Source organism: Phycodurus eques, chromosome 3 (assembly GCF_024500275.1).
Source record: "Phycodurus eques isolate BA_2022a chromosome 3, UOR_Pequ_1.1, whole genome shotgun sequence".
In the NCBI taxonomy this organism is placed as follows: Eukaryota; Metazoa; Chordata; class Actinopteri; order Syngnathiformes; family Syngnathidae; genus Phycodurus; species Phycodurus eques.
The window spans coordinates 25741679-25885857 of record NC_084527.1 but is presented as its reverse complement, the minus strand read 5'-3'; the positions used below and the strand labels follow the sequence as shown (position 1 = coordinate 25885857).

The 144179-nt window shown below is 41.0% G+C and overlaps 6 protein-coding genes and 1 long non-coding RNA gene across 22 annotated transcripts; 2 read left to right on the top strand and 5 right to left on the bottom strand.

Moving 5' to 3' along the window:
• Nucleotides 1–5087: 5087 nt before the first annotated feature.
• Nucleotides 5088–25850, top strand: bicdl1 (BICD family like cargo adaptor 1). 11 transcript variants are annotated; one of them, XM_061672865.1, is made up of 13 exons: nucleotides 5088–5837; nucleotides 6762–6977; nucleotides 11286–11402; nucleotides 13080–13226; nucleotides 15812–15991; nucleotides 16067–16285; nucleotides 17220–17363; nucleotides 18299–18429; nucleotides 19368–19488; nucleotides 20501–20569; nucleotides 21253–21341; nucleotides 21430–21496; nucleotides 25374–25850. In XM_061672865.1, the coding sequence occupies exons 1-13, from the start codon at nucleotides 5475–5477 to the stop codon at nucleotides 25374–25376; spliced, it is 1866 nt and encodes a 621-aa protein (XP_061528849.1). In that variant the 5' UTR covers nucleotides 5088–5474; the 3' UTR covers nucleotides 25377–25850. The 11 variants fall into 11 exon arrangements, 6 of the variants coding, with proteins under 6 accessions (XP_061528849.1, XP_061528847.1, XP_061528848.1 ...); XM_061672863.1 differs by lacking the exon at nucleotides 25374–25850 and adding an exon at nucleotides 23577–25025; XR_009768332.1 differs by having other exon boundaries at nucleotides 21253–21496.
• Nucleotides 25851–28079: 2229 nt separating this feature from the next.
• On the bottom strand, nucleotides 28080–41321 carry rab35b (RAB35, member RAS oncogene family b). 2 transcript variants are annotated; one of them, XM_061672861.1, is made up of 6 exons: nucleotides 40995–41321; nucleotides 39254–39304; nucleotides 37163–37286; nucleotides 33452–33576; nucleotides 29841–29965; nucleotides 28080–29772 (listed from the first exon to the last, which is right to left on the bottom strand). In XM_061672861.1, exons 1-6 carry the CDS (start codon nucleotides 41044–41046, stop codon nucleotides 29644–29646), a joined length of 606 nt encoding a protein of 201 aa, XP_061528845.1. In that variant the 5' UTR covers nucleotides 41047–41321; the 3' UTR covers nucleotides 28080–29643. The 2 variants fall into 2 exon arrangements, with proteins under 2 accessions (XP_061528845.1, XP_061528846.1); XM_061672862.1 differs by lacking the exon at nucleotides 29841–29965 and having other exon boundaries at nucleotides 29666–29772.
• A 1276-nt stretch (nucleotides 41322–42597) lies between these two features.
• On the bottom strand, nucleotides 42598–76510 carry gcn1 (GCN1 activator of EIF2AK4). Its single transcript, XM_061672856.1, is given in 59 exon segments — nucleotides 42598–43794; nucleotides 43885–44106; nucleotides 44795–44905; nucleotides 45376–45524; nucleotides 48984–49080; nucleotides 49674–49788; nucleotides 51238–51431; nucleotides 51520–51750; nucleotides 52403–52516; nucleotides 52610–52879; nucleotides 52957–53100; nucleotides 53204–53296; nucleotides 53389–53550; nucleotides 53953–54117; nucleotides 54244–54459; nucleotides 54626–54743; nucleotides 54839–54981; nucleotides 55476–55672; nucleotides 57165–57303; nucleotides 57766–57834; nucleotides 57944–58164; nucleotides 58829–59008; nucleotides 59101–59215; nucleotides 59349–59470; nucleotides 59757–60003; nucleotides 60564–60758; nucleotides 60879–61044; nucleotides 61134–61204; nucleotides 61310–61499; nucleotides 62680–62804; nucleotides 65004–65072; nucleotides 65074–65148; nucleotides 65542–65622; nucleotides 65729–65907; nucleotides 66272–66424; nucleotides 66509–66707; nucleotides 66807–66920; nucleotides 67046–67139; nucleotides 67225–67403; nucleotides 67522–67643; nucleotides 67759–67948; nucleotides 68063–68222; nucleotides 68501–68576; nucleotides 68659–68751; nucleotides 68849–69001; nucleotides 69153–69326; nucleotides 72722–72820; nucleotides 72903–72953; nucleotides 73036–73164; nucleotides 73293–73367; nucleotides 73461–73638; nucleotides 73745–73879; nucleotides 73981–74079; nucleotides 75109–75217; nucleotides 75421–75552; nucleotides 75636–75699; nucleotides 75801–75903; nucleotides 76340–76380; nucleotides 76492–76510. Coding segments are annotated over 58 exon segments (8010 nt in total). The 5' UTR covers nucleotides 76358–76380; nucleotides 76492–76510; the 3' UTR covers nucleotides 42598–43668.
• LOC133400342 (uncharacterized) lies at nucleotides 50170–58477 on the top strand. 2 transcript variants are annotated; one of them, XR_009768330.1, is made up of 3 exons: nucleotides 50170–50385; nucleotides 54258–54465; nucleotides 56181–58477. It is a non-coding gene; the product is annotated as an uncharacterized LOC133400342 (long non-coding RNA). The 2 variants fall into 2 exon arrangements; XR_009768329.1 differs by lacking the exon at nucleotides 56181–58477 and adding an exon at nucleotides 54640–56142.
• A 2368-nt stretch (nucleotides 76511–78878) lies between the features above and the next one.
• vamp5 (vesicle-associated membrane protein 5) lies at nucleotides 78879–84201 on the bottom strand. 2 transcript variants are annotated; one of them, XM_061672857.1, is made up of 3 exons: nucleotides 83945–84201; nucleotides 80701–80844; nucleotides 78879–79450 (listed from the first exon to the last, which is right to left on the bottom strand). In XM_061672857.1, exons 1-3 carry the CDS (start codon nucleotides 83945–83947, stop codon nucleotides 79307–79309), a joined length of 291 nt encoding a protein of 96 aa, XP_061528841.1. In that variant the 5' UTR covers nucleotides 83948–84201; the 3' UTR covers nucleotides 78879–79306. The 2 variants fall into 2 exon arrangements, with proteins under 2 accessions (XP_061528841.1, XP_061528842.1); XM_061672858.1 differs by having other exon boundaries at nucleotides 80701–80841; nucleotides 83945–84200.
• Nucleotides 84202–90489: 6288 nt separating this feature from the next.
• On the bottom strand, nucleotides 90490–101901 carry vamp8 (vesicle-associated membrane protein 8 (endobrevin)). Its single transcript, XM_061672855.1, has 3 exons — nucleotides 101617–101901; nucleotides 94636–94803; nucleotides 90490–92140 (listed from the first exon to the last, which is right to left on the bottom strand). Exons 1-3 carry the CDS (start codon nucleotides 101629–101631, stop codon nucleotides 91949–91951), a joined length of 375 nt encoding a protein of 124 aa, XP_061528839.1. The 5' UTR covers nucleotides 101632–101901; the 3' UTR covers nucleotides 90490–91948.
• Nucleotides 101902–107672: 5771 nt separating this feature from the next.
• On the bottom strand, nucleotides 107673–136092 carry ncaph (non-SMC condensin I complex, subunit H). Of its 3 annotated transcripts, none has more exons than XM_061672852.1 (18): nucleotides 135965–136092; nucleotides 134970–135192; nucleotides 132762–132852; nucleotides 132583–132675; nucleotides 132111–132228; nucleotides 131845–131984; nucleotides 130424–130613; nucleotides 129759–129841; nucleotides 125332–125525; nucleotides 124545–124690; nucleotides 123678–123784; nucleotides 118730–118849; nucleotides 118291–118398; nucleotides 117426–117563; nucleotides 112151–112261; nucleotides 110502–110578; nucleotides 110221–110296; nucleotides 107673–108010 (listed from the first exon to the last, which is right to left on the bottom strand). In XM_061672852.1, the coding sequence occupies exons 2-18, from the start codon at nucleotides 135185–135187 to the stop codon at nucleotides 107951–107953; spliced, it is 2070 nt and encodes a 689-aa protein (XP_061528836.1). In that variant the 5' UTR covers nucleotides 135188–135192; nucleotides 135965–136092; the 3' UTR covers nucleotides 107673–107950. The 3 variants fall into 3 exon arrangements, with proteins under 3 accessions (XP_061528836.1, XP_061528837.1, XP_061528838.1); XM_061672853.1 differs by lacking the exon at nucleotides 135965–136092 and adding an exon at nucleotides 135632–135712; XM_061672854.1 differs by lacking the exons at nucleotides 134970–135192; nucleotides 135965–136092 and adding an exon at nucleotides 133127–133146.
• Between the last annotated feature and the right edge of the window lie 8087 nt (nucleotides 136093–144179).

Sequence of the window (144179 nt, the reverse complement as noted above, 5' to 3'; positions counted from 1 at the left end):
ACTAAATGGTTTAGGTCCTGAGTACATTAACATGCTAATGTAATATACGCCCAATAGGGCTCTGAGAGCTGTTGAATTTGACCAGATAACGAAGCACAGAGTGTAAAGCAAACATGGTGAAGCAGCTTTTAGCTGCTGTGTTGCAGGCAAATGGAATAAGTTGCCAAGAGTATTGAAGTCAGCCCCAAGTGTCAATGTCTTTAAGTCCAGGTAAATTTCATGCTTTTTAGAACCTTTCTACTTTTAAATTATATTTCCTGCACTGTATCTTGTTTTTAATTGTATTTGTTCTCTTTGTTTTAAAATGTTTTTAACTGCTTTTTATTTTTCTCTTTATTTTTAAAATGCTGCTGATCATGTCAAGCACATTGAGTTACCGTGTGTATAAAATGCACACATGAACAAATTTGCTTTGCTTTTCTTTGTAACGGAATGATCAGGCTTTCTCTCATCTCAGGGTCAACATTCTCCTACTTTTCACATAACCTGCTTGCTGGAATATACCCTTGGTTGGCCCACCTTCGGCAGCAATAACCGAGAACAGACATTTCCTCAAGTTGCTGATCAGACCTGCACGATCAAGTGGAATTCTGGACCATTCCTGTTTACAAAACAGTTTCAGTATAGCAGTATTCCTGGGACGTGAATCGCTTTCTTGAGGTCATGCTACATCTCAGCCAGGTTCAAGTCAGTTGAAGCCATTCAGTTGTTGATTGATGTATGTTATATGGCCTGTTGGTTTTAAGTTCTCCTGCAGAATGTTTAGATGAACTAGGGAATTTATTTTTCCGATAGCAAACCATCCAGGCCCTGATTTAACAAAGCACTCCCAAAACAACATTTAATGTTTTGTGCTGTATTAGTTTAAGGAACCTGTGTTTGTCTATCGTTGTGACTTAGATGAACAGATCACATTTAATGGCAATTTATGCAGAAATCCATGTAATTCTAAAGGATTCATATACTTTGTCTTGCAACTGTATATGAAACCTCTTTGTGGTAAGAAATGCATGAATTGCCTTATTTACTGTTGATATAGATCTGCTCAGGGTAAAATGCAAGAACGTTTTGTTTATGTTTACATTTCAATGCTTTATTTTGATCTACTTGATACATACAGCATTTAACTAATGAGGATGTGGGCTTTGGATGAGCTCAGAGGGTATCACCCATTATGTGTCTATCACCCCACAGGAGACCAGCAGGCAGTGACCCACTTCTTTTGTTCGATCTTCATCAGCTCAAAAGGCTTTGTTCGTAATCATTCATCAGTGCCCACCCGCCACATTCTGACCTCATCCCTACCCCTTCATCCTTCACCCATACACACGTTGCCATATCTGAGGGACCCACAAGTGGTTTTTATCATTTATCTGTCAATGAATAGATTTTTTTATGTAACCTCTAATTCTGGGATTACTATTAATATACAACTACCGTTATTCTATGTTCATGATCAAAGGATGATGCCACAACGTACATTTCCCTTCAAAAAAAGTGAAAGAGAGTTTCAATTGTGAGGCCAATACCTTTATTTTTGCTAAAGACTGAAAACGTCTGTTTGATATCAAAGATGAACATGAGTTAGGAAATTTCATCTATTCCAGATTTTATATCGGGTTCTTATACGCAAGATGTTTGAAACCACTCATTTTTAAGTTTTTGGACCAATGAAAACAATGACAACAAACAGTTGAGCTGTAAGGACAAATTGATACAACTGTTAATGACATTATCAACATTTTCCAGACGGCAAGAATGAAGTTCATGAAACTGAACGACAGTACAGATGCTACACCGAAATTATTGTTTAAGGTGTTGTGTTCACATCATCTGTCCAGGAGATGATCCTCCAGAAAGTGGTTTGGCATTGTCTTGCTGAAATAAGCAGGGGCGTCCATGAAAAGACGTTGCTTGGATGGCAGCATATGTTTCTCCAAAACCTGTATGTACCTTTCAGCATTAATGGCACCTTCACAGATGTGGAAGTTACCCATGCTATTGGCACTTACACAGCCCCATACCATTACAGATGCTGACTTTTGAACTTTGCGTCCATAACAGTCAGGATGGTTCTTTTGCTCTTTGGATCAAGGATACAATGTCCACAATTTCCAAAAACAATTTGACATGTGTACTTGTCGGACCACAGAACACTTTTCCACTTCGCATCAGTCCATCTTAGATGAGCTCAAGCCCAGAGAAGCCGCCGGCATTTCTGGGTGTTGTTGATAAATGGCTTTTGCTTTGCATAGTAGAGTTTCAAGTCGCACTTACGGATGTAGCGCCGAACTGTATTTACTGACATTGGTTTTCTGAAGTGTTACTCAGCCCATGTGGTGATATCCTTTACACATTGATGTCGGTTTTTGATGCAGTGCCGCCTGAGGTATCGAAGGTCACGGGCATTCAATGTTGGTTTTCAGCCTTGCCGCTTACATGCAGTGATTTCTTTAGATTCTCTGAACCTTTTGATGGTATTATGGACCGTAAATGACGAAATCCCTAAATTCCTTGCAATTGTACGTTGAGGAACAATGTCCTTAAACTGTTGGACAATTTTCTCACGCACTTGTTCACAAAGAGGTGAACCTTGCCCCCATCTCTGCTTGTGACTGACTGAGCAATTCAGGGTAGCTCCTTTTATACCCAATCATGGCACCCACCTGTTCCCAATTAGCCTGTTCACTTGTGGGATGTTCCAAACAGCTGTTTGATGAGCATTCCTCAAATTTCTCAGTCTTTTTTGCCACCTGTCCCAGCTTTTTTGGAATCTGTTGCAGCCATAAAATTAAAAGTGAAAAATTATTTGCTAAAAACAATCAAGTTTATCAGTTTGAACATTAAATATCTTGTCTTTGTATTGTATTCAATTACATATAGGTTGAACATGATTTGCAAATCATTGTATTCTGTTTTTATTTGTTTAACACAACGTCCCAACTTCATTGGAATTGGGGTTGTACACGAAAATAGCAATAACATAACATTTTTTAAAACAATCCAAAGATTTTTATCATTTTTCACTGAAACACAATTGAGACATTGATATTAGAAGGGGCGGCACGGTGGACGACTGGTTAGAGCGTCAGTCTCACAGTTCTGAGGACCCGGGTTCAATCCCCGGCCCCGCCTGTGTGGAGTTTGCATGTTCTCCCCGTGCCTGCGTGGGTTTTCTCCGGGCACTCCGGTTTCCTCCCACATCCCAAAAACATGCATTAATTGGAGACTCTAAAATTGCCCGTAGGTGTGACTGTGAGTGCGAATGGTTGTTTGTTTGTATGTGCCCTGCGATTGGCTGGCAACCAATTCAGGGTGTACCCCGCCTCCTGCCCGATGACAGCTGGGATAGGCTCCAGCACGCCCGCGACCCTAGTGCGGAGAAGCGGCTCAGAAAATGGATGGATGGATGGATATTAGAAGGTGGTCCACCTCACATTCTCCATCCACGGCACAGCTTTGCTTCGCTCCTCTCAATTACTTTGGAATTACATAGATTTTGTTTTTTACACTATAAAGTTCGACACATGCATTGATGAAAATTGCACAACTTTTATTGAGTTCAAATACAATGAAGTTAAATCACAACTGTACGGATAATTAGCTGTCTAATGATGACCCAAGATGGAAAGGAAGTGAAAATGAATTGAATTAAATAAATATAAATTAAGATTTAAAATCCTCAGATTTTAGTCATATCAGTCTACTTTCTGATTTTCTTAGTCCTCTCTAAAGGCAAACAAGTTAACTTTGTGTTTTACGAAAAACAAAACATTCATGAACTTCAGCTTTTGGAAACATACTCAACATTATTACCTTTTGTCTGACATGTTTGGAACGAAACCATAACCCAGTCATTCTCAACGAGTCTGCCCAAGTTGAAATCCTAAGGCCCACCAAAGCCTTAAATCAAAACTCTGATCAACATCAGAATCAGAATCATCTTTATTTGCCAAGTTTGACAAACACACACAAGGAATTGGTCTCCGGGAATCGGAGCTGCTCTTGCACAACAACAGACAGCCATTTGACAAAAAATACGTTTGAGACATAAAATCACAGAGCAAAGAAAGGTTACCAGTAATGTGGTAATACCAATACAAATTTTTTATTTTTTTTGGACTAGAGTGCAAATGATGCAGATGCAGGATCAATAGTTTACCAAACAATGTTCCATAAACATGTGCAAAGCAGCGAGTGGCTTTGTTTATCCATCCATTTTCTGTACCGCTTCTCCTCACTGGGTCATCCCAGCTATCTTCGGGCGAGAGGCGGGGTACACCCTGAACCGGTCGCCAGCCTATCGCATGGCACATAGAAACAAACAACCATTCGCACTCATATTCACAATTTAGAGTCTTCAATTAACTTACCACCCATGTTTTGGGGATTTGGGAGAACACCAGAGTACCCGGAGAAAACCCACGCAGGCACGGGGAGAACATGCAAACTCAACACAGACGGGGCCGGGATTTGAATGCGTGTCCTCAGAACTGTGAGGCAGATGCGCTAACCAGTTGCCCACCGTGCCGCCTGGCTTTGTTTATTATGTTCAAATAGGTAGCAGGAAAGCTAATATAAAGTAGGTCCCAATATCAGGGCTCCGATTTGAATTTATGGCACACAGTGTATCAAAATACTAACGATTGGGATATCAGGGAAACTATTCAATGTTGCCTTGTTTTGTTGTTTTCTCACTGATTCTGCTTAAAGTTGTGTAATTTTGATGTCTGGTCAACAAGCTTTTTGAGGTGCATTTGGTTCTCCACTGGACATGAGAAGAAAAAAAAATAATAATAATTACAGCACCTTGTTTGGACTTATGATCCAAATGTTATTAGGCTGAATTGGTATGAAATGTCAAATATGCCCTGTTCGTCTTTTCAACAGCGTCTCCTTGCTGTGACGATGGCGGCCGCCAGCTGACTCGCTCGCGCTCCTCGCGACCATCACTGGAGGTCACACACGGCTGCGTGAGAAGCGGCAAAATATGGCGCTATCACTCTCGGCCAATGGGACGGCCGCTTCTCACAGGTTGCGGCTTGACGTCATCGGCGGGGCGGGAGCGCGCATCCAGGAAGGGCACGAGACGGGAGTCAGCGGGCGGCGAGATCGCGCACTCTTCTTTTGGCCACACTAATGTCTCCTGAGTAACCGGCTGCCAGGAATGGAGGACCCGGAGCCCCGCGACGGGGCGGGCGCCGCCAGACGGATTACAGCATGATAAAACATTCGCTGCTTTTGTGGTCCTTATTAACAGCCAGCGAGTGAGGCGTCGTTTGCTGTGATTCCGGGCCGGCTGTAAGTTAACGACGAGCAAGGATGGATGCATCTTCGATTACAGGCCAGTCCGGTCAGCCCGAGCCAGTCCGAGCAGGCTGGGTGGATTGGGTGTAAAGTAAAAAAAAAAAATAATAATAATAATAATAAAAAAGCAGCGGGCTCCTATCTGCTGGCTCGCGGGGACTTGAACCATGTCCGCGTTCTGCCTCGACCTGAGCACGTCCGGCGTGGGTTCAGCACCGCTGGAGCTGGACAGCGACTCCGTGGAGCGGTGTCTCACCGAGCCCGTAGGCGGCCCGGCTCACCCGCTGCGCCACGCCGGCTCCGGAGGCCTCGGCGTGGCGTTGGAGGAGGAACTGGCCGTGCTCAGCGAGGAGCAGGATGGCGCGGGAGCGCTCTCGCTGGACCACAACGCCGACTTGCTGGCTCTCTTCCGCCAAAAGGAAAAGGATTTGCTTTTAGCTGCCAAACTGGGCAAAGCTCTGCTGGAAAGAAACCAAGATTTGACCAAGCAATATGAGAAAATGCACAAAGACCTCAACGACAAATTAGAGGTAATGAACAGATAATGTCATCTAAAAACAATGGTGTGGCGGCGTTCAAGCCGACTTTTCTTCTCGGATTGACGTCGTTCGGTTCTCTTTTTGTTCCAAACCACAACAAAAGTTATCTCAAGGGCCAATCCAGGCTTCTCCTTATCCGAGTGGTGTCCGAGGGCCATTCATTTCAATTGATTTACAACAAAAGTTATCTCAAGGCACTTTTTCATTGCGTGATTTGACCGAGGAGGCCATCTTGCTTTGATTTCTCGGTAGGGCCGACGAGCAGGAAATAAATCATCTCGACTTCGGTCGAACTTCTGGTCACGCTGATCCTGCATTGTCGTCAGGGATCTCTCCGCTGACGACACCAGTGAATGAACACCGTGTCGCTTTTGTTCTTGTTTTTGAAATCCTTCACACTAGCCAACATGTGGCCTGAGGGTAAAAAGAAATAACACTCACGGGACTAATCTCCTCACCGTACACGGCTCACTGAATCTACTGTACATCTGTTCAACCCTTTGATCCATATTCATCCTCGTGATGCAGCTCAGAGAAATAAGCTGCTTCCCAATATCAGACCCATTGATGTTTTTTCGGCTTTGAACTTGTTTTGTTGCGGCTCCTCTTTAATTCTTTGCTCACCGTTCCTTTTTATCAGGGCAACACCCCGTGCATGTAAAATGTGATCGTTTAGCGAATTGACCTACAGGTCACAGCTATCAAAAGACAACATGAACAAAACTTCATTTTCTGTAAGCGTTTAAACTGAACTTTTCTTTCCATCCAGTGCAGTAATTATATTTCCACGATGAAGGACCTCCTTCTCTTGAAGCACTACCACCTGTAATACCCCATCTCCAACAAAGTATAGGTTATACAGATGTTTTCATGATTGTCGGCAATACTGATCTTGTACCACTTCTCCTCCGCCAGCACTTGGAGCAGGAGAAGCACGAGTTGCGTTGGCGTCTGGAAAATCGAGAGGGGGAGTGGGAGGGCCGCGTGGCCGAGCTGGAGACGGATGTCCAGCAGCTGCAGGGAGAGCTGGAGCAACACCAGGTCCAGCTGAGAGAGGCGGACAGGGACAAAACTAAGGTCATCGGTGACCTATCCGAACAAAACCACCGCTTGCTGGAACAACTTCGAAGGGTGAGAAATAGTGCGTGTGAGAATGTGTGTGTGTGTGTGTTTCGGATGTAAAAGCTTCGTGCAGCATTGGAGATTTAATTAGTCTGGGCTTTGTGTCACATGGCCTTAAGTGCTCTACCACGCTACTCAGAACCCCTTGCAAAGAAAGCACACACACACAAATTAATATCCTCCTACGATGGTTGTCAGGGTCTCTCAGTGCCATTCAAGTTTGCTTGCGTGACATCAGATGCTTGGGCCAGAAGCAATGGGGGACAATTTGTGTTCAGCCAGTCACTAAAAATGGTCAGTGTGAAAGGTGTGCTTCTGAAGCTTATGATGCTGAATTATTTAGAGTGATTGCCCTGCACGCTGCAATACCCCTCTGCCTTCTGACAGGTATTTCAATGCAGTTATTCACGAATTGCATTGCATTTGTAGGAAATGGTCCCAGATGAGGGGCACATGCTTACAAGACACAGACAGTATTTGGCTTCACCTAATGAATGGCTCGAGATGACATACGGAAAGTGTGTTAAAAATCTGCCTTTACAAAAACATGACAACGTGCGGTTTTTAATTGTGGCCAATAGTGGAATTAGTTTGTGTGTGTTAATGTTTGAGATGTTACGGAAGTGGAAATTGGGATACTAACATTTGCACCTCACCTCATTTAATTTTGAACATTCTAAACTGTCACACAAACGAGGAGAGAAGTTAACCACTGTAAAATGTAAAAATGCTCCAACTGACAACACGTATAGCAAGCCGCTCAACCTGCAGCTAGCCACGGCAGCTAATGTTGACGCTCATCTCTACGTCCTGGATGTTATTTCCTTTTCAGCACCTTATCTCAGCTTTAGTCTTCAGAATCATCCATCCATTCATTTTCTATACCGTCCTCAATAGCGGCACGGGTGAGCGTGAGCCTATTCCTGCTGACTTGGGGCAAGAGGCAGGGAACAGCCTAGAACTCACCATGCTGCCACTTTAGAGACATATTTTCCCCAAATGTTTTGCTTCAATTCCCAATTGTTGGACCTTAGGCACATCTAACTTTTGACATTTCTCTATACTTGAAATCCCTTTCTATCTTATCTACACCAGGCTGCTGTTTAGTCAACGGTTATGTATGTGTTGTACATATAAATGCTCTGCAGAAATCGCCATTTTAGAGCAAAGCTGTGATGTGATTGTTAAGCGCCGAATTTGCCGATGCTTTGACCCAACGTGTTGCTCGCTTGCCCCTGCCTGGCCTCCTTAGCACGAGGCCACTAAAAGGTACAAATGCCACATGGCAGTATGACACACAGCTTTGTACCCAAAAGCTGACGTGCACATCTTAATCCCTCTTTGCAAAACCGTGTACAAAGATTGAACCTTCTCCTGGGAAAAGAGGTTCTGTCGCCTCTCACGTGCTGATAAGAGATGGCGGACCTGCATGTGTTCTTTAATGTTGTAACTTGCATCTTGCTCCAGGGCTTCCGCTCATTTTGATCAGATTATTATTATTCTCATCTGCACCTGCCCCAACGGCATTATCATATTTTATTAAAGGAGTGTGCATGACTAATCAGTTGCTGGAGTTCTAAAACAATGGATTTAGGAGAGTGTGAAGATCTATGAAAACTTTTCCCTCAGTGTGGGGGAAACATACGTTAGTGCTTACTGTTAATGTGCGACATTCCCAAGAGTTAGGAGACTGCGTCGACGAAGATTTCACGATTAATTTCCTTTGCGCAAGAAGATGGCAACCTTGGATAACAGAGCAAACGAGGTCAATCACAGTGCTTGGTTGTTCGGCCACTTTTCAACTTTTCTAATTGGCTTGCTTTGCCCCTCCACCTCCTCTTTGCTCCTCATTTCTAAGCGATGGGCTGTCATGAAGTGATGTCAACTGTTTACAACTCTGATTGGATGTTGACAACATAAACTGGGGAACTGCTTGTCAGGGGAATGCTGTTTCCATTTGTCCCAACAATCCTCTAATTCTAATTGTTGACTCTTTAAATAAAAACATTTGATCGGTATCTAATTAGGCTCTGTCTCTGAAACAATAACATACTGTAAAACATGTTCTTTTTCAGTGGCCAAGTGAACAGGAACTCTTTTCGGGAATTCTTTAGCACCGACAACAAGAAGCTAGTCCTATTCCGGTTACTAATTGAAAGCACAGTAACACTCGAGCACCAGAATTCATTGAAGGTTTGCTCTGTCCTTTGCTCAACCATGGTAACAGTAGCAACATCGTTAAGGGTTAAACAGATTCACTTACTAACCAATGACTCAATTCATTCTATACTGTTAACACATTATTTACATACAATTAATTAATAATCCAATAATCAAAGAAATCTCTTTAATACCTATATTAACATACTTTTTCTTTCATGGTAGATGCCCGTTGAGTCATTTCATTAATTACCTCTTTACCCCGTTGTTTGTTTATTTTGTTATTTTATTTTATTTATGTAATTGTTTTTATTTTTGGATTGTGCAAAGGCTATCCAACAAGTAACAAAGTGGGCATGAACCGAGTAAGAACCCACTTTACTTGTGACATGATCCACATTAGAATTGTTCCGACGTCACGTTTTAGATGTTGGCCTTTTAAAAAGGAGCATTTAGGCAATCGTTGAAATGAGACCTCAGGAATAATGTCTTAACAGAGCTCCCGACTGACTAGAAAAGGATGGCCGTGGAAGCAGGGCACTCGAAAGGAAGTGATGTCAGTCGTGCCGTAAAATGCAACACAAAGGGGATTAGGCTATAATCCAGGGTAATAGCGTTGCCATATGCATTGAGTCAGGAACCAAAACAATTTAGCCCCTCACTCAAGTTAATTACTAACAGCAGGTAACATGTATTGAATGAGGAAGAGATCTCAAATTTCGGACTTTATTTGGTTAATTATATTCCATATTAACTCAGTTCACATTAGGTGCAGAGTACCCTAGTTAGTAGATCCAAATAAGTATGTCTGTGCATGCGCACGGGTGTGTGCGAACTGCAAATATGTGTGCATTTGCACGCGCGCGTGTAACCCACATGAATTAGCAGAATGGATAGCCTCTTCAATGACCTTAATCACGCGTGCTAGAGTACAGTAGCGCTGACACCAATGTGAGTCTGCAGGCTTTATGGCCGCCGCATTTAACTAAGAAATCTGAGGAAATAATGTTTATTTGAGTCAAAAGTACATTTTGCGTTTAACTTTTCATCCGTTTTGAACCCTACTTAAGTTTCTAAATAAGATTACTTGCCCAATACGGGGTTGTACTATAAATAGACATAATGCCTCTGTCTCCATTGGCACTTTAAAATGTTTTGCTCCCATTTTACTGCCTTAGTTGAAGACTTCTGGTGAGTCAGTCAGCATCCTCTTTGGAAAATAAGGTCTCTTTTCCCATCCAGAAAAGTCCAAAAGCGCTGAGGCCGCAATTCATCTATCAGTCCTAATTCTTTCTGGTTGCTATGACAACCAGAGTACCGTGCAAATTAAAAAGTCGTGGCTTGCAAAGTGTGCTACCCTAGTTTCCCTGTTCTCAGACTGCACTAAATGTGCTGTAATGTATATACAAGCGCATGTACTAAACTGTCGGTACACTTCTGATAAAAGAAAAAAAAAACTAAACACGATGGAGCCTGAAACAACCTGAAAATAAAAAAAGGAATATAATCATCATCATCATCATCATTAATAGTAGTAGTAGTGGTAGTGGTACTAGTATGTATAAGTATTATAAGCCTGTAAATTAGGCATATACTACATATACACATGACTTAATATTTTGTTGTGCCATCTTTTGAGACAATCAGTGCAATCAATGATTTCTTTCAATCTTACTGAGAACGCATTTTGTCCCATTTGGCGCAGGGTGTCTCGAATCTGTGCAGGTAACTAGGGCTGTGCAATATGAACAAAATGTATACATGTATAAATGCACGGTCAGGTGTCGTGTGGCCTGATCCCATCAAGTTTGCTGATGCATGCAAAGACGCTGCAGCACTTGATTGCACAACTACTTGAGCAGGAAACTGCTGCATTTAGTACTTCTGGACGAAAGCCTTGACATTTTGGGAAATCCTCGCTTTCGTTCTAACGGTTGTTTTACCATTTACGGGAACAGAATTCGGTGGGAGGATTGACATTGAGTATAAACGGCGGCGCTGAGTTTCCCGTCAGGGGGAGCAATTGTAGTTGTTGTTGATTTTCCTCTTCGTCAGTGTCTGCACTGAGTACACGGTTCCCGTGTGTGTCCGTGTTTTAATCCTTGCTAGTTTTTTTCTTTCTCCCTCCACATGAACTCTGTCTTGCTCCTTGTTCAGGCTGCAGAGGTGGAGAAGCAGCTATCCACTCAGGTCCATTCATTACGGGACGACTTCAGGGAGAAGAGTACGTCTACAAGACAGCACATGACACGATTAGAAACGCTACAAGCTGAAGTAAGACATGATCAGCGCGGCACCTCAATGCAAATTACAGTCATGTACTGTATGTACGTTTACGCTATCGAGCTCGATACTTGACGACAATAATCATTTGTGTCATTTGACAATGTATTCCAATAATCATTCCTGCTATATTAATATGATGACCCTGGAAAGTGACTCAGAACATATGGACTGTTTCAAAGTAGAAATGACACGCTCCTCCCCAAATAACCTACCACCACATTCCACTCCACCACACTCTTATTATTATTTACATGTCTATTTTCCTTTCTCACTTGTAGCGCGGACCAGCTATGGTGAGTCAGTCTTAAAAAGACAACACCGGCTTACCATTTAAGAGCGCAATATAAGCAACCGTGGGAGTCATTTGACACACCGCAAACTAAAGTTCATCATTCTTCTTTGGCAGAAGTGACACCACAATTTGTTTCTGGCGAAAAAAATATCACCAAAGCAAAACAGTTTTTTTTAATGTGTCAGATTACGGTCGCTTATTTATGTTATTGCTTTTCCAAAAAAGTATCAATTCATGTCAGGGTATACTCATCATTTTCCCTCTTTCTGTATTTTCCTCACTTATTTTCCCCTCCCTCCTTGATTGGAGCAGCAAGGACTCGAAGTGAGTGGTTAGCGGGTATTGTCTGGTCTGACTGCATGCTGCATGTAACTTAGTTAGGCTGAATTTGAGTTGAATTGGTGTGCAATGCTGGAACCTACAAATGGAAACAGAAAAAAAGCCAAAATCTCTTCACTACTTGCATGAAAAATCTGTTTCTTATCTTGATGGCAATCCCTGTTTTTCCGAAGGCGTTAAAAAAAAGGGGGAGAAAAAAGAGGCTTAGATGTGTTGTGAAGTCAGTCATGTGCTCATGTTTGATTGCAGCCACTTACAATAAGCCATTGATGATGACAAAGTAAAAGTAGTTACTTTAAGTTTCCCTGTGTCCTCCCTTTATTTCTTTCTTTTATGTGACAGCAGGGAAAACACCCTGACTGCAAAGCCGGCACTATAATTGGGGGAAAGAGCGTGTTCTATTTTTACCTAGACTGCAATGTCTGGGTGCTTCCACTTTTCATATGGTTTGCTTTTACATGATGATGACTCCTGGTGTTTGCCCTGCCTGGGGGAAAAGACTATTGTGGCCCTAAATGTCCAGAACATTGCATGTTGCAAAAGCAACGGATTCACGTGTAAGTCGCTGCAGTTCAAAGTAGGTTATCAGATGTAGGTCACATCCAGAAGGGATAAAATGATCACGTACCGTTGTTCATTTAATGTGTAAATCTGCTCAGGCGAAAACAATCCAAGTCCCACTGTGAAGAATATGTCGGGGGGAAGTTGAAGGTCGTCACTTTCGGAGTAAGCTGATATTAGGCTTTGTGTAGGCGCTACCGTATCACCAAGACATTCCTAAGACGAGGGTGGCTACTACCGCCTACGCCTGTGCTAGGCAACAGGCATTCTTCAGGCCAGTGGGAGTACTTTTTAATCTCGTGTAACTGCCCAGTTTGCCTGAGAGACGGGGCAACGTAATATGTATCCTTTAATCAAGTCTGTGGCTACCCCTTTGTCTGATATCGACCATAAAATCAAGACAATCCTCAGTTTGTACCCATAATCCTTTTTAATGGGCTGTCATTTCTAATCACCGATGCTGAAAACGTCAGATAAAGATGCTGTCGGAGAGGAAGATGGAGCTGGAGCGGCGGGTACATGCCATGCTGGAGGAGAACGAAGTGCTTAAGAATACTGTGGAAGATCTCAGAGATAGGACGCTGGTGCTGGAGAAGCAGTGTCACGAGAAGGACCTACAGGTAAAAAGCTTCTGTGTATGCAATGTCGAACCTCCAAAGGGTGGCACAATTTGGAATCTAACCGAAATGTGGTTCTCAAACTACCCCAAATCTTAGACTTGAAAAGTTATCAAGCATGACGTCATGAGACTTCAGTAAAGACTTTTATCAATCCGTTTAAAAGCATTGCATATGTAGTTGATGAGGACTTTATGATGGCAACGTGCAATGGTTTCACTCTGAGACATATTCTTTATATATATTCTAAAATTGATGATGAAGCATTTTCGGTTCATTGGATGGTTACTTGTCCACCTACACACGCGCAACAAGAAACAAGCGCTATAGAAAGTGGATTAAGTCAACTAGTGGGGCAGGATAGATTGTGTTGCAACTAGGGATGAGTATCGAGAATCGGTGAGAACTGGTTCCAAATTTAACGATACCTTGGAATCCTTCATTGAATTTTGTAGCGTTTGCCCACAACTGGCCACAAGTGGTATGAATACGCTATTTCCCACAAATTAGTCTGAGTAAGGATGCCAGATCGTCGCCAAGAGCAGTGGGAAACACACGACTAAAAACAAAACAAATTTAACTATAAACGACTAGAATTGACACCACTTTAACTATTAAACCTTGTTTGTACAAGTCAAAACATGATACAGTGATTTTAATTATAGCAATGTATTCTGCAAAAGAGTGAATGCAAGTTTTCCGGGTGTTACACTAAAAAGGACGCTAAAATCCATCCATCCACACTAGAGTCCTATCCTAGCTGACTCTAGGCGGGAGACGGGGTACACCCTGAATTGGTCGCCAGACAATCGCAGGGCACACATAGACAAACAACCATTCGCACTCACATTCACAACTATGGCGAATTTAGAGTCAGCAATCAACCTACCATGCATGTTTTTGGGATCTGGGAGGAAACCGGAGTACCTGGAGAAAAAGCCATGGGGAGAACATGCAAACTCCACATGATTTCATGCCTAGAAGATTACCACAGATGCGTTATTTGCCTTGAGGGTGTTGATGGAAACATACAGAGAAGGAGCTACATTTTATCTTTGTAGATCTAGAGAAAGCCAATGACGGAGTACTCAGAGAGGAACAGTGGTACTGCATGCGGAAGTCTGGAGTGGCAGAGAAGTATGTTAGAATGGTACAGGACATGTATGAGGGCAGCAGAGCAACGGTGAGGTGTGAAAGAGGAATTTGAGGTGCAGGTGAGATTGCATCAGGGATCAACCCTGAGCCCCTTCCTGTTTGCAGTGGTGATAGATAGGCTGAGAGATGAGGTTAGACTGCAGTCCCCGTGCACCATGATGTTCGCAGATGACAGTGAAAGCAGGGAGCAGTTGGAGGAACGGTTGGAAAAGTAGAAGGATGCACTGGAAAGTAGAGGAATGAAGATTAGCCGAAGTAAAACAGAATATATGTGCATGAATGAGAGGGGTGGTGGGGGAAGACTGAGGCTACAGGGAGAGGAGATAGCAAGGGTGGAGGACTTGAAATACTTGGGGTCAACAGTCCAGAGCAATGGTGAGTGTGGTCAGGAAGTGAAGAAACGGGTCCAAGCAGGTTGGAACGGGTGGAGGAAGGTGTCTGGTGTGTTATGTGACAGAAGAGTCTCTGCTAGGATGAAGGGCAAAGTTTATAAAACCGTGGTGAGGACAGCCATGATGTACGGATTAGAGACAGTGGCACTGAAGAGACAACAGGAAGCAGAGCTGGAGGCGGCGGAAATGAAGATGTTGAGCTTTGCTCTAGGAGTGACCAGGTTAGATAAAATTAGAAATGAGCTCATCAGAGGGACAGCCAAGGTTGGATGTTTTGGATACAAAGTTAGAGAGAGCAGACTTTGATGGTTTGGACACGTCCAGAGGAGAAATAGTGAGTATATTGGTAGAAGGATGATGAGGATGGAGCTGTCAGGCAAGAGAGCGAGAGGAAGACCAGAGAGAAGGTTGATGGATGTCGTGAGGGAAGACATGAGGACAGTCGGTGTTCGAGGGGAGGATGCAAGAGATAGGCTTACAAAAGGATGACATGTTGTGGCGACCCCTAATGGCGATCTGTGAAACGATGTGTGTCTTGTATTTAAAATATACAATGTGTGTAATTATTTTTGTTGTGGGTTGAGTTTTACAGTAAACTCCAAATGGGGTCTCGCTAAATAGCTTAAAACACACTCAGGCAGGGCAGAAGAACATACGTCAGACGCTTGCTGCAAGATATAAAAGATGCGTTCAGGGTGCATTTACAACGCAGACGCATACACAAGCTCCACCGCGGAACATTGGTTTTTCTTCGATTATAATGTTTATATATTATAACGAGAAGCTTCAATATAATATCCAGTGGGTGTTTTTTTATGCCAGCTTATTCATTTAATTATTTTTTAAGGTCCCCTGGATGATTTTCCTCCCCCAAACTCCAAATGTGAGAGTCGATGAGAATCGATAAAGAATCGAATCGTTAAGCAGTCTCGAAAATGGAATCGGAATCACAAAAATCATATCCATTGCCATCCCTAATTACAACTTTGGAGGATTGTTTTTCTTTCAGATTTTAAGCCTGGTTGTGGATGTTGTGTTTAGTTGCGGCAGAATCAGGTGGAGCTTCAGGAAGTTCAGTTGTCCCACAGGCAGCTAACAGCTCGGCTGGAGGAACTGACGGAGGAGAGCAGCCTGCATAGCCTCACCCCCCACCAGTCCAGCCTGATGTGTGAGATAGAGCAAAGCATGGAGCAAGAGGAGCAGGAGCAGGAGAGAGAGCAGGTACATCAGCATCGACTGTCAGAGCCACACAGACTGTCCAATTCTAATTTGGGTTCTTTGTCTCTCCATCCCTAGCTGCGTCTCCAGCTGTGGGAAGCCTACTGTGAGGTGCGCTCGTTGTGCTCCCATCTCCGAGGTAATGACGTCACAGACTCTGCGCTATCCACAGACTCGTCCATGGACGAGTCCTCGGAGACGTCCTCGGCCAAGGATGTGCCAACCGGGAGCCTTCATGCCAGCCTGCTAGAACTGCGCAGGCTAACACAGAACCTGCTGGATGGAAACGAGTCGACGGTACTCACGGACAGTTTACCAATAGTTTATCAGTTTCATATACCTGTATGCGTACTATATTTTGCCCTGCAAGTCAAGGGCATACTGCAGAGATAAGCTCCATTTCACCCAAGTGCTATAGAAAATGGGTGTTAGGTCAGTAGATAGATTTATACTATATTGTACTTAGCTTTTATGATAAACAATTTGTTTAGTTTCGGGGGAAAAGTACATCATTGTACCTTTACAAATTCATGTGGCTATGTATCCTTTACGGTACTGCATTTGTGCATTTTCAACACTTGCATTTTACATCTTGGGAATATTGATATACAGTATCCTATAAATTATTCATATAGAACACAACAGACTTAATTTACACCAACAAAGAAAGTCCTTTGCCAAGAAAAGGTCTTCCTGCTTGACAATGTATAAAATGCATTGTAGTATTATATTCTGTCAAATGGTGATCCAATAGAAACTGACCTGGCATCCAATTGGGACCCTAAACCTAATGTTCAGGGAATGCTCCACTCGAGTCCAGTAATTACCCTTGTGGGCCACATTATCATATATAGCTGTATGTATATTTGGAGAAGGTCTTATTTGCACAAAATAACTGAGTAGTCATTATCCAAAAATATACAGTAGGTTAAATGGAGTGGACTCCAGCTTTCCCGTGACCCTGACAAGGATAAGCGGAAGAAAATGGATAAAAGCAAACTGCTATTTACGGGTACTTATGAAACAGCTTAGTTTTGGATTCCTAGTTCACGCAATATAAAGATACTCAGATTACACTAACTGACTTTTGTGGTTCCTACTTCAATGTCATGTTCTATTTTTTTTTTTGTGTTATTGATAACATCTACAGTTTAGCACATTTTTCCTTTCTTCTTGACTGCTCGAGGACTGGCATTAAAATTGAATATTTTGGGGCGTTTACTGTCGAAAGGGTTCTCGACGCAGTGACGAGGAAGCTCTGGAGGAGCAAGTGAAGAAGCTGGGAGAAGAGCTGAGAGATGTCCGAGAGCTGTATGAAGCTGAGCAGGACAAGACGCACAACAGTAAAGAAGAGTTGCTGCAGTTGCACAATCAGGTACCTGTGTAAAGTCATTTTTATTGCTTGTACACAGTTATGTACAGTGCTGTGCAAAAATGTTCGTCAATCTCTAGTATTGTTGATAGAATCACTTTTTTCAGAGAGAGACTCTGCTAAGCAGTCTTATGCAAAACAAATAAAAACATCACAGATTTCCACTAAACTTTGTCGGTCTGTGTGTTCAGGACGAAACCATTTAATTTTGGTGAGGATCAGGATAAAAACCAGATATGAGAATGCATTTATTTTGGGTCAGTGTGGCATCGAGGGAACAGTAGTTAATCACAATGCTACCAGTTCTCCTCAAACACAAAGTAGTCTGCAAACTAACACATGAGAATAAACATGACGCTCTACTCAGTCACTTTTTTGTTTTTTTAAATAAATGTCATTATAGAATTGATGAAACGACAGATAATGTTCATGTGCACAGTGAAACCCATTCACTGCCATTGACGGCTGCCGAATTCAAATATCCATGTGAACAAGGAGTACTGTCAGTGAATGAGTTAAAAGGCGTGCACAGTCATGTATATGTGCACAATGAATTATGTACAAGAAATCTCTTTAGAGTTGAATTGATGTATTACAAAAGCAACTGAATGGACAAATCTGTGCAATTATTACAAAATAAAGAGTACATATTTAAGTTTTTTTGCATCATTTAATTCACCTCTATGCGGGCTTGTCTACTCCTCCCTTTGATCAACATTTTCCCTAACTCTATACATATCTTGCACCATGCACAAAAAGTGACGGACGTGACTCTAGATATCAATCCTGCAGCATATCTGATTTTGTTTCAATAAACCCAGTAAAACATTGCGCCCTTTACATTGATTCCACAGCTTAAGTAACAATAGCATATCAAAACCACTGTCCAATAAACTCGTTTCACTGATGTCCATGTCCTTTGCCCATCAAACCTACAGATGGCGCTGCTCTCAGTAGAAATGTGTTCCCTCCAAGAGGAATCCGAGCGGATGAGGACCATGGCAGAGGTCCGAGAGCCCAGCGAGCAGCTCCAGAGTGCCATTAAAGACAGAGATGACGCTATAGCCAAGTAGGATCACACTCAAAAAAAAAACAAAAAACCTCATCAACACTGCTGGGATTTTATTACATGATGCATTGCACTTCATAGAATAATGATGCATACTCCTTGTATTTCTGAAGCATGTTTTGAATGTTCTATTATTGACAATAATAACATTCTATCAACCTAGACGATTATTCAAACTCACACCGAACTACTGATCACAACATTAACGCGAGTTAATGAGATGTTCTAAACCAAATAGTCTTTTTCAGGTTTGATGACTGTCATAGAGGGATTCATTGAACAATTCTGTTCATTTATGCGTGATCTTATTTACCTAAATGGAGGGCAAAAGACAAAAAACACCTCTCAGTATAAAGCTGTGAAATTCTACACCACTCATAACTACAACAACAGTAATCATTGTTTTGCACATCCCTGGAGTTAAATAAGGCCACCCCCCGCCCCAAAAAAACAAATGTACCGGTAGTCACACTTCTTAGTGGGCAGAATGGTGGAACCTAGTGGCTTGCACTTCTGTCTCGCAGTTCGGAGGTTCGAGGCTTGAATCCCTGTCCTGTATGGGGAGTTTGCGTGTTCTCCCTGTTCATGTGCGGATTTTCTCCAGCTAGTCCGGCTTCCTCGCACATCCCTCCAAAAATGCGTTCGGTTAAATGAAGACTAAATTGTTCGTAGGTGTGAATGTGAGCAATTGACTGGCGACAGGTCAAAGTCAGCTGGGATAGGCTCCAGCTCACGCACCACCCAAATGGCTTGACTTGCTTAACCTAAGTTATGATTTGACTTGACTCGCTTGATTGTTTGTTTGCTTTTTTTTTTTTTGTCACGGTGACTTGGGACGAGTTTGAAACTGAAGTCGCTCTAGTATATTTCCTCTCTGTTCCATTGCGTAAGGCCTTCATGCTGGTAGGGCATCACCATCATGTCACTCTGTCTTCCAGGAAGAAGGCAGTGGAGATGGAGCTGGCCAAGTGTAAAATAGACATCATGTCTCTAAATAGTCAGCTTCTGGATGCCATCCAGCAGAAGCTCAATCTGTCACAGCAGCTGGAGGCCTGGCAGGTGGGTCATCTTGATAGAGAGGTTTCAGTTAAAGCCTTGTAGTAAGGCTGTGTAAAATTATTGATTTGGTCACTTCCCTTCAAGTCCACGTCTCTTGTCTCCCTCTTTGTTAACAAAAAATGTGGTAACTGCATACACGGGAAATCACTCAATCAAGCTGGAAACACACACATCGATTTTCCAAAATGTGCGAGAACCCACAACTGACACGGAACAAAATGCTCCTGTGTGTGCCTGCTGTTGTTATTGTGTGTGGTGTAGCCTCCTCGAGATGAGCAACACAGCACATCACACACATAACGATATCATCAACGAGAATCGCGAGTGTCCTTCCCAAAACAGATGTCGGCCAAAGTATCAAGACCGACCCGTGAGAGGCCGCGGTTGCCCGAAAATACGAAGCTTAGCAGTAGTAGTAGTAGAAGAGGAAATAAAAGACGCTACCTTACCTGCAACTGGTAACTACACTCTTCTCCTTGTCATGCATTGTGCTGAATGACTTGAGACACAAATTCTCCAGAGCCTTGTTCAAATGCCAGGGCTTTATTGACAAAGTGGAAGGAAATATGGACAGTTAGTAACAAACAGTACAGTACAGGTTGTAGGTGACATTAATTTATCTTGGTCTCATTTTTTTAAATATATGTATATATATATCACTAAGTCTGGCATTTGAGCAAGGGTGTGTAGATTTTTGGGGGGAAACCGCTCTTAACGCACCACAGGATATTTGCTCAGGATTATGTTTGACTGACATCTGATAAGCGGTCCTATGATGACTTTGCCCGGAAGGAGAAACATTTGCTGAAATTTGGCCCGATGATCAGAACGTGTGCACCCTGCTTAAGCGGCACACTTCTTCCTACGTGTATGTGGCCATGGTCCCGCTCGTTCCTTCCCTCCACCCTCCCTCCTCCTCTGTAACTAGCGGCTCTTCCCTCTCTCTTCTCCCCGCCCACAGTTTGCATCCTCAGGGCTCTTTACAGTTTGGCTCTTGTGGTTTCTGATCTAGTGGCCTTCCTCAGCCTCCGTCCGTGCCACCCTCTCTCCCTTGTGGTACACTACCCCTCCTGCCTTAGAGGTGAGCCCAGCTGCACCATCCCATCATTCCACCCCTCACTAACCCTTCCACGCCACGCTGAGCCATTTCATGCCACGGGAAAAACGCCCATCCCAGCTGAAACCATTGACCCTCAGTTAGGACAACGGGTACTTTCGGAAATTCACTCCAAGCACGCTCTCTACACTCGGGAACCTTTGGAAACTCAGAGCGCCGTTGGAGTGTGCCGTTCAGTTGCTCGGGGCGCTATACTCTGGGAGTGCCGCAGCAGCAGGCAGGATGAGATGTTGCCAGGCAGAACTGCCACATTCAGTATGGCGGACGCACTGACGCATCTCTGCCAATGGCCAACACGCTCGTTCGTAAATTCGTAGAAAATGGAGCGTGCACGTTCAGAGCGCAGTGAGAGCGTCTGATTGAATTTCCGAACGTACCCTATGTTAACCGCCATTCTATGTTCACCTGTCTTGCCTGTCTGTAAACATACATCCTTGAGGCCAGGGGTTTCTAACTGATTGGGAACCCTCTCAAAGCTCTTGACCATGTTTTTGGACGAGTTGAGTTTCCTTTAAAGGAAACTTTAACCTTGGCGATGTAACAACTGCGACCAGTTCAGGGTGTACCCCGCCTCTCGCCCGAAGCTAGCTGGGATAGCTGGGTTGAACTCAGAACGGTGATGAAAGCTCTCGCGTGTGTTCTCGCAGGACGACATGCACAGAGTGATCGACCAGCAGTTAATGGACAAGCACCAGGACGAGTGGCGCTCCACGCCGTCGTCCGTCTCCGCGTCCAGGTCGTCGAGAGCTCCCGGCGCTCAGTCCTCCAGGCGAGCTCTCCGCCTCGCTGACCGGGACCGTAAACTTTTCTCTTTCTTCAAAAAGAGCTGAGTACACGAGACGGAGGCGACGCCAGATCACGTGGAGAGGAGAGAGTGACATGGCAGCGCAGGTGTGAACAACGCAGCCAAAGACAGACAGTGGTAGACTGCAAAGACGTTGGAGCATTTATTCACTATCCTTGATAGCTGTACCAGTATGCTCTTGGTCGTCACTAGTAGGACAATTCTGCCCACTAGTACAACGACTATGGCGCATAAATAGAACTATCTTACAAACGATATTTTTTTTCCCACGACCGCCTTCCATGACTGTATGACATTTCTGCACACTTGTAAGCCAACTGTGGCATACTAGTAGGATAAGTGTTACTAGTGAGGCAAAACTGTGCACGAGTTGACACTACTACTACTACTACTAGTAGTGAAGTTGACTAGCTGTTAAACAGTAGAATGAATAAAGTCACAAGTAGTAATAGTAGCATGCATATTCAATATGTGCACAGTTTTGCCTCAGTAATAACATATAGTTGTCCTACTATCCTACTACGTTTGTAGGATGCCAAAGTTGTCCGACTAGACAAGACAAAGCTAGATTCTTCCGCATACCACCAGAAGGAGACTGTGTACCACTCGTGCTACTTGTACCACACTTTGAGAACCGCTGACTTAGAAGGACAAATTTAGCATACTTGGAGGAAAACTACGTTACTAGTGAGGCGAAACTACTCGTGGGCATTTCGGTACAATTAGTAGGGTCCAGGAGGCTACCGGTGTGTGACACATGCCTACCAGTTGTGTTTCTAGTGCAGCACAAGGTTTAATTGTGTATTCGTAAGCCAAAAGTGGCAATCGTAGTGGGACAAAAACATTACTAGGAAGACACAGTCGTTGTACGTGGGTGCAGAATTGCCTTGCAAGTAAGGACAAACAGCGTACGAGTACATGGATGTCAAGGATACGCTGCAAAAACTCAAATCTTACCCAGTGAATTTATCTTATTTGTTGTGCAAACGTCTTGCTGTGCTTATTTTAAAACAGTCATGACTTTTTTTCCAGCAAGACAAAAAGACTTAAAAGGCATTTTTGCTGAATTCAAACAATTCTGCAAGGAAAGGAAGGGCCAAAATGTCTCCACAGAGACGTGAAAGACTCATTGCCATTTTATCGATAACCTATGATTTCAGTTGTCGCTGCTGAGGGTGGTCCGTCCAACTAGTTATTAGGTGTAAGGGGCCATTACTTTTTCTCACAGGGCCAGGTAATTGGATACTTTAGTATTTTTTTTTCTTAATCAATTTAAAAACAGGGCGGCACGGTGGGCGACTGGTTAGACCGTCTGCCTCACAGTTCTGAGGACCGGGGTTCAATCCCCGGCTCCACCTGTGTGGAGTTTGCATGTCCCCCCACCCGTGCCTCTGTGGGTTTTCTCTTTAACATTAAAGTGGGGAAACTATGCAAAAATATAAGAATTTGAGAAGAGGGCCAATGCTTTTTCATGGCACTGTTGTTCCAGTGGCAGATTTTCTTTGCACTTATTTTAGGGGCAAGATGTTTTAAGTGAAAACAATCTGCCAGTGGAACTAGTCTGAACTGACTTGATACGAATTAAAATAAGATCTTGTATCTTACAAGTCTTTTTGTCTTCCTGAAAATCCCTCCATCCATTTTCTACACCACTTGTCCTCATCAAGGTCACGGGCATGCTGGAGCCTTTGCCAGCGAACTGTGGGCAGGATGCGGGGTCTTCAATGAACCTACCACACATGTTTTGGGGGTGTGGGAGGAAAACCAGAGCACCCATGCAGGCACGGGGAGAATACGCAAACTCCACCCAGGCGAGGCCGGACTTGAACCCGGGTCCTCAGAACTGTGAGGCTGATGTGCTAACCAGTCGCCGTGCCGCCTCTTGCTGAAAATTTAGAGGAGGGAGGGGGGGAAATCAACTGTCTTAAAATAAGTACAGTAAGCTTTAGGAGGCACGAGTTTAGTTTTTGCAGCGTATGCAATAAATGCTAAAATGTATTTCTATACAGGTTCGAGGGGCTTGTGCTTGTTGCACTTTATTTTTTGTTCCTTGTCTAATTCTGATGATTCGGTCACAACGCGACATCGATCCTCTTCTAAAAGACGACTTGTGGGACATGATCAGGGTCCCGACGTTTACTTGTACTGAGGAAGGTTTCCTTGTAGTGCCTACGTGCCATCGCCACTCCCCACTGCCGAGCCCGTTCGAGACTCAACATCCCTTGTGTCAGGCGAATGACGCGGAATTGCAGAGCAGCTGGAGCCGTGATCGGAACGTGTTGATGGTTGGATGGCAACGCCTGACTCTGACTGGAGTACATTTGTTTGAGAGTTTATTCATTTGTTTTGGATGTGTTAAAACACAAGGCCACATCAACGTGTAGTTTGTAATGGAAAAATCTCACGTAACACCACCCAAAAAAAGTACATACAGTAAAGCGCCGCATATTTGCAGTTGGGCACTCACAAATCTGCTTCTTTGTGGATTATTTGCTGGTAATGTGCTCAAGCCAAAGCCATCTTTTATATAAAAATATTGATTGGTGCCATTTTGCAGTATCTTGGTGACAAGGAGCTATGTTGAAGTTCGGGGAGGAGCTTCATTTCGTCAGCCCCATCCCCTTGTCCAATCGAAAAAAGTAATCTTGGGGCATCTATAGGCAATTACAAACCTTTTTGGGTTGGCAATTACTTGCGGATATTTGCCATTATAGTGAGGTCACTGTGGGCCGTAATAATGATAAGCCCGTCTCAAATTATTCTCTCAAATTGACTTGCTCACTGAGCCTGTTTAGTGGAACACAAAACTGTCATTCTGTTGTATGACTGGTTCGTGGAAAAGAATTCCATTGTTCTGCCTGTCCCGCTGGCAGAGATAGATTTAAAAAGATCATCAGCAGAAACAAGTTCTGTCTTGCACTGAACTTTTCCTTTGGATACTTTCCATTCCCAGTGACCTACGGGAGGCCTTTATGTTGATCTCCAACATTTGAATAAACCTGCGGGTTTAACATCCCCGATGCACGCGTCACGTACTCGTGCATGAGAAGACGCTGTCCTCTATTATTTCAAACATTTTTTCTAGGCAACCAAATTATTCCAATGTTTACATGAGCGTGAGAAGGAGGACAACAAATGTTGCATTTCATATCACGAAAAGACATGTTGACTTGAAACAGATGAGTGTACACGGTAATATTTTTAGCTGGGAAAAAAAAAAAAAGTCTACCTCCATCATCACTGCTTCAATACTTCATGAGCACTTTGAGTTGTTACTAAACTGTTAGGCTTCCGTTGAGGCGACGTGACGTGAATGCCTTTTTGTTGTTTTTGTTGTTGTTTTGTGCGCTGCCGTGTTAGCTCCTCTTTGTCTGTACGTGCGCGCGCGTGTGTGTATGTTTGAGCAGCTGTGCAAAACCTATGCAGATGTCATCTTCAGCCGGTTGTTTGAAGGGAGAAACCCAAAGACTGATACATAAAGTATAGAAAACAATTCTGATTAGGTCTGGATGACGTGAATATATTTATAGATAAAATCCATACCTTTTCAGTAAATACTTTTTAAAATATTAATTTGTTTTTCTTTAGTTTGTTTTTAAAAATGTTTTTTTTTTTTTTTTTAAGGGACTGATAACGTGGCAAGAGGAACATAGAGTATAGTCACCTACATGGCCTCATAAAGCTTTCATATTCGAACACCAATCAACATTATTGCCATCATTTTAGTCAGCAATCTCTTACAATTCATTCAGTTTCTATACCACACCCTGGACTGGTCGCCAGCACGTAGACAAACACTCACATTTCCACCTATGGACGATTTAGACTACAGTGTTCGATTAACCTAAGATGCATTTTTTTTTTTTTTAAATCATAATAATTTGTAAACATTCATTTCATGTGAACATTTGTTCTTGTTTTTGGATCCAAACGATCAAACGCCATGTTGTGGGGGTATGGCAGTGATTCCAGAGGTCCAGTGATGCTCGCCGATTATTGATGAGGCTGCTTGTTGACTCCGCCGAGCTGCTCTGGGTACACATGGCTGCAATCAGAACATGGGGAATAGCATCAGTGTCTATACGTGAATGAGGATTTGCTCAGCACACGAGAGAAAAGGACACGAAAATGCTCAACTGTCTGTCATTCCCACTGCAATTATCCCGCGTTGTTATTGTTGCTTTTCTTTTTCGTCGCTTACGTGTACGTACATTGTTGTTGAAATGTGTTTCATGCCGACAGTGTGACGTCACGTTCAGAATGACAATGCTAGCGATCTCGTCACAGAATGACGGTTTCTTTTTTGCTCCGTTTATATCGATAAAGCCATTCATGATGACTCTTTATGAAGAGTGCCTTATACACTGTTTTTTGATGGGCATGTGTGTCACAATCCATTGAACGTGTGATCTCTGGTGAAAAGTTCAAAGAATAAATGCCTGTCACTCTTGTCGTGTGTTTCTTTTCCACAAACCAAGCACTTGTATTTCCATTTCCATTCTGTTGTGTTTGTATCGTTCACGACGCTTGACGATTTCAGAGTCATTTTCCAATTGAAAACATTTTTAGAACTGTCCAACTGAGCATTTTTTGTTTTGGTTTTTGTGATGAATAACCAATGGGACAATGGTGAGTGAGCGTGACACAGGCCCACTATTGACTTTGTTTTCTACTGCGTTTGGGTTTTGGGTGGGCCCGTTGTGCTGCGTGTGAGTGTCCATTCAGTAACGACTAACAGCATTGGTTTCACTTATAGAACATTCCCAACTATGCCAAAGATTTGTTCTGCAGTTTTCTGAGAAATCAAGTTTCTCTAATCAACGCATAACAATCTGCTTATAATAAACACATTGTGCGATTCTTCACGGAGACAGTTTGACAAATCGGATTGCCTGAACAACACGAGGTCGTCCTTCCATCCTTTTTCTACACTGTACAGCTTGTTTTTGTTAGGGCTGTGAAAAACTGAAGCTTTTCCTATACGGGGTTGGGGTCCACCCTGGACTGGTCGCCAGCCCATGGCAGGAGCACAAGATGTGGACAGCCATTAGGTAACGTCTCCGTCACGTTGTAGGCCCTAATATGAAGATGAACATACATTTCAGAAGTTAATTTAGGAGGGGGGGAACACAGATGAACTAGAATTGGATAGGCGGCGCAGCCCCCTAGTGGTTTGCACGACTGCTTCACAGTCAAGAGGTCCTAAGTTCGAATCTCGGCTCGCTCGTTCTTTCCACATTCCAAAAATATTCAACAGCAGATGTTAGGTTAATTGAAGACTCGAAAGCGGGTGGGCAAACTTTTGTGCTCCGAGGCCACATTTGAATTTTAAAATGGACATTCGGAGATGAACATAAATCAATAAAAGAAGCTTAATTGTGAATCTCATCATAATGAGAATAATTATTCTCATTAGTATTGTACTATTTATTATTAATCAAATATGAAATAAAAACAAAGTGAATTGTTTATTGGACTCATATTTTTGGTTATAGGTAAATCACACTTTTTAAAATATTTATCATTAACTAACAAGTTATTTAATCAAATAGATCATTTTGGAATGGTTGATTTCACTTTTTATTTTAGTTATATAGAGAACAACAAAGCAACTACTCAATGAGATGAATGAAAATAAATCAAACATGAATAATACATTATTTTACCCATCCATCCTCTTAACCACTTATCCTCACTAATTCATTTAAGTATTATTACTTAACCAACTATCTATGAAAATAAAAATACGATTGTATTTTGTCAAATGATTATTTTAAAATTCATTTATGTGCATGTTTTCCCTAATTATAATTTATTGACCAACTATTTAATAAACTATACAGTATATTTGAATGGTTTGTTACTTTTTCCAGTTATGTTTTTACAATAATTTTATGAGGGGAAAATAAAGATAAACAAAACGTGAAAATAGCATTATTTTAAATTTATATTATTTCTTAACGAATTGTCGAGTACAATTTAAATGTACTGTTATTGTGCTTTATGTTCAATGTTTTATTTTAATAAAAATATTAAATCTTTATGAGTTATTACAACTAAGCAATTGTTTATTTAAAAAAATGTTCAGTAGTCACAATAAATCAGTTAAATAAGAGAAATGAATACAAATACCTCAACTTGGGCAGGAGGCTGGGGGGGGCTAAAATTAATGACAAAAACATTACTTTGCCCACCCTGCTGTAAAAATGTCCTTCGTTTGAATATATGAACGGTTGTTGGCTGGGTGCACCATGTCTCGCACTCAGAGTCAGCTGCTATAGGCTGAGGCTCTAATCAAGACAAGGGCGAGACAGATTGGAGGATGAAAGTAGGTATCTTTTTGGGGAGGGTGGGCTAGGGGAGACATACATCTATAGCCCACCTATGTGAGTGACCGGCGAGTCCCCTGATGGCCATGGCCCCTGGAGGCAGACATGCTCACCAGTAGCTTCATTGTGCTGGCCAGCACTTAACATCATGGAAACAAAATCCAGCAGTCAATCCTTACACTATTTAATGTGTGTATTACAAGTGCAGAATAATTCAATATGTTGAATTACTAATAATTACACAATATTTTACATGGATGCCGGAATTATACAAAGAGTGAAACACACACACATAGACAACACAAGAAACAAAAAATTATCATTCCATAAGAGACCAGTGTACACTTCCTCCCACACTTTATTCACAAAATCCAAAAATAGACACAGGTTGAAAATAAAGTCAGGCCACAAGTCACTGACAAATGAGCTCAGTCGTTATGTGTCCAATATGTATTTCCTTTCCAAACGGTTATTACGAATTAAATTCATCAAGGGAAAAAACTGAATAGCACATCTCTTTTTCTCCAGTGTACAGCAAACCACAGCTGAAGAGTGTGTTCAATAAGAACACACACGGGCGGGGCTTGTTGCCCGTGACGTGTTGAATATTAACACAGATATTTCTATATACATACACGTAATCAAGTGGTAACCATAGCGTGTGGGAGTTTGACACTATTTCATCAGGCTGCAGGGGTCAAAAAGGCAGATGGATGTGGAACCTAAGCATGCTCACATCAAGTGATGGTTGCGCCTCCGTCCAGCTCTCCAAAAAACAAAAGTGCCTCACGAATGACCAACTGGAGGCGCTGATGAGCGGTCACCTGAAGAAAAAGGGGGGCGGAAGTGTCTGCAGCCCGAGGACCCGAACGAACGCTGTTTGACAACTTATTCCATGTCCTGCTAGTGCACTCAATTGTCCATGTACTTGTATACCTATCGTAACGCGCTAGTCCTTCCGCGAGTGCGTCCTTGTCATTCTACTAATGTGCTGAATTGTCCTACTTGTGACGACAGCGTACTAGTACATGGATAATTCAGCACAGTAGTAAGATTTTGAATAAATGTCCCAACGGCTTGCCATAGGACCCCAGGCGTTACTATGGCAACTATCAGGCGCACTGCCACTGAACTGTATCACGGTTAAAAAAAATTAAAGGGGCAAGTGAAAGTGTATTAAGACTGCAGTAGTTCTACAGCTCTGCCACACTTCAAAATCAAACGTAAAGTTTAGAAGAAAAGAAAATGTCAAATCAGGCAGGTTGTTGGCTCAGCATTGCTGAATGTTAGAAGGAAGCTTGGCAAAAACAAAAAAAGATGAACAGTTAGCAGTGCCGTCCAATGGGTTAGACTAGCGATCAGAATTTTATTTTGCCGCAAGCAAACATTTTTGTATTTCATCAGGATGTGTTGGCGTGAGCCGTGATAAAGTAGGTTACCCTCCCCGCTCGTCATCTCCCAATACCCCCAGCAGCCCAGAAGAATAGAACTAGAAAAAAGTCAAGAAAGAAAGGCCCCTCTCCTCGAGCGCTGAATGTCCTGTGCAGTGAGGAAGATGAAAGTGAAAAGGAAGGACGAGACCGATATATGACGACGACGTGATGAAGCGCATCTATACTGGAGCGTGATGGCAGTCAGTTGTCAATTTGCAGATCCTTTAAGAAAAGGAGGACCTGCCGCTGAATTCCAAATAAGACTTTTTGATCACACCTTGAATAATAAAATCTGTACATATATTTCTTCATGATTACTTTGTCCAAAGGGGACGTGTATTTGTCTTGAATCTTTATCGTATATTTCTTAAATCTTTATCTGCTCTTTAATTTAGACTTTCTCAGTCCCATCCGGTGTGTACGCGACCGTGAAGAACGCCGCTGTCGCCGGCGACCTTTGTGCGGCATTCGCTAGCAGCACTTTTTCTTCCGTTTACTGTTCCGAGTCAGTTTGACCACGTCGTTCTGTTGCTGCTGTTGCTGCTTGGCCAGCACCTCCTTCTTGGCTCGGAGCACCAGCTCGGTGATGCAGTTGAACATCTGCGTGAGAAGCAAAGAGACGCTAAATAGAGCGACGACCACCGGACGAGTTTTTCCTATCACGTTACCTCTTCGACATTGATGTTCTCTTTTGCGCTCGTCTCAAACAGGTTGATACCCATTTGTTCCGCAAACTTCTGCGCGTCGGTGGTCTCCACCACCTTGGAGTTGGGGTCATCGTTTTTGTTTCCCACTGAAAATAGAACAAAATGAAGTGGTGCTTGAGAAGCCTAACTCCGTGTCAAACATTCTGCCTTGACCAGGATGGTAACGCTTCACTTGTGATGGAAGTCGTGAGGGAGACGTCGTTTACACTGCAGTGTTCAAGTGACACAATTCCCACATTTTGCTCTCTAGCGGTACAATTTGGATACGGGTCATGTCAATGTAAATAGCAAAAAACATGGAACCGGATACCTTCAGCTCAAAATCTGTGCTTTCCCGAATGTGGATACAAATCTGATACATATGGGTCAATTGATATTCCTACAATTCAATTGATTTGATCTGTGCTCAGCAAGTTAGCCTTCCGGATTTAAATCAATTGGAAAGGTAACCAATCGATTATATCGATACTATGAAATAACACATTGGACTTACGTACGGCAGACTTTTATGGAGGTGTGTATGTGTTATATTACCAAGAAACTAACAGCAGAATATAAAAAGAAAATAACAGCACAAGTAGATAAAAACCAACTGTTTTGCATAATAATTCATACTGCTTAATGGTTCATAATTATGGCCAAAATAATCGATGATTTTGATCAATATTGTAATCACAATTATTCAGGATTACACGTTAGAGAAAAATATTTATTTTTGTTGCACTGCTTTTCAGCAAACAATATGTAAATGTTCAGTGCAAAATGAATCCGTAAATAAGAATAAATGAAAATTAAAAACAATACTAAAATATGTACCCCCCCCAGAAAATGCTCACATTTACCAAGGGCTAATTGAATAAATATGCTACTACAAAGTGCAATCACAAATTGAAACTTAATGGAAGCAAATACAGTTTATGCATGAAAGACGTTACCCTGCAAGCCCCGCCTTTTCATTTGAAACGCTCATCGATATAGTGATATTGTCAAGGAAGGGTACAGGTACAATGGTTCCGCTTGACCATTTGTGCACGCTTGCAAACTACAAAGAACTCTCTATTCCTCTACTCTCGATTCCTCTATTTCTCATCTCTCTATTTACTCCCGCCGTTTTTCACTGACCCAGGCCGGCTGAAAAATCCAAGTCAAGGCAGCCGCTACAATTGTTAATGCATTACAGCAACACGCCACATCTGAGCCAATGTGGTGCGAGAGCCAAGTTCAAAATAAAAGCCACACATTAATGCATTGGACACATTTTAAATGTAAAAAAATAAAAAATAAAATCAGATGAGCAGGCTCATTTAAACGTGGCAGTCAAAAATCGCAATCACGATTAAAGTTTTATTAATTGTGGGTACGGAAAGTAGTTAGACCCCCTTAAAATTTTCACTCTGTTATATTGCAGCCATTTGCTAAAATCATTAAAAAAAAATTTCCTCATTAATGCACACACAGCACCCCATATTGACAGGAAAAAATGGAATTGTTGAAATTTGATTAAAAAAGAAAAACTGAAATATCACACAGCCATAAGTATTCAGACCCTTTGCTGTCACACTCATATTTAACTTGGGTGCTGTCCATTTCTTCTGATCATCCTTGAGATGGTTCTACACATTCATTGGAATCCAGCTGTGTTTGATTATACTGATTGCACTTGATTAGGAAAGCCACGCACCTGTCTATATAAGACCTTACAGCTCACAGTGCATGTCAGAGCAAACGAGAATCATGAGGTCAAAGGAACTGCCTGAAGAGCTCAGAGACAGAATTGGCCAAGGTTACAAAAAAAATTCTGCTGCACTTAAGGTTCCTAAGAGTACAGTTGCCTCCATAATCCTTAAATGGAAGACGTTTGGGACGACCAGAACCCTTCCTAGAGCTGGCCGTCCGGCCAAACTGAGTAATCGGGGGAGAAGAGCCTTGGTGAGAGAGGTAAAAAAGTACCCAAAGATCACTGTGGCTGAGCTCCACAGATGCAGTCGGGAGATAGGAGAACATTCTAGAAAGTCAACCATCACATGCTGCCCTCCACCAGTCGGGGCTTTATGGCAGAGTGGCCCGACGGAAGCCTCTCCTCAGTGCAAGACATGAAAGCCCGCATGGAGTTTGCTAAAAAAACACCTTAAGGACACCACGATGGTGAGAAATAAGATTCTCTGGTCTGATGAGACCAAGATAGAACTTTCTGGCGTTAATTCTAAGCGGTATGTGTGGCGAAAACCAGGCACTGCTCATCACCTGTCCAATACAGTGCCAACAGTGAAGCATGGTGGTGGCAGCATCAGGCAGTGGGGGTGTTTTTCAGCTGCAGAGACAGGACGGCTGGTTGCAATCGAAGGAAAGATGAATGCGGCCAAGTACACGAATATCCTGGACGAAAACCTTCTCCAGAGGGCTCAGGACCTCAGACTGGGCTGAAGGTTCACCTTCCAACAAGACAATGACCCTAAGCACACAGCTAAAATAATGAAGGAGTGGCTTCAGAACAACTCTGTGACTGGTCTTGAATGACCCAGCCAGAGCCCTGATTTAAACCCAACTGAGCATCTCTGGAGAGACCTGAAAATGTCTGTCCACCAATGTTGACCATCCAACTTGACAGAACTGGAGAGGATCTGCAAGGAGGAATGGCAGAGGATCCCCAAATCCAAGTGTGAAAAACTTGTTGCATCATTCCCAAAAAGTCTCATGGCTCTATTAGCTCAAAGGGGTGCTTTTACTAAATACTGAGCAAAGGATCTGAATACTTCTGGCTGTGTGATAGTTCAGTTTTTCTTTTTTAATAAATCTGCAAAAATGTCAAAAAATCAGTTTTTTTTCCTGTCAATATGGGGTGCTGTGTGTACATTAATGAGGGGAAAAAAATGATTTTAGCAAATGGCTGCAATATAGCAAAGAGTGACAATTTTAAGGGGGTCTGAATACTTTCTGTACCCACTGTACACACCTCGATATTTAGCCTGCCATGCTTAAATCCAATGTTACTTACTAGTATTGATACAATTGATTGGTTACCTTTTAAAACGATTTAAATCAATATATTTACGTCCGGGAGGTGAACTTGCCAAGCACAGATCGATCCAATGGGATCATAGGAATATAAATGGATACATCGATATAATGAATGAATCATGGCACCACTAACTACGACTACTACTACTACTCTTCTGCTTTGTATTTCCCAGCAGTGTGGATGTCCTGTGGCACCATGCTGCCTCTTACAGGTAAATATTACTATTATGAAATCTGGTTTGGGAGAAGAGACAGGATTGTCTGTGGAGATCATTTGTTAAGCGTGTGGTATGATGTGTTGGTCACCTTGAGTACAACAAACTATAAGAGACTATATACACTGGAGGAACACACGTAGATTTTTATCTCCTTCTCATGTGTGGGATCTCTCACGTTTGAAAAATCGCTTCGAATGTAAATAATTAATTTTTTAAAAACTGTATTTTTGTTAAAATCACCAGCTCGATCACTTTATGTTCTGGCCAATGAGTGTAGGCAGTCCCCACATTGAGTCTCTAAGTCTAGACAACATTTCTCTGTATGCAGACACTCACCTAATATTCGACACACATCATCACAGTTCTGGTTGATTTCATGTAACCATCGTTTGACGTTGACAAAGGACTCTGCGCTCGTGACGTCATATACCACGATGACCCCATGCGTTCCTCTGTAATACCTGAACACAGAGAAGGAGAGTTGCACTTAGTACTAACACCAACATAGAGGAAAGGAAACCAAACTTCAAAACCAATATAAACACATAACTAATATTTACAGTGGCTGCAGATTCACTACGAGGGAACTCACCGATGGTACAAGTGACTTGCAATATGTTTTATGACTGATACAATCCTTGCTAGAAAACCACCAGGACTTTTGGAACAGCATCTCGTACATAGATGAATAGAGTGGAGACCAGTCAAAAGTAAACCTGCAGCTGAGGCTTCAAACGGCAAGCTGGCCCCAGTGTTGCTCTGCAGTGCCAAACAAACACAGAGGACCTTTTGTCCGCCTCACCATGTGTATGTTATTATGGTTGTATGCATTTGTGTGGAGTGTTAGAAGCGGAGGGCATACAGAGTTGTCTGAACATGCCAACAATCTACAGTTGGAGTGGTGCAGACGACCGCGGGAAAGGCTAACTGGTTGTTTGTGAGCATGTTCATAACGTGAATAAGGAACCATTAAGTGGCCCACACGTGTGCGCGCATACACACACTTGTCCTTAGGTATGAGGTGTGTTAAGATTGGATTTGTCCAAACTTTAGGCTCTGAAAGGGGTCGGGGCGGACAATCTTAAATAATGAACACATTCAATATTTACGACCGAAGAGCTTCGTGTGTGTGAGGAAAGCCAAAGTCTCCCGAGTCATGACGCTGAAAATTGTGACGTGAAACGGAATGTAGACAATCAAAGAAGCACCCTATACTGACAAACAGGGAAACGACCGTAAATGAAAAAAAAACTGTCTTAGGCTCACGACACACATAGGGGGAATACCACTAACTGCAAAGATTGCCTGCTTAATTTGTCTGTCGTTTTAATTTCATTCATTATTACAAACACGGTCATGTGCAAAGGTTTTAATAACTTTGTTATGAAGCCAGCAAAGCTCACAAATCTATCTATCTATCTATCTATACCCTGTTTATAGCATAGACATATGAAGGTACTGTATGTGCAAAAGTTAAAACGCCCTAAAAGAGTATTGTATAGGAAAACAAACTATCATTAAAATAAAGTCCAATAATTGCAGTGGTAATGATTTATCCATGTTCTGCTTGGGACTATGATTTGAAATCATCATAAACGATAGTTTTATATGGTGGTTGTACACTTATGCAATCATTTTAAAATGTATGTCAATCATATTGTTGTGGTAATGCTCAAAATTAAGTGGTTTTATCAGGGAAAGAGGGTTAGAAGCCCTCACTATAAAAACTGGCCCCTCTGAGTTGAACAAATGATCAAATAAAAGTAAAGCCTTTGTTTTTTTGGTTATTATTATTTTTTATTTATTTATTTAATTGACACGTTTTGACTGCTACTGCTTGTTGCGGACAAACTTCTTGTTCACACTAACATATTTTGCAAATATATCTCGAGTCACTGTCAATCGAAACTATGGTATGCCATGGTCAAGCTGTACCTCCTCAAAAAATGGTGTCATCAAATCATGTGCCGGTGCGACCAACCGAAAAAGCAGAAAAAGTTGGTCGCGCCAGTGCGACCAACCGAAAAAGCAGAAAAAGTTGGTCGGAAAAAGCAGAAAAAGTTGGTCGCGCCAGTGCTACCAACCGAAAAAGCAGAAAAAGTTGGTCGCGCGAGTGCTACCAACCGAAAAAGCAGAAAAAGTTGGTCGCGCCAGTGCTACCAACCGAAAAACCAGACAAAGTTGGTCGCGCCAGTGCTACCAACCGAAAAACCAGAAAAAGTTGGTCGCACCAGTGCTACCAATAAAAAAAAAACAGAAAAAGTTGGTCGCATCAGTGCTACAGGTACAAAAGTTTGTGTCGAGCCCTCCATAAAGACAAACGGGCTGTTTTTGTGCTGATTCTGCCCCTTCCCAGCCAAGCACTTCAAACGCCAGACAATCGTAAATCTTATAAAATTATCCTATAAGATTACCCATAGGTCTGATGTGTGTTAGAAGTGGATTGGTCCCGATTTTAGGGTCTGAAACAGTTCGAGGCCGACAATCTTAAAAAATGAAAGTGTTCGATATTGAATGTCTAACATTGTGTGTTCAACGAAACATTTTCATGTGTGTCTTTAGTGTCCAACCTGGTGTACATGTCGTCATATGCCTCGATTGGCCTTTGCCACCTCGACCTTCGCCCTATGTCGCATCTCCCGATATTCCTTTCTCCTGTCCTCAGTCCTCTCAGTTTCCCACTTCTGAGCTAACCTCTTTCCTTGTGTGATTCCTGTGGTTCCACCATCAAGTCTCCTTCTCCCCTTTCTTACCAGAAGATACACCAAGTCCCCTCCTGCCTGTCTCTCTGATCACCTTGGTTATAGTGGTGCAGTCTTCTGGAACCTCCTCCTGTCCACCAAAAGCCTCTCTCACCACTTCTCGAAAAGCCGCACAACACTGTACCTTTCTCAGCTTCCACCACATGGTTCTCTGCTCTGCCTTTGTCTTCTTAATCTTCCTCACCACCACCAGAGTCATTTTACACACCTCCATCTTATGCTGTCTAGCTATCGTCTCCCCTACCACTACATAACAGTCAGTGACCTCCTTCAGATTACATCGTCTGCACAAGATGTAATCCAACAGCGTGCTTCTACCTCCTGCGCTTTTAGGTCAGCCTATGTTACTGCCTCTTCAGAAGAAAGTGTTCACTATAGCCATTTCCATCCTTTTTGCAAAGTCTACCACCATCTGTCCCCTCCAATTTCCTTTACTGGATGCCAGACTTACCCATCACTTCTTCATCACCCCTCTTTATTTCACTGACAAGTCCATTACAATCTGCACCAATCACGACTCTCTCTCCCTGTCTGGGATGCTTCGTCTAGCTCCTTCCAGAATTTCTCTTTCAGCTCTAGGTCACATCCTACTTGTTGGGCATAGCCGCTAATCACATTAGACATAACACCCTCAACTTCAAGTTTCAGTCTCATCACTCGATCTGATACTCTTTCACCTCCAAGACATTCTTGGCTAACTCTTCCTTTAAAATAACCCCTACCACATTTCTCTTTCCATCTACACCATGGTAAAATAATTTAAACCCTGCCACTAAACTTCGAGCCTTACTGCCCTTCCACCTGGTATCCTGGACACAAAATATCTCAAGTTTTCTCCTAATCATCAAGTCAACCAACTCCCGAGCTTTTCCTGTCATCGTCCCAACATTCAAACTCCTCACATTCAATTCTAGGCTTTGTGCTTTCCTCTTCTCTTTCTGCCCAAAAACCTGCTTTCCACCTCTTCGACCCACAGTAGCTGAATGTCCACCGGCGCCCTGTAGGTTAACAACGGCGGTGGCGTACGTTGTTAACCCCGCCCAGGACCAATCCAGTATGTGATAGCAACATAATGTAATAAATAGGACAGTGGCATTTTAACAGGTAATAAGGTTCTCATTTAAGCGGGCACACAGACTAAATGGTAATTACTGATTCATCTAATTACACAAAATCTCAAGACCACAAAGGCCCTTTTTCTTGGTTTCTTATTCAAAACAACAACCACACCTGAGACCTTCGTGTGTGTATATGTTTGTGTAAGTTTGTGTATACATTAACTCACGTGGATGTGATGGTGCGAAAGCGCTCCTGTCCTGCTGTATCCCAGATCTGTAACTTCACCTTCTCCCCATTGATCTCCACCGTCCGGATCTTGAAGTCCACTCCAATTGTGGTGATATAGCTACCTGCAAACGTGAATGTAACACAGCATCAGATTTGAGTTCCGTGAAATATACATATGCTTTGAAAGTCAGACAATTTGGAATTTCGACCACAATTTTGTGCAAAAATATTACTCATATGTGAAACATAAAACAAGATCTTCACACACGACATGATCAAATCTTGCGAGACTTCAGGTTATTGAGCATCTGAAAGATTAACTAACTGCATTTTTTTTTTTTTTTTTTATATTTTGTGCGACCACCACAGAAGGATATCAATGATGGCAAACAGGAGAAATACAGTTCATGTGTCTCTGTCCTGGCTACTCAGTCCACTACCATTTAGAAAAAGAGCAATGTACAGTGCAAAGTCAGGTGTGTGTAGGGGGCCAACAGGTTAATGTGTAGAACCAAAAGCAAGTATCCTGTGAGCATTTGTGTCAGCGTGTCCACCATGCACCATCATTTTAGGTGAGTATAAGTGATGCACTGAAATGGAAATTCTTGACCAAAAACCAAACCCGGGGAGCCAAAGGCCAAAAACCGAAAGGAATTATCAATCAAACTGAATTTGTAAGCGCTTTTCATACAAAATAAATGCAACACAAAGCGCTTTACATTTATTGAAATATAAAAAATAAAACCCGTCAATTACTAATTTTGAAACTATGCCAATCACTGGAAATTTGCATTTGTGGCTATGACTGCAGAACGGCTAAACTATAGAAATTCACTTTCAGAACAATTTGTTTGAATTTCCAATTTTTTTTAATGATGTCAAGAACATTACCGTGGGACAGTTACTGCAGTATGTTATATAGTGGGATAAAAATAATGCTGCATACTGTTCAGTTTCACAATGTAATCATTATCACATAATGGTGGACGCATTTGCAGCAAAATTGACAGAGGACACGAGGCGCACGTTCGTCTCCACAGTTTAGCATCGTAATTCGCCGCATTCGCCTCCGTGCCTTGCCATTGTATTTAGCCGCCTTCGCTGTAGCTCGTAGTTAGCAGGGGCGGCGCAAATACATAGGACGCAACAAACATTTTACCTTAGTAGCCGAACAGCGGAGAGCAGCAAAGTTGGGCGACAATCGCTGTGCACCAGTTTGGGCTAGCCCCTAGCATAATGACGGTAAAGCCACACCGCTCCCACAATTCATTGTGACATGCAAATTTGAATTAATCATGTAACAAAGAGGTTCATTTTTTTGTTGTTAATGTGTGTTTATGTTACCACTAGTTGAATGCGTGCCTTAGTTAACTGTCACATTTATGGTTGATTTATGGTGCATGACATTATCAAACCGTGACTGTAGGCTTTGTGTAAAATAATAACGTCTCAGTCAATTCAACTACATAGTCAGCAAAGCCCTTGTTAATCGTAAACATTTCTTAATTTTGTAGTGTACAAGCTCGCGTGTCAGCCGCGAAAAAGCTATGACTTAAAAGCAATAAACAACATGTTATTTTGTCCGTTTTGTTTTGGTGACAAAAGTCTTGCGGTCCGAAACCAAAAACAAACTGTTAGGCTATTTTCAGCCGTCGAATATTTGTTGCATCACTAGTGAGTATATAGTCTGCTGTTAATTAACTTTAGGTTGACTTATTTATACACTTATATGACAGTTTAGAATTTCAAAAAAGCATAAGCAAAGAAGCTGAATCACCATCAGCAATTTTCTGCCCTCACTTCTATATTCACTCTGCTTACAACATGTCTTTGTAGAGTGAGTAATTTCATTTGAGATTGATTTAGTCTTCACATACAATTGTTAACTTATTTCTATAAATGCATGACAGTAAATGTTAAATGTTTACATTCTTTAACCATTACTATAGGTTTTGAGAACGAGGATCGGTTGACCCTTAATTATTTAATTATAATCCATTTCAATGCAAATTTGTTTGGAAATTAGAACACGTTAGCAGTTGATTCTTTGGAAGTTTCACTGTATTTAGGGTTAGACAGAAACACCCACCTGAAAATGTGTTGTCTGCGAAACGAAGCAGGAGACTGCTCTTCCCCACTCCTGCGGAGGAAACAGAGGGACAGTGTGAGCTTTAAGATGAGTCAACTACACAGTTAGTACCTAACAAAAACGATCTAATTGTCTGGGAATCCAAGCCCAACGGCATGGCACAAATGCAAACCCAGTATCAACTGCTGTAATCCTTGTGCACTTCATAGTCCTACAAACTAAAGGTAAAAACGGTGGACATTTTCATGGGAAAAATTTATCAATTGAATGGGATTTAAAGGATTTATGGAATTGACAATAAATACGGTATGGTCATGATTTGTTGCAACCATAGAAGAGAAGGTAGACTAGATGATAAGTGAGAGTGAAGGAATATTAGATGTCACCTATGAAATTCCTCTGCTGCATCTGGGGTGTGACCTAAGCTACCTACTGGGCGGTTGTCAGATGGTGTTTTATTGCTCCAAACCTAACAGCTATCAGTTTCCTTTGGCCTCCTTGCTCCATTATTTGGGTCCAACAATAACAGAGGCTTCAAAGTAGATGAGACTGTGCACTGATCATTTAAAGCTCCAATATGTTTGTCCTGGTGTCGATGAGACACACATCCTCCTGAATAGTCACCCATGATCTCTTAAGCTTCAAACAGCAAAACCTAGCTGGATGCAGAAGGCTTAACTAGTATCTTGCAGATACCAGTAAGTTATTGTTGAAAATGGGCAGCAGTCATTGCATTTTGAGCTCGTTATCACAGCATGGAAATAGAGTCAGTCGCAGTTCCATAGTGCAGCTGAAGGAACACTGGAATCAGTGTGCTCTGATGATGTGCTTGTGCCAGGATCAGGATGGACAATGAATGTGGGGATCAGACCCCACAAAGCAATACAGTTCAGTACTGCGGGTTAACTTTGACTCCAATTGAGAGTGAAGTCGAGTCGATTATTCATGTTTTTATTCAATTCAAGGGTGCATAACGTGGTTAAATCAACATAACTATACAAAGAAAGTTGTCGTTGAACTTAAATATCTTAACATATAATTTCACGAAGTTACACTTTCATTAACACGATGATAGTTTCACTTCATTTAAGCGTGAATGTCTTGAGATGCTAATCAGACCGCAGTGCAGCATTCCTTTACCACCATAGTTAACATTTTTAGGCTAGCAATCGACATTACAAGTTGTTATTCCAAACAAATAGTTGCCGCAGTAGTTGTTGTTTAGCGTTGTGCGAACCGTCCTAACCTTGTAATATCATCATAGCTTGTGGCTCCTACTAGCAAACGCAACAGCTTCATGACCCATACAAAAATATGATAGCTTAATTTCATGCTAGCTGCCGCAGCTAAACACAAATAAAAATAGACTCAAACGGTCTGATTGGCTCTTGTAACATTTCGGTAATTTATGCGACTTTGGCTTTAGTTGAGAAAAGTATTACGTTTGCTACACGACCAAAACAGGAAGATATTCGAGGGTAAAATTCGGCTGGTCTAGAGGCGATATCCGGCCTCATCGACAGACATGCCCAGCCCGGACACACAACCTCCACCCTGTCACTAACACTGGAATATAGCGGCCGGGGACATTACACAAAACAAATTCATCCCAAAAGCAATACACTAGTAATAGAAAACGAAACCTGAAGGCACGGTGCGTCCAGGCTGCAATTAGGCATTTACGCGTGTGTAAAAACACGACAGGCCCACTTCCCGTGCCACATCCCCGGCGTCGACTTACCGCTGTCACCGATGATGAGCAGTTTGAATAGGTAATCGTAGTCCCTGGCCATGCCGGCGGATCGTGGCTCACTCCCGCCTTGAGCCGCTTCTTTGGACCGTTTGTGGGTCAAGTCCCTTGTTTTCTTTCTTTTTTTTTCTTTTTTTTTAAACAACACACACACGACCCCGGACCCCCCAATGTTGCTGGAAAAAAACTACCGTTGCGAGAAACCGGTCGCCCCGAGTCGGCGTCGTTTTTCTCGGGGGTTCGGCAATCGGTTCTGTACCGCCAAGCAGCCGGAAACTCCGCTTCCTCCTCTGTTGGTGGAACTGCAACGGACTCTGATCCGGCTGCACTGCACTGCGCAGGCTCCAGCCGTCAAGCCGCCCCGTACCATTGAACAACATTGCCTTACACTTTTCTATAACAATTTAAATAAACTACAATATAAAACCGCTGATGATTACATAAGTGAAGATATATCATCCTGGGGCTGTCGATAATCAGCAAAATGGTTACACTAGCAGTAAGTATAAAAAGTACTCCCCTTCTGTAGTTAAGTAGAAGTACAAATGCTTGTGTAAAGAGATGTTAAAAGTAATATCGTACTCACGTATTTCTGTGGGGGGAAAAAAAAGTAGACATGAAATTGACCATTTTTCTTACTGTCAATTCCATAATCTGTTTTGATTGGCGCAACGAAAAAAAAAACAATTTCTGCACACAAAATAGCCTATTCTAATCCTAATTCTTTTGATTTAAATAATGCTCGTACGGGGGGCAAAAAAAACGTTACATGTCGATTGTAATGTCTAGGCTAGCTAGTCTTGGATCGACTTTTACACAATCAAAACAACTGTTCCCATATTGCTAACGTTGTAAACTGAGCAAAAATAAACGCTAACGAATGAGAACAATACACCACGAATCGCTTTTCTAACAGAAAACATCAACGTCTTGTTTCTCCCAATCTGTTGCCATAGTTGTTAATGACCCCTTGTTTTCGTTCGTCCCTGTTCTTTTTCACCTTTTAAGATCCAAAAAGCTCAAACAATTCATCTCATCTGATTGACTTTACCTCTTTTTTTATACATCATGTCATAATCAGCAGAGGTAGAAAAGTAAAAAAGTAGTGAGCCTATTTTGACAAAGGAGTATAAAGTACAAATATTTAATTTTCAGATATAGGGAGTATATCAGTTCAGAAAATTACTCAAGTGCCGATACTTGAGAAATCAACTTTCCTTCCAAGCACTGCTGTGTAGACAAAAGTATTGGTGCCTATAGTCCCTCATCTGCAGCGATAACAGCCCCCACTCTTCTGGAAAGACTTTCCACAAGATTTTGTAGAGTATCTAAAGGAATTTGTGTCCATTCATCCATAGCAACAGTTGTGGCCTGGCTCACAATGCATGTTCTGCTTCATCCCGTATGGTATTTGATGGGATTGAGATCAGGACCAGAAAGTGCCTCCATCTCACCCAACCATGCATATATACATTATGCTTTGGTCGCATTCACACTCATACTGGAACAGTACGATGTTCAGTTGTACCCACAAAGTTGAATACATGGAATTGTGCAAAATCTCTTGGTTGATCAGACATTTAAGATCCAGGGGTAATTTGACAAACTGATTTATTGATTATACAAATGGAATTTAGATTGATACACTGGTGTGGGCTCCAACTATTAGACCGCCGCTTTAATTTCATGTTAATTTTCATACCAAATCTGAATGCCTGAGGAAAGGTATCAACGACCATGCGAAACCGTAACATAGCCTTGAGTAAAAAGGCTTGAAAATAATTCACTCAAGCTGTTTTTTTATTTTGTATTGCCTTTTTACAACCAAATCAATGGGATAAAAAACATTACTGTTGTAGACACTGCCCAAATGTCTCTTACACAAATCAATCAACAACCAAAAGGTAAGAGATGTGTGCAATATGCCATTACAGTGGCATCACCAATCATTTCAGCAAAAATAATAGATTTTTTTTTTGTTGAAAATTCATAACAGAATTGGAATACAGTCATACAAAACTGTAACATAAGCTGTAAAATGTGATAAATTATTATAATTTTTTTAATGAAAGAAAACATTTTTGATTTAAAGGCTGTTAAAACAATGAAATAAGAGAAATTCAACATTTGTTGATAGGGGGGGTTGAAATTCTAACCAATAATTGTTTTCTCAGGATAGGAACTTGTGGCACATTCAAAGACCGCTTTTGTATCGGTCCCTGAAAGACACCGCCACATTGGACCTTTTGGGGGCTGAATAATACTTTTCAGCAGTCCAGTGCAGCCATGAACAGAGTAATACATTGAAAAACATTTTGAAAGCTGAATAAATCTAAATTTAGAGCCTATCAAACCTGAAAACCCCATAATGAGGAGGAAATAAAGAAAAAGAAAAAAAATTGATGTGGAGGTCAATGTCATTGCAAAATCATATTCTCAAATTGTGACTCTCCTGACAAAAGGGGCGGGGCTAAAAAGTCAAGCGGGTTGAATTACAGATATGGCCTTGCAATTTTGTTTGTCAGCTAGCAAGTATCCTGAGTTCCTGCGCTGGAAAACAGAGCAACATGAGCGGGTGAATGTGTCTGGACCTGTCATACATTGGAGATCAAATCAGTCGATCCATTTTTTGGCTGACATCATTATATAGCGCAGTCTGGTTCGATCACGTTAGTATGGTGTCATCTATTTCTTCATTGGAGTCCTGCTGACTGGCAATCTTCTTCAAAGAGCGGCGGTGACACTCGGATAGGAGGTCGTTACTTGCAGAGTCCAGAATGGCTGTAATCATCTGAAATGTAATAGAAAGCCCAACATGAGTGTCTACTTGTGTCAATAATTTCCGCCTATAACACACCATACTTTCAGTCAGTGGTCTGACCTGCATGCATTCCTCTCCCTGGCGGAGTCGTAACAGGTTGACGATGGTGTGCTCGCTCTGGGCTCTGACGCTGGTGTTCTTGTCTTTGGTGTTGTCCAACAGAGTCTTCAACAAAGGCTTGATGTGATTTGCCTCCATGGCTGGTGCTGCAGGTTCTTTGAAGACCCACCACAGCACCCGCTCCGACACCAGCCTGATGTCACTGGACTGGTTCTGAAGACTCTGTTGGGTCACACAAACAGCAAGTGTCACAAAGGAACACAAATCTGTCACATTTGCACAACCAACATTGTCCCAGATGTTCGCACTACTCGTCACTTTAAACCGCATACACTCCTTGAAGTCTCAGCGCCCTTTGCACAATGGTCATTGCACCGGACTATTGCAATATTAGTCATTCGAACTGCTCGAGGACTCTGCATCTTTTTGCACAATTGTTTTTTGTCAATGTCTTTATGTCTCCAAAGTGTTCTGTAAATTGACTGTTGTACTAGAGCGGCTCCAACTACCGGAGACAAATTCCTTGTGTGTTTTGGACATACTTGGCAAATAAAGATGATTCTGATTCTGATATGGAGGTTACCTTCATTTAAAACAATGGGGGAGACAAGTCAGCCCAGACCAACCTCTCTTTTAATACTTGTGTTAGTTCATTATTATTGTTTACTTCTACGTTGTCGCTGCCAAGTGTCAATACCTGAAGTATAGCCAGTGAAATGTAATAGTTTTATCAGATACGGGTAACTTGAAAAGGACATGTAACTAGTGAAAGCAAAAACAAATAACAAAAAAATGGACACTATAGGCATTAAATTGGGTGCTTGGACCTGCAGTGTAAATCCAGCCTAATAGATTGGGATCATTAACAGATTGATTGTCAGACTGACTGTTTATGTACTGCATAACAAACCTTTATAAACTGTGTGATGAAGCGCTGGGTAACATTACTGCCTCCATCCAAGCTGAGCTGATGTCGCATCAGGAATCCCATCCCTCTGATACCACTGCTAGCAATGGGGATCTGCAAGAGGACCCAGTGCACATGATCTACTCATACTGTGGTTGTACTATGTGTAGTCAATATATAAATCAATATCATTATAGCTACACAAGCTCTGTAGTAATATTTTCTGTTGCCAGGGTTAAAAATGTTTCCTGAAAATAAATTTAGACAAATGGAATTCTATATTGACGTACTTAAAAGCGTTTAAGTGGCGTTCTTTTACCATGTATTTGCCATTATTATTTCTAAATACAACACTAAGAACTATAAGCAGAAGCATCCAGGTGAGAAACGAGGAGGAGGTATATTTATATTTAAAAAAAAAAAAAAAAAAAAAAAGCTAGCCTACAAGAACAATGAAAATTGGTTGAGAGTAGTATTTTTAATGCTGGATTATCTGTTTAAAGAAACAAAAAGAAGAAAGACATTCAGAACAGTAGTTGGCAAAGTGCAGAGGTCCACATGCACACGCCTAACTTTCTGCTTACCCTGTCAGCAGTGGCGTTGGTCAAAATGGTCTCCGTGACGGTGTCACAGTATTCCTTCCCACACAGCTTCTCAGGCGCACATTTTACTGCAATGGCTAGAGCCAAGCTACGACCATGACACACCATCCAGTCCACCCCTGACATATCCGCTGAAACAGGACACAAACACTCAATCCCCATATTGCTGATGAAGCAAGATAATTAATATAGTCGTGCTCACCATTATTGGCACCCCTTCATTTTTTTGCATAACCTGTATAATATCTTTCCCATAGGTTCACTACCTGTGGGAGGGGCCATAGGGGTCGGGTGCAGTGCGACCTGGGCCGTGCTACAGAAGCTGGCTCTCGGGACGTGGAATGTCACTTCTCTGGCAGGGAAGGAGCCCGAGCTGGTTTGTGAGGTCGAGAAGTTCAGACTAAATATAGTCGGACTCGCCTCCACACACAGCTTGGGCTCTGGTACCAGTCCTCTTGAGAGGGGTTGGAGTCTCTTCCAGTCTGGAGTTGCCCATGGCAATCCCCGAACCCATTGGTGGACACCAATGGTGAGGGATGCCGTCAAGCTGAAGAAGGAGTCCCACAGGCCTTTTTGGCCTGTGGGACTCCTGAGGCAGCTGATGGGTACCGGCTGGCCAAGCGGAATGCAGATTTGGTGGTCGCTGAAGCAAAAACTCTGACGTGGGAGGAGTTCTGTAAGGCCATGTAAAACAATTTCTGGACGACTTCGAGGAAATTCTGGTCCACCATCCGGTGTCTCAGGAGGGGGAAGCAGTGCACCATCAACACTGTGTATAGTGGGGATGGGGCGCTGCTGACCTCGACTCGGGACATTGTGAGCCGGTGGGGAGAATACTTCGAGGACCTCCTCAATTCCACCGACTACGCCTTCCCATGAGGAAGCAGAGCCTGGGTTCTCTGAGATGGGCTGTCCTATCTCTGGGGTTGAGGTCAACGAGGTGGTTAAAAAGTTCTGAGGTTCAATCCCCGGCCCCGCTTGTGTGGAGTTTGCATGTTCTCCCCGTGCCTGCGTGGGTTTTCTCCGGGCACTCCGGTTTCCTCCCACATCCCAAAAACATACATGGTAGGTTAATTGATTACTCTAAATTGCCCATAGGTGTGAATGTGAGAGCGAATGGTTGTTTGTATGTGCCCTGCGATTGGGTGGCAACCAGTTCAGGTTGTACCCCGCCTCCTGCCCGATGATAGCTGGGATAGGCTCCAGCATGAGGAGAAGCGGCTCAGAAAATGGATGGATGGATGGATATGGTAATTTCAAAGGGGAAAACAACGTGTGCAGCAATATTGGCAACTCTCCTTAATATTTGGTTTAACACCTTTTGGAAGCGATGACAGGCTCCAAAAATTTCTTGTATCCATCTATAAGCTTTTTGGATTTATCAGGTGGTATTTTCTGCTACGCTTCCTTTGCAGTTTGTTCAAGCTCAAACATTTGCAGGGCTCTTTTTTCCAATGGCAGATTTAAACTCCCCCCAAATATTTTCAATTGGCCTGAGATCGGGATTGTAGGCCATTTTAAAAACAGTGCCTTTTTTTCCTTTTCAACCATTCCTGTGTGCTTTTGGGTGTGTGCTTTGGGTCTTTGTCTTGCTGGAGGACCTCAAACAAAGTTTTCGTACACTAGGTAAGACATTTTGCTCTAAAATCCTTTGATAATTTTCTGATTTCATGATGCCTGTGATACAGTCAAGGCCTCCAGTACCAGAACAAACAAAGCAGCCCCACAGCATTATGGATCCTCCAACATGATTGACTGTTGGCATGGTGTGCTTCATTGCGCCATCTGTAACCATACTGTATGTGTGCATTACTAAAAATCTCTTTTTGTTTCATCTGTGTATGTGTATTATATATATTTATTTATTATTAGTACTCAAGCTTCATGGGTGTCAATAACGGTGAGCACGATTGTACAGTAAACCCCCATATAGGTACTGAGCCCTGACACGAATAGCTCCCTCACATACAAAAAACTGTCTCTTAGTTGAGATGTACTACAACAATACAGTCAAAATGGTGCCAAAGCAGAGGGTAATAGGAAATTGGTGTCAAGGAAGTATTGCTGGACACTGTATATCTCAACAGCCTGAGATCTTTTCATGTTGGGGAGGAGCCAAGTTTAGCCTGGGTTGTTAAACGAAATTATGGATAATGTTCCCTGGACATGCATGAATTTCTGGTGCATTTTTTTAGCGATCAAGTCATCTGCAAGCCATTTATTTGTCAGGGCAATATTGAAGGAGGAGTTTGAAATTATATTAAAATATTTTTGGATCATAGTTTGTGACAGATTTACAGTTGAAACTACAAATAAAGGCAATTGTAAATCTTTTTAGGGGAAACATCAATAACTTGCAGTTTTCGCGATTCGCAGCAGGGTTCGGTCCATATGCCCCACAAGTAGCAGGGTTTTACTAACTATACTTCCTTGAGACCATTCCTGCTTTTCCGTTAGCCAGGCTGGGATGCCTTGAGGGGAAGGGGGTTTACAAAACGAGAACAACAATAAGTGAATAGGTGAGTGTTCAGCAAATGGCTGAGAATAGTTTCCAAAGAAAAAGGTGAATTTGTGAATAGCGAGCCACGAATCGGGGCGGTTCACTGTACTTGATGTGTTAGAAGAGGTCCAAGACGGGTGTCACAAAAGCTGTATTTCAAACCCAAACAACTACTTTTGCCCTTCAATGTAATCTAGTATATAGTATAGTGATCTAGTATAGTAGAATACAATATACTGTATAACTGTGACCTGCAGCCATTGGACATTTTCACATACTTTTATACACATATCCTGTGTCGGTCATCAACCAATGAACAGAGTGAGAGATGATGAGAGTGAGACCAATGACACCAGACTGGCTAGGTAGAGTCATCGCCGACTATGAGTCACGGATCTTTTGAGTACGTGGAGACAAAATGCCTTCAGTGGAAGAGTCCATCGCCGCCAAGGCTGAAGAACGCAAGACATTCGAAGTCCAAAGTCATGTTAACCACATTCTTCGATGTGAGGGGCATCGTCCATTGCAAGTTCTTGCCACAGAGCCAGACAATCAACCAGCATGTGTACAAATAGATCCCACAGCATTTGCTTCGTTCAGTGAAATGCGAGAACTGTGGCAGAACAACTCAGTCACTTCATCATGACAACACGCCTGCTCGCAACGCCCTGAGCATCCGACAGTTCCTGGCCGAGAACAAAATCGCTGGAACAACCTCCCTCCTCACATGACCTGTCTTTGTGTGATGTTTTTTCTTCTTTCCCAAAATCAAGACCTGTTATAAAGACCTGGACGACATCTAGATCGCCGTGATGATGGAGCTGTGAGAATCATGGAAGAATCCTTCCAGGAGTGCATGAAGGCAGAGAAAGTGAATTTAAAGGGGTTATTTTGAAGGAAAAAAACTCAGTTTTTGTCACTCTTTTGTGACAGCAGTCCTGGAACGTTTCTCACACACCTTGTGTATGTAAAGAAAAAAAAAGGCCCTAATATAGAATATAGAAACTTAAAGCAATCAAAAATACACCGAACTATACAAACTAAAAGGAAGTGATGTTACATAAATTTTGCATTTACAGTACATACTAACCCAAGATGTGCTGAAGCAAAACAATCTTCAGCTCCTCATCTGACAGAAAAGGGCAGATCTCACCAATACAGCCAGCTGAAGCCATCCGAGTTGCATCCTATTTGTGTAAACACACACAAAGAGATGAGTGCGTGGGCAGGTAGGCAGAGAGACTGATGTGAAAAGCTAATGAATTATTTTTTAATAAAAAAAAAAAAAAAAAAAAAAAAAAAAATTGGAATATACTTAAAATCCCTCAAAGGAAAATTGGATTTAAACCTGCTGTATACTTTTGTTGGACAGCCTACCATGAAGTAGACTACACGTGCAGGCATGCAAGGAGAGACGTAGTGATGTGGCGCGCAAACTGTGACCTGAGCTGATTTTCAGGGGTTCCGTGCCTTACAGACTAGGATCTTTCCGACAAACAGCTGCCAATTGATTTGTAAGACCAGATCGTTATTAATGAGCTACTGCTGCTCTATATACTGACGTAGACACTTAAAACTACCTTTGTTCCAAACCACATCCTCTCTCACAGACTTCAGTTTCATCACAGTGCTCACATGAATAAGACCAACACCACTAAACAGCTTCTACAGTAAGACTATTTTACTGAATTTTTAACTTAGGAGGTAAAGGCTTGTCACGCCTGAAAAAAATCTTCTCAACCCTGTTTAATGTTCAAGTTATCTGCTCCCAGTGTCATACCTCGTCATGTCCCAGCATGCCTAGTAATGTGGTGGTGATGTTCTTGCGGATGTTTGGGTCCACCTTTGACCCAGCCCCTTGGATGACAAACCTTAAAGCTTGTAGCATTGTCTCCCTGTCAAAAACAGTGTGAATACAATGTAAAACATGCAATACAACCGAAACATAATCACAAGTTGTTGGTGTTAGTTGTATTTCTGTGTGAGTTGTATTTGTTGTTGTAAAACATTTAAATTTGCTATTCTATTTAAGGCTGAGTGTACTCAAACTGTGAACAGGAAATTGTTTTAATCATTAAATAATCCATCCATCCATTTTCTGAGCCGCTTCTCCTCAGTAGGGTCGCGGGCATGCTGCAGCCTATCCCAGCTGTCATCGGGCAGGAGGCGGGGTACACCCTGAACTGGTTGCCAGCCAATCGCAGGGCACATAACCATTCGCACTCACAGTCACGCCTAAATAATCCTGCTATAAATTACATGCGTTGCACACACAAAGAAATTTACTGACTGAATAGCAATCGCAGTAGAACGGTAGCAGACAATCTAACTGCTTCTGTAATGTATCCAAAACTACCCGAAGCTAGTAAATCGTGTCCTCCATACAGAAGAACCTCGATTTCAAGGACTGCGATTTAACAAACTTCAGATTTAATGGACAGAAAATAGTGTCCAGGTGGGACTGAAAATCACCCCTTTCATGCACCAGTGAGGTAAGTTTTGATAAACTTTAAAACGTTTTTATATTCATCTACGTTTGTACTATACTGGGTGATTTTTAGCTCACAAAAAAAGTACAAAACAATAATTTTCTACTGTACAGGTGTTTTAAGCCATGCAAAAAAAGTGCTTGAATTTAATTGACAATTGGATTTAACCGAAGACCCCTCCCCCTATTAGTCCATTAAATCGAGGTTCCGCTGTATTCACAAAATAAATACTGTACTGCTCCTGAGTTACTACATACTGTACAATTAAATGCGTTGACAATTTAAGAACTGTTGGTGACTGAGCAATTTACTGAGCAGAGGTGACAATCTAGTACCTGGCATTTTTTAAACAACAGCATCCTTTAAACTTTATGTAAACTGAACTTTGTATAAATAATTGATTGAGTTCAACGAGCCTTGACACACTCTGTGACTGTTAGCTGCATTTCAGTTCCTTTCTGCAGGTGGAATTATAAAAAAAAAATAAAAAAATAAAAAACTGACGTAACTAAATAACAGGTGAAAGCGTGTAGCTGTGCCACCTGGTGGGGATGTTGGGCAATTACTTACCATCGACCCTTCAGCTCTTTGACAAAAATTACAGTTCTAAGATTTTTTTGGAGGGCCATGCTGGGATCCCAACTACTGTCAAGGCCATAAACATGTTTTAAATTAAAGTGATATCACACACAAAAAACAAATCCCCAGCAGACAGGGAGAATGACTAAAAATGGTGGAGTACAATAGCTAAGCATGTAACTTGGAAGCAAAACAATATCTCAGTCGGATCAGATGTTCATATAGTTAAGTGCAATCAATACTTTAGTTGCCGTATTCCCCAATAAGTATGCACACCTGACTCCAGGGTCCTCTGCATTGCGAATGGCAGAGAGTTGCTCTGTGAAGAGTGGGTCAACCTTGCTGTGGATTGAAACCAGTTGGCCCAGAGCTTCAGCAGCTCTCAACCTCACCGCACGACTTGAGTCTTGTAGGGCCTTTAGGAAGGTGGTCTGCAGCTGTGGTAGGAAAGGCTTCAGTGCGATACCCACCTGGAAGATGGAACACAAGACGTTAGTGTGAAGCTCTGCAACTAATCTCTGTGAAGCGATGATTCCAAGAGGAGAACCTTTAACAGACCTTTGCTAGCAGAAGGGTTAGAGTCTCCAACAAAGCTGTCTTCACTGTCCAGGCAAAACGGTCACCTAGGATACGGATAAGGGGCCCAGTGATGTTGACCACAGAGGGCCGCAAAGCCTCAGGGGACGTCAGTTTTATGACCCCTCCTAATGCTTTGGCTGCTTCTTCCTTCTGCTCAGGACTACCAGTTAGGACACCTTCTCTCAGGACAGGAAGGATGCATGTAACACCCTGTCAGCACAAAGAAGAATATGTAAGGGCAGAAAATTGGTTCCTTTCGTCCATATTTTGATGCATATATGTAGTGTATCATAAAACAAATATGTTCTCAGCGATGCATGGGGGCACATCCATCCATCCATCCATCCATTTTCTGAGCCGCTTATCCTCACAAGGGTCGAGGGAGTGCTGCAGCCTATCCCAGCTATCATCGGGCAGGAGGCAAGGTACACCCTGAACTGGTTGCCAGCCAATCGCAGGGCACAGACAGACAAACAAACATTCACACTCACATTCACACCTACGGGCAATTTCGAGTCGTCAATTAACCTACCATGCATGGTTTTGTGATGTGGGAGGATACCGGAATGCCCGGAGAAAACCCACACAGACGCTCTAACCAGTCGGGCACAATATTTGCTAAATATAGTTCAGATTTTTTTATCCATATATTATTTTATGTTCCTTGGCTCAATAAAGGTTGGGAAACACTGCTCTAGACAGTAGCAATGGGGAGTGCATCAAGACTTTAAACATAGTAGTCTACTTCACTGGTTGTGTCTTATGTGCTATGGTTAAAAGATTGAAAAACAAAGCATATACAGCACCCTTTAGCTGACTGTACATCATATTGCATTGACAGAACTGGGAAAAACAGTCTTACCTTTTTGGGCAGACAGAAACCAGGTAGGTGTTGACCCTTTAAATCAGCAGCTGCTGATCTAATGTCTCGATGAAGGTCATCAATTAGAGCCAGCTGGCTGCTTGCATCCAGTTTCTTTGTTTAAAAAAAAAAAAAAAAAAAAAAAAACTGAGTTGATATGACTCCAGAAGCAGAATATATTGGAAACAGTCATTCACATGAACACACCTTAGTGATGGAGTTGATTGTGTCCCAACTCTGAGACAGAACCTCTCTGTTGGTGTCATTCAGGAGGTGGATGAGGCCTGACAGCAGGTTGCGTGTATGGGCACTATAGTCTAGGCGTGTGCGGGCAAAGTAGGCATTGAGGATAGTCACGGCAGCCTGTCTGAGGCCGGCATCTAAGTTACGAGTCGCCTCCAAAAGATCATCTATGATGATGCGTTGGCCCACTTCATCGTCCACAGAGAGGATCACTGTCTGGCAACTGCATAATTCCTAATGCAAAGTAAACAACATTAGCAATGGAAAAAAAGCAACAGCATCACCAATCATGATAGCTTATGAAGCATTACCTGAGGTTCATCCTCTGTTCCTAGTTTTCCTTTTAGTGAGGAGAGAAGGGCTGTGAGAATGACGCCGAGGTGGCGGGTCAGGGCTTCACCGGCCACAGCTGACAAGAAGGCCAACACACGAGTGTTCACAGGAGCAGCAGTCAGCTGGGAGCACAGGATTTACTTCAGTTAGTTACATTATTATTATTTTTGTTACGCCTGTTACTATAACGATCCAAAGAAGGAAAAGCTCATCATCATCTGCTACCTTTGGCACCAAATAGGGCAGCACCGATCGACTCTTCACAGCCATGACTTGCTTCAAGCCATCCAAAGCAAATTCTGCCGTGTCCTCATCATCCTGGGAAAACAATTTGTACAGTATGAGTAAATTGGCTCATAGCAAGTCTACTATTAATGTTGGTTGGAATTTTTACATATTTAGTAACTCACAAGCTGTTTCAGTAAAGTAGGAAGGATGTCGTCCAGCGCCTGGTGACCAATGGTTACATGGAGCTGCTCAAATGTTTTGGCTGCAGCCTCTCTGACTTCTTCCAGAGGGTCACAGAGAGCCTTCCTCACAGTGGGGACCAGAGACTCGGAAAAGACCAGCACCTATGGAACAATAACATACAGTCAGTGAGGTTTAGTATTAATGATCTGCTTGAATAATGATTTTGCATGTCAGATCGCCAGGGTTCTTATATTACACATGTTGGCAGAGGCATTTAACAGAAGTTTTTAGGGCTGTATGTTAGCAGTGAGTAGCATAATTTCAAGTCCTCTCTGTGCCCTGTTTAAAACATCTTTGAAACTATTTCTAAAGGAATAAGTGGGCAAATTAATAGTTGTTTAATTATGGATAAAAAAGGGAAGGCAGCTGAAGATAATAATGCCAAAAAGTTGTAGATAGTTAGAGTGATACTTCCAGGGAGGGAAATTAAGTAAGTAGTAAGGAATGTGGCAGTGTGTTGTGCCTCTCCTCCTTGATTTGAAGGATTTGTTTTTATGACTAACCGCGTCTTTGCTGGTGGACTTCATGATCTCACTGAGGCCGATGCAGACACCCTGCCTTTCATCACTCTTGTCAGAACGTAGACCCTGCTCCAGAATGGGAATTATCTCTGGCAGAATCTTCTCACCAAGCTTTCTCACCAGATCACCGAGTGTCCGGGCAGCAATCTGAAAAACAAAACAAAAAACAAAACAAAATTTGTAAAAAACAATGTGGGAGTATCTTTGCAAAAAGGTAAAAAAAAAAAAACTACAAAAAGACAACAATCATGAGATGAAAAAATAAGTATGTACTATTCTCTTATCAGGACAGGTGGAGGCCAAGAAGCCGAGCAGGAGGCTGAAGAGGGTCGGGAGAATTTCTCGAAGGGTTCGTGGCGTGTTGGACACCACTATTTTCCACACGTGAAGAGAGGCCTGGCGAACCACCAGCTGGGTGTCAGAACGTCCCATATAGAGGCCGGAAAGGACACGGTTACGCCGCTCAGCCCCGAGAGCTGAAATGATAGCCTAAAAGTAAGACAATTCAGGTTAGCCACTGCCAAACACATAAAATGTTTAATCATAGAGATGGTCCCCTTTTGATCAAAAACACACTAATCTGATTCCATCTTAAAAATTATTCCTTTAACAGAAATGATTAACTGGTTTAAAAAAAAAAAAAAAACATTCTTACCTTATTTGATGCAGCAGTGCCGAAGTTGTCATCTTCTGATGCAGTCTCCGTCGTCATCTTTCCTGTCACTCCAGAGATATGGAAAAGCAGATCTCCAAGCAGCTGGACTGAACTGAACCTGTGAAGCAACACAAACATGGGCGCATAGTTAAACGTGTATTAAAGCTACATCTAACCAATCTCTACACTTTACTGAGAGTAAGTTTTGCTGACCTGATTCTCCAGAGGTCATCGAACAGCCCCTGCTCTAGTTCAGGAAGCAGGAGTGCAATGGCAGTCTCTGCATACATGCTGATGATGCGCTGGCCAGCTCGGAGCGCAGTGTCTCGCACATACTCATTTTCATCAGCCAGAGCCTGGTGAAGCATACCAGAAATGTTAAGATAATCTATTCAAATAAGAAAAACTAACATACTGTGTAAAGACTGTATTTGTATTAGTTATCTGTCATCATAAAAAACAATCAAACGTATAAATCAGCCTATGTATACATTAGCCAATAGTGAGCTTAAAGATGAAATGTTTTACATTAAAGTAGTGCACAATTAACAGGATAAGTTGATAATGTGCTTTCCTGCTTCAAGCAAGTGTGATGGTTTATCACAACAGAAGCATTGCAGGTGATTGGGTAATTGTACTTAGGTTTGAATATATAATTGAAATCCTGTGTTTATTAGCAAAAGGATTCTGTTTATTGGAGTTATCTTAACAAACAAACAAATCATAAATGTTTTACAGTTTTTAGTATTAACGACAAACAATATTTAGGAGGATAGTCCATGCTCACCCATCACACAACTGCAAGCATCTAATGACCAAACTTATCATTCAAAGCAGAGAAGCAATTTACCTTTAGGATGCAGGGGATGATGGGCCCAACATAGGGAGTAAATTTGTCTCCAAATGTGAGCGGCAGGTAGATGAACATCATGATATAGCCATCTCTGACATGGGAGGCTATATCCACCTTACTAGCTGTCTGCACAACATCTGGCATCAGTTTGTCCAGCTTCTCAACTCCAAGCCCAGCCATCACCTCAGCAAGGCCTGAATACATCAGAAATTAAATTCTGTCAGCAATTTGAGTCATTTCACTTAGGCTATGTTCACACTGCAGGGCACGATGGCCAATTCGGATGTTTTTGTTCTTTAAGCTTTGATCTTTTTCTGCAGTCGTTCATATTACAATAAATAAATAAATAAATAAAATGCAGCTTCTATTGTAAAAGGAAACATGTCCGTGACATCACACGCATGCGCACAAAAATGGACGTTACATTCCGCGTGCGGACAAAACTGGATGTTACATTGCACCAGTGACGTGCAGTCAGGGTAGGCAAGTGAGGCAGAGCCGCACTGCCCCGTGGTGGTCTTTCCTTTCCGCTGCATGTGAATAGTAAAAAAAAAAAAAAAAAAAAAAAATTTTAAATCACATTTACATTAAATTGTTCCATTTTAGTTCTATGGTCCGTGCTTTACATTGATTTTCTTTTTCATTTCAATGATTTCATCATTAAAATAGCTGATTTTTCCTATTTCCTGTTCAAATGCATAGGAAGTGCAGCTATGTGCCACGTTGAGTCATCGCTCTCATGAGACCACGCACACATCCATTCAGGCAGGCTGTGATTGGTCCATGGCTTCACACAAGAGACCTTGGTGTTTCCTTGGTGTACGGTGCCACAACCAGCATGTGGCAGTGTTGAGTTGAGCTTCACAGAGCTCCAGACGTCACGTTCAGTGCCTCACCAATCATGAACCTCACCGCACGTCACTGCAATGCGCAAGCGCACAAAACTGGACGTTACATTGCGCACGCGCACAAAACTGGACGTTACATTGCGCACGCGCACAGAACTGGACGTTACATTGCGCACGCGCACAGAACTGGACGTTACATTGCGCACGCGCACAGAACTGGACGTTACATTGCGCACGCGCAGAAATCTGGACGTTGCAGTGCGCAAGCACACAAATCTGGACGTTACATTGCGCACGCGCACAAATCTGGACGTTACATTGCGCACAATTGCAAGGCGGTGTGTTTATGGAAGTAAATGCGGCCCCTTGCGGAGGGTCATATGATGAATTTGTGGCGATTGCAACGATTTTGTGCAACAAAGCCAACATTTTCTTATATTTATCAGTTCTAAAGCATCTTTTGTCACCACTGACTGTTTGCTACTGCTTCGTCCGCCGTTGCTGTTTTGTGGCGTGTGTTTTGTCAAACAACTGACATTTGTCGCCTTTTGATGACTTATAGGTTGGATGCGCACTCCGTGAGCATCCATACTGCATTTGCGTCAGATACATATGGGATTTATATCTACATATGAAAGAGGCCTGGGTCGGATATGAAAAAAAATCATAGCTTTGCTGTTCACATTGACATGAAAAAAATCAGATACATAGCACATTGGGGGGGGAGGTAAAAAAATAATTTAAAATAAATAAATCAATCAAATAAAAAAAAAACAGATTTGACCTGCAGTGTGAACATAACCTCAGATCAACAGAAACAATAAGCAATGTTAGTGACCTTGGGCTGCCCCAGAACGATCAACTGAGCTCTGCTCAGAGGCCAGCGTCTCCATGAGCCATGGCAGAAGGTCATCAAAGCAGGATTCACCCATTCCCTTCACCATGGTGCCCAGGGCTTTGGCAGACACTGTACGCACCTGGAGAGAAGTGGCTACAGTATCAGCTTCAGACACATACAGTTGTTTGAACTCGTTATCAGTATAAAAGACACCTGTCCACAACCTCCAACAATCACACTCCATACTCCTCTATGGCCAAGACCAAAGAGCTGTCAAAGGACACCATAAACAAAATTGTAGACCAACAACCAGGCTGGGAAGATTGAATCTGCAATATCTGTTATTGACCAAATACTTATTTTCCAACATAATTTGCTAATAGATTATTTAAAAATCAGAATGTGATTTTCTGGATTATCCCCCCCCCCCCTCATTGGTAAGGTATACCTATGAGGAAAATTATATTCCTGTCATCTTTTTAAGATAACTTGCACAATTGGCTGACTAAATACTTTTTTGCGCCACTGTTGACACACCCAGACAGACACACACATACAGACAGACACACACACTGCTCTATTTGTCTGTCACTGAACCCACCTCAGGCACTGGGTCCAACAAGGAAGTCTTCAGTCCAGGAATGACACTAGGCAGGTATGGTGACAGATCCTATTCACACAACATAAACATGACAGTATTTTATTCATCCCTAGAATATAGTGCTTGACAAGCTTAATAAAATTTTATACAGTATTGTTGTATTGCAAAAGAACAGTACCTTCTGGTCCGTAAGGGAGTACATATTGCCAATAATCTGCGCGGCCATCTTGCGAGTGTCAGTGGAACGATCCAGGAAGGCTCTCTGGACAATAGGCATGATCAAGGCGAGGGAAGGGGCATCAATGAAGTGTACAAACTTGGTGTCCAGAAGGGTTTGAAGACATGTCTGGGTCCTTCGGGATGGATCAGTGAGAGCATCCAGCAGGATGGGCGTTATAGCTTGGAAAGGGATAATGAGAGTCATTATGAATGAGGTACTATGACATACTGTTGACATACATTGCCTTGCCACACTTCTGTCTCTATGATTCTCATTTGCTCTGACATGCACTGTGAGCTGTAAGGTTTTATATAGATAGGTGTGTGGCTTTCCTAATCAAGTCCAATCAGTGTATTCAAACACAGCTGAACTCCAATGAAGGTGTATAATCATCTCAAGGATGATCAGAAGAAATGGACAGCACCCGGGTTAAATATGAGTGTCACAGCAAAGTGTCTGAATACTTATGGCTGTGTGATATTTCATTTTTGGTTTTTGAATAAATCTGCAAAAATTTCAACAATTCTTTTTTTTCTGTCACTATGGAGTGCTGTGTGTACATTAATGAGGAAAAAAAATAATTTAAATGATTTTAGAAAATGGCTGTATTATAACAAAAAGTGAAAAATATAAGGGGGTCTGAATACTTTACGTACCCACTGTCAATCAGCTTTTGGAGCCATGTTAAAAGTAAAGAAAGTCTGTCTTAATTTGATACTGCAAAAACAGTATGTTGTGCAGGTTAAATAATAGATTATTATTGAAAAAGGACACAGCAGCTGTAAATGTGTTTGTATATTTCAAAATTCACAAAAAAACAAAAACAAAAAAAACCTTTCCTACCAAGAATTTCAGGGTTACGGATGACTGAGCCAATTTGTCTGAGAGCCTGCTGACCAGCTTTCTGCACCTTCACATGGGAGTCAGTCAACACTTCGGTCAGTTTGGGAACGATGCTTGGCAGACAAGAAGATAACTGCTTAGGTGCACAGAAAGCCATGGCACCAAGCAAATCCACAGAGCCTAGAAAAGCAAGAGTTGAAAGATTAAATGTGTGAAAATGCCCATGCTGTCAATTCAGTTCTGGCGTGCTTTTGTGTGTTGCCAGTGCAGACCTGCTTTAGTCCGCCATGATTCCTCTTCCAGGGCCACCAACAGAGAAGGGAGTACTAGTTTCACACCGTGTGCACTCAAGTTCCTCATCACCGCCTTAGCACAGTCATCAGCAGCCTGGTGCAGGAACAAGGAAGCATTACAAACACATTCACACAAGTTCCATGCATTTGAACAGTTTGTGAAACAGATTTTCGAACTTGGCGTTTTAGTTTAAGACGAAACATTCGGAATCGATTTTCTTGCTCACCTCTCTTACATACTGGTTTCCATCTCCAAAGCAAAGCAGGAGGTGTGGCAACACATGGACAACATATGGCTCAAAAAGTTTGCCCAACATGTTGCACAGCATCTCAAAAGCAAAAAGTGCCCCTGGAAGAGAGAAAACAGGTATTGGTTTCAATTTTGAACGTAAAAATAAGGTAATATTTAATACAAGTGGTTAGCGCTGAAAAAGTCACACAAAAGTAAAATGCAGAAGATTGCAGAGTTCTAATAAAGTAATAAGATCAGTAAATCTCGTCAAACAATCAAGCTGTAATAATAAAAGCTGTGGACCATTTGTACAACTTGTGCTTTTGTGTTGTTGGGAGTTTTAGTGGGGTTATGGCTCAGCAGCTTATCAAGTGGCAGGTTTAATTCTGAGGTAATTACTCACCTTCCCGCCGTCGAAAGTTTTTCTTATCTTGAATGGCGTCAGTCAGCGTTGCCATGATCTCCTGCTGTTTGAGAGCCAGGATACCGAGCCCTTTGACCAGGCCAGCTAGCCCATAGGCAGCCCCCTTCCTCTCAGCATACTTGTCACTCTCCAGCAGCAGCTGCAGCAGATTCCTTACTATCCCTGCAGCATCTTCTTTGATGGCAGGCACTAAAGGAGGTAAACAGCTGGCCACTGACTCTTGAACCTGGATGAAGAAGGAGAGCAAAAACATTGTGTTGGAAGACAATATGGCTTTGAATGGCTGTGAATGCACAACTGAGGAAATTCCCTTAATCATCAAGAAGATTCATTAGCAATTGATCATTATTTTCTTCTAATAATTTGTGTTGTTAAGTGGAGAGTGGTGGAGTTACAAGGAGCTCTCTGCCAGAGGAGTTAGTTTAGTAATAATGGCGACCTTGTGCTGTCAAGACCATCAAGGTGGTAAATAAATAAAACAGACAAAATATCCAGATGAATCATGTGTCTGTTTCACTACCTCCACCCCAAAGTGGAGACTGCAGGGCCAAGGTTGATGGTTGAAGAACGGTGAACATTTCAGACAAAAAATATGAAACAAGGCGTGCTAGTTCACAATTTATTCTTTGTTTCAACAATAAACGAGAAATACACATTGTTGATAACCATAATGTATCCCAATGGGATACTGGTTGTGTATGTAACATAAAACTGCTCACTTGTTACTATATCAAAGCAAAATTACTTTCTTCATCAGAAGTAGAGTTTTTGGCCAAAGTTGCTTACCTGCTGAGATGGCGTAGAAAGGGCTGTGATAAGCTTTGCCACGATGGGTTTGACCTTAGGGTCGTTTTTGTCCAGATGTTTAGCCAAGGAGCCCATAAGAATGACCACACTCTGACGGACAGAGTCGTAGCTGGCGTCCTGGGGGGCATTTTTCAGAAACTCCTCAAACACAGGTAGCAGGGAGCTAACATTGTCCTGTAACAGACATCACATACAGAGACTCATGAACTTTAAAGTAATGCAAGACACAAATGATTGTATGACATTGTATGTATTGAAAACTACAGGGGACGGTGAAATAGAAGCCAGTCGCACCTTTCCATGTGTGTTGAGGGCTGAGAGGGCTGCGTCCAACATGCAGCGCCGCACTTCAGTGTGACGGTCATTCAGAGCATCAGGAACAAAGAAGAGGAAGAGGGGAGTCACCTGAGATTTGTCCAAGTACTGGGACATCTTGTTCAGAGTGAGAGCAATGCCACACCTATTGCCGTAAATGTAAGTGAGAGTGACGACTGTTTAATTTATGCACATTGGACAAATACAATGTTGAGTTTTCTGCTTCTCTCTTACCTTGCTTCCCCTTGATCTGGTGGAGATTCAGAGATGACTCTTCCCAAGGTATCCAGCACAGGAGGAGGTCTCTTTAAATAAAAATGAAGATAAATAAAAGTTTACTTGGTTTGGTTCTTGCGTGAACAGAATTCACTAATAATCTATTAGACAATCGGTATAGTGTAGGTTCTCACATAAAGTTTTTGGTGGTAGAGCTCAGTTAGCTGTGCAAGGACTGGGGCAGACTGGTCTCTATACTGAGAAACAGCACTTGACAGCGCTTCAGCTGCAGCGGAACGAACAGCCTCTTCATGGTGAGTGATGTCTCCAATCAGCAGGGAGCAGAGCTCTGGGACCAACTCCAGATCAAGAGACTGCCAGAGTCTAAATTAGAGTAGGTTTTTAAGTCCAAGCTAAAAACTGTTATTTTTTTCGCATGCTTACAATTAAGCTCTTTTCAAGAATTTTAAAGCCATTTAAAAAAAAAAATTCTACCACTATACACGCTTTTAGTAATCCGTCTTTTATTTATGTAATTTGTCTTCAAATGTCCGTTGCGTTTTGTTTTGAAATGCTTTTAATTATGTAAAGCACATTGAGTTACCTTGTGTATGAAATGCACTGCATAAATAAAGCTGCCTTGACCTTTGGTTTCACAAAATTATACATTTAAAAACAATGGAGAACTTGTTTTTACTGCCACTTAAAGACATGGTAGTATTACTTTACTGCCTTCTCTGGTAAGTACAGTGGAACCTTCGGCGTCCAATATAGTCGATTGTCCGTTACACTGAAGCACGTTTTTTGAGACCATATGCACCTATATTACTGTACAGTACATCATTTTGTAGTTTTTTCATGGCATAAAACACCCAGTAAAGTACAAAGTTATTGTAACTAAATAAAGCTTGATAATGTTCAAAGTTTCACATTTTATCCAAACTTACCACGCCGGTGTGCTTGGTCATGGTGATATTGTTGACATAAAGTACTCATCATTGGCAAGTCGCTTTCATGAGCTGCAAGGAATTCATGCTTCCTAGTTCCAAATCCGTTGCCAAAGGTGAATGGCTTGACAAAAAAACTGTTACTATATCAAAAATAGCGTGTTCCAGACGCCAGAGACTTGTGTTTGTATTCCTCAGAGTTAACACTTCCACCATGCCACTCTCTCTCTCTCTCTGCGCTATGACCCTATTAGATATAGCCACCACGTCAATGCCTCACATTCAAAATGGTCGTAACCCAGGCACGGGAGGCATGTCATTTGGATCCTTTTTTTCCTGTATATCTGTGACCTGAAAATACGTCAGTCCCATTCTCTGCCTATATTGCGCCACAGCGCCAGTAAACAACAGTGGGCAAGTCTGGAACTTTGAGAGACTTTGTCAACGGATGGAAACTATTTTTGGACACATTCAGTCCCGACAGTCCGTTTTATCCGATATGTTATATCGGGGCCTGTTTATCGAGGTTCCACTGTATTTGTAAATATGAAAGAAAACATTTTAACTTCTGGATTCTAAAAACAAAAGAAAAAATATTCACATTAAAACTCACATACTTTTCTGCAAAGGCTCGTCCCTCTTCTTCAACATCAAACCTAGCAACCCAAAGCCTGCGCAGCAAACTTAGTCCACTCTCCTCTGTACTGTCTGTTGGCAAAGCAAACTCCATCTCCAACAATCCCTGCACACCGGAGTTAAAAGAAAAAATAAAAGATAGTTTAGTTTAACATAAATGTTTTCGAATTTTCCAATTCTTGTGGATTTCTCTGCGAATAATTTAACTACCGTATTTTCACGACCATAAGGCGCACTTAAAAGTCTTACATTTTCTCCAAAATGGACGGGGCGAGCGGCACGGTGACGACTGGTTAGAGCGTCTGCCTTACAGTTTTGAGGACCGGGGTTCTATCCCCGGCCCCGCCTGTGTGGAGTTTGCATGTTCTCCCCGTGCCTGCATGGGTTTTCTCCGGGTATTCCAGTTTCCTCCCACATCCCAAAAAACATGCATGGTATGTTAATTGATGACTCTAAATTGCCCGTAGGTATGAATGTGAGTGCGAATGTTTGTTTGTTTCTATGTGCCCTGCGATTGGCTGGCGACCGGTTCAGGGTGTACCCCGCCTCCCGGCCGAAGATAGCTGGGATAGGTTCCAACATGCCCGCGACCCTAGTGAGGATAAGCGGTAAAGAAATCGGATGGATGGATGGACGGGGTGCCTTATAATGTGGCGCACCTTGTGTGTGCACCGAGTTCCAACATCTATAAATGTTGTTGTGTGATGAGCGCTCCGCTTGACTGAGTGGGAGCATTGGCTGCCGACACGCTGCTATTATAGAGGAAAGGCGGACGTGACTGAGTACAGCATGCGGACGTAAAGGGGGAAGGGTGAGCGTGAAGGAGGACACTAAAGGCACGCCCCCAGTAGGTATATAGCACCGGTATGTGCTTTGTGCAAAACAACATCTGTTTGGCTAAGGACCCCCGAAAATGGCACCTATGAAGAGACACGCTTACGAAGCGCAGTTTAAACTGCAAGCTATCTGTCGGAGGAACATGGAAATCGAGCAGCCGCGAGAGAATTCAAGATCAACGAATACATGGTTTGCAAGTGGAGGAAGCAGGAAAACGAGCTTCGCCAAGTCAAGAAGACGAAGCTGAGTTTCCGCGGAAACAAGGTGAGGTGGCCTGAGTTGGAAGACCAACTCGAGCAATGGATTAATGATCAAAGAACAGCCGGGAGAAGCGTCTCTACAGTCACCATTCGACTGAGTGCAATAACGCTTGCAGAAGAAATGAAAATCGAACATTTTCTGTTCCGGGTGTTTTCGTTTTATGAAACGCCGCCATCTATCTATCCAGGCAGGCAAAGACTACCGTGGCCACAGCAACTTCCGGATTACAAGGAAAAGCTGGCCATCTTCCGCTCCTACTGCAGTAAAAAGATTGCCGACAAACACATCTAGCCCAACCACCTCACTAACATGGACGAGGTGCCCTCACTTTCGACATCCCGGTGAACCACACTGTAGAGAAGGGGACCACCACGCTAGCAATACGCACAACGGGGCACGAGAAGTCGGCTTTTACTGTTCTGCTTGGTTGCCATGGTAATGGACAGAAACTGCCACCTATGATGATTTTTAAGGGGAAGACGCCAATCAAAAGGGCTGGGTGGACGAGGAGAAAATGGCTGAGTGAGATGGACGTAGAGAGACCGGATGTCTTTTTCCACGCATCACCGTCCCTGTTGATCTGTGACTCCATTCGCGCCCATCTCACAGCCGCTGTGAAAAACCAAGAGCAACTAAGACTGGGAGGCAACGGCGGGCGAGTTACGCCACCATATGTGAATGGATTGTGGATGCTTGGGCTAAGGGTGTTGCTGCTTTGACCGTTGTCCGAGCTTTCGCGAAAGCCGGCATCATTGCTGAACAGCCCCCCGGCAACGAGACTGACTGACAATGACGAGAGGGAACCTGTCGTGTTTGTTGGAGAACTTGCCCAGCTGTTCATTTTGGATACAGAAGATGAGGACTTTGATGAATTTGTGAATGAGGATTGATCAAAAAATAACGTGAGTGCATTGTTAAATACTTCAATAAAGTACAACCGAACTCAGTTTTTCTCCCGCTGCCTTTTTAAAAACATTGTTTTAGTATGCATCCATGCGACCATATGTTTTAAGATAGCGTATGTTTTACCATGCCTGCGCCCAATATTACGGTGCACATTATGCATGTGTTAAATACAGAAATAGACCCCGTAACTGAGACTGCGCCTTTTAATACGGTGCGCCCTATGGTCGTGAAAATACGGTACTTTTCTCAACGTGAAGCTGAACAGAAAACCGAGTTGCAAAGTGAGTTATTTGAAACTCACTCTGAGAGCAGCATCACGGACAGAGAAGCAAGGTGAAAGGAGGGCGTTGAGGAGGACATCGATCTCCTGGCTGCTCTGCTACTGTGCAGCCCTCATCTCCTCCTGCACTGCCACACAGTGCTGTTAGGCACTGAGATGCCAACACCTGATACAAGAGATTTGAATGGCAAGTCACAAAATGTGCCACTCATACAGCACTGCAGAGTCAAAGATTACACTGACACGGGGGAAAAAAATAATGCTGATATATTTGAATCAAAATGTTGAATATCTACTCATGTACAGAATTTGACAAAGGAAGCCTATATTTTATATACATTCAATTACGACACTATACAACGACAGATTTTACATTCCTATAAAAAGTTTTTTTTTTTCAGTTGCTATTTTATGATTATTTTGTTAAAAAGCTTTTTCGACTTATGTCAAAAAGAGATCAAGAATATGGATTGCTTTTGATTCATTAAACTTGAAAACTGGTTCTTTTTACATATTAGTGGTCAGGTACCAAGAAAATGTTTGGATTGGTAAAGTTTACCTGAAGTCTTGGTGTAGCAGTCGAAATAACTCTGGTCAGCAGCATTAGCATGTCGACACGTGGAAGCAGTTCAGGGCCATTCTAAGAAAAAACAAAAACAAAAAACAAACCAGTCATTGCATAAATCTACATGAAAGAATAGCTCAAATAGATCATGTGCTGAAGTTCAGTATAAAATACAAACCACCTCATCTATGGCGATCGCTCCATCTGTTTTAGCTCGAAGCCGACAATGCTCATGGATGACTTGCAAAGATCTAGTCATCCTACTCTCGGTCTCCTCTGTACTGCCTGAGGACTGCCTGAGTGTGGCATTAAGGAAAGGAAAGCAGAAGCAAAAGGCAGGGGCAGACACTGGGGCCACATCTAGAAGGCGGAAAAAAAACATTACAAACAACAAAATCATAGCCAGTGTAACAAATCCCAGGTGTCTTTTAAAACCTCGTCAAAATTGTGTATCACATTTAACAGATGTTTGAATTCATTATTAATGAGGTACCTATATCAGGTGGACTTCCTGAAACACACATACACATACATATATACACATATACACATACATATATATATATATATATATATATATATATACACACGTATACATATATATATATATATATATATATATATACACGTATACATATACATATATATATATATATATATATATATATATATTAAAAAATATATATATATAAAACCATTTATGTGTGATCATGACTGTCCTTACCACTAGTCTTGCCATCTCGCTGAGGGACAGTGTGGTTATGTAGCAGTTGTACAGCGCGATTAACTGCTTTGTCCAGGTCCTCCTGCTCCCAGGCTGCATCCAGGTCACACTCCGGTTTCAGCAACCGTAATGTCACATGCCCCACAAGAGCACCTTGAAGAAAGCATAAATTGGAATACTGCAGTATCAAATTGAACGGTTGTGTCTATGAATACAACTAAGAAGCAGGTCAGGTACCTAGAAGATGGAGGGGAGGGGGTAGGAGGCACACTCCAATGTCCAAGAAGATCTGCTGGACGCGTGGAGCAGCCAGAGGCGAGTGCAATAGGGGCAACAGAACCTGGAGGACTGATGGTAGCTCTCTGGTAATCTGGGCTGGTCTCTCTTTTAGAGCAGCGACCAGGAGACCCACCAGACTTTGAAACTCTACGTCAAGCTTGGGAAAATGAGAAACATGTCACCAGTCAACAAGGTGAAAAGGATAAAAGTCACATATTGGGCATTTTTACAGAAACTTCTTCACTTCTTTACTTACCCCTTGAAGTCTTTTGCGAATAGATTCCTCCTTATCATGTTGCATTGCAATCATTTCCTTCTGTTTGCTGGTGAGCTGCACTTCATCCTTGATGCCTCTTTTCTTCTTAAGCTCCTGTGAAAGCACATTTATATTCAGACCCTGGTATAGCAAATTTCCCCAATGTGGAACGAAAAAATGTTCTCTCATCTTATCAGAGATTGTATTTAAAACAGCAAAGAAATATTGCTTTAAATTACCTCCTGTAATTCAAGTCCAAATATCTGTTCCCTGTAGGAATAGACTTTGTTCTCTTTCTTGATATTTCCCTTCTTGGTGTTTTCTTTCTGTGCACTGGGAAAGGTGCAATGGAAAGAGGTAGATCAGTAAAATACCACAGGCCAATGACAAGATAGACTTACTGGAACGTTTCTTATACCTCTCAATGATTGAGTTGTCATAAAGTTCCCCCTCAGGTGTCAGCAAGATAGCGCACTCCTCCTTGGTGACATGAACCAGAGCAGTTTGGGAAAGCTTCTCTGTAACGTGACTGATTATGCGAGGTAACAGCTTGTCAGGAGAAAGGCCACAGAGGGCACCAACAGCATTTTTCACTGCCTGAAGAAAATTTGAATGAATGTTATTTGTCTTTATGGACCCTTAAAACATTCTTGACATTGTTCTTTTCTGTTAAAATAAATAAATCAGGACATCAATAGGAATATTAATGCTTCACCTGGTTATCAGTGTTGACCAACACATGTGGCAGAATAACATCCAGATTATTTTCTATAAATTCTTCCGCTTTTATGTTCATGGAGGACAGCAGAAATAGCCACAGACCACTACGAGCTCCAACTTAGAAAGATACATATAGAATAGGTAGGATGTAAAACACAAAAAAAGTAGCAAGGGGAAGAAAGTTGCCTATAGAACAGTTGTTTAAATAATAAGAAACTGATACTTCTTGTACCTAAAGATGGATGATGAGCAACAATGAGGATTTCCATTGCCAAGTTCTCTGATTCATTGGGGTCACCCCACTGACTGGCGGAGGAACAAATTACATGCAGCACATCCAATAGGACACGTGGACGAATGTAGTTGCGACCAAGCTCAGTCAGCTCTCCAGACTCTAACACCAAGACATCCTGGGGCATAACCTGATGGAACCAAAACCCCCCCCCCCAAAAAAATTTTTTAAAAAAAAAATAAAAAAAATCACACCTTTTCGACAATATCATTGAAGCAAAGAAAAAAAGTATGTATTTATGCACTTTATGTTTGTTGATGACCGCTTCGAGTTCTCCGAGAAGACCAAGGGCAAGGTTGGAGCCGGCCAAGGAGGAGAGCAGCTTCCTGACTGTCTGTTTTGCCCGCTTCCTCACACGCCAGCTCTGAGACAAGAGGACTGCCACGATAGCACTGTGGTACATCCTGCAAGAGCAGTTATATGCAAAAAAGATGTACTGATGTTCACCCTGTGTAAAACACCATTTTAGAATTGTGTTTGTGTATGTGTGAACAACTGATGACAGCAACAACAAAAATATGGGGTCACTGGTGACACTTTGGTTTCAATTCGTTAGTTCTGATGTTAAACACAGCAACACACTCTCACTTTACTGTCACAATGCTTACGTTTAGAACATGCAGAACGTCAAGTCAAGGAGAGACTCATCCATGATCTTTTACTAAATAAAGCACAAACTCACTGAGATTTGCTGGTGTTAAGTCTGTGGGCATGATCCAAGAAAATTCTTTCGCAGAGCAGCAGCACAGTCAGCTGAGCTAAAGACAGACCAATAAAAAGACACTGTTTATAGATGTTGAATTTACTCATGAGGATGATTGATGATGACAATTGCCTCACTTTCATCATTGGACTGGCAGAGGAACTTCTCTGAAGTGAAAAGTGTCTTCTTGTCATCCAAGATCAAGTTCCAAAAGCTGGAGAATTTTGCCTCTGTAGAAAGTGTGGGTCAACTGTCAATCCTACAGCCAATCATTTTAAACCAGGCCCCATGAATAAGATGTGTGATTAATAAAAAACATCACTTCACCTGTCATGGACTCAAGCAGTGACAGTCGACTCAAAAGGACTGAAGCTGCCACACCTTCAGAAAGCAAAGCATGGTGGGAGTTTTGAGCTGCAGCCTTTTCGACTGTTTGGAGCAGCAAGGGTATCAGGTCTGACGCCTGGGCCAGAGTGTCACCTGAAAAAAATTTGGGACGACAAGAATTAAATACAAAATTTAAGTGTAAAAGAATCAGAATCATCTTTATTGTCCAAGCATGTTAAACTACAAAAACATTGTATGTGTAATACAAAGTAAATGGGTTTTCCCTTGTGTACTGTGAACTGACCTTTAAAGGCCCCAATCATGACCTGGATGTAGGCGTGGCGAACCAGAGAGGTAGAGATTTTGAGAGTGAATGCCTTTTTGAACCAATCTAGCAGAGCAGTGGGAATCTGCACGGTGAGGCGACTGCTCCATTGGGAGAGCACTGACACCCCATGGACCAAGGTGCCCTCATGAACTAAATTGAGAGGGTAGCAAAAAGGAGACTTAAATGAGGGGGTTGTTCAGACCAATTATCCAATTTTACAAAATTATCATATTTTTTATTACATACACATATATACACACATATACATACATACATACATATATGTGTGTGTGTATATATATATATATATATATATATATATATATATATATACACACACACATACACACCCACACACACACACATATACATACAAGGCAAAAGTTCAGAAATCCAGCTTTTATTTCATGGTATTTACATCTCGATGTGTTAAACAACTCAGGACAGAGCATCATTTGTTTGAAGCCACCCCCTTTTGAAGTGAGCAAAAATATTGTGTTTCTCCCTTCAGTCTCCTCTTTGGGAGGCAAAATGCATGCTCTATTTGGTTAAGGTTCGGTGATTGACTTGGCCAGTCGAGAGGCCTCTTTATACTCCCGTGCCAGCATTGCATCACGTGACCGACGTATTTGGCCGCGCGGCCCCTGTGCGTCACTTGACGCGCACACGGCAAAAATTGTTGCTGCGCGTAGAAGGCCAGGGAGATAATCTCTTGTGATTGGTCCGTTTTAGTCACATGCTGTGATGACGTCCTCAGCGTTCCCCTTGGTTCCACATACCACCTACGCCGCCGCCTTCATGATTGATTTTGCAGCATAATTAAACGTATCATCTGGTCATCTAGGTCCATTTGTTCTAGCAGACACTGTTCCACGGTCGCCATTGTTGTTGCTTTGTTCCTTGTTCCGGAAAGGAAAGTAAAAACGGCTACCGGAAACGGCCCAAAAATGCAGAGGAAACTCCACCCTGTGGTGTCCTAGCCAATACCAGCCGTAGCGACACCCCAGACTTGGGGGAGAACTGCAGTACATTTTCAAAACTGCGCGTGTGGGTTGCCGCTCGAGTATAAAGGTAAACTGCGTGCGGGATAGCCACAGTGACATCAGCGCGGTCACCGCAACCCTGTGGTGTCCTAGCCAATTCCAGCCGTAGCGACACCCCAGACTTGGGGGAGAACTGCAGTACATTTTGAAAACTGCGCGTGTTGGTTGCGCTCGAGTATAAAGGTAAACTGCGTGCGGGATAGCCACAGTGACGTCAGCGCGGTCACCGCACACATGACTATAAAGAAGCCTGAAGACCTTCCACTTTTTCCCCCTGATGAAGTCCTTTGTTGTGTTGGCAGTGTGTTTTGGGTCATCATCTTGTTGCATAATGAAGATTTTGCCAATTAGTTTGGATGCATTTTTCTGTAAATTTTCCAACAAAATTATTTTGTAGCCTTCAGAAATCATTCTGCTGCTACCAAGACTAGTGCGCCCGTTCCAGAAGCAGCCATGCAAGCACAAGCCATAACCACCATGCTCACAGACGAGCTTGTGTGTTTTGGATCATAAGCAGATCTTTTCTTTCTCCATACTTTGGCCTTTCAATCACTTTGGTAAATGTTTCATCAGTCCATAAAACTTTGTTCCAAAACTTTTGTGGCTTATCTCTGTACCACTTTATAAAACACAATCTGGCCTTCTGATTCTTTTTGCTGATGAGTGGTTTGCATCTTGTGGTATAGCCTGTATATTTCTTCTCTCAAACACTTCTTCGAGCAGTGGATTCTGATACCTTCACCCCTGCCCTGTGGCGGTTGGCAGTGATGTCACTGAGTGTTGTCTTTGGGTGTTTCTTCACAGCTCTCACAATGTTTCTGTCATCAACTGCTGTTGATACCCTTGGCCGACCTATTCGATGACAGTTGCTCAGTACACCAGTAGTTTCTTTCTTTTTCAGGACATTCCAAATTGTTGTATTGGTTATGCCCAATGTTTGTGCAATAGCTCGCTGATCGATTTTCCCACTTCTCTCAGCTTCAAAGTGGTTTGCTTTTCTCCAATTGACAACTCTCTGGTCTTCATGTTTGCTTAACAGCAAATGCAGTTTTCACAGGTGAAATCCAAAGCCAAAAACAGGCACTCTCTAATGATTAAGCATTCAATCTAAAAGGCAACACCTGAACAACTAGAAACACCCATCAAATATTAAATGTTATTCACTTTAAGTTAATTTAATAATGTATGTCCCAATAATTTTGCTCACTTGAAAAGTGGGTGGCTTCAAACAAAAGGTGCTCTGTCCTGAGTTATTTAACACATTTAGATGTAAATACCATGAAACAAAAGCTGGAATCCTGAACTTTTGTTTCATATTCTTCTTTCGATATGAAACCCAAATGTCTTCAGTATAAGGAATGGAAAGGAATTGATCTTGTCGTTCCAATACTTTTGGAGGTTATTCCAAACACATTAAGTAAGCTTTTATTTTTGTTGCTCAAAGTTGCTTAATCTCCACAAAAATGCGGTTCCAGCCAGACCTATGTGACAAGTGTACCGTATCACCAAATCACATATTTCGGTGTTTGGCGTAGGCTTTACACGATCAGGATTTTTGGGGCCGATCACCGATTAGTAAATTTTAAAATACGATAACCGATCTAATCACAAAATGAAGCAATGTGTCTATTTTCATGGCTTGTTCATTTATTGTAAATACTTGTGCACTGTATACTTCCTGAGTATCTTCAAGTATTCTTTAGCATTTTAGACAAAAGTTAAAACATTAATGACCTCTAGGGGGTATTCAAGGATTGGCCACTGTCATGTTTAGTTCAAATCTACCTTACAACATGACAGAAATAATGGGTGCTAACTTACTGTAATTAACTTACTTTATTGCAATTAAATTACTTTTACAAATACTGTTGATGACACGCTTACGGTTAGCTGTCCTGGCTATATGAACGGGTGTTGTCCAGAGTTTGCGTCTGTTTGGCTTTTCCTTTTTTTTCTCCCCCCTCCACGCTGAGTTGCTTGAATGCGCCATGCTCCCCCTTGTGTACATTATTCAGGTACCGGTTAAAATTTGTTGTGTTAAAGATTTTAGTTGACATTCCACACTGCAAATAGCTTGCATGTCGTTTGTCTGAGACACCGCAAAATAGCCCCAAACCGACGTGTTTTTTCACATTGAAAAAACTTTATTGGTCGCCAAATAGCGACAGTACCATGCCACAAGACGTGAAAAGGTTAAAAATAAACTTGCTTTTGGATTCATACCCCACGGCGACGCGGAGTTAATGTTTTTTTCGGAGCCAATCGATGATGTCATCGATCGGATCGCCGAATTATGACATGAAAGCTGATCGTGCGATCAGCATAAAATGCTAAAACCGCTTATCCTAACGAGGATAAGCGGTTTTGAAAATGGATGTTCTGTAACATTTGACAACTCTGTATGATCTTTTTTTATTTTGTAAATTTAATCTTCTCGGGCGGCTATCAAGACACTTTGGGTGGCCCGCCCAAGATAAGCCTATGTAGGGGAAACATTGATACCTTCCTGCTGCAAATAAGGGATGAACATCACTGTGACGGCAGAGCTCAGTGTTTGGCTTGAGCCTCCTGACACTGCATGGTAGCTGCAGCTGCCAATTCCTAAAATTGAAAAATGTTTATGAACCACAGGTTTATCATTTTCTGTACTTTATAAGGTGTACCTACATAAGACCTCACATACCTGACAAAACACTCATCTTTTGGGTGACAACTGTGAGCTTTCCTTCAGATCCTGTCAGCATGTACATTGCAACATTGGAATTCAAATATGAAACCACAAACAAAATGTGCTTGATAGCAAATATCTACTTCACCTCCAAGAAGCTTGAAAAGGTGTGTTACAATGTCCTGTACAGCATTGGGGTCACTGCACTGTCGGGCCAAATGCTGCAAGGCCTGGATTGCTTCATCCATGAGCTGGGCATTGTTGGCTTTCAGCTGGCCTGAAACGGATCAAAATGTTCTTCAAGCTTGTTTTTTAATGTTGAAAATATAACTGGGTGAACTCTAAAAAGACAAATGTAATAAATTATACCCCTATAAAAAAAAATTATATATTAAAATCCCTTACTTGCTATAGCCTTTCCAATATCCATGGCATAACGACTGAGATCAATAGTCAGTGCAGACAGCAGGCAGGAAATCACTGATGAGATGAATTGGGGGACGCACCATTAGGAATTTAGGAATAAGAGAATGGTTATTAATCATGGTCATGATTATCTAAAAAGCACCTCACCCAGAATGGCATTTTCTGGACTTCGGAGCATTGTCTTCTGCATGCTGGGGAGAAGCAGCTCCTTGAACTCAGGGTGACACACATGGCGCAACAGAGAGCCACTTTTGTCCAGAATGTGCTGATGTGTTTTTGTCTTGCTCATCAGGACTGACTTTATGTACAGGTCCAACATGGCGCTCTGGACAACAGCAAGGTTGTGAGTCAAGATTTATTTAGCATTAAGCGTATCAAAGCCCTGTAATTGGCAAGCTACCACCTACAACTGTGATGCAAAATAAACTCACCTTATGCTGGTCAATTGTGGCTTTGTCCTTCTGAGCTGTACAGAAGTCCAAACACACACCCAGCATTGCCAGTGTTGTAGGGCTTGGGTCCAGACTCAACAAAGTGCTGATGTACTGATCAACTAAACCCGGATTCTGGGAAAGAAGCGACGATGTCAGGCCTCTCCAGAAGCATGCGATGTATATGTCATTATAAATCATGATGTCTGACTCTTGGCTGTGTGCGTTGCACTCACTTCCTCACAAAGATGAGTGAGATTCTTCAGGCTTGACTTTTGAGCAGTAGATTTGGCTCCACCCACTACCTCAGCCACAAGCAGGCTCTGAACCTGAACCTGGGACAACAGCCAAAACAACTCAGGCGAAGAGGTTACGCGCCCTGCTATATCACAGTTCATCTTTCATGCTACAGGATTTTAAGCGATCTTTTTTTATGGGTTTGTACAGTACAAGTCTGAATTTAAGTTGCACACCTTCAGTGTAGTACCATGTTGCGTTGCAACATGCCAGGCAGCACTGAGCTCAGAGGCACAGAAGGTCCCTTACAAAGCTGCAGTCGTTGTCGTTCCCACAGAGCAGAGAGAATATATGCTTTTGAGTAGTGTTGTACGCTCTGTTCTTGCTGTGTGTGTTAAAGTAGCAGTTGAAGGTTCATAATTACCGTAACATTGACGCTAATTTCTGTTAGTCCATCATCGTAATTTCACATTATATGTTACCATTAAAATAGCAGATTTTCTTTTGACGAAATTACATGGGTTGGTTGAACATTGTGGTGTTTAAATTGTGTTGAACTCTGTTTTATGTATCCGTTTTACAGTAAACTTCAACTGCGAGTGACAAACAGCTTGAAACAAGCATGATTCATCGAGTATTTGAAGAACTGTGGGAGTCTCCCGTTTCTTGATAGCAAGAGAGTGAGAACAGCCGCTAGAGAATACTTTGAAAAGTGTCTTTTAGTAAGTTTAAATGTGTTTTAAACAAAAGTATTTAAATGTGTTTCAAGCGCGTTGGAGGGGTAAAACTAAATAAAAATTGCAGATTTTCACCTATCACAGGTTGGTCTGAAACGTATCCCCCACAATAAACAATATAAACTAAGCAAGGAGTCTCTTATTTATTGATAGCAAGAGAGTGAGAACAGGCGCTAAGGAATACTTTGAAAAGTGTGTTTTAGTAGTTTAAACGTGTTTTTTAAAAGTATTTAAACGTGTTTCAAGCATGTTGGAGGGGCAAAACTAAATCAAAATTGCAGTTATTCACCTATCACAGGTTGGTCTGAAACGTATCCCTCGCGATAAACAATATACAACTAAACTATATAGAAATGAGAAATATAAAACTTAAGTTAGTTACATGCTAACCATTTTATTCCAGGTTGGTCCTTGTCTTTTCTCTGGAACAGAAAAGACAGTGGGGACTAAAAGGCAGGTCCAAGACAGGCCAATGAAGGCAGCAGAGCCCGTGCTTTTCCTGAAAATCAAAGTATGAGTAGGTGAGTAATTATGAAGAAAGAAACATTAATTCTTTCAGCCATTAAAACTCCAAAACAAACTTTGTTAAGATCAGGTAGCCAGTATTTGCCATCAGCAGAGTTATTGCTTATCTTGTCTGGCAACACAACAAAATACAAGAGGTGATGCTGAAACAAACAAAATGTTCTATCAAGCAAATACCCTGGCTCTCCATTTTTACTGACAACTCCACTGTTGAGAAGGCAGTGGAGGAGGCTCATCACCAGAATGTCAGGCTGGCGTTCAGCCAGTTGAGCGATGGCAGAGAGGATCTCTCTGCGGGATGCAGCATCCCTGACAAATACAAACACTGACTTGTTAACAGAAAAGGCGAAAACAATAAAAGCAAGAATGCACCTGTACTTCATAAAACTTACCTATATCTGTGAGGCGTGAGGCAGAAGAGCTTGCAAAGGCCTTTGATGGCAGGCTCTGGTAACTCTAAAATAAATATCAGCCCGAACCACAAACCATCAGTGGTGACTGGACCTCATGATAACTCAACCAAAACATTATTACACAACAAAAACCCATAGACTCACCTCTGCCCTTTAAACATTGTTTCAGCTCTCCAAAAATCTCCTTACGCTCTTTCACACTGGCTGTAGTCACTTTTAAAGCAAATTTCTTCAGCGTCTCAGAAACCTGGAGGCCAAGTAACATTTTGTATTTATTGTCCTAAAACTGAACTCAAATAACATGTTTGTAGATCTACATTGAAACGTCAAACTCACATGAGGGCCCATTTTGTATATTACAAGTTTCAATAATGGGAAATGGAAGTTCATGCTATAGGACTCACTGTGAAATCAGCTGGTGATCGCGAGAATTGATTAAAATTTAAAATTTTCATTGCCCATTGTTACACGTAAGGCAGATGATTGAAGACATTCTTAGGCTACGTAGCACTTCGCTATTAGCCATTGAGCTATCCAAATTCTAGCTACGTGTCTCCTTGAGCTTTTACACGTTGGTTTAGTTTGATGACAGCATCGGGAAAACACCGAATGTTGCGGATGTGAAACACTTAAAACTCATTTTAAAACAGTGACTCGTGTTGTAAAAAGCCAGCCACACATACCTGCATGTCCGCTGCCATGTTGCCGGGTCTACCACCGGAAGCTGTCGGTGGCGTCACAACCGGGTTAGGACTGTCCTAATTTACATTTGCTAACAAACAAAAAAGTAATAATAATAATACATCCATACATTTTCTACATCGCTTAACCTTACCGGGGTCGCGGGTATGCTGGAGCCTATCCCAGCTAACTGCGGGCAGGAGGCGGGGTACACCCTGAATTGGTCGCCAGCCAATCGCAGGGCACATATAGACAAACAACCATCACACTTAAGGGCCATTTTGTCTGCAATTAACCTACCGCGCATGTTTTTGGGATGTGGGAGGAAACCGCAGTACCCGGAGAAAACCCTGCAGGCACGGGGAGAACATGCAAACGCCACACAGGCGTGGCGGCATTTGAACCCGGGTCCTCAGAACTGTGAGGCGGATGTGCTAATAATAATAATAATAATAATAATAATTCAGTTTTAATTACAGTTTAATTACAGTTTAATTAAAATTGATCCCAAGCTAAATCATTTCAAAGCTTTTTCCACATTTAATGTGACCTGTAACATTGATTCATTCATTCATTCATGTACAACTAAATTGAAAACAAACTGAAATAAAAAAGAAAAACGGTACAATATGTTTGAATAAAATAATATACGGTGTAAATATGCACGTGCTCAAACTAATGCTAATACTTTGTTGCAGCACCTTTGGCTTTAATGGGCTTCAGTCTATCAGTGTAGCACATCTTGGATGTTTGCCCTTCTTTTCAAAAGCACTCCTATCCTCCAAACCTGTCAGACTACAAGGGCATCTGTGCACAGCCTTCTTCAGATCACCCCAAAGATGTTCAATCGGATTCAGGTCTGGACTCTGGCTGGGTCATTCTTTGTCATGGTGAAGTCCTTTTGTTGATTTGGATGTGTGCTTTTGCTGAAAGATGAAAGCCTGCAGGTTTTGTCCTAACAGTGACTGGTATTTCCTCCACCTTAACTAAGGCCCCACTTCCACCTTAGCACCAACGCATGATGCTGCTACCAAGATGCTTCACTATCGCTATGGCGTTCTTTTGGTGATGAGCAGTGTTATCTTTGTGTCAAACAGACCTTTTGGAATTATGGCCAAAAAAGGTCAACCTTGGCTTCGTCACACCATTACACATTTCCACATGCGCTTGGGAGTTTTCAGGTGTGTTTTCGCCAAATGGCTTGGATGTTTTTCTTGGTAAGATAAGGCTTCTGTCTGCCGGCCATTGGCAGTCTCTCTAACCAGTTTTCTTCTGTCGTGCCATCATTTTTCCACTTGATGACGACTGTCGTTAGTGTGTTCAATTTGTAAATTTAATTCATTGGAAATTCGACTGCTTGGTCATGCAGAATGGTAGCTCTGAAAAACCTTGTTATGCCGGAACAGTTTTTCTGTGCAACAAGAGAGTTTTAAATAGTCTCTCTTTGATTATTTGCATTATGGTGGCTATTTATTGGAAAATGCATAAGGACAGAACAAGGTTTTGAGAAGGGAGAGACAGAGAGAAAAAAATAATTTGACTACAATAATGTTACATTGGAGTCTGGTTCTAAATGAGACAGTAGGGCTACACCCTGTGTTGAGGGTTAGTGAACACAGACAGCAGTGCAATTGGATTGTGGTGGGAAATGCCTATGTAATACTGAAACACCCTTATAGAAACTGAGTGCCAGTGAGAGGACTGTCCATAAAGTTTGCAGTCATAAGAGTTGCGTATAGCAGTTCGGGAGAGCCGAGGCCCAAGGAACCAAGCAACTACAGTAAGTCCCATGAGCGTGTGTCCACAGACACCTGCCAGTAAATTGACAGCATCACGTATGCACAACAACCATCTGAGGTGTCCTGGAGTTGCTGTGGAGGCATGATGAGGATGGAGGGCTCAGCCCCACCCATCCAAGAGGGAAGGGTGGGCCCGGGGGCCCACGGGGTTTAGCCCAACCCAATTGGCACCACCTGCGCCAAGCGACCCATGAGCGCTCCGCCAGCACGCCGACCGGCCATCAGGAGGAGAATGTAGGTTTATCATTTGAAATGCAAATCCATTCATGTATGTGCCTGTTCTACTGGAATAACGAATGAAATAAAAAGAAATCAAATAACTAACATATTGATGCAGCTCTAATTTTTTTTGTATGTACAGTAAGCGCATCAATGCTCTTTAACCCAAGTGTGGCAAGTCCAAGGACTTAAAAAAATAAAATAAATACAACAAAACCAAGGAAACGTGTAGGGAGCAAGGGAGGGAGCAACTGCATCAACAGTACCTGGCAATTAACCCTGAAAGGCTTGCTGTAAAATCCCTTGGAAATCTACTCAATACTTTTTTTGTCAGCATCAACCAGCATGATAACACACAGTAGTCACACCTGTGTGTAGATCCTGATTGTTCAGAATTTTACAAAGTACCGTAAGAACATCAGCCAGTAGGGGTCACTGTCTTAATGTCACTAAAACTCGTCAAAATCCTCAAATAAACATAAATGGAAATTGGATTTTAATTTAAAAAAGACACTTCTACGGGTTGGTGTCAATATTTTATGCAGCAAGTCACTTGTTAAATTACAGAAATCCCAGTAAAATGTGTTGAATATAAATCAGAAATCTGTTTTCTACATAGATGTGGTGGACAATTGATTCAGGTACTAAACAAACTATGTTTAAATTAGCCAAATGAGAGTTGGCACAGTTAAAAACAAAAAACACATCTTTCTTTTCAATGTGGGCTGGACGCAGCATAATCAGGACAAGCTATGGAAAAACAAAAGAAGCAGCTATTAATGGTACCATAATCTCTTACAAACGTGTGAGACTGATAAGATAGCCCCATAAATATATCTAAACACAGAGTAAGCACAGACTTCACCATTCAGGCGAAATGCTCCTGGACTTTTTATCTTAGTCCACATCAGTCCCAATATTTCCCTTTTCATCCATCCGAGCAGGAGTGTGCTATGTTGAAGTGGCAAAGATGATGAGTCCAACTACGACGAGGGCCACGACAACTACAACTGCAATTAACATGATTTTCACTTTCTTGTTTTTCCATCTTGTTTTTTCCTTCACTTGGTTGGATTTCTTTTCGAAGGCTTTACTCTGGATAAAAGCAAAGAGAGAGATAGAATGTTACATTTCTGTTGAATTTCCCCCACGATGCCTTTTGATGCAAGCCTGGCTAATAAACAAACAACCGCAGAGTTACGCAAGCTGGACTTTTGACCAAAAACGGCTTCCTGTTGCAACTTTTAACCAAGTCTTTTAACATTTATTCAGTGTGTTCAGACGAAGCGGTTGTTCTTACTTGCATGTGCAGTTGAGAAAGATCATACAGGTCCAGTGAAATACTGTACATGCATAGATAATAATGCCGATTTGTCAGTCCTGTGTCACAATATACCAACTGCCATCCAGCAGCAGCTTGAACCAACAAAAGACCCACCCATCCAGGAAACGAAATGTTCGTCTTATGAATCATATCAATGGAATATTAATTAATGTATGAATACAAGGAGACAGGAGATGACTGTCTGACTACCCCCGGTAGTCATGGAATCCGTACTCGCCATTGGCTCAGCAGTATATGGGGCGGGATCTCCAGTTGCTTCCATACATGACAGGACCTCCCTCTCTAGCAGGCGAATTTCAGCAAGACAAGAAGCATGGAGGGTAAAGTACGCTGGATTATTTTGACAAACGCACGCCACAAACATGTTATCGAGACACCTGGGAACTGTTTTTAGTTGTAAAAAAAACCCATCTCTTTTACAGTTGCTACACTGCTCTCTGCATGTTGCTGAGATTATTCTCTGGGGATAATACTTGTGGGCATGAGTCATTGGAGCCCCTGTTAAATTGAGTTCAATCAACAAACTTTGGTGTGATCCCTAGAAGCCATGTGTTTGCAAAAACTCTTTAAGTGTAAAACTTGATCTTCCCTGTCCTATATTGTGACATAACAATGCCCATCAGGGCGATGTGGGAACGATGTGACCCCCACGTCGACCCCTGGACAAACACCGGCCTCATGGCATGTCCTGCACTCGCTCAGTTATACCCAGGGAGACCGGCTCACTTCATTCATCTTAGGAACCAAAAGGAAATACCTCTCCAAAAATAGCACCATAAAACAGAATCAGGATGTAAATTGTACATTTGTGTTCCTCTCCAGCTCCACCTAAGGTGTATTTATAAACAATCAATTTGACTTGTCCCTTTCAGGATCCCTGGATGCCTGCGGAAGTGGTACCTTATATCACTAACTAATAGAATTCCACATACGATAAGCGGAAATAGTGAGGCGCAAAACAAAATAAAGGTGATGACTTTTCGTAACATCGCCTGCCAACCTGTCTTAGCAGCTCATCAGCTCTGTCCTCCAGGTCACCCAGTTTTTCAGATCGCTCTTCCGCCTTGTTCAGATTGTCCAGCATGATGTCCTTCACCTCTTCCGCATCCTCCTGGACCTGCTGCAATCGGCTTTTCCCATTCTGCTGTGCAAACACACAAAGCATGGATACAGGCACACAGTAGACAAAAGCAATTATTAATAGTTTGGATGGGGAAAGATAAGAGTGGCATGTGTGTTTCTTTCTTCCGCGTGTGTCTTAATAAAACAGGTACTTGGTGGTTTGAGGTAAACAAAGAGTTAAGAGAGTGGAGAGTTTTAGCTAAAATTGCTAAGGAAGACAAAAAGACACCAAAAACAAACATTTTATAAATACGCCCAAGAGATCACACTGTACATTTATGAAAATACAATGCAGCAGAATCTCAGTCTGTCCATAAATATGATTATACAGTATACTTACATCATAGAGAAATAATTACTGGGCAGGAGAGCGCAAGAATGGATGGCTGCTGCGTCACAACAATAGTCTATAAAACTGCTGCAACAACGCTGTCTCAAATGTGCATTCACAGAGCCGATGTTGCTCGTCACACCAAGATGATTGGATGCTGCTTTCAATACAAAAGGGCTTGGGCATAGACATTGACTTTAAAGTTCTACTCCTGGTCTATAAATCACTAAATGGTTTAGGTCCTGAATACATGGTAGAAATGCTAATGGAATATAAACCCAGTAGGGCTCTGAGATCGACAGACTCAGGTCTGATAGTGGCGCACAGAGGTCAAAGCAGCATTTAGCTGTTATGCTGCACACAAATGGAATACGTTGCTCTCAGAAGTGATATCAGCCCCAAGTGTCATCCATCCAGTTGCCATACCGCTCATACTTTTCAGGGTCGCGGGGTGCTGGAGTCTATCCCAGCCGACTTCAGGCAAAAGGCGGACTACGCGCTGAACACCGTCACTGAGTGGGAACTGAATTCACGCTGCCTGCACCAAAGTCACGCGAATGTACCACTTCACCATCAGTGACTGCCCCGAGTGCCAGTGTTTTCAAATCCTAGTTAAAAACTCTTCCTTTTTCTTTGAGCATTTTCGAACATTTCCATTTTTAAATGACCTTTCCTGCACTGTACGTTGTTAGTCATTTGAGGAAGCAGTTTTTTTATTTTTCTGTACTTTTTAAAAAATGCTTTTAATCATGCAAAGCCCATGTAGTTTCCTCGTGTATGAAATGCGCTATACAAATAAACACCCCCTGGGACTTCAATTGCCCATCTCGCATCGGTACCTTACATCACATCTCAGCTCATCTGTGAGCCCCAAAAAAGGATATGAAATGGAGTACAACATTGATGGGTAGATGGTATTACACAATGTATATCTTTAAAATCTATAATCAACATTTTTAGTTCATTTTCTGAGTCGTGTCATTTGGGAACATTCTTGGTGCACACGCCATTCACACCTATGGAGAATGGAGTCTTCAATTAACATTGATGTTTTTGGAATGTGGGAGGAAATAGGAAGGGTAAGATTTCTCTTTTGACCATTACTGGATTTCAAACTCAGAAGACTTTATTTATCCCCGTGTTACTTGTCATAAGTTAACTGGAAATCAAGGACTTGAATAAATGACCCCGTAAGAGCAAATCCCATTTTGCTCTGCAGTCGCCAGTCTCAGGTAAATGCAACATCGCATTCCCGCACACACTTTTCTCTAAACTCATATTACGACTGTTGGGCCTTACCAATGGTGATGTCGGTGGAAAGCTGGGCCGTAAAGGGAAACATCAAAATGAAGCCAAACCAGTTTTGTCAAACCACAACTCCTCCGCACAGTGTCAACAACAACAGGTGAGGGACAACAGTGTCTTCCAAATGCAATTAGTACGACGACCCTTTGACATTTGCATTGTGAGAAAGAGAGGAAGCCGGCATCTTAGAAGTTGACAGTGACAGGAAACCAGAGCTGCAAAACAGTTCATAATTCAGTGTCATTTCCTGCCACAAACCAATGGCATGGGCCAACACGGGTAAACCTAACGCTTACGAAAGTTCAGATGAATTGAATTCATGCCTACATCGTGCCATTTTTCTCTATTATGTTATTCCAGCCGAATGGCAGTAATAAAAGAACAATAGTCGGTTTTAATTGAAGCTGGCAACTTCTCAACAGAGGAACGGCTGCCCATTCCAGTTCCCCTCCTTGCTTCCTTCCTTTCCTCCCTGCCTCCCTCTGTCCCTCCTGCCAACATTACCTGACATAATGCTGTGTATCCAGGAAAACCACACCCGCATCATGTTATTGCATGCCTGTGCCAGTATGGAATGTTGCTATGTTCGTATCACCAATATCATCAGTGCTATAACCCCAGAGTAATAATAATCAATGCTAAATGAGAGCAGAGGTGGGAAAATTGAAAAATAAACAGTGGAAAGTACATGTACCTGTTTTCAAACGTCATCAGAACAACAAACACTACATGTAAAGTTACATGACAAAGTACCATTACAAAGTATTTGTACTGTGTTACTGAAAGCAAATACCAAAACCTTTTAATATTCTTTATCATTTTACTAGTTATTCTCAAAGTGTGGTACAAGTACCAGTAGTGGCTCTTTCTAGTTGGAGGCAAACGAATCCCTGAATTAAATAAAAAATAAAATGTACAACAATAAAAACATACTAGAATCAAGATTGCAGCTATGTATGCATACAGCCGGTTGAAACGTCTTTATAAATCAGGTACAGAATTCCCCCCCCCCCCCACTTTTTATGTACAGTAAATTCTGTATGGTACATATTTTAAGTCCAGTTAAGGTGTAAGTAAATTCTAAGTACAGAGCCTCGTTTATGCCTGCTGTTACTGTATTTTAATTTCGCCATTATGTTAGTTTTACTACTCGGAGCACGAAGTAGGCTGTTTTGTCTTTGTTTGTTTGTTTGTTTTCTGAGGTGGTGTTTGGTTGTAAAACGTTTAGCAACCAATGTTTTACAAGATGATACAAAACAAAAGGAACAGTTGCAGTGACTTTTGAAGTGCCCCATTTGAAGTATTAGAGTCGAAAGAAAAGCAAACCGTGACGCTGCGGTGAAAACATAACGAGGGACGTTTGTGACTCGTAATAGATTCGAATGAAGACGAACGGACATTGAAAGGAGTTGGGGAAGCCTGTCAGTTTGCTCTTTTGTGATAAGCCGTCAGGTCAAGTACCTGTAAAAGATTGGCACCCACTCACCATTTCGGTCGCGTGTGTGGCTGCGGTGGACGGTCCGCTGCATTGACTGCCGGCGAGCGGCTTTATAACAGCTCTCGAAACAGGAAGCGACGCAGAACACTCCGCGTTTTATGAAGGTCGCGCAACTTTAAAAGGACTTTCCCTTCGGTCTCTGCTGCTTTCGTTGAAGCAGTCCGCTTCTCTCACTTGCTCGGGCGGCAGCCCTCTGACACCCGAGACATGTTGCTGGTGGACAGATGCGTTCGCGTTGACCCGGAAATTGGGAAATACTCAGGCAATTATCCGAACACATCGTCACTCGGCCAAAGTTCCTTTGTTTGTTTTGTTTTTGATGACGGATGGAAGTACTTCGCTCACAAAAGACCTAAGGTAGCTCAATTGAGTTCCAATGCGGTTACCAAGAGTAAAAAAAACAAACAAAAAAAAACAGTGCCACTGTCACAATCTGCGGAGTATTTGTGGATTCTGACAACCCGAGAGAAAGAAAGACAGGGTGTCTTGTCGCATTCATGACTCAGTGATCTTGAACGCAATAAAAAAATGAAAAAACGGTAATTAACCCACACATCAGGATAAATCAATGGAAGGAACGCGTCACAGAAGTTTGTTGGGCTGTATTATCGCCTCCTACCTTTCAAGTGAAAGTTAAACAAAAGCAAATGTTAACTTCGAAATTTCCAGGGTGACTTCAATGCATCAGCAAATCCGACATTCCTTTGAGCTAACTGGTGTCAAACTCCAGGCTCGGTCCGTCATATCATTTTTGGAGTCCGCTAAAGCCGATAAAGTGTGTCTACTTTGTTTCTTGCTTAACAAGAATTTTTATTTTGATCTGTTTCCAAATATATTTATCAAGCTATCACGATCGCAGTACAGTATTTATATTTGGTTGCCACTATTTTTCGTAACCTCCGATTTCAAATTCAGTTCGCTGCTCAAATATATATAATAACAATCAATTGCACGGCTAATTGTGTATGATGTAATTAAAATATCCAATGATTATTAATATTTAATACTATACACTGTTCATTTTTAGTTTCAAGATTCAGTGCTCAATTATACAGGTATAACCAGTAGTGAAATACTTTTTGAGTGAATAAAGAATACATACATAATGACCCTTTGCCCAGGATAAAGTATAGTTTAGCGTAATCCTGTCATGCATCAGAGAAATTATGAAGAGACGGAAACACATGCAAATATTATAAACCTTTTACTGTGAGAGTACATACAGTACAACACTGCAGGTTTGCATTAGATCATTTTTTTAAATGTCTAAAACATGCTCTGAACCTTGAAACACAGCAGACCTTTTTCTTAATTTTGTGCAGAATATTGGATGACGAGTGACCACTAATGGGTGTTCCGCATTTATGTGGAAGACAGCCAAATGGTGCTGCCTCTCCTCCCTTAAAAGTCATATAATACCCCTGTATAAACACCCACTCTGTCAGTGGTAGAACAATCATGACTTCACTTTGACCTTGCTGCTATAGTTTAAAGACACACTCAGTCCATTTTCAGTTATAATTTTGACAACTGTGTGGGATTATTTGTAAAAACTATTAGAGAACAGCACTTATAGTCTTGGCTCGACTTGTCACCAAGTACAGTCCCTGAAATATTTTTGATAATGACCGTGACCAGAACATAGCATTTGATAAAGTACTGGCACGACTCCATTGTACCACAACCAGGGGTGCTGTAAGGGGGAGAAGAATGATGTACATTCTAAGGGCTGCAGAAAATAATATTGTATTTTCAATCTGTGGTACTGAAGTCGACCAAAATTGATATTTTTTTCATAGGGCCCCAAACTCATGACAGTGCCCCTGAGCACCTCTCTCACTCATAAAAGCTATTCAAATTATTTCCTGCTGTTTTTGATTCATAGGATAAGCAGAAACACATGCTATGACGGACACATTTGGCCCTGTTGTGGAATATCATTCTGAGTCCAAAACATTCGGATTTAGTAAGAATAACAATAACAATCATGATAATAATAATTAAGACCGTGAGTTCTGAGGTTTCAGGGTTTGATTCTCAGCTCTGGCCTTCCTAGTTTACATGTTCTCTACATGCTTGTGTCTGCATTTTCTTTCGCTACTTTGGCTTCCTCCCACTTTCAAAAACATGCAGGCTAGTTTAATTGAATATTCTAAATTGTCCATTAGGTGAGTATTAATGCTTCTTTGTCTATATGAGCCCTAAGACTGTCTGGCAACCAATCCAGGGTGTACCACAGCCATCCATTCATCCATTTTCTATACCGCTTCTCCTCACTAGGGTCGCGGGCGTGCTGGAGCCTATCCCAGCTAACTGTGGGCAGAAGGCAGGAGGCAGGGTGCACCCTGAACTGGTTGCCAGCACATATAAACAAGCAAACCATTCACACGCACATTCACACCTACGGGCAGTTTAGAGTCTTCACCTAACTGTTTTAGGAATGTGGGAGGAAACCGGAGTACCCGGAGAAGACCCACGCAGGCACGGGGAGAACATGTAAACTCCACACAGGCGAGGCCGGATTTCAACCCGGGTCCTCAGAACTGTGAAGCAGATGTGCAAACCAGTCTCGCCTAAATTCAGTTATGATAGGCTCCAGCCCATTTGCGACCGTATAAGGACAAGCACTACAGAAAATGGATTGATCGAAGTGGTACTCCCAAGTTTCCGCAGTGGCATTTGCCCAAAATGACTGCTTCAAACCATGCGTCAATAGCAAACTTCCTGTTCAATTTGGTCCATCGATGCTTCAGACTTTTCTTGTGACCTGTCATACGTGTCCACTAAATTTCATGTCAATAGGTGAAACTGGTGACCGGGCCTGATTTTGAATTTATTTTTTTTACTTTCCAACTTGAACTTTTCCCAAAAGAGGGCAATTAAATATATTAAAACGTTGAGTGAATGATACATTTGTACTTGTTCACTTTTAATAAAAAAAAAAAAATCCATGATAATGTCAACCCACTGCACTTTTTGAGGGGATAATAAAACCCCTGTGGCACGGTGGCAGACTGGTTCGCACAACTGCGTCATAGTTCTGAGGACCCGGGTTCAAATCTGGCCTCGCCTGTGTGGCGTTTGCATGTTCTCCCCGTGCCTGCATGGGCTTTCCCCCACATCCCCAAAACATGCATGGTAGGTTAATTGAATACTCTAAATTGCCCATAGGTGTGAATGATTGTTTGTCTATATGTACCCTGCAATTGGGCTGGCAACCAGTTCAGGGTGTACCCCACCTCTCGCCCAGCGTTAGCTGAGATAAGCGCTAGCATGCCCGTGACTCTAGTGAAGATAAGTGGTTCAGAAAATGGATGGATGAAATAAAACATCTACCTGTGTATTTGTGTTAAAATGTTACCATTCATTCATTGATTTTCCATACCGCTTATCCTCACAAGGGTCGCGGGGAGTGCTGAAGCCATTCCCAGCTAACTTCGGGCGAGAGGCGGGGTACACCCTAAACTGGTCGCCAGCCAATCGCAGATAATGTGATTGGCTGGCGTTCGTTATTTGTATCACATACAGTACATCTGTTTTATAGTCAAAGATTTATTCCTTCCTTTTTTTTTTATTTCTCTGTTGTTATACTTAAAACAAACTTTTCTACCTAATTTATAACTTGAAAAATAAAACAATACATTGGTACAGTGCAATTTAGTAATATAAGGATTTGACATACAATCACGATGCATAAGAGCATCATCATCATCAGCAAATGCAGTAATATACCGTAGTCATCGTAGTGCATCAGGGGCTGATTATTATTCAAAGAGAAGAAGAACACGAGTCTGTCCAGAACTGACCAGGTCAAAGACCCAGCAAACAAAAGGCTTTTTTTCCCTGGGAAATGCAGCAGAAATACAAAGGCCATAGTCAGCATTCCGATCACCATGTTTTCCCATAATTGTCTAATTGTCATCCATGGGTAGTTGACTGGCATCCGCATGACAGTCTGAGCGCTCTCAAAAACAAAAAAAAACCTGTTTTCCCCTCTAAAAGCCTGCGTTATTCCAAAAACTCGTGCTTTGTCATCGGCTAAAACGTCGAACTTTACCACTTGTTGACTCAACAACATTTTACCATTGTGGGACACAGTGGTTCACTGTTGAATCAACAGAACAAGTGGGCCTGTTTTAACTTGTTTCATATTTGGGTAAATTCCTCTTTTATCTTGCTTGGTATTGTCTTTGTCATCTTGCTGGGAAATTCTGGGCTTTGACATTTTGATATCATGGAGCAGGTCATCTACATAGTTTAAAGGTTTTTCCCCCAAGATCCATAATGAATAGGAAATAATAATAATAATAATAATAAATCACTGTTAAAAAATTGATCAAAGATAGAACATCCAAGCAAAGATGATAGCAATAATAGATGAGTTCACTGTTTTGGCATGTAGGCAACCAGTTGAGGTGGGCCGGATTTCTTGTACAACAACCTTTTCCACCACATCACTTAAAAAAATAAAAAATAAATAAAACCTTCCCATACATATGAAAACACCCGTTCTAAAATATGTGGCATAGACAGCCTTTTCTGTGCTCTAAACGAATATGTGGATTTATTCATGATTTACAACTCTGGACAGTGAGAAAATATTCCCCTCACATTTCCTTCCCGGTTCCTGGTTGGTCATCTGAGGCTCAGTGATAAGTGTCGTCAGTTGGACTCTGTCTCCATCTTGTGTCTCGTAAAAGCTTAACAATAATAACCAGTACTAATTTAAATCATTTCTTGTACAGAACAAGATAACTTGCTCTTGATTGGTTTGGAATGAATACAATAACTATTAGGCTAAGCATTAATAGCAAATTAGGTTAAGACAAAAAACATACCAGATAGAATTTGACAGCTTTTATACCATTTCCTATTGTTATAAAACATTAACATACATTTAAAATAGACAGCATGGTTGAGTGGTTAGTCACTGTCTCACATCCTGTAAGTCCTGGGTTCCAATCTCCTGTGTGGAGTTTACATGCTTACCTGGATTTCCCCCAGATACTCCCAACTTCCTCCCACATTCCCAAAACACGTTCAGTTAAGTGAAGACTCCAACTTGTCCGCAGATGTGAATGTGAGTGTAAATGGTTGGTTGTCTATATGTGGCCAGCGATTGGCTGGTGACCAGTCCAGGGTGTACGCTGTCTCTCGCCGCAAAGTCAGCTTGGATAGACTTCAGTTTACCCATCTCTCATGAGGACAAGCAATTTGAAAATGGATTAACCTGAATTGTTCATTTGTGAAATTCCAAAATAAATCATAGATGTGATGTAAAAAAAGCAGTGAAGGAAACAACACTGCCTCGACTGTGAGGAACACTTCATTAACTGGAATGTTTCACAAATTCAAAGTGAGGAACAAACAGTAAAAATGTTGCTCTGTTTGGTGATGACGTACGATCACGTTACCTTCCCTGAATGTACTGTACTTACTGTAATAGTAATAACTGCAGCAGTCCCTGACCTGGCAGATGTCTCTTGGAGTAACTGCTGAAAGACAATCATTCACAATCCAGAATTGCTATTTTAACAAAAAGGCAATCAATTCGAGTGTGTCCAAATGTTTTCATTATTATTATTCTGCTTAATAGCAGTGCAACAGATATAAACTCAATTAACCCTCTGTCCACTTCCTTATTCTCACTCACTCTCATTTTGGACAACGGAGCAATTTTATGTCATATTCTTTTCTTCTTTTTCTGCTGCACTCCATTGGAGCAAATTAATCATGTAATTTTGTGACCAAATGAGGATAAGCGGTATAGAAAATGGATGAAAATACAAGAAAATCCTTAGTCGGCAATAGTAATCCAGGGGTGATATACTGTACATTGACTTGGCTTTTACCTTACAATCGGCGACACCATTTAAACAGTGACAGTGCTGGGACCGCAGACCATGGAGAGCCAAATTGGTTTACACTAGAGGTGCAACAACAATTAGTGAACAACTAATCCACTATCACACTAATTGATCATTTTTGATAATCAATGAATTCGTTTAGACCTCAACTTAAAATTGTCCAAATCCTCATGATGTCAGCCTCTCAGCAGTAAATAATAATTATGCGTAACAAACTAAAGCAGACTGATTTATCTTGGTATTCCATCAAAATAAGACAATTGCAAACATCTTTTACTTTGGAAAACAATGATCAACATTTTTGACCATTTTCTGACGGATGTTACGGACCAAACCAGTAACTCAATTATCATCAATTTATGGTTATGCATTTTCTGCACTATCAATTTGAAATGTCCTATTTTTGGGGTGGGGGGGAGATAGAAATGCAAAAACCTTTTTTAATACCCGATTTGATGAATCAAAAATAATTGACAAATAAATCAAGTCTTCAAATCATCGTTATCTGCAGCCCTACTTTAAATTGAGTTAGAAAATGAACCAGACCTGTACTAGCTGTGAAAATCAGCACTGACTTTGTTTGAATGGAAAAGCAGTAAAAGAGTTTGAGCTGTATTGATTTTCTCCATGTTAGTGGTTGGTTGTAAATGAAAACACAACATCAAAGAGATTACACGAGGAGTAAATTTATTTCATGCAAGAACACTTAAACCCATACATCATACAAGTAATTCTGAGTTGGAAAAAGCTGGATCACAGGTTAGCTGATCAAGGTTCAAGAGGTTATTATGACAGTAAGAGCTCTGTCTCAAGCCTTACACGGTTTGAGGTAAAAATATAATGGAATTACCACAAAATCAAACTAGAACATGTAAAGAGTAAAATATTTTTTTTAAAGCATATGAGATTTTTGTTCTCAAAATAAACGTGACGTGTTCCCTAATTGTTTCAGCTCACAATTGATTTAAAATAAAAGCCTACAAACACAATGCATTCAATAGCCCTAATTCACAGAATATCATTAACATATAGGTAAAAGACAGTCACACTGTACACACATAAATGGGAAAATCTCTATTATATACAGTTAAAGAGAATTAAATTGACCTTCAAGATAACGGTGCTGTGGGGTGTCAGGCTTCAATCTCTACACTTGCACATTCATGTAATACCTCTCGCAAATCATCTTATTATAAGCAGTTAAGATAAAGGGATATTGGCTTAACATAAGGAGAGCAAGAGGAACCACAAAATCTTAATGCTCTACCCTGCTGGTTCGCCTATTGACACACTGAACCGAGTTTGGGGTTCTTATGCCTCGCAATGGTGAAGTTTGCATCTGTTAATGAAAACCCCTGCTATGCTGTGGTTACAAGGCAAAAAAACAAAGCAGAAACGCTGCTGTGAGGGGAGAGGTGGAGTGCAAGAGCAACAAGAATGAGGACACAAAAAGGCTGGTGACACTGCAAAGCGTCAAAACGCAAGCTACGATTCTGTGAACACTAAAATGAAAACATTCTTTCAGATGGTGTGACAAGTTTGTGATTTTTCAATCACAAACCTGTTACACCATGAAGTTAGTTTTGAAATAAAAACACTGTTATATGCTCTATTATATTTTTTAGACAACTTGAATGGATGTGTAAATGTAATTACTACCTTGTCTGGCTTCAAAGCCAAGACAAATGATAACATTTTGGGCACACCTAAAATACATTTCAGCCTGTCTTTCCAGTGACCTGTAGTAAAATGAGATCCATACATTCAACGTAACATCCCTTAGGACAGCAAAGGACTACAAATTGATATTTCTATCTGTACACATGAGTGAAGCTCATTCAGGCCTGAATGATTTGGATGCTAAACCTGCTTAACCCCATCCATCATCCTTTGACAACAGTGCAAGGGTTACATGAGCTGAACAGTCAACAAAGTTGCCAACACCAAATCATGAAAAAACAACTAAATCTGAAAGTTACTCTTATGGACTCAGCCTAAAACAAAAAAAAAAGTTTCAACAGACAACAGCAATTTGCTTAACATGTCCTATTTTTTAACCGTGCAACAGGAATGTTCTCAATGATCAAATTAAGTCTGTATGTACAACTACTTCATGTTTGTGTTTTTATGGGTTAGGGCCCGTTGTGGGTGAGACAATGGGCGGCACAGGGGCACTGACGGGGATGACACCAGTGGCCAGTAGGATAATAATGAGCACAATGATGAGGACGATGACCACGATGACCACAACGAGCTTGACATTCTTCCACCAGTATGTGCGAGCCACTTTATGGGATGTTTGCTTGAAGTGCTTAGCCTGGGCAGAGGAGGAGAGGACACGCGTCAACCTAAGGAACATCTTATGCTGTGACACTGTCACCGAACTCGGGTAGACAATTGATGATGGTAAATTTAACTGATAGCATTGTGGATGAACACACCCATAATCACCTTTGAAGGGCAATGGGCATTATTTGGATGCCACGAAAGAAGAAGCACAAAGCTACAAGTTCATAAAACAATGAACTGGGCGTGGGCACATAGCATGTGTAGCACCGTAGCAGCATTTTCACATTTGTGGGGGAATTACTGGACACAATGTTGAGAAATCACTTCCTGCATTCTCATTTCCAAATGGATGTCAAAACAGTCCATTTGTTGTCTTTAGAAAATAGATGACTGGATGAGTATTGCTAATAAAGAGCCTGTTGGAAGTCTAACAAGTCTAATTACTCAATCCCTACACCGCTGTCCGGTGTCTCAAGTCAGCTGATCACCTGCTTCTTGAGGGCCCAAGGTCAGGCTTAAACTCAGAGGGGATACGGACGGCCTTTTCCGCTGTTGGTCCCGCGCACTGTGGAATGACCTCTCTCTGCACCAGACCTTGGCTGTTCATTTTTAAGACCCCACTTAAAACCTTTTTTTATTCTTTGGTTTTCAACTCGGCTTAAGACTCAGCACCTGTTTTTAATTGTATTTTTGTTTCTGTGTTTTAAATTGTTTAACTTAAATAGTTTTTCTTTCTTTATTTTGATTCTTACCTGTGTACATCACTTTGTTTTCAGCTGTGGTTGTATTTAAAGTGCTTTATAAATTGAAGTGTTTAATTACTTCAAATTGATCTACATATTTTACATACAAGTATAGCTACATAGTTTGTGTAATTGAATTGTCTTTGCTACATCAGAGTTCTCAAACCTAACTTCGTTCAGAATCTCTGTTCGTGAACCGAAGCAACGTTGACCACTGAAATGAATGGAAATACATTTAAAATAATCTATTCCAACCCAAGAACAAAGTTATCATTACCTTGTTTTTTATCAATGTATAGTGGGGGAAAAAATAAACAATATAAAAATAAGTGAAAACGCGCTTTATTGTTATAAAAAAAAGATAACTTGCTGCTGCTGTGTTTGCTAGCAAACCATCACAGAAAAATGTTAGTCTTCGAATTACGGATGATATGTAAAGAGAGCGAACAAATTTTTGGGGGTAGGCTGGAACGAATTAATGGCATTTCCATACATTTCAATAGGAAACGACTATTTCAGATACGAGTGTTTTGAGTTACGTGTTTGGTCACAGAACAAACTTAACACTTACCTCAAGGCACCACTGTTCATGTTTTGATACGTTCTATTAGGTACTGTCATTTTACTTGTGTTCCCCCAGTTTCATTATAGCTGACTAGGTTTCTCATTTGTTCTGTGACTGCCGTGGCACATTTTTTTGACAAAAAAACAAAACAAAAACAAAAAAAAGCTCTCGCCGGGCAAGGCAACCCACATACTCAGCTCTGCTGCTTATCCAACAAATACATGTTCTGTAAAAAAAAAAATGGTACTCTTTAAAAGGGAAATAAACAGGCTTTCCAACAGAATAAGACTTATTGTTAGGAAGCATTGTTACAACAAAGAAATAATCAACCAAACACATATTCCCTTATTTTTTTCTGTAATCCTTAGACAGCTATTGTGTAACACCAACACTATCACCATCACCAGCTAGCTCTTTTTCATTTATCCACACCAACAATCAATTTATGACATCTTCTATAATATGAAGTATTTGTCAGAACAGTCACTCCTTTATCCACATCAACTGCCTTTTTTTCCCACTTTGCTCCTAACGTTCGTGTAAGAGAGTGAGGAGGCAAAATGATGGCATAATAGAGGGGAGTGTTGTGTTAATCGGTTGAACGTTGACCCTCATTCTCTAGGCATGACTAGACAAGTTATGCTGCATCCATATATATATATAAATAAAATAAAAGGAGTGTGGTTCTTCACCAGTGTATGTGTAAAATGCCTTGAGATAACTTCTGATGTGAATAGGTGCTAACGAATATAATTGACTTGACCTTATGTTGGCATCATCAGTTAACTACCAATAGCTACTACATATCTGTTGGAAGGTTTCTTTTCTGGTGACAAACCTAATAGAATGAAATTGAGAACTCATCGTTCGTCGCAGATTAAACTGTATGAAAACAGACTCAAACTTTGCCATGGTCCAGATGCCAAACTACAGTACAGGGGGAGAAAGGTAATCCCAGCAGATGCGTACATACGGCATAGAAATTAGTGCTGGAATAAAGACACTTTCTATAGTTTTAGTTTGTAAACTGTACATCACCTGCCATGAAACCAAATGTTTACACAAATACAGTTATTTGCAGGACGATTTACTCGTTAGTCAGGTTTTGCTGATGAGAATCTTTGACGTCATTGGCCTCTTTGTTTGTGAAAACACAGTGCACAAACCAAATCACATTTATTTCTCAAATAAATAAATCAATTAAATAAAACTGACCCCATCGTGCAGATCCTCCGACTTGCCAATGAGATTATCCAATCTCTCCCCTCGGGCCAGGATTCGGTCCACATTCTGTGTCATGATGGTTGTCACGCCAGCTACTTCACTACTTAAGGACTTCATTTTATCCATGGGCTCTGGTGTTTCAGCTGCACCCCCTCGCTCCTAGAGCAAGAAAGAGAGAGAGAACAAAAAAGACAAAAAAAAAATAAAATTGGAATGTTGACCCATCATGTTTTGAGTGAATCCTATAATTACATCCTAATGCTCGATCACCGCAACATCATCGACCAATCAGGTCATAATTACTCTGCTTTATCGTCCAATTTATTGTCCATCACACGTTATTTTCATTTAAGAGAGAATTATAAAAAAACAACTCAGAAATGTCCAATAGAAATTGATAGAACCTCATACATATAAAACAGGGGCCACTATAGCCACCCTTCTTTTCCATAACGGTGCAAGGCACACAATTGTCAATAAAACTAAACCTCAGTTGCATGAAAACATTCAAGTGTATGGCCGCACGTGTGGAGAAGGAAAATGCTGTTCCCACCATGTGCTGAATGTAAAAAAATATACAAATATATATATGCTCGTGTACACAAGTTGTGCTCAAGCACCTACCCCTTTGCCCTTTACAAAAAAAAAGTTTTTTTTGTTTTTTTTTTTGCTGGAGTCCATTTTTTTCTTCATTGAAATATTAATGTATATTTTAAATTGCCCTCTCTTTCATCAATTCCACCCAATGTGTTTACATATTTGAGGGGCATTTATCAGGGTCCTTGGGAGAATTGTACATATGCTCCCACCTTAATTTACTTGGGGTTAATCAGAGGCACTTTAAATGGTGGCAGGTGTGTGCTGAACCCCATATAACAGGAGTTTGAATTTTTTGCTGCTTAATTCTGAACACATCCAAATCCCCATTTATGAGGGTGTGTGCATTTGTGAAACCATGTTATCTCAGTTGTTTATTTTTACTTCGCCTCTCAAATTGATTTTTTACATCTCGTTACATCTGCGTAGCTTAGCCTTCCCGCGATGCAGGAGCCAATCTTGTTGAAGCGGGACGAGGCGGGTCTTGCCGAGAAAGGGCGTGGGATTTCTAAGAATGTCTGTGAAATGGGGCGTTTGCTTTCCGGGTTTTCTCAATTGTAATTTATTGCGTCTTTTGTAAATGTGTTTTCTGAAATGTACAAGTGTTTTGGCTTTTGTTAATTTGTTTTTTGGCTTTGCACGATCAGGATTTTTAGGGCCGATCACCGATCAGCAAGTTTTAAAAAAACGATAACCGATGACCGATCTGATCACAAGAAGGAGCAATGCGTCTATTTACATGACAGGTGCTCGATCAAATTTGTTGTGTTGAAGCATTTACATGACGTTCCCCACAAGATTAAAAAAAATGTATTGGCCGTCAGATAGTTACAGTACTTCGCAACAAGACACGTGAAAAGGCTAAAAATAAACTAGCTTTTGGATTCATAGGCGATGAAGATGCGGAGTTAAATGTATCGTGCGGAGCCGATCGATGACGTCGTTGATCGGATCGGCGACTTATGACATGAAAGCCAGCATAAAATGCTAATTATTGGCCGATACCGATGACGCAGATGATATCAGCGTAAAGTCTAATATACACTGCTGTTTTTTCTTAATAGTATGAAAGATTTTGGCGATGGGTGCCATTTCTTTTTTTTTTTTTTTTAGCTTGAGCACATGCCCCCCAAAATATAATTTATGCATGTCTTCACATTTTATTGGGCATGTTTATTTTTTGTTCTGACTGTGTCTGTTTGACATAAATAAATAAATAAATAAATAAAGCCTTCAAAATTAACTATCTGGCATGTAGACAACATGCGTTTTATCATCTGTTGTTGTCTCAGAGGAATTTCAGTAAGTACAGTGACCTCACACAGAGTATACATACTAGTATCAAGTCTCATGTTTCTCCACTAGACTGTAAACATATCTTTCAGAAACAGGTTTTGCTGCATCATTTAGGTCATCATATCACTTGCATTGTTTTCTCATCCTTTCATTTATTAGTCAGGGAAGCAACATCTTTTTCCTCGATAATCTTAATTGAGAACCATTCTCTACGTTCACAAGTTCCTCATTATGTGATACTGGACATTTACTGTAACTGATTTCCACTGAAGCGTCAAAGGAGAAGAACAAATCTTTTATTTGTCTATGAAAAATTTTGTCTAACATCGGCTACACCCCTTACAAAAGGTTAGGGATATTCATCTTCCAGGTGAAATTTCAGGATGAATGGCAACATTCACAACAGGTTTGATCCATGAATCAACCAATAAATTTCCAAGAACATCCACTTCAAGTGACTCTACCAGTCAATCTGTATAGTGAGCATAAAATGTCGACACAGCCCTGTTCAAATGTCAGATTATCCTGATATAAAAAATGAGACCAAGATCTAAATCAATCATATTTATAATGCACTTTTCATATATACAAAAATGCAACCCAGCCAGATAATTCCATCCATCATTCAATTTTCTTCCGCTTGTCCGAGGTCAGGTTGCAGACTTCCCTCTCCCCAGCCACTTCCTCCAGCTCTTCCAAGGGGATCCCGGGGCGTTTCCAGGCCAGCAGAGAGACGTAGTCTCTCCAGCGTGTCCTGGGTCGTGCCCGGGGTCTCCTCCCGGACGGACGTGCCCGGAACACCTCATCAGGGACGCGTCCAGGAGGCATCCCAATCAGATGCCCAAGCCACCTCATCTGGCTACTCTCAAAGTGGAGGAGAAGGGGCTCTACTCTGAGTCGTTCCCGGATGACCGAGCTTCTCACCCTATCTCTAAGGGAGAGCCCGGACACCCTCCGGAGGAAACTCATTTGGGCCGCTTGTATCCGGGATCTTGTTCTTTTGGTCACGACCCACAGCTTGTGACCATAAGTGAGGGTAGGAACATAGATTAACCGGTAAATTGAGAGCTTTGCCTTTCGGTTTAGCTGCTCCATCACCACAACAGACCCATACAAAGTCTGCATCACTGCAGATGCTGCACCGATCCACCTGTCGATCTCCTGTTCCATTCTTCCCTCACTCGTGAGCAAGACCCCAAGATACTTGAACTCCTCCACTTGGGGCAGGATGTCATCGCTGACCCGGAGAGGCACTCCACCCTTTTCCGTCTGAGGACCACGGTCTCAGATTTGGAGGTGGTGATTCTCATCCCAGCCGCTTCACACTCTGCTGTGAACTGCTCCAGTGAGAGTTGGCGATCACGGCTTGATGAAGCCAACAGAACTACCCTCCTGGCCTTTGGTCTTCATCAGCACATGAGCAGCTGAGTTCTGAAGTACAATTCCAATTCCAATAAATATATATACAATATCACGAATGTGTGTTTGAATGTATAAAAATTGTACAACTACATACAGTATATGTCATACATATACAGTCATTAACGAATCATCCTTGTGTCGTCAATTTCGTGTTTATTTTAATGCCTGGTCCCACTAAATGGATTTTACCTGAACAATACATATGCTTATTTGTATTATTAAATAAGATTTTGGTTATCAGGAAAACCATTGAAAATTGCTAGAGCTTGACATCAGCTCTTTTATTAAACCCTTATGACCTATTTTCATTGTCATCAACATCCATCCATCCATCCATCCATTTTCTGAGCCGCTTCTCCTCACTAGGGTCGCGGGCGTGCTGGAGCCTATCCCAGCTGTCATCGGGCAGGAGGCGGGGTACACCCTGAACTGGTTGCCAGCCAATCGCAGGGCACATACAAACAGACAACCATTCGCACTCACAGTCACACCTACAGGCAATTTAGAGTCTCCAATTTATGCATGTTTTTGGGATGTGGGAGGAAACCGGAGTGCCCGGAGAAAACCCACGCAGGCACGGGGAGAACATGCAAACTCCACACAGTCGGGGCTGGGGATTGAACCCGGGTCCTCAGAACTGTGAGGCTGACGCTCTAACCAGTCTCCACCGTGCCGCCTGTCATCAACATATTTGTCAAAAAAAAATGAACAAGAAATTTTTCCATGACGTTATTATTTGTATTACATTTAATTTACTTTACTCATACGTAATACTGTATAAGCCTTTAGTGCGCAGTATTCTTGTATTTGACTGCATTTGATTTCTCCCATTATAAACAATACATATGCACTAGGCTTTACACGATCAGGATTTTTGGGTTCGATCACCGATCAGCAAGTTTAAAAAAAATTATACCCGATCACCGATCCGATCACAAGCTGGAGCAATGTGTCTATTTACATCACTTGTTCATTTATTGTGTATATACTTCCATCCATTTTCTGTCCAGCTTATCCTCACAAGGGTTGCGTGCTGCAGCCCATCTCAAATTATTCTCTAGCATTTTAGACATAAGTTAAAACACCAATGACCTCAAGGGGTATTCAAGGATTGGCCACTGACATAAGTTTAGGTCAAATCACCATTACAGTATGACAGAAATAATGGCCACTAACTGACTGTAATTAAATTATTTTATTGCAATTAAATTACTTTTATAAATACTGTTAATGACATGCTTACTCTAACTTTCTCACTGTCCCAGCTGTATGGATGGGTGTTGTCCAGAGTTTGAGTCAGTTTGACTCCCCCCACGCTGCGTTGCTTGAATGCAGCATGCTCCTCGTGTAGATTCTTCAGGTGCTCGATCAAATTTGTGTTGAAGCATTTAGATGACGTTCCCCACGACGTACTTCAGTTGTGCACAGACTGCAAATAACTCACGTGTTGCTTGTCTGAGCCCCCGAAAAATAGTCCCACACCGACGACGTGTTTTTTCACCGACAAGATTGAAAAAAACTTTACTGGCCGTCAGATAGTTACAGTACCGCGCAACAAGGCACTTGACAAGGCTAAAAATAAACAAGCTTTTGGATTCATACACGACGAAGACGCGGAGTTAAACATCTTTTGCGGAGCCGATTGATGACGTCATTGATCGGATCGGCGAATTATGACATGAAAGCTCATCAGCATAAAATGCTAATTATCAGCAGATACCGATAAGGGCGATCAGATCAGCGTAAAGTCTAATATGCACCCACTGAGGAGCCGGCCAGTGTTGTTTTTCATTGCGTTCGGGGCCTCAACACTCGAAAAGTGGACCTTTTGGTTCTACTTGGATAGTAAGGGGTTTTCCTTTTGCATTCGGGTGGATTTGTATTCTTGTCAAACTCCCCGATTTCAGGACGGACAACGAGTATAGCCTGTATCCAGTTTGGAGCGCTCCAAACTGGGCTTCCGTGGGGGGCGCACCCATGCTCAGCCGTTCCAGGCTATCGATCTCCTGCTGGTAACAACTGTGAGTGACTGTGTGCATCGAATGTTGAGTTTGCTTAACAACACAGGAAAATCCACTGTTTATAACACAGACTTTGCTCACAGAGCCTCATGAGCTCCAGATTCTGAGGTTACGTCCCAGTGGCTAACACGTCCGCAGGAGGAAGGAGCCAGTTGAGGTGAGTCAATTGATCTGAAAGCAATTGTCTTTTCATGCATCCAATCTATAAAAAAAATTAATAAATATAAATAAATAAAATAAACAAATCTACAAAAGGAAACAAAACAATACATACACAATAGCACATACTCTACACAGGACAGTGCCATTCCACATCTTCTCTTGCTTAGTTGGTCTTTTCCTGACAGTGCTATTATAATCTGAAGGATTATTTCAGATTTTGTGAATCTGAACAGAATGTGTTAGTGTAGCAATGACATATACACGAGTTGGTAAAGGCAGTTTAAATTTAAAAATACATCATATTTCTCTGTGCTCCAGTGTCCAACATGATACATCATTAGGGGTGTCAAACTCATTTTTGTCATGGGACACATTGCAGCTACACCATCCCTCAGAGGGTTGTTTCACTGTGAAACCATATAAGTGTTTGATCGCCTCATTATATTCCATATAAACAACAAATTGATGGATAACTAGTTTGGAAATCATAAGTAAAGGATACGATTCTATGTTAGTTAGTTTGCTGTCACGTGACAGCATCAACTATGTTCCATCATGATTAGTGATCCCCATTGGCCAAATGCAACAAAACAAAACAAAACGTTGACAAAGTGACAACTTTAAAGGGATGGAAAAATGATTACATCTCCCTTGTTCCTTCAATTTTTTTTTCATTTTAAAGTATAGTACCACACTAAAGGTATATTAGCCGAAAAATACAATGAACACAACAAAAATGCAACTGATTCCATAATACTTTACAACCTATTTCACATGCGTAAGCTTAATTATATTTCCAATGATTTTGGTTATTATAAAGAACCATGGAAAACGGCTAGCTCTCTTATGAGCTGTTTTTGTTGTCATCAGTACATTTGTCCAAACTCATGTACCTTTAGCTGTACCACGCAATAAAAATGTAAAATGAATTGAAACAAGCTTGGTTTAATATGTTTTCCCCCATGAACGTACGTATATATTTTGTAGTTTATTAGTTTAAGTGATAGAAAACAATGCGACAACGCGTTGGTAGTGAAGCGACCTGAGGCCCACCTGCATAGGCACAGGTTACAGTACGGGCCACAAACAAATGATTCAAAACGACAAACCACAATGAAATATAACCACGTTATATGTCACAATCATTAATGAAGATGATAAATTAAGCCCATGGCTACAGTGCTTGGTACTTACAACAGTCCAGGACACGAATGTCGTGTCAGTTTAGCAAGATAAGATGGCTTGTTTCGACACAAGGAAATTAAGCCATAACGTTCAACAGGCGCTACCGGAGTTATTTTGTTGAGCTTTCTCTGGAACGTAAACGACCACATCTGACCCTTGTAACATGTTTTAAACAAACCATAAAACATGATTAGCCCGCACAAAACTCATTATATTTGTTGATACACACACCGAATTGACGTGAAAGCACCAAAAGTCAACTTATTAGCGTCCAACTATTATTTCCTACCGGGTCGTAGTCCATCTTGTGAGAAACACAGCCAGGCACTTTGAACAAAACCCAAGCAGTAGACTTTCTTCAAAGTTGACACCGTTCGTCCTGTCTAAATTCTTAACCAGGATAACTTGATACTAAACGAAAAGACCAATGCGCGTCTTCTTTGTTCTACTTCCTGGTTGTGCCCGCCCGCCTCAAACTTCATTCCTTCTTTCCTGCTTTCCGGGCGTGAAGTCAACTCCATTCGTCATTGACTGACACGCGTTGCTTGTGTGTTCGCTGTTCGTAAAGAAAACCTTTGGGGTTCATAGCATCAAAGTCCGCTTTAGTGTCCCCAATCAAAGACATCATCAATATAGTGATCGTTCATCTGCTTGTAAAATGCATTTTTTTCTTGGTATTTACTAAGTATCTCCTTCCTGTCATCGGACAAAAAAAAACCATATTTCTAAGACCTGATTGATTACTCTTACATAACTAGGGGTTTCGATATTTTAAATACATGTACCCAACCCACATTTAAGTACAACGATTTTATTATTATTATTTATTTTGAAGGCCTTGTTTTTCCTTTTTGACATCGGTCGTACAATGACGTCACACACAAGCGTTTTCCAAAAGTCTCGCACGCACACACGTACACACAGAAACAGTTCACAATTTTATTTAATTTTGCTTACAGCTAAAGAAAACCCCAAAATCTCCGTCACATTGGAAAAAAACTATATATATAAAAAATATCTTAAATATAGAAAATAGGAAGGAATTTGCCTTTTGAAAAGTATTTTCCTTTGTTCAGCAAATCTGGATAATATACCATGTTACACTTTTTGAATTGAACTACTGAACTAATTTTACTTTTCTTCAATGCAACGTACCTGTATTCTAATTAATTGAGAGGAACATGTATTTTCTTTATTTTGACATTAGAACAAATAAAAGCAGAGAATCAGCCAGATGGGTCAGCGGTTGAAGGGCAAAATGCAAAACCCCATCACATCACGCATAAAATAGCATAAAACTGCTAACAGTGAGTGACCTAATAAAAACCTTTAGTAAACTTTGAGTGTAGATTTTATTGTTGAAACATTTGCCAAACCAGATTACACCCACCTAATATTCCGTGACATTCTTGAGGGGTCAAGTAATGTGTGTGAGGTCTTCGGTCACATTATTCTCGGCAGTTATTAAGATCTTGACTGGCGCTTTATGGCCCTAAAGGTTATGATTTGTTCCTGTGCCTTTTTAACCGAAAACAACTTTGAGTGGTACACGTTTTGACTCGGAAGTAGCAAATTTTAATTAAATTGAAAAATTACCCAACACCAGGTTCTGTTGTCCCCCACAACATTTTTGTCTTGTTGAATGTTTGACATTCATTAAAGGCAAAGATTGCTTCTTGGGAGTTACTGTAAATGTACAAACATGACGTAATTCACCTGCCCAGACAAACCGGTTCCACCTATTTGGGAAGGTGCAGGTGGAGCTTCAATACTGCTAAATTGCTTTACTGGCTGGTGCAGGCTGCCATGCAATGCAAGAACCTAAAAGCAGCCATAATTATAGACGACAAAAAAACTTGTTTTCATCATTTTTCACTAGTAGGTACAAATATTTTCTGTTGACAAACCACCTAGTTCTGATGATGGTGTTAAAGGTGACATGTAATGCTTTCGGCCCATAATTAAAAACAGTATTCAGATGTTTGTTGACACGCTTTGTACAAAATACCCAAAGGAGCAAACATGTAAGTACACTTTTAACACCCTGGTTGAAATTACTCACTTTTGAGGGTGGGGTCCATCTCATTCAAATGTGCCGCTGCTCCCCCTGCCCCCACAGCAGGGCCAATGAAGATTCATTACGATGACAACTGATGATAATCTGTGCATCCAACAAAACACACCGCAGCTCTGCTTACCTTCTACCTTTGACGGTTTGCCAGACACTGTAATTCACAATTGCTTGGAAGTGGCAGCTTCACCCAGTCTAGCTAACAAGTTGTGTGGAGAAACTCAGTGTGATGCAATAAATAAATTAGACCCACAACTACTTACAACCTGGCAAAAATCGCAATTGGTTTCTTACAGACACGTTTTTGGAAATAGGCAGTTCACAAATCAAAAGTGCGTCTGAGCGGATCTGCACGCGCGTATATGTATGCTTGTCAATGTACCTATGCAACTACTGTACATATTGAGTCATACTTTTGTGTTCCAATCATCCATTTTCTACACTGCTTATTCTCACTAGGGTCGCGGGTATGTTGGAGCCTATGTTCTCATCTAGAATATCACAGGTGCTAGGATTCCTTTAGAACTTGCCGTACAAATGATCCTGGAAGAGGAAGAGCCTATCATGGGGTTTGGAATCGCAGATGAAGAGGACCCAATAGAGGATGCAGACTGTTGTCTACCTACTCATGCAATCTAGAAATGCAGGCTCACATAGAAATCACCCCCCCGATAAACAATATCAGTTGGACACAGAAGAATCTTCTGATGAGGCCTCCAAAGAGGAATAGGAAATGGAAGATGAGGAAGAGGATAAGCCTTTTGTATCCAAATGAATGACCTCCAGGAACACCAAACCACAATATTGTGAGAAGCTGGTCAGGCCCAGCACCAAGGCATACCACTGAGTGTGTCACCAATAGATCCATGGAGGCTGTTTATTACTGATAACAGAAATGCAAACACCAAAGGCATGAAAAAGGTGACAGACCAAAAAAACATTGTAGGGGTGTCTGGGGGGATCCCCGGGCTACAATTCTTTTGGATTTTAACATAAATTAAGCAATCTGGAACACTTCAAGCAGAAAAACATTTATTTAAACAGCTTAACTACATGTTGATGGACAAATTTAAGATTGAAGTTAAATTTGCCTAATTTCTTTGCTTTTTTTGTTTTGGCCTCCAACTTGAGCTAGGCCTATCTCCACCTGCACCTGATGCCTGCTTCAAGCTGTGCCACATGAATAGCATCCTTGTCTTTAAGTACTCTCATTCTGGAAAATAATTGACAAAAATCATTGTCTGTTTCACATAATTTTTCAGTATTACTAAGGTTAGTAATACTGTTAGTAGTTTGTGGACTGATGAGCAAAAATGTTGCTTAAACGTAAGAGTAGCAATAGAGGATGTCCGCTGCAGAGGTGGGTAGAGTATCCAAATATTGTACTCAAGTAAGAGTACTGTTACTTGACGATAATGTGACTCCAACAAAAGTAAAAAGTAGTCCTCCAAAAAAATACTTGAATAAGAGTAAAAAGTACACAGTGAAGTAATTCCTCAAGTACTGAGTAAATAGTGAGTAACTTCAGATTTTTTTTAACCACAGCATGAACATCAATAAAATAAAAATAACAAAATGTTTTTTTACTACAAGGTGTTTTCTCAAATTATAAGTGGGCTGAAATATCTACGTTTGGGCAGATAGTGCCAGACAAATACAACAATACATGAAAGCTGTTGTTTTTATTTGTCTAAATGTAAACATGAGTAGAGCGCCGCTGCGTTCATGGTAACGACGACCTTCCCAGAATGGCCGCCACGTAGGCACGACAATTAGCCGGGCTGGCTTATCTAGTGTTAATACCTATGCCCGGCAAGCTCAATAGAAGACGTTCTGTGAAGTCATGTGACTTTCTTGTGTCGTTTAATTGGTGAACTAGACTTAAGCGTCACTAGCGCATAAACTGGATTGGCGCAAACAGCGCCCAATGCGGAAGTCGAAGTCTTCCGCACTAAATAGTTGATAGATAAGCAATAATTGATAAATAAAAGTAGCGAGCGACATTTAGATAACTGAAATGGAGTAAAAGTACAGTTACTTCTTAACAGCTGAAGCGGTGGGAGTGTTTTTTCTCGGGTCGTCAACTCCTGTGACTCCAAAGCAGGTCCTGAGCGCACAGGCGGAACCTCAGGTCGATGCGCTTTCGCATATTATTCCATCACGGAGTAATATTCAGAAATGACATCTGTGTGTGGATGTGCGGAATGGATCTAGCTACCAGCGTTCAAGGAGTACGAAACAGCCGATGACGACGACAGCGACCCCCCCAAGGAAAAACTCATCGGATCTGTACGATTCACGTAAATGGCCTATTTTGAGTTCAAAACGGCAAATTTCGACTGATTTCCATTTATGTGATAATGTAATAGAAGCCGTGCTGACATGCACAAATATGGAGGGACAGTATCTGCAGGTAGAGTAAAAGTGGAAAATGTAAGCAAAGATGCACTCATGGCCTTAAATGGATTGACCATTGTTGCAGGAAATGAAAAGAAATAGTATGTACCAATCCGTGAGCTCTTTGGGAGTCCTCCACATAAGCTCATGTACAAGGCCACTATGTCAATTGGAAGATTTGAGGATATTTGCCAATGCTTACGTTTTGATGACTTTACCTTTCTCAAAGCTGGTTTGTGATAAAATGCAAATAAAACAAATTATAAACTAACATGTCAAACATGAAATCTTTTGCCGACCTAATTATAACTAAAATAATCTTTTTACAGCATAAAACATATTCATTGAAGTTGGTGTAATTTTCGACCCCACTCGTGGAAAACTGCAGGTTTTGGTAGGTTGTGCACGTAAGGCAGGGGTGTCAAACTAATTTTTGTCACGGGCGACACTGTAGTTATGGCTTCCCTCGGACTGTGAACCCATATAAAATATTGTCTCATATAATGACATATACACAACAAATTGATGGATAACTAGTTTTAAAATCAAAAGCCAATAAAAAATGTTCAACTATTATTAGATTTATTCCAAAAAGGTGATTGGAACATAAAATGCTTGCAATATCTCAACATTATACAATACACCTATTTTGGTATTTTCACAAGAAACATGAAGTCGACATACATATATGATTTGCTTTCATCGGATCTGGCCCCCGGGCCACCAGTTTGACACCTGTGATCTAAGGAGCACTAAAAGAGTGAAGCTTTCTAAAATAACATGGAATTTTTTTTTTTTGCCACAATGGTCTTAAAATTAAATACATTTTTCATAGTCTACTCTGTAAGGTAACTAAAGAGTGAATTTAAGGGGTGTTGTTACCTCTTCTGACTGCATGTCATACTCAGTTGTTTGCAATGCTTCAAGTACTGTAAATCAGGCACTTTCAAAACTTTGATTCTGTGTGGGGACACGGAGACTGTGTGCAATCGTGGCTGCTTGGCTGTTTCATTGATGAACAGGAGTAAAATTTCACTAGTGGTTATGGTGGATTGGTGAAACAGAGTCATTAAACAGCGCCACAGGCAGAGGTCTGTCTTACGAATCAAAACAAACCGATCATGCAAGCAACAGATGTCAGCGTGTGGAATGTTCAATATAACAGAGTAAAAGTAGCTTTTCTTAACAAAAATACTCAAGTAAAAAGTATGTTGCATTAAAACTACTCTGACACGTGCAATTGAATTAAAAAATATTTCAACAAACCGTAGCAAAATAAAAACGTATTATCCAGCTCTGGCTCTGACGCAGTACAGTATAAGTGGTATAGAAAATGGATGGAGGTGCAGCTATGCTTCCAATGGTCCACAATAAAAGGCCACTTTTAGAAATAGCACATTAAGATTAAGAAACACCATTACACAGCTGCACAAAAATGCAGGAACGTCAACGTTAAAGCCAAAGTATTTAATACTGTACATAATCAGTAGGTGACATGTCATGTGAAGGTACGGGCCATACTAGAATGTAAATGTTTTTAGCTTCCGCAAATTGTGTTTGGATCCTTGCAACATGGAATGATGTTGGCGGTTAAATGGCAGTAAATTGGCTTGGTATGCAATCCATAGCTAATGCCTGCTCTTATCATAACAAACTAAACAACGAAGTAGGTACTAATAATACCATTCAATCCAGTCAATAGTGTAACTCAGGTTTTGTCTGAAGAAAACAAAAGTGCAACATGCCATCCAATCTGATTACATATTTGTCTGTAATCTACAGAAACCAACAACATCTGATTACATATTTGTCTGTAATCTACAGAAACCAACAACAACACTGCTGCCGAAAGACATTATATACACAGTAAACAGAGATACTCAAATAAAATTTATTTATAGGGCACTTGAAAATAACCACTGCTGCACACAAAGTGCTGTACATTACATAAGAATAGAACATAAAAACAGTTCAACATAGGGAAAAATTAAAACAAAAGATTAAAAGCTATGTTAAAAACAATACAACCCTAAAACAGCAGTCTCATCGCTGAGTTGAAAGTAAAAGAACAAAAGTGGGTTTTAAGACGAGTTATAAAAGATCATATACAAATGCCATACTCTAATTCTCTTTCTATACGTTAATACTTTTCTCCTCAATGGCCTTGCCTGATGATGATGTCTGACATGTCATCGATATTCACCAGCTCCAAATTCTATAAAGACAGAACATAGCGAAAAAGATTAATATTTTTGCAACATGGGAGCACTATAAAAAAGTCACAACAAACAGGCTAGTAGCATTATTCATGAGAAAGTGGCTTTGTGGACTGAGAAAAGCACTGTCCAACTTTTTTGAACCGTTTTTGGATTGGATTTATAAAACAAACATTTCTGACAGAAAAGCACCATCAGATATACACTCTCTACATATTAAGGGGGTAAAATAACCATCTTGAGGTAGCTCAAAACATCAGAAAACTGTTGAACCCTTCTGAAGACTAGCCCATTAGTATCTGTGTATTGTTGAGACCATTATTATTTTTATACTGTAGACAAGGGGACTGCACGATATTTTGTTTGCGCATCGTCATCATAAAGTACATGTGCGCAACCCTGCGATGTTGGTGCGCTGTAATATACAGACCCTTTCCAAAATATTTGAATATCATGGAAAAGTTTATTTATTTCCATAATTCCATTGAAAAAGTAAAACTTTCATAGATTATAGATTCAGGGACCACAATTTAACCAATTTTAAGTATTGATTTGTTTATTTTTACAGCTGGGACAGGCTGCAGCAGCCTGCGACCCTAGTGAGGATAAGCGGTAAAAAAAAAATTGATGGATGGATGGATAATTTGGGCTTCCAGCTCATAAAACCCATGAAATCAGGAATTAAAAAATTTGAATGCTGTGAAGCAATCACCATTGACTTCTAATTAATGGGAGTTATAGAAGCCCAGATTTCTTTGATGCTTGCTGTCAGTTCTTCTGTTTTTGGGCATTTTCCTCTTGATAATAGCCCATAGATTCTCAATCATCATCCCCACTATTCACGGTGTTGATGGTGCATTGCTTCCCCCTCCTGAGACGCTGGTTGATGGAACAGAATTTCATCGAAGTTGTCCTGAAGTCATTCTCCATGGCCTCAATGAACTCCTCCCACACCTGACTTTTTACCTCAGTGACTACCAAAGCTGTATCCCGCTAGGCCAGCCGGTACCCATTAGCTGCCCCAGGAGTCCCACAGACCAAAAAGGCCTTATAGGACTCCTTCAGATTGACGGCATCTCTCACTGCTGGTTGCTGCCACGACAGGCACAGAGCAAGGAAAAACGTCCTCCAATATTTGTATACATCATAGGGGTCTTTTAAGCTGTGCTTTGTCTGGTCCCTCACCTAGGAAGCAGTATGCCATGGGTGACCCTGCCCAGGGAATCTTTAAAGCCCCAGACAACTTCGCTCCTAGGATCAAATGGTACACACAAACCCTTCCACCACGATAAGGTGACGACTTAAGGAGGGGCTTTTGTAATACAGTACATAATTGAAAAAATGTATTACTAGGAAAATTCTTGTTTTATCAGAAATATTTACAGAATGCTTTAGTTAAAACACTGTATGATCAGACTGTGATAATATGTATTTTATTTTGTTTTGTAATATAAGAATAGATAAATTATTTTGTTAATATAGTCAGCCAGAGCTGTGAGGAATGCAAAGTTATCAATGTCCTTTAGCATCTTTCCTGTCATACTGTGTTGCGTATTTTGTTTCTTCTTTTAATTCCTCATTTAAAAAAATATCATTAAAGCAAGTTTTTCCTCATGTTTTTTAGATAGTAGGGTGAAAGCTACAGCTGGCTACTAGTGTGGACTGAATGGGTGGTAACAATGAGGAAATTAAATGCCAGTATTTTGAGGGTAATAGCCCGGAAGCAACATATTGAGGGTGGGGTGGGGAGATGAACTAGTTAGTTTTTGGACCGGTGAACTGAGTTCAAAATTTTAAATTATCAACCATGAGCTGAACTAGCAAATTTTTTTGAACAATTAACTGAACTTCGAAGTAGTTGATGTAGAAAATGAACTTTCCTAACACTGATCCTATATTATTTCACATCACATATATTGCAAGTAAATAAATAATAAATAAATTTAAAAAATAACATCGCAATGTAATTTTTTCCCCAATATTGTGCAGCCCTACTGTAGACTATGGGGACAAGTGGCATAAGACAATCCTTTTTCTGAGGCATGGAAAAAAATACCATGCGGGGAAACGGGACATGTGGTCTTTAATGCAGCAACATGTTTGTCTCCCCACAAAGTACAGCAAAAGGGTCTCAGGAATGATACAAAATTAAGAGCATATCAGTAAAACAGAAGTCATGGCGAGGTTATAGTTTCATTAAGTAACTCACCTTTTCATTTGCAAGATGAAGCAGAGCAACAAACGCCAAAGGTACTGAAAGGTTCTGAGCCATTGTGTTGGGAAGTCTAGAAGAGCAGAGTTTCAATATGGAGTATTTAAATTTTGCCAATATAGGTTTAACAAGGGCAGACTGCTTATCAGTGTGTGTCATGTGTATCATTGTCTATTCTTCAATACAATACAAAAAAAATAAAGAAAATAACAGTTTGTGAAGTGCTAGTCAGTCATTATTGTTCTCTCTCTAAGGCAGGTAAGCTCTAGGTCTGTTACCTTTTAAGTAATGTCTTTGTGGTCTGGCTAAAGACTTTGTCACCACAAACCTCAGGTTTTTCTGTAACCTCCACCTCCTAGAATGAAAATTATTTAAACATAATCAGTTACACAGACATGCAAAACTTTAATGAAAAGCATTTGCCATTACAAATCCAAGGTTGTACATACATACACACACACACACACACACACATATATATACACACACACACATATATATATATATATATATACACACACACACACACACACACACACACACACAGTCGATATGGAAAGTATTCAGACCCCCTTGAATTTTTCATTTTGTTATATTGCGGCCATTTTTGAAAATAATTTAAGTTAATTTTCCCCCTCATTAATGTACACACAGCACCCCATATTGACAGAAAAAACTGAATGATTGAAATTTTTGCAGATTTATTAAAAGCGAAAAACGGAAATATCACACAGTCGTAAGTATTCAGACCCTTTGCTCAGTATTTAGTAGAAACACCCTTTTGAGCTAATACAGCAACAAGTTAGGGTCATTGTCTGTTTGGAAGGTGAACCTTCGTCCCAGTCTGAGGTCCTGAGCACTTTGGAGAAGCTTTTCACCCAGGATATCCCTGTACTTGGCCGCATTAATCTTTCCTTCGATTGCAACCAGTCGTCCTGTCCCTGCAGCTGAAAAACACCCCCACAGCATGAAGCTGCCACCACCATGCTTCACTGTTAGGAATGTAGTGGACAGGTGACGAGCAGTGCCTGTTTTCTCCACACACACTGCTTAGAATTAAGGGCAAGTTTGCATCAGACCAGATAATCTTATTTCTCACCATCTTGGAGTCCTTCAGATGACTTATTTTGGTTTAACAAACTACATGCAGGCTTTTATGTGTCTTGCATTGAGGAGAGGCTTCCGTCGGGCCACTCTGCCATAAAGCCCCGACTGGTGGAGGGCTGCAGTGATAGTTGACTTTCTAGAACATTCTCCCATCTCCCGACTGCATCTCTGGAGCTCAGCCACAGTGAACTTTGGGGTCTTCTTTACCTGTCTCACCAAGGCTCTTCTCCCCCGATTGCTGTTTGGCCGGACGGCCAGCTCTAGAAAGGGTTATGGTCGCCCCAAACGGCTTCCATTTAAGGATTATGGAGGCCACTGTGCTCTTCGGAACCTGAGGTACAGCATAATTTTTTTTTTTTTGTATCCTTGACCAGATCTGTGCCTTGCCACAATTCTGTCTCTTAGCTCTTCAGGCAGTTCCTTTGACCTCATGATTCTCATTTGCTCTGACATGCACTGTGAGCTGTAAGGTTTTATATAGACAGGTGTGTGGCTTTCCTAATCAAGTTCAATCAGTATAATCAAACATAATTGGACTCCAATGAAGATGTAGAACCATCTCAAGCATGATCAGAAGAAATCGACAGCACTTGAGTTAAATATGAGTGTCACACCAAAGGGTCTGAATACTTATGGCTGTGTGATATTTCAGCTTTTCTTTTTTAATAAATCTGCAAAAATTTCAACAATTCAGATTTTTTCTGTCAATATGGGGAGCTGCTTGTACATTAATGAGGAAAAAAATTAACTTAAATGATTTTAGCAAATTGATGCAATATAACAAAGAGTGAAAAATGTAAGGGGGTCTGAATACTTTTACCTGTGTAGGTTTTTCTGGGCTTTCCATTAGAAGAGTCCACATGCTGCTCTTGAGTCTCTTCATGTCCATTTTCTTGGCCGTCTTAGCATAGTTGATCTCTATCTTATTGACCTTCATAGACATGTAAAACAAATGATTAACATACTGTGTGTTGTTACAGTGTCATTATTTTCACCTGACAGTTGCCTATCATTGTATATCGGACAAAACCATTGTAAGCAGTTGCCAATTTAATTTGTCTAAGACTGATTCATGCATCTTCACATGTACGTCTCATTAAATTTGAATATTGTAAAAAAGTGAATTTATTTTAGTGGTTGAAATAAAAAAAGTGAAAGTCATATACAGCAGCTGAAATTAATATTGAACACGTCACAATTTTTCTCACTAAATATATTTTCAAATGTACTATTGACATGAAATTTTCACCCGATGTTGGGAACAACAAAAAGGCAAGGAAAGCCAAGACAACACCTAAATTCTATCAATAATCAAACAGAAAACCAGCCCCTTGTTAGTGCAAATAAATATCAGCTGGTTCAGTCCTAATTGATGGCCTACAAAAAGGTCTCATTGCCAAGGTGCGAGTCAAGACACATCTTATGATCGGTAATGCAAAAAGCTGACTCAAGACCATCACAAAGTAATTGTTGCAAAACATAACGATGGAATTGGTTACAGGCGCATATCTAAGTTTCTGAACGTTCCAGTGAGCACGGTTGGGGCCATAATACGTAAGTGGAAAGCCAATCATACCACCATAGTTTTGCCTCCACCAGGTGCTCCTCGCAAGATTTTCGACAGAGGAGTGCAAAGAATAATCAGAAGAGTTGTCCAAGACCCAAGGACCACCTGTGGAGAGCTTCAGAAAGACCTGGAATTAGCAGGTACTGTTGTCACAAGGAAAACAGTGAGTGATGCACTCCACCGCCATGGCCTGCATGCACGCTCACCACGCAAGACCCCATTGCTGCCAAAGTTTGCTGAACAACATTTGGACAAGCCAGTTAAATACTGGGAGAATATAGTCTAGTCTGATGAGCGCAAAATTGAACTCTTTGGATGCCACAATGCACACCACGTTTGGAGGAAAAATGGCACTGCACGTCATCCTAAAAACACCATACCAACAGTGAAGTTCGGAGGTGGGAACATGATGGTGTGGGGCTGCTTTTCAGAAAATGTTACTGCTGAATTTCACATTATTGAAAGAAGGATGAATGCGCAAATGTACAGAGACATTCTTAACAAAAATATGCTGCAATCTATGAGGATGATGAAAATGTTACGAGGGTGGACATTTCAGCAGGATAATGATCCAAAACATACTGCCAAGGAAACTCTCAATTGGTTTCAAAGAAAAAAAATAAAGCTACGAGAATGGCCCAGCCAATCACCTGACTTGAATCCAATTGAAAATCTATGGAAAGAACTGAAACTCGAGGTCCTTAAAAGAAGTCCATGGAACCTTCAAGATTTGAAGACTGCTTGTGTGGAGGAATGGGCCAAAGTCACACCAGAGCAATGCATGCGACTAGTTTTTCCATAATGGAGGCAGGCGTCTTGAGCCTATCATTGCAAACTAAGGCTTTTGGACAAAGTATTAAATAAATAGCAGTTGGAGTGTTCAATACCTTTTCCCTGTGTCATTTCACATTATTACACATAACTTAATTTCTGATCTTATTTGTTCTACTTTCTTTGTATGTATGGATTCCCAACATCTGGTGAAATGTCAATAGGACCTTTGGAAATATATTTAGTGAGAAAAATGGTGACGTGTTAAAAACTTATTTCAGCTGCTGTAGATACATTAACATTGCACCCAAGTAATTTACGTGTGTTGTTTCTAAATACATTAAATACGTTTGAAGGTAAGTGCTGAAACTGTGTGCAAAGACAGAACAATTTAGTACTGAATTGTAGATATATAAAGTGCTGTGAAAAAGTATTGGGCCCCCTTCTCAATTTCTTTTATTTTTGCATAGTTCCCCCAATTTAATGTTGAAGATCATCAAACAAATGTAAATATCAGGGAACTATAACCCAAGTGAAGTTAAAATGCTGTTTTTAAATGGTAAATTCCTTTATTAAGGAAAACAACAACTATTCAGTTACCTGGCGTTGTGTGAAAAAGAATAACCCCCCTTGTTAAATCATAAATTAATTGTGGCATAACACAATTTTTGGTAGATTTTCACTAATCACACCCAAGCATGGTTACACCCCAGACCTGTTCAATCAAGAAATCACAAACAGAATTTGTCCCAACAAAATCAAGTAGGACAAAAGATACAAAAAAGGTGCAACAAAATGACAAGATCCAAACAAACTCAAGAACAGTCAAGAAATACAGTAATTGACTAAACTTAATCTATCAGTCTGGAAAGGGTTACAAAAGCCATTTGTAAATCTTTAGAATTCCAGTGTGCCATAGGGAGAGCCATTAACCTCAAATGGAGAAATTATGGAACAAGGGTGAACCTTCCCAGGAGTGGCCGGTCTACAATGATTACCCCAAGAGAACACCAATGACTCATCCAGGAGGCAACAAAGGAACTCAGGTCAACTTTTAAACTGCAGGCCTCCCTTGCCTCAGTTAAGGTCAGTGTTCATGACAACACAATAAAGAAGAGACTGGACAAAAATGGCATCCATGGCAGACTTCCAAGGCGAAAACCATTGCTGACCCAAACGGAAATATAAAGGCTCGTCTTACTTTTGGAAAAAAAAAAACATCTGAATGATTCCCAAGACTTTTGGGAGAATATTATATGGGCTGACGAGATGAAATTAGATCTTTTTAGAAGGTATGCGTCTCATTATACCTGGCGCAAATGTAGCATGGCATTGTCATCAAGTATTGGTACTTGGTATCGGAAAGTGACGAGCTGCAAGTACTATTACTTATACCCGGTTTGAAAAAAAGTGGGATAGGTCCATCCCAAATGTAGCGGACACGCCATGAAAAGATGACACCCAGCACCCCAGTCTCTGGCGAGACTCGCTCTTCCCACCGAGATAGACTGCCACGGAGTGGCGAGACGTAACTTCACATACAGACGCTAAATGAATCAACAGCCATAATCAACAGAAGCAAGACAGACATTTGCTTTGGCATGCCGACGATAAGTGAATTACTAGCACCCGGAGCTTCAAAGCGGAGACGAAACATACAGAGTTCGCCCTAGGACGCCAAGTTAATTAACTTAGCCCCTGCCAGCCAGCCCAGAGGATTTCACCAACAAAGGCGCCTCCACTCTGCTGGGCACCGCGCCACTTGGGAGTTTGAACAGGCAACAGTGACACCCACAGGCGACGGAATGGCACTATCGACACGGGTTCAGGACTTGGCTGGGAGTTAATATTTTAAGAACTTTACATGAATGCCACTAGTGACTGTATTGCTGCAAACTTGAACGTCTGATGTCGAATCTGTTGTCAATGGAACCAGATGAAATGTTTCACTCCACACCACACAAATGCCACATTGAAAATTGTAGTGTTCTCAACAACCACATAACATTTGAAACATTGATTACAGGTATTAAAGAGGATGAGGGTGGGACAATGCAAAGCAGGAAAATGGTCTCGTTATCTTAAATCCAATCATTAATATTTTATTTTATCAATCATTAATATTTTATTTTATTTTATTCCACTGGTTTTAAACCACAAAATAATACCATGGTCCCGAAGGTGGTAAAAGAAGGTGGGAGGGGGTAAACCACCCCCTTCTGGCTTGCTTCGGCCATAAAAAGGCCGGAGCTATGCTCTCTGGGCAGTTTTTTTTCTCACCCGACCGACTTGCCGACGATTGGCCCAGGCAGGACGCCTACCTCACCACGAGGTGACAAAGACACATCGGATCATCCCCGGCTGCAGAGAATCCCTTTTTGGGTGCCTGAGCTTACCCCGAGGGAACGGAAGCGGGCACAACGCGCCCGTTCCGAATGTCTTGCGAGCCGAGACACACGGACTCCTGCCGTCCTGCCTGGAAACTTTTTTTTTGGGCTCCTTTTTTCCCCCTTTTTCTTCTTCCTTTGCGCCAAATCTACCTGTTCCGGTGCGGACCAAATCCACCTGTTCCCGGTGCGGACCGGGCCGGCCGAACTCTTGGAAGCTTGACCTGCCTACCTCAAACGTGTTCAAGACACATAAGTCCAACATTGCACACATTGGTTTACTAAAAGTACAGATTAGTGCCTATTTGGGTTTAAATGAACAAGGACAGGAATCCCCAGCTATATGCTTTCACTACACGCTCATTCTACCAATCTTACATCACAAGTCAGTTTCCTTTGCCAATGTTCATCTGTACTTTGTTTGTTTTGTGTTTTTCTGTGTTCTGTAGATCCCCCATATTAGACCATAAAATTCACTACTTGCATTGTTGTGTGTGTTTGGATTCGAGAAAAAAAACTAGACGTCTAGAACTCTTACCAGAGTTTTCTAAAGTGTCGCAACCTTCAGATTATGAGACTGATAAAAAGGTTTCTCGTCGTTTTTCCCAAATTTATCCACATAAAAAGCGACGTGGTGCCCATCCTATGCATAAAATAGCTTCATTAATAATGCTGTAATTTAAAATTACGATAAACCGGAAGTGACGCAGGCGTCCCTTCCAACTACTTCTTTTCTCCCAAATTAATTACATTTTTATTTAACACATATACACTACATAATTTCTACTAAAAGTATGCAAAAAAAAATTTTTGTTCCCTATGCCATATCCAAATTTCCTGAGATGGCCAATTTTGGGTTTGCGTAAGCAAAATATTTATATTAAAAAAAAAAAAAAAAAAAAAAAAAAAAGTGTGTCGTGAACCTATATAATATACGAACGAGTTTCACTTTTTGAACACTGAAGTAAATTAAGTTTTTCATGATATTCTCATTTATTCAGATGCAGCTGCATGTCGCGCCGTCTATACAGATAAGCTTGTGTTCTCAAAAAGAAGGCACAAACAGAACGAGTGCACCCAAAATTGTACACCAAATGATAGTAATTTTGTGGGGTCTTGTATAGATAAAAAATTATTTTGGTTCTGGAAAAAATAAAGTGCACAGAATTGCTGATTTTATACTTTATTTGTATTCAAAATAAAATATATATTTTTGGTGGAGATATTGTGATACTGATAACAGATAATGTTGTTTATTATAATCTCGATATAAACCTTTCATACCGTTTCATCTCTATAAAGACAAACTTTAGGTCAAAAAAGAAACCTTGGTGGTAAAGGCTACTGTGAGAAAACAATTGACAACATACCCTGTGTGGTTCAGGTACAAGATCTTCATCGCCATAGGTCGAGACGCCTTCTTGTGAGGGTGGTGGAAAATTCTTGCCTGAAGGTTGCGTATCGTCAGAGTAAGGAAACACTTCCACGTCATCGTCACTGTCAGCAGCCTGAAGAGGATGATGGGTAAAGACTGTAAACACTGGGGTTCATTTGTTGTAATAAGTCAAACTGTGTGTACAAAATGGTGTCTTGCTCGTGGAGGAGAGTTTTTGAAGCCGATCTATAAAGTACATCTATATACAGTAGTACAGCTCCATAATCTGGGATTGGAAGGACAGTCATTTTCATGATAAGAAATCTAGCACAATGTGTTAAGGATTTATTTTGGTAGAGAACCTAATCTGCTTTTAACTTTCGAGAGAAGAGTGTTTATTTGTGTTTCAAATGTAAATTAACTGTCAAGCCAGATACCCAGGTATTTGTAGCAAGTGACACAATAAACAGCAGATCGATTACGAAACAGAACATTGGTGGGGTGCCTGATTCGTGGTAGTTTTCTGTTGAAGATCAGAAATTTAATTATGCTTATTTTCAGTGATAACTAGACAGGAAAGATCATTTTGAATGTTAGTAAAACTCCTGAAGAATAGACACGAGACAGGAAGTGTAGAGGAAGGAGCGAGAAGTATAAATATGTTGTCTGTGTACAGATGGGCAAGAGAGTTTCCAAGAGCATGGGTTATATTGTTAATGTAAATATGGAAAAGTGTTAGACCAAGTATAGAACCCTGCCAGACACCTTTGAGAAGTGGTAATGGTTCTGAGAGAGAAGTTGCATCTTATAGTCCTAACTTTAGAGAGAAGCAGCAGCTAACTCAAAATGGGACTTCATACCTGAAGACTTGGACAAAAGTTGGCCGTATCATTGGCATTGTTGTAGTCATAGTCGCCAATCCCTTCTCCAAGCTCTCCAGACAGCCTCTTCTGCGCTTCTTGACATAACTAGAGCACAAAAATAAATAATAATAATTTAAAAAAAAAATATATATATATATTATTTTCAGGTACATCTATTAATGATTAAATTCCATGACAGAGATGGTTTGAATACGGTTGAATAATGCTCATAATGAATTAGAATGATATTATGCCTGGCAAAAGACTACCAGTAGTTTTTTTTGCAATGTGATTCCTGAGTCAAACAGTAAGAAGTCAGAATAAAAATAAAGGAATCTGACATAAAAATCCACACTGTACACGCACACACATTTCACTGCACTCATTGAATGTAATCAGATGTCTGTGTTGGCTGACACAGGCTGTGTGGCCTCACCAACATGGAAGGTTTAAGGCTGAGCTGGGATAGCGTCTCTGGTGGAAACTGGAAGTCTGCAGGGAGAGTTGTTTTCTTATTACTGGAACTGAGGGCAGACTTGCTGATAGTGGTGGCAGCCTACAAAGTGAAGATGACATTTACTTAAAACTACCCACAACAAAAACAATTTGCAATATTAACGTGTTGCGAAAGCCAGGTACACACTTAATGACAACTGCGCCAAATTTGAACATTTAATACTCTTGCAATTAAAGTCAGCAAAGGCCTGATTGTCAGATGTGTCTGAAAGATTATCTTGACCGATTATCCCGTGGTGTGAGTTATGCTAAGAGTGATTATTCCTCCCAGATCTTCTCCCAAAACGGTCAGGGCCGACAATGTATTTGCATGACTCTTGCGAATACCCTTAATGCACTTCCATGCGACGCTTTTGGAATTACCAGGATTTCTGAATCAATTTGTCATAAAATGTTATCTGATCTTCATCTAAGTCACAAATATAGACAAACACAGTCCGCTTACAGTTTTTGTTTTTTTTTTTTTAAACAATTGCTTAAACACAATTTTGAGCAGGGCTCATTTTGTCAAAACACTACAGACAATTCAGACATAAGTAGCATAACAACCTTAGATCGTATGTATCATGAAACACTCTTGTAAAAACGATACACTAATTTATAAAAAACATAATTTTTTACCATTTCAAACAGGTTTCATATGACATAATTTAGTTTGAACCAGTTACACACTGCTGTTGCTAAATTAAAACACTTCGCAATTCTCCTTCTCAGTGATTAGAGTACTGTTAATTAAGTACAAAGATTAGACGAGACAAATGCTGCAGACGGATGAAAATACTTATTTCTCTCGTCAACATGGAGAATCACAACAAAACGTCCCACAATATTTCACGCTACTACAATAATGTGCATAACGCTGCAAGATCAGCAAATAAACAAAAATAAAATACTGTTATCGAGCACAGGTTACAATTATAGTAAAAAGAAAAAAAAAATTGAAAAAAATCCCTGAAAATACATTGCAGAAAACAGACATTATGTGTTCGCCAAGCTGGATCTGGCCAGAAAATGTCAATGTTTATCATATTTATGATTAGGGTTGGGCTTCATTTGAATTTGAGCGATTCCGGTCCCTCATTTTGATTCCAGTTCCAAAAGATTATTTTAGGGGGCTTGGTCAAAAAAGATTGCATGGTTTAAATAAAGGTGTTCAAATTATGAACATCCATTTTCTTAGCAGCCCTCAGCATAGACTAAAATGAACATTTGACTCGGGGTTCTTTATAACCAGCATCAATATCAAACCTATGAACTAAAAGGCAACGTGTGTAGAACTAACCCAATTGACTTGATATTCATTAATTAATGTTTCAGCCCAAAGTTAAATATAGCATCATTAACCCTCTGGTGCATAGTGGTCCTTTGGTCCTGTGGCCTACTGGTTTGGACATGTCTGTAACTTCATGAAAAAAAATAATCATATTTTGGGGAGAAGAATTAAAAACACTTCAGAAAAAAAATTTATTGACCAAGGCTTTCATAATTCATGCATCAGAGGGTTAGAATTGTTATTTGGGACTGTTTTATCACATCAAATGGTTTATATGGGAGGCACAGTGACGACTGGTTAGCCTCACAGTTCTGAGGACCGGGGTTCAAATCCCACCCTCGCCTGTGTGGAGTTTTCATGTTCTCCCCGTGCCTGCGTGGGTCTTCTCCTGGTACTCCGTTTTCCTCCCACATCCCAAAAACATGCATGGTAGGTTGATTGAAGTCTCTAAATTGCCCATAGGTGTGAATGTGAGCGTGAATAGTTGTTTGTATATATGTGCCCTGCGATTGGCTGGTGACCACTTCAGGGTGTACCCCGCCTCTCGCCCGAAGATAGCTGGGATAGGCTCCAGCACGCCCGCCACCCTAGTGAGAATAAGCGGTACGTTAAATGGAATGGATGGCTGGTTTATATATGCAAGTTTGAACTTGACTTCCTATTTTAAGGTAGTAGCCTTTATTTTGAAGGGTACGCACTAGAACACTAGAAAATCAACATAGTGATCTTTGAAAATGAAAGTATACCTAGAAGGCATGAAAAAGAGTAATGAATGGAAGCAAATGCTACAAAACGTTGATTCCTTTACCTACCCACCGATGAGGCAAAAGGTTCGTGTTTGTGAAACTGTTTATTTTAATTTTGCCCCAATTCATTGTGATGTAAAGTTGCTAGTTTGACCATTGGTGAAGTTTTAGGCTTCATTAGTCAAGCTTTTTTTCCCCGTCATCGGCTCTTACATTGGTTTGAAGACAAAACTAAACGCTAAAAACCATTAGTGCAAAAGTGCAACCAACTGTTTACCTTATTTGCTGCCTCAATGTTGGCATAGACATACAGTGGGTACACAAAGTATTCAGACCCCCTTAAAGTTTTCACTCCTTGTTATATTGCAGCTATTTGCTAAAATCATTTAAGTTATTTGTTTTCCTCATTAATGTACACACAGCACCCCATATTGACAGAAAAAAAATAATTGTTGAATTTTTTTCAGATTTATTAAAAAAGAAAAACTGAAATATCACACAGCCACAATGTGCGGTGTAAACTGAGGCTCAGTGTTTAGTCTTTTGCAAATCACTGTGTGCATTGTTTTGTATAAGGTGTGAGGCTGACATTGTGCTTATATAGTGGTGCAAATATAAGCCGATGTTTTGCTGAGTGTAAGGTTTCGCTAATTGTGTAATACTTTTGATTTGAGTGTTTATGCAGTCGTAAAAAACTGTAAACTAAAACTACCACACAGTGTTTACATGTTTTGACAGACTGTGCCATGTAAACATTCACAGTAAAGGGGGGAGAAAGAAGGTGAAAGCCGAGGCTAATTACTTCCTCAAGAGCTAATTTGAGACAGGTAGGTGGGGACATCATGATTTCGGGCTGCTGCCGAAGGGCCTGGATTATGGGTTTAAATATGTGCCACCAGTAATTGAATTTGAATTTACAAACTGAATTTGAAAAACATAATTTTAATTTTATTAACTGAAGTCCAATAACGCTGAAAGTTAAATGTAAGAATAATTTTTTTTTTTTAATTCAAGTGATATATTTTCACATTCAGTTTGATCATTTCAGATTCAGTTTGACAAATTCAGTTTCAAATGAACTGTGACAGACATCAGGGAACTGGAAGGAATAGCAATCGATCGGCGATACACAGATCTCGTCTTCGGCCAATCAGCGCCTTCGTTTTTTTATCACGTGACAGGGAGTCTCCGGGAAGTCAAATCTTCTAACCTACGACAGTATTTGAACCTTTATATCACCTTTCCTTAACCTTTGTGGAATGCATCATACGGTCAGAAAAGGATAAAGGAAACGACATATCACACCGAAGTGACTAAGTCGTCTTTCCGGTTCTTTTCCAACACTAAGTCGTCCATGCATTGCTTAGGCTTAACTGACACCTAAGGGTAGAAACAGCACATCTTGATGCAGACAGCACTGTTTCAAATTAATTTAGGGGTTTACGTGAATGAATTGGATTTCACCCCTAATGCAGCAGTTGTCCATTTTTTTAGACACTTTTGGATGTATTCCACTAAAGACAAAACAGTTAAAGTCAAAGGTCGGAGGGGTGAAATTTGGCCTTACTTAAACTTAAAAAACCACGACGCATTTTCAAAGTTATTAGAAATAGGAGATAAACATTGACAATACACTATTATTTAATTCTATGGCGCTATTAATACCCATGATAAATCAATTTTTCAATGTACTGCAAACGTTTTATAATGCTTTTCATATAAATACTGGATGAATCCAAGCATTGGGGTGTGTTTGGTGTGTATTTCCACCCTTAAACCACCAAATAGAACTAGACACCAAAGCATTATTTTTTTTTTTTTGCAAATCCAAGCTGCTTATTTCCTGCTAATGTCCAAAAGAAAATGGACAACGGCTGCAAAAGGGCTGGACTCCAATTTATTCATGTAATCCCCTAAACTCATTTGAAACAGTGCTGTCTGTATTGAGATGTGCTGTTTCTACCTCTAGGTGTCAGTAAAGCATAATGCATGGTGTTCAATGCCTGGATGACGTTATGTTGGAAAAGAACCAGAAAGAAAACTTAAGTCACGCCGGTGTGATGTCTCGCTTTCTTACCGTATGATGCATTTCACAAAGGTTAAGGAAAGATGGTATAAATGTTAAAATACTGTCGCCGGTTAGAAGATTTGACTTCCCGGAGAATCCCTATGTCACGTGATTAAAAAAAAAAAAGGCGCTGATTGGCCAAAGAAGAGATCTGTGTAACGCCAATCGATTGCTATTCCTTACAGTTCCCGGGTATCTGTCACAGCTAATTTGAAACTGAATTTGTCGAACTGAATCTGAAATGATCAAACTGAATGTGAAAATATATAATTAGAATTTTCATTACATTCAACTTTCAGCGTTATTGGACTTCAGTTAATACACATTAAAATTCCATGTTTTTCCATATATTTTCCTGCTTCCAGGCAAATAATTACCTTCCCATTTACATATACGTAATATTTGCGTAGGATTAGAAAACTGTGTCTATTGAGGAAGTTAAAATCAGATTTTATGACAAATTTATGCAGAAATCCAGGACATGCCATTGGGTTCACACGTCATACTTCTTACATTGTTTATGTGATCAGCTCAGCAATGTAATTTGCATTTTATAAATGATAATAGGGTTAACTTAATCCATAGCATTTGAGCATACACCATTTTTTTTGTTACCTAGTGGTTGGAAGAGATAAATAGTAACTTTTGACAGAAAACGTAATGAATACATAATATATATATATATATATATGTATATATATATATATATAAATAAGAAGATATGTAAATTGCAATGACGATATATAATGTAAATTGTAATGAAGATATAAAAAAAAGTTACTCTTGTGGTACGGAAGTAGGTGTCAAAGTCGACATCAGCATTGAAGTCTATTTCAAAGGTCTTTTTGGGCTTCTTTTTTCGTGTCTCCTTGTCAGGCAAATGGTCCACTGATGGGAAGAATAAAATAAAGAAGCACTGTAATCAAAACTTGGCATTCCTAAAAATAAACGTTTAACTCATAATAATGAGATGATCATGGAAATTATGAACATCATACAATCTTGTTGATAAGCATGCAAAAATAAGATGGTTTTATATTGTCATTCTATTATTTATCGATGCTTGGTATGACATTTGCGCAAATGTACAGTTGCAATCCACCAGTATGAACAGATTGCAGTCAACCACGCCATTCTATCTTCCAGCCATCCATTTTCGACACCACTTATCCTCACGAGGGTCAAAGGCGTATTGACGCCTACACCAGCTGAATGGCAAGAGGCAGGGATACACCCTGAACTGGTCGCCAGTCAATCGTAGGGCACATAAACAAACAACCATTCTCACTCACATTCACAACTACAGACAATTTAGAGTTTTCAATCAACCTACTATGCATGTTTTTGGAATGGGAGGAAACCGGAGTACCTGGCGAAAACCCAGGCAGACACGGGGAGAACATGCAAACTCCACACAGGAAGGCCGGCAATCTGGGATCTCAGACCTATGAGGTGGATGTGCTAACCAGTTGGCCACCATGCTGCCCCGATTCCATCTTAAAGGACAAATTTACAACAATACCCCAACAAGCAAATTTTACACCAAAGATAGATTTTTTTTTAAATTTTATTTTTTAAATCAGAGATTTATTAAGTGTGTGGATGTCAGAGATGATGTGGAGATTTTTTTCCATTTCAATTTACTTACACTTGTGCTTTGGCTTGAACTGCCAGTAGCCTGGTCCGGCCCACGTAGCCATCGTCCTTGGGCTAAAGTACGAATACTCTCTGGGCTGAGAGGACAGCTGCAGACACATAGTGGCGATATCTCCCTCTCCAATGGGTATCACATCACTAGAAAATCATAGAAAGCGCAAGAGAACTTTTTGTTAGAGGCAAATTGTGTGTTGAAATTATCTTTTTACAGCTGGTGGCATATACTCTGGAAACTTTAATATTACTTTGAGTAGAAGACAAAAATGTAGGGCTGCGGGAAAAAAAATAAATAAAATCTCGGATAAGTCGACTTCAAAAATAGGTCGACACATATCTCTGCCTTGAAGCTCCGCCGGCACCACCCATGCCACCTACCATACAGACATCTACATCTAACTCCATTCTACTGTATTCAAATTCCTAAGTCCCAAGGTACTCGTACCCTAGAATTGCTAGTTTCAATGTACTGGTATTTTAAAATGTGGAAATTTGGAAATAAAATGTGTTAAAATGCAAGAATAACATCAACAACATCATCTGCCCGAGATGCGCGCTCTGGCAAGTGATGGATGTATTGTTTTTATTGTGGGTCGTCGGCTCACTCATACCCGCCCGAGGTGCACTCTTTGTGGGTGATGCCAACAGACCGAGTCTTCGACCGAGATCTCGTGGATCTTCCTTCCCCCTCGGTTAGTTGACAAAATATCTACAGGACAATCGATTCTAAAAGAATTCGACAGTGACAGCCCTACAAAAATGTTTCCATTTGTTTGTCTCACCGTTCTTTTCCAGAGCTCGAGGCCTCACACCCGTCTCGATGTTCCTTTAGCCCCTCCTGACAGTCACCCAGACCCTCCTCGTAGTCTGCATCAAATTCAGGGTAATCCTCTTCTTCAGCATCGGGTTCAGGTTCAGCATTGACGTCAAAAACATGTTCTCCCTGTTTCATTTTCTCCAAAAGTTGGTTCATTGTCTGAAAGAGGACGTATGCCAGTGGCACATCAAGAATCAAGTCTACAGGTTGGATGTGTAAAATTGTACCACTACCAGTAGTGGTACACAGGCTCCCTCTAGTTGTACATGACGGAATCACTGAATTAAATGTTCAAACTGGGCATAATTTTACACTGGCTTAAACGTTTTTTGAATTAAAAAAATATGTATATATGTTTTTACATTTGTTAAGTACAGTTCAGTTGTATGTAACATTTAACTTTAATACATTGCGATTGAATCTTTAAGACATCCATCCATCCATGTTCTACCGCTTATCCGGGTCGGGTCGCGGGGGCAGTAGTTTTAGCAGGGACGCCCAGAATTCCCCCTCTCCAGCCACTTCATCCAGCTCTTCCGGGGGGATCCCGAGGCGTTCCCAGGCCAGCCGAAGGACGTAGTCTCTCCAGCGTGTCCTGGGTCGTCCCCGGGGTCTCCTCTCGGTGGGACGTGCCCGGAACACCTCACCAGGGAGGCGTCCGGGGGGCATCCGAATCAGATGCCCCAGCCACCTCATCTGGCTCCTCTCAATGCGGAGGAGCAGCGGCTCTACTCTGAGATCCTCCCGGATGACTGAGCTTCTCACCATATCTCTAAGGGAGAGCCCGGACACCCTGCGGAGGAAACTCATTTCGGCCGCTTGTATCCGGGATCGCGTTCTTTCGGTCACGACCCAAAGCTCATGACCATAGGTGAGGGTATGAACGAAGATCGACCGGTAAATTGAGAGCTTCGCCTTTCGGCTTAGCTCCTTTACCACAACGGACCGATACAAAGTCCGCATCACTGATGTTTAGACGTTTGTTTTAAAAAATGTATTTACAATTTGTGTAGTACATTTTAGTTGAATCCTCATTTAAGCAGTTTTATTTTCCTATTTTTAAGCCCAGTATTAAGGCTAAAACTAAACTATAAATAATATTACAATGGCTTACAATATTAAATATACTTTTTAGGAATAAAACATCTGCCTCATTTTTGATTAACCCTACTACTCTACTGTATTTTAATGTTGATAATCATGGTGGTACTTAAGAGAGCCAAGTCCTTTTACTTTTTTTGGTACCTTTTTTTTTTAAATCAGTTTATTTGAAAGGGGACAATGCAATTTCATAAAACACATGAAATACACATGGTTAAAAAAGCCAGAATTAGCCAGAAGGCTAGTTTTCATCTGTAGTCCCCTGGCCATGATGTAAAAAAGCAGTAAAATACATCTACAAGACAATATAATACAGGATACATAATCAAAGACTTACTATACTATTAAGAGAGAATAAAACCACAAATCATTTGATCATAACAAAAAAAAAAAAAAAAAAAAAAAAACATCATAACATACTTGTATTTTAGTGTTGGCAGCTATAGGTGTTAACTAACCACATTTTCAGTTTTTTTGTGAAGGCCTTGTATGTTGTAAGCAGTTTAACCTCCTCAGGTACTGAGTTCCACTCACCAGCGCTCCTCACTGACCAGGCTGACTTACTGAAAGTGCTCCTGCGCAGAGGAATGAGACAGTCACCTCTGACAGAGCCTCAAGTGACATGCTCAGAGCTGTTTCTTTGGCTGATGAACTCAGCCAGAGGAGCTGGAGCCAAATCATGCAGTACTTTATAAATCAAATTTAAATCTGCAAATAGGTGAAGACTGTCCCAGTTTAAAAGACTGTATTTTTTTTTAAATTACACAGTGATGATATTTGTATTGGCTGACAATTTGCATTTTTTTCTAAATTAACAAGTATGTCGGGGTCAGGTGATACTCTCTTTGTTTTAGTGAAATACATGCCTACAGTTTTAGAAACGTTTAGCTGTAGACAACAGTCCTGCAACCAAGTTGTGACACAGGACATTTTATTAGTGAGTTTAGCAGCAACCGTATCTTTGGAGCGACCATGAACAAAGAAAACCGTGTCGTTTGCATACATTACGCACTGTGCTTCAGAACAAACAGTGGGCAAATAGTTGATATAAAGACTAAATAAAAGGGGGCCTAATATTGATCCCTGAGGGACTCCAGAGGTTAGCCTAAGAGACTCTGATCTGCAGTTGTTAACTGATACAGATTGTGTTCGGTCATGCAGATATGATTCAATCCAGCTCACAGCTTTGCGAGAGAAGTTACATTTTGAGAGCCTGGTAAGAAGAACAGAGTGATTTACTGTATCGAAAGCTTTCCTGAGGTCCAAGAACACCGCCCCTACAACTCCACCCTTGTCGAAAGAAGATTTTATTTTCTCAATGAAGAGGCATGTAGCCATTTCAGTGGAATGCTTGGATCTGAAACCAAACTGCATGGCGTGGAGAGAGGGGGAGCTGCTGTTTAAATAATGGACAATCTGCTCTGACACCCATTTTTCTGCAACTTTGGAAATGGCCGGAAGAATGCTTATAGGTCGGTAGTTAATCAGACAAGTTGAGTCACCGGATTTAAAGACAGGGGTAACAACAGCAGATTTCCAGGCCTTTGGAAAGTGACCAGATGAAATTGAAAGATTAATGATTGAGGCAATAGGAGTAGCAAGAGTTGAACCTAGATCTTTGAGCATGTTCGTGTTCATTCCAAAAACATCCTTTGCCTTAGATGGTTTGAGTGAATGAATTAAATCGATAACTTTGGTCTCAGTAATATTTGTAATAGTAAAGAACTGCGTTGCAGACAATGCAGGGTATTCCTTCCTTTGTTTTACTGCAAACTTAGAAGAAATTTTCTGACACAGATTCAATGAAGTAGTTGTTAAAAGCATCAGCCATCATTTGAGGTTCCGTCAGGATGTTTCCATTTAATTTAATTTGCATTAGTTTTGTTTTGTTATTTTGTGCATCACCCAATAGTTTTTTAATATAATTCCAGGTTATTTTTGAATTTCCCTTCGCACTATTCAAAGCAGTAATGAAAAAGTCAGCTTTAGAAATAAAGTGGTGTCTATTGTATCCTGATTTGACCGACAACTTCAAGGAATGATCGCGTTCTTCCATCAGTTTCAGAATAAATGTGTTTAACCAAGGAAGGCCATTCTTTCTAGCTTTTAGTTTAATTATCCGTGTAAATTGTATAATAATTTAATGTATTTTGTTGGCAAATTTAGAACAATCCTCATCTAAATTTTTACCAGCAAGTAATACATCCCAGTTTACTTCTTGGATAGAATCTTGGAAATGTTGTTGTTCATGTTTTGGTATCCTATTGGATTCAGTGGTGGTGTTTGCATATAGCTTTACGCTGCCAGCTTCCGCATCAGCCAGCAGTGGTGGAGGCCCAGCCGGCAGTGGTGGAGGCCCAGCCGGCAGTGGTGGGCCTCCACCACTGCCTCCACCAATAGTCCGACAATGACGAGAGGGAACCTGCCGCGTTTGATGGAGAACTTGCCCAGCTGTTCATTTCGGATACAGAAGATGAGGACTTTGATGGATTTTGGATGAGGATTGATAAAAAAAATAACGGGAGTACATTGTTTAATACTTCAATAAAGTACAACTGAACTCAGTTTTGCTCCCGCTGCCTTTTTAAAAACATTGTTTTAGCGTCCATGCACGCTACCGTATGTGTTAAGCTAGCGAATGTTTTACCATGCCTGCGCCCAATTGTGTATGCGTTAAATACAGAAATAGACCCCGTAACTGAGACTGCGCCTTTTAATACGCCTTATGGTCATGAAAATACGGTCGTATGGTCATGAAAATACGGTATGTGAAACTTTTTCATTTCAGATGATTTATTGCTAATTTAATTTATGTTTACATGGCATCAAAAATAAATATTTCTAAATTGTCAAAATGTACTCTTAATTATTTGTGCATTTCGACTTTTTACTGAACTGATATCGGAGCATTTAAATCAGTATCAAATTGAATAAAAACCCAAAGAATTTATAGCAAATCGAATTGCAACTTAAATAACTTAAATCGAATCATGAGGTTCTTAACAATGGCCAGCCCTAGTCTATTGTCAAGTAGAAAGGTAAAATTACTCATCTTTCGAGAATATACTATTATCGTGAAAGTGACACTCATTAGTTAGGTTTTCTATTTTTACCTGTCCCAAATGGGGGAATTGCACAATTCAGCCTAATATTTTGAATCAAATCCAATCCAGTTCACGGGAAATGTACATATGTATATTTTATGTTATTTAATATTGTGGTTATAGTTGTCACTAGGGTTGAATTTCACTGCATATCAAATGCTTACTTATCCAACCAAACTATTCTGACCTGCTCAGGGTTCCAGCTTGTGAAGGAGAAGTTGTGCAGAGAGGGGCAGATGTCACTTTTCTCCTGAGACCGCTGCAGTCCAGCTATCAGAATTACAACACAGACATATGGTGTGAACCACAGGGTGTTCACCATTTTAAATACACGAATGAATAGCAAAGACATGCTGTACACCGAGTGACACGGCCGAAACCGACTAAACTATCACGCAGTGTGTGGGGTATGTGGCAACTATGTAGTTTTCATGAGTGGTGAGTAGTTTTGCTGCCATTCAAAATTTTAATTGCTGGTGAACACAACGTTTGAGATGTAATGGCCATTCAAAAATGGATGAGGTATTCCCCCCCTCCCCCAAAAAAGAAAAAAGCTGAGTTTTAAGTGCAAGAGGGGCAGGCCATATCATTACAGTATACCAAGATACGAGAAGATCGAGCCTCAAGAATAAAGGTTGATACTTATGATACTTCAGTCATTTGAGGGACTGTATTTGCAGTATCATATCTCAGCACAGCATAAACCATACAATGCGAACCACACGCAAAGCACCAGGAGGTGAATCGATTTAGAGGATTTGCTGAATCGATTTGAATTGCGGGGCAGACAATTACAATGCAATGATGAATCGATATTTTTACCCACCCGTACGAGTTAATTATTTTTCTTACCCATGAATGGGGCTGCAGGGACCACCGTTGCAGGTGGAGGAGAGTAGGAGGATGCTGACTGCAGAAGGATCATTTGGGATGGAAAGAGCAGCTCGCAGCGACTGTTTTCACTGAAGAGAACCGACAGGAAAACCCCAGCTGTGCTACTTTCATCAAAGGATGATGCCATGCGATGAAACATGGGGTCTATCTGGAGGGGAAAGAACAGCCAAGCCGTCAGATATTTACAGTACCTCAAAAGACACGCAACAAGGCTAAAAATAAACTAGCTTTTGGATTCAAATATACTGTGCACGATGGCGACTCGGAATAATGTATTTTGCGGAGGTGATCAATGATGTCATTGATCGGATCGGCGAATTATGACATTAAAGGCGATCAGCATAAGACGCTAAATATCGGCCGATACCGATCGGATCAGTGTAAAGTCTAGTTTTAATTATTATTATTGTTATCGTAACATAATTGAACATTAGGTTCATGGCTGTGCATTTATAAGCTTAGACCAGCTAACTAGGAACAAGACAAATACTCTTTGTACTACTACAGGTTTTGGAAGTGTTCAATTTGTTCAAACTAAAATTCATTTTAGTTTGAACAATATGACCATTTCAGTGTTGCCACCAAATGGCCTTGGCGTTTCTCCCCCGTCATATGAAGGCTCATATGTAATGTGTTCAGACGGTCTTTGTCCTGAAAGTCCCTAACAAAACCTGGCGCTCTTGAATGAAAATGAACTTCCGTTCGAAAACTGCTCTCGGCGGCCAGAACGAGTGCGTTCTCAATATTCATTAGGCAGAAATGAAGTTCAGTTCACGTACGCCCAAAATACAGTCTGAACTAGTCATGAACTTTCGTTCGAAGGTACTCAAAATTAAAAGAAACGCTCCGCAGGGCGAATGTTACTGTCTGTGAGTACTAACGTTAATCTCACATGTTTTGCGATATGTTAATGACATTGAATGTTACTGTCTGTGAGTACTAACGTTAATCTCACTGGTTTGCGATATGTTAATGACATTTGCTTTTCAATGTGTTTTTTGAGGTGCAAAATGCAAATTTGAACTCGCAACCTGTGATGCGAGACCGCTTAATTCAAGCCTTGGGAGTTTTTCCATGCCTTCATTGCCAAGTAGTGAGTTGTCCTTAATGTACATGAGTAGTGTAGTTCTTTACCTGCTAAATGTGTAAAGTACCTTGAGAACTTACAGTATGTTGTGAGATGGCACGGTACAAATAATATTGACTTGACTCTACCTTGGAACTCTAGTGGGAAAATAAATCTAACAAAAGACTGTTTTGGCAGGATTAAATGTTATTTTGGATTTAATTTACTTTTACACAAAAAATAAAGTCAAGTCAAATCTTTAGTTATGAATGACATCAGAAACTGTTAGTGGATTCAGAAAAAAATACAGTACCTCACATTTCCTCTCGGACTCAGTACTATTTATGTTACTCAGGTTCTGCTCCACAGTCTTCTTTGGGGGTCTCTTTTTCTTTGGTTGCTTGGTAGTCACCTCGGCATCTTCAATTTGCTCTTCCTCCATTATTCCATGGTCTACAGTAGCACACATACACCGTCTAAGTGTTATATTTTAACATATGAGGAAAATCATAAGCAGGCACTTATGGGAGTAGTTACTTAAAAATAATTCACAATGCTTTCAATGAGGCTCCCTCTGACCTTCTCCGGGTTTGGTTTCTGCCCCCAGGCCACCAAGTACTCTGTAGGCATCAGCATGAACTGCATCAACCCTGACAGCATAGATCTTAGTACTGGCATCCAGTGTCCCAGCTGCCACCTGTAAGCGAAGACACACACAGACTGACAAGAGTGCTATTCTGTCATACATTTACAAGGGATGGGCATAATACAATGTATAAATTTAATAAAAAAACAGAATTCTGTCAAATATGTGTAATTGATTAATCGCTTCTTGAAAAATGAAATTAAAGGGCACGAGAGAACTTGACTTGCTACCAGCAGTAACACTGTTGATTCCGTCTCAACTTGTTAGGTCTCAAAAACAACATAAGCAGCAACCCTAAGTCTAGCTAAACGTTATGGCACAACTCCTCTAGTAGCAGGATTCGGGTCAATACAATGAAACAGTATTCCAGATCATTCAAGATGCCAAACCTGGAACATAGTGTACCTTGAAGTTTGTGAGCTCGGAATCTTTCTGTTTAAGAATATCAGCCATGTAATCAATGAGATGTAGACCAAAGGCATTTTTTGTTGTAATTTTCTGTCAAAAAAAAACTGTGTTAGTGACAATAACAAGAATGCTCATTAGTTTGTACCTTTTAGAGTGTGCTCTAAAAACATACTCACATTCTCAGTGGAAAGTTTGATGCAGGTGGAGTAATGTTCTGAGATTTGAGCGTTGGACAACTTAGGCACAGCAGCCGGTGTCTCTGCGGCACTGGAGACAATTTTGATGTTACCAGTTAGCACCCAGTCAAACACCTTTTTCTACAACCCTGATGTGACCGTGACTAAATATTCAAACAAAACCAAAACATGTTATGATCTACAGTAATCAAAAAGGCCTCTGTTTAAAACACAAATAATGTGCATCGTATTTAGTAGGATTCTTCTGATGATTACTTTGTTGCATCATAAAAGCATGTAAAAGCTGTGGTCTTAATTGTCAAAGGAATTATTAGAAAAAACAAAAGGAACTGCACATTGCTTACGATGTGTGACAGCCACCTCCCATATGCTTTGTGAAATGAGATGGCAGCATGACTGGGGTATTCAAACCACTTATCCTGATTAGGGTGTGCTAGAGCCTATCCCAGCTGACTTTGGCCAGAAACTGGGCAGACCCTGGACCGGTCACCAGCCAATAGAGCACATACAGTATAATCAAACAACCATCCATCCATTTTACGTACTACTTATCCTCACTCGGGTCGCGGGTTGTTATGTTGACAGCGCTGGCTCGGGAGCGAAGAGGTAGGTGGAGATCTTCGCGAATGACATAGATAGGCTCGTGAAATTCGAATGATCTGATTTCAGGCCTCTCGGCAGAAAAACGTCTGGAACTCAGGAATTCGTAGACGATTTTAATTCATATTTCAAGTATTTACTGAGGCAGCGCAGAGCCAATATCACACCGCAAATACTAACCCTGGTTGGGTAAGAGATGGAACATTAAAAACAACAACCCAAAAAATAAATTATTAAAATAATATGAAAAAAACAAAAAAATGAAAAAAAAAAGATTGCTGCATGCTCTGAAAACCCCGACTCCCCAGAACTTTCAGCTGTCAATCAAATACAGTGGCCCAATACATGGCGGTTTGGCCCCCATGGATTCACCTATTAGCAGATTTGTATTAAATGAAAATTATTTTTCTTTTTTGGGGGGGGAACCAATCCCGAAAACACTAATTGATGGGGTTTATCTGAGTTTATTCAAGAATTTGGGGGGTTAAACAAACAAACAAATAAATAAAATTCCCAAAAGAATTCTAATGGTCGTCATTTATACACATATTTTCACTATTCGGGGGCCAGCCCTGTCAGTATCCCCCGCAAATTTGTTCACGGCTCGCAAGTGGGGAGAGAATTCCCAGCGAGGGACATTGCACACGCTCACACAAGCTCCGGAGAAGCAGGCTATGAGCCGGCCGGCATAGTGACCATCACAGAGGTGCCGCCAGGACAATTTTTCCTCCATTGAGATTCAGCGGGACAACACGCCTCTGTGGCCGCCTAAGGGTGGACCATAAGCGACCAAAGTAACGCGACGTGCATGCGACCGAATATCCGTTCGTAAAGACTAGAGATACGACTATATAGGTAGCAGACTCCTTTATCGATACAAAATCGTTTGTAGGGCTGTGCACCGGATATCGTGAGACCAGGAATCGGTTTCCTGAGACTTTATGGTTTTGATCTTGTAATACCAGCATACCAAATGTTAGCATGTGGGTAACAGTCAGCATTTTGGCAAATTTTTACAATAAAGAATAATATGTTCCACCAAGGCACGGTGGGCGACTGGTTAGAGCGTCTGCCTCACAGTTCTGAGGACCAGGGTTCAATCCAGCCTGTGTGGAGTTTGCATGTTCTCCCCGTGCCAGCGTGGGTTTTCTTCGGGCACTCCGGTTTCCTCCCACATCCCAAAAACATGCGTGGTAGGTTGATTGAAGACTCTAAATTGCCCATAGGTGTGAGTGCGAATGGTTGTTTGTTTAAATGTGCCCTGCGCTTGGCCGGCAACCAGTTCAGGGTGTACCCCGCCTCCTTCCCGTTGACAGCTGGGATAGGCTCCAGCACTCCCGCGACCCTAGTGAGGATAAGCGGCTCAAAAAATGGATGGATGGATGGATGTTCCACCAAATTCCTTGACCGATTTTAAGCATTTTAGCTTCAAACGGATCAACTCTTTCAAGCGATCTTGTGAACTAATCCCTTTTCAAAAATTTTGCCATGAAGCTTTCACAAATGTGGCTGTCGGACATGCAAGAGTCAGCAGGCCCATTCAAAATTTCTGAGGGAATTTACTAGTTGTTATATGGAGTCGGATACCTATGGGGTGCAGACTCATTTAAAGAAGATTCCGTAGCAGTTTGAAGATCAATTACTCTTGACCGCCTGCGCTGACGTCGCTCCTTCTCATCATCGTTACCAGGGAAGGCTGCAAGCAACGGTGTGCTACAGGCTGCTGGTGATAGGCACTTGTTCTTCATTGATGAGGATGTCCAACCCTGGCGTACCCGGGAGACAGGCGTGGTGGCCGTACTCATCTTGACTGAAAACAGAGCATATGAGAATCTGTGCTTTCAAATTCAAATATGAGAGGCTCAAATTAATGCTACTCATTCTCAGAGCACTGAATCGATCGCAACTGAACTGGTGTAGTTGTCCTCGAAGACATTTAGCCTCTCATTCGAACAGGCTTTATCGGTTTATGCACTAGTTAGGACAGCACTGCAAAAGTCTAGTTGCGATCGATTCAATGTCCTGGATGAATGAAAATATTCACAAGCACCCATTACGCGTTTTGTTTAGCATACGTTTAAAAAAAAAAGTCACAGTACATGCTGCACATCAATTGTGAATATATTATTTAGTAACATTATACACTCAGGTCAGATACAATTGTAAAGGAAGTTGAATATTGCCGTTTGAGTAAGAGATGAACCAATAAATACAATTGATTTGGCGTTAGTATGAAAGAACCTACTTACGTGAACAATAACATTGCGATGCATGATGTACAATTTAATGTTGCAATTCCGCTTTCTAACACAAACTATAGCAGTTGAATGCGTTTTTCCATTGACAACACAAGTCAGGTCGTTGAAAGGGACGTGAACTTTGTCAAATGGGATAATAAATGGTATTTAAGGTGTTATTTTAACTAGGCAAAACAGGAAATCACGACAAAGTAACTGTGATCTAACAATACGTAGTAATGGTGACTTAGAGACACTCAAATAAACGTGAGCATTGGAAACACGAACGCATTGTTCAAATATTGCTGGAGGGTTAGCGGACTTAGATTTACGCGTAAACCTTACCATAAAGTGAATTATTCTCGCTCAAAGTATGATGAAATGTGTCAAATCCAGTAAAGGTTTCTAAAAAGGTAACAAAAGACGTTAACTTTTCTTGCTGCCGAGCATTTGAATTTTGCGCCGAACCCGTGATGATGTCACATCCGTATGTACTATGGGTACGTTCGGAAAGTCCACTCTAAGCGCGCTCCCTACTCTCCGGAACGTCCGGAAACTCAGAGCGATGTTGGCGTGTGCCCGTTCGGTTATTCAGAGCGCCACACTGCGACTGCCGAAGCACACTGCCCCCGCTCTGACTGACGAGACATACCGGCTGAGGCAGGACTAGATGTTTGCAGGTAGAACTGACACATTCAATATGGCGGACGCACCGGCGTATCAGTGGCAATGAAAAACACGCTCGTTCGTGAATTCATAGAAAATGGAGCGCGCCTGGCCTCTCTGAACACTGGACTCCAAAACCCAGTGAGAGCGTCAGATTGAATTTCCGAACGTACCCAAGTAATTGTACGGCGTTATGCACAACCGTACGCAGCAAAAAAATAAATAAAACAAATAATCAATCACTAGATGGCAGTAGAAGATAAATTGCATGCTCCAAACTGGAATACAGTCCAGCAGTGGTTCTCAAACGTTTTAAACCAAGTACGCCCTCGAAAAATGTTTAGTTCACCAAGTACCACTATAATAGCCAACATTAAAATACAGTGGAAAAAAATACGTAGGCTGAAGTTTTAGTCCTAACAAGCGCATTTACTATACTTAAGTTAAATACATCTTAATTGTACTGTAATTGAAGTAAATGTACTGTGTAAGAAAAGTATTAGTAAAAGTAAAAAAAAAAAAAAAAATTACTGTACTGGATTTAAAAAAAAAAAAAAGTTTAGATGAGCTGTTGCATAACTAAGCTTCACTCTAATGTTTGATTGTATTTCATATTTTAAATATTGTACATTTTAATTCTATTTAATTCAGCGATTCTTTCGCGTACCACACTGTGAGAATCACCGCAGTACAGTAATGTAAATGTAAAAAAAAGAAAAGCCATTTTCAACTACATGGCAGCTCTATCATGTCAAAGGTAAGCGCGGTTGTAGTGTTAGCATTGAATAGTGTTAGCTGATAGTCATAAGTGTCAGCTCTGGATAATGGACACATACTGTACAAATATAATAAAAATTTTCAGCTAAATTCCATGCCACACCGCTACACAGAGTGGACTGGGACAAAAAAAAAAAAAAATCAGCCCTGGCATTTTTGGGTTAGATCAGACACCCGACTAGTAATGTTCATATATATGTTCCCCGAAGGGATGTATTTTTTACTATTATCCAATTATTGTGGTGAGGTGTATACTGTATATGTTAAGCAGGATGTAAATGTAATCCCTCTTCCCTCTCCTCAACTGCGATGTGGAAAATTAATGTTTTATGTACAGTGGGGCAAAAAAAGTCATTTAGTCAGCCACCAATTGTGCAAGTTCTTCCACCTAAAAAGATGAGAGAGGCCTGTAATTTTCATCATAGTATACCTCACCTATGACACACAAAATGAGGAGAAAAAAAAATCCAGAAAATCACATTATATGATTTTTAAAGAATATATTAGCAAATTATGATGGAAAATAAATATATGGTCAACAACAAAAGTTCATGTCAATACTTTGTCATATACCCTTTGTTGACAATGACAGAGGTCAAACGTTTTCTGTAAGTCTTCCCAAGGTTTTCACACACTGTTGCTGGAATTTTGGCCCATTCCTCCATGCAGATCTCCTCTAGAGCGGTGATGTTTTGGAGCTGTCGCTGGGCAACACAGACTTTCAACTCCCTCCAAAGATTTTCTATGGGGTTGAGATCTAGAGACTGGTTAGGCCACTCCAGGACCTTGAAATGCTTCTTACGAAACCACTCCTTCATGGCCCGGGCGGTGTCTTTGGGATCATTGTCATGCTGAAAGACCCAGCCACGTTTCATCTTCAATGCCCTTGCTGATGGAAGGATGTTTTCACTCAAAATCTCACGATACATGGCCCCTATCCATTCTTCCCTTTACACGGATCGGTCGTCCTGGTCCCTTTGCAGAAAAACAGCCCCAAGCATGATGCTTCACAGTACGTATGGTGTTCTTTGGATGCAACTCAGCATTCTTTCTCCTCCAAATACGACAAGTTGAGGTTTTACCAAAATGTTCTATTTTGCTTTCATCTGACCATATGACATTCTCCCAATCCTCTTCTGGATCATCCAAATGCTTTCTAACAAACTTCAGACGGGCCTGGACATATACTGGCTTAAGCAGGGGGACACTTCTGGTACTGCTGGACACCAAGCTCCTTACCTATTGCAGATTCAGTCTTCCCAGCCTGGTGCAGGTCTACAATTTTGTTTTTGGTGTCCTTTGACAGCTGTATAGTCTTGGCCATCGTCACGACAAGGCCTAGGTGACAAGGACAGCCGCGGCGGTCAGCTGTGTCTCTGACGGTGAATGTCCTGTGGCTGTCATCGAAACCTCAATTCTGGCCCCTGCAACACTGTATGGTCCGGCATCGTGGCCGTCTGCCTGACTAGCCCGATAAAGGCGCTTGTGCTCACCATCCTGGCTGACCTCTTGATCGGCCCAGCAAAGTACCTCACATCTGTCATCCTGGACGCCCACCATACTGACCCTGAGGGTTGCCCAACCTGTTGCATCATCATTCAATCCCGTCAAATGACTGTACTTTTAAAAATATATAAAGAGACCAGCTCCCTTTGGCCCAATTTTTCCTGCAACAGATTCCACATTGCAGGAGCTGCATATCTAAAACTCCTTTTCCCCATTTTGACTAAAGCATGCCACAGACATGTTTATTAAGACACCTGGGGAGAGTTTCAAACAAACTTTCACTACAGGCTTGCGGCTGGTTTCTTCTGCTTATCAAAGCTTGTTTAACAATGGACTGAGTGTCTAAAATAGTAATATCTAAGTTGTCTTCAAATGATAACCAACACAGTCTAGCGGGTGTAGTGTGTCAAAATGTAGTTACACATATCAATAACAAAAAATATGTCCATATTTTATTTTGTAAACAACGATCTGCTTTACAATCACAGTTTTCATACGTCTAGGAAAAGTTCAAAGCAGCGCAGCTTTGTTGATGGGTTTGTGACCATCGATCTTCCTCGTGATCACATGAGCTCTTGACATTGGGTCGGCTGTACCATGATACTGTCTTAATCTGGTGGTCCTCCATACACACTTTCACTGACATGGCTGTGCGGCATGGAGCCTTGACCTGGTGAGGAAAAAATAATAATTCTCAGATTTAGAGAGCCACAAAGTGGAAGGAAGGATGTTTTCTTTTGGCACTACTTCATACATGGTTTGATTCATGCATCCTTCACAAAGATAAGTCTGCCTAATTCCAGCCTTTCTGAAGATGCCCCAGATCTTCAGAGAATCTGAACCAAATTTCACAGTAGGTGTGAGAAAGTTCTTTGAAAACAGCACAACTGTATTAGAATTGTGAGACAAATGTGCTTACGTTAACACAGGTAACCCTGAAACCCATTGTGTATGCATATATCACTTTACACTTGAAACTATGTGAGTCCCAGGATGCGCATGTCTGCAAACAATGAGTCCCAGCCCTGGAACAATGAGTCCCTGCAACTTAGTGTCATGGAGCACAGATACACTAATCTTCCGCTGTATGACTGTTGTTACTTCGCGGTCCTGCTATTTTTCAGATTTTTATTCGTACAATTGGTACCATATTTTTGTATTATCCATTGCTGTTGCTCTCTCTCAATATATTATGTTTCAGCCAGCCATGGTAGCAAATTTGTTAGGACTATATATTTTCCCAAAAACTATCATATTGTTGATATTGTTGATGTTTTTTTATGCCACTGATATAATGACATTATAGAGCATAATAATTCAAGTCCATCCTTTTTAAGAACAATTAACTTTCACTTCTAAAAAACATTGAACATTGGCATTGTAATGTAGAACAATAAATACAATATCTTAGATAAATAAAAAATGTAAATAAATCATACTCAGGTTCTGTTCGCAAAAACTGAACTTAAACAAATATTAAACATTTGACAGATAGGTATAGAGTCATTAACCCTCTAAAGAGGTCTTAAGCCTGCCAAATTTGAATGAATAAAAAAAAAAACACCATCATGTACTCAAAAGCACTTTGTCACTGTTTTTAAATCTGATGCCATACATTATAATATCACTTTTTTTTTTGTCTTTATTTTTATTTATTGCACGAATGTTATTTACTGTATTTCTGCTGCCTCTTGGGTCTTGAGAGATTTGAGATGTCAATAAGCTTTTACCTGGTTTTCTGCCAGGTCTTCCTTATTACCTAAACCCTTACACAAAAGGTAATGTGACAAATTAAGCATGCTAACATGCAATTAAGCGCTTTTACATTACATGTGTCTAATTTCTGCATTACAAAGAGAAATGTGGTTCAACTGAAGAGGAAGAAAGATATATTACCTTACAGTATAACCTGTACAAGTCCACTGCTTTTAATTAAATTCCACATTGAAGGAGTGTTTTATGAGGAAAGGTTGTTAATCAGGGCCAGAGACAAGAGACAAAGAACAGGTTGTTTGCAATTAGTCTTGCAAAGAAATTTACATGTTGAGAGTGAAGAGAATGGATGATTACATAGCCATCTGTCCATCCATGAATCCATTTCTTTTCTTTTTTTGTCCTGTTCGGGGTCACCCGAAAGGCAAGGTGCATCCTGAACCAATTACCAGTCAATCACAGGGTGATTGTGAATGGGGAATTGACCGGGTCAGTTGCACGAAAGGCAGCTATGTGAACCACAATGCTACCAATGAATGACCCTTGCATACATATATTGTTAGTATTTTACAGTAAATGCAACTTATTAGAAATATCACAGTTATATTTATTCATAGTTCTGGGCACTTGCAGACAAGTGAAGGAGGTTTAAAATATGACAAACTATCTTGTGGAGGTACATGAAAAATATGTGGCCTATGCCTTTGAGACCATGTTTCTTCCTTCGTGATGAATGTGGAGTCAATATTTACTCAATAGAGAGCTCCCTATTGATCTCCTCAAAGAAATATTACTCTCTTTAGCTACTCAATAAGGACACATCCATCCATCCATCCATTTTCTGTAACGCGTATCCTCACTAGGGTCGCAGGCGTGCTGGAGCCCATCCCAGCTATCTTCGGGCGAGAGGCGGGGTACATCCTGAACTGGTCGCCAGCCAATCGCAGGGCACATATAAACAAACAGTCATTTACACTCAAATTCACACCTACAGGCAATTTAGACTCTTTAATTAACCTACCATGCATGTTTTTGGGATGTGGGAGGAACCCGGAGTACCCGGACAAAACCCACGCAGGGACAGGGAGAACATGGGTCTTCAGAATTGTGAGGCAGATGTGCTAACCAGTCGGCCAGTGCCGCCCCTGATTTATTATTCTGCTCAAAATTTGTGTATCTTAGCTGTTATTGAAGTTGGAACTTTTTGATAATATGCTATCAAGTTGTTGTTTAGCATTATAAAGTGGGTCTGTTGGATTTATTGGATATTTTTCTGTGAGTTGTTTGATTTTCATTTCCAATTCGCTTTCTATTTTTTTTTCCTGTTTTTTCTTGTAGAAAGAGTATGAAATGATTTTGCCTCATAATTATTAATTTTAATTAACAATATATTAAGAATACATTGAACAAACTCAACCTCATGCCCCCATGCCGTTCAGTCACCCGTATCTTAATAACTGAATACTGATGGCTTATATCCATAAAACAGGTGGCGGAATTCCAAATATTGATTTGATTCCTTGATCTACTGTTGAGAGGAAAATCATTTTTTATTTTTAAGACAAATGTAAAATAATTTCCTATCCGAGCCTGATCCGTTTCTTTTAAGTATGCGCCTAGCTTCGATCATTGAGACACCAGTTATAAAGATTTATAAATTTTGCCATGCTGTTGGAATCAATTATGTATCTGTCTGCACTGTATAGCTTATACTACCAGCAGCTTATTGACGATGAGTTGGGTTATGTTTTGGAAATGCACCAGCCAGCTCATTATGCTGTTAACTGTTCTTCTTATGTTGTTCTGATAATACTGTATTTCAAAGGATAATACATTTCTATGTATACATTAGACCTCCTCAGGAGGTCGTAGTGGCACAAAAGAAGATAAAAAAATCGGATATACCAGCAATGGCAAAGTCACAGGCTAACATCAGAGAAAAGAAGAAATACTATGACAAAGCCCTTTGGTCATGTCTTTGATGTAATGATTTAGAAACGGGGAGACAGAACATTATAACGGTTTTTCTGTGCAGACTTTCACCACAGGGAACTGTTATAATCTTATTCAGGGCCCAAACTATAATTATCTACTTCACAGTTTGCCCAAAAGGAGTGAAGTACCCAGCAATGTAGTCCCATTTGTGGAAGGATAACACATCAACAAAGTGTCCACAGATTTAGACACGCATCTGCTATTGTGTTGGTCAGTAAATGAAACTAGATGAGACCTGCGATGGATTTAAATATGACTCACGATCATACAGTCCATGTGAGATTTCTCATCCAGTAAACTCAACACACTGATTCCTGAAATGTGACTTGCCATAGTGCCCATTTACATAAAGTCATTATCATGTCTTTACAAATGTGTGTGTGTTCACTTTGATTCCAGGGGCTTCATGCATTTTAGTCCAGGCTGGCAAGGACTGTGGACTTTCACATACTGGTGAGGCATTCATTCAAGTGTGATCTCCTTCACTGGGGCAGTCATTGGTTTATACACATGATCTAAAACAGATGTTCACTTGAACAAGACAGGTTGCTTTTTTTAACTTGTCAAAAATGCTGTGTAAGTTAACATTCACCTGTGGGACAGAGCGCATTTTGATACTTTCTTTATTTGTAAAAATCACAACATGGTTATTGTTCCTGCTTAATCACATTTAATCCACAACATGGTTATTGTTCCTGCTTAATCACATTCAATCCAGATCGTCGATATCCGTGTGTCCCTGTATGAAAGCGGAAGGATTAGTGCATGCACCAGGGAATGTCCTGTCATAACACTTTTATGTTGTTGTATAACACCACCTGTTAACCGACCATCATTTCCAATCTGCTACAATTTGGAAGTGTGTGGTTGTAATGTGGTCTGACAAAATAAATATAAATACAAGTGTTACTGCATAGTATGTTTATCAAGTCTTAGCCAAACTGCACCCAAAATGGGCATAATGCTGAGAGGGGAAGAAGGTGTTTAGGATATGAAGTGGGTGTGGGCAGTTATATGGATAACTGCATCAGAGAAAGGAGAATGATGCAGTTAACCTTTTAGACAATCTTCTGGCCTCTCTATACTGTGTATCCTCCCCCATTTACAACTGTATGTAGACCAGAACACATTTGACAACGAATGTCGTAAACTTCCTCTCCTCGTCCTTCCGCTGATCACATCATCAGCCAGTATGTTGTAAACAACATCAGACAAATGAGGTAGACCATCGTCTTACACCTGGCGCACCTCGACTTGATTTAAAACAGTAATTGTGTATGCATTACTGTACATCCATCCTCATGGGGTAGGGGTGGGAGGGAACCAACTCCCAAAACTATTTGAATAAATTCAAGCTAATGCCAAACATATCATGTCTGTTCCTGTGGTCACGATAAGCTCATGCCATCTAAAACGGACACAAAGAAGCCCTACTTTAAAGTCTAAGAAATATTAATAATCGACTACCATTTACTGTACAATTAACATGGTAAATTTGGGTTCACTATTTGTCATGCCAGAAGTTAGTCTTGTTTTTCTTTACTTTGTATAGACTTAATATACTGTACTTAGTACATAAAATACTTTTGGGATTAAAACTTTATCTGTAGGTTTACTTTACTTTATTACAAAACAGGGTGTTGTATACAACAGAAAATATTCATCCATCCATCCATCCATTTTCTGAGCCGCTTCTCCTCACTAGGGTCGCGGGTGTGCTGGAGCCTATCCCAGCTATCATCGGGCAGGAGGCGGGGTACACCCTGAACTGGTTGCCAGCCAATTGCAGGGCACACACAAACAAACAACCATTCAAACAACATTCACACCTACGGGCAATTTAGAGTTGTCAATTAACCTACCACGCATGTTTTTGGGATGTGGGAGGAAACCGGAGTGGCCG

Coding starts and splice junctions, on each gene's coding strand:
- vamp5 (XM_061672857.1), bottom strand. Junction 79,451..80,700: donor CTGATGAGCTGCTAAGACAG/GTTGGCAGGCGA, acceptor GCTTTTATCCAG/AGTAAAGCCTTCGAAAAGAA.
- rab35b (XM_061672861.1), bottom strand. CDS start 41,046: ATGGCCAGGGACTACGATTACCTATTCAAACTGCTCATCATCGGTGAC. Junction 39,305..40,994: donor GCTCATCATCGGTGACAGCG/GTAAGTCGACGC, acceptor TTTCCTCCGCAG/GAGTGGGGAAGAGCAGTCTC. Junction 29,773..29,840: donor AGAACATCAATGTCGAAGAG/GTAACGTGATAG, acceptor CTTCTCACGCAG/ATGTTCAACTGCATCACCGA.
- vamp8 (XM_061672855.1), bottom strand. Junction 92,141..94,635: donor CGGAGGATCTGCACGATGGG/GTCAGTTTTATT, acceptor TCCTCTGCCCAG/GCTAAGCACTTCAAGCAAAC.
- ncaph (XM_061672852.1), bottom strand. CDS start 135,187: ATGAGTACGGCCACCACGCCTGTCTCCCGGGTACGCCAGGGTTGGACA. Junction 118,399..118,729: donor GCCTTAAACCTTCCATGTTG/GTGAGGCCACAC, acceptor TTTGTGCTCTAG/TTATGTCAAGAAGCGCAGAA. Junction 110,297..110,501: donor ACAAAGACATTACTTAAAAG/GTAACAGACCTA, acceptor CTGCTCTTCTAG/ACTTCCCAACACAATGGCTC.
- bicdl1 (XM_061672863.1), top strand. CDS start 5,475: ATGTCCGCGTTCTGCCTCGACCTGAGCACGTCCGGCGTGGGTTCAGCA. Junction 17,364..18,298: donor TGCTGCAGTTGCACAATCAG/GTACCTGTGTAA, acceptor TCAAACCTACAG/ATGGCGCTGCTCTCAGTAGA. Junction 18,430..19,367: donor AGAGATGACGCTATAGCCAA/GTAGGATCACAC, acceptor TCTGTCTTCCAG/GAAGAAGGCAGTGGAGATGG.